We start from the raw sequence: 144,179 nt of genomic DNA, 5'->3' as shown, positions 1-144,179 counted from the left end.
AATCTCCCATATCATAGTGAGGTGGCTTACTTCTGCCTGTCCAATTGTGTATTGTGTTGTGTAGATTCTCCAAAGTACCTGATGAGTGTTTGTGTTCCTGTTCTCTAGCCCTCAGAGGTTTTCCCATGAAAAGGGAGGGTCGGGCTAATGCTTCTCTATCATACATTCTTGCCAAATAACGGTTATTGCATTTGATCACCTCATTACTGTCTCCGGAAATATCTCCCTCTTTAATATCATACTGGTAATCCAGCAGTAAATGAGTGTGATTTTGGTTGCGATTACAGTCGTACAAAGGAGAGCATTTATCCAAGTATATCTCTGGCATATACATGCCTTTGGGTGTATCCCAACTCCAATAAGGAATCGCGAAAGTTGGATCACCGATGAGTTTACCGAGTATCCTCTCCCAGAAGTAGATGTAGTATCGATGCCATGGGAGAAACAGCCAGCTTCTATGGATTTGCAGAGGAACTTCTGAGTTTACCTGATTATAAGCCTCATCACAGTAGGTGCAGTGAATTTTGGCCTGTTGGTAGAAGTTCCACTGATCATCAGGTTCAAGAGCCTTCATTTTAGCTATGGCTTCTTTAAACTTGTCTAACTCCTCTTCGGTTAACATGTGAGCTGGTTTTCTTACACGTAATGGCTCATCTCTGCTTGGGGGTTCGAAATCGTTGATTTTAACGGGGGGACTCTTGCTATAAAGGGGGCAGCAGTCCTTGGGCACTCGATCATACTTGTTAGGTATTATAAGATGGCACTGAGTTATGCAAGGTGGTTGCACTGGCTCAGCAATGGCTGTCATGTTGGCTCCTTCTTGGGAATCAATAGTACTGGCTATGGCACCATACAACCCACCGAAACCAAGAAGAACATTTCTTCTGTCTATCGTCGTCCCATATCGGTTTTCTCCTTCTTTTCTTTGTTTAAGATCACAGCTTGTTGTATTATAAGCTATGCGTTTGCCGCCTACACGATCCTTTTTTGCTCTCCTTCTTAGACGATTTTCAGGAGTAGTTGAGGGGATGATGGTGGTGGGTAAGGCCAACAGAGGGAAAGATGACATTGTTTCAATAATATTGGGGGTTTTGAACGAGAGGGAGTACTGAGTTTTGTGAGTGTATTTTGGGAACGTGATGGTTTATATAGAGATAAGACAAGAGTTAAGCTGGCTCCATTATTAAGGCACGTGGGGTGCACATGGATTGTGACGAGGTCTTAAAAAGATGTCAGCCCTTTAGATTTTTTGACGTAAATCATATTTAAAAGAGAAATTTACCGGGCAGATCCAACTGTTGCATTTTTATTAAAACAACTCCGCGAACCTTACTTTTTCAAGTTCTTACCCACCAAACCTCATTTTATCAAGTTTGTTACGGATAAAACTCTGCAATGGGATCCACGCCATAAAATCCAAATTTATGTGATTAATTTATTATTTAACGTTACTTTGGAGTGGATTCCAACGGAATTAATTTGTGGCATTTAAAAACATGAACCGATGTCACAAGGTTATAAAAGACAAAATTCTAACAATTTTAAAAAAATAATTAATTTCCAAATTCAAATTTTAATTTTAATGTTAATTTTAAAATTTAAAATTTAGTAGCCATCCATTTTCAACACCTACAATTAAGCTTTAAAAGGTTTTGATTTTTTTTTTATACTTTTAATCTCAATTTTTCCATGAAACATAGAAGATCGTGCTATTGGATTGCTAATTTGAAAATTCATGTGAGCCAAACGACTCTTCGTAAGATTTGAAACCTTACTAAATTAGTCATTGTAGCATGATTCATAAAATAAGATTTATTCATGTAACAAACTTGATAAAGTAAGAAAATTCTATAAAATTCAATAGCCTTAGGTCGTAAAATATAGATTTTTTAATGTTGTGAAATCCATCGATTCTAAACTCACTAATATGATAAACATAAAGAGTTCAATGGAACCCGAGGTCCTAACTTACTTGAAACTAATTAGTAGGTTTTAGGCTCCATCATCGTAGACCTAGTCACTTTTAGATCTGATTTTGGGTAACCATCTTAGGGGCGTAAAAAGAATCGGGCCTTCTTCGAATATCTAATGTTTGCTTGACTTGTGGATTCATTATATCTATAATTATACTAATTAAGATTCTAATTAAGCACTAACCAAGAGGTGTCTTGAAGTAAATGCTCTTCAATTGATATTAAAAATATAAAGGTGTCTTGAACTAATTAGGATTCTAATTAAGTATTAGTCATTTTTAAATCTGATTTTAGGTAACCATCTTAGTCATTAAAATTGAAATTATATAAACAGACATTCTTATTCCCCATTCCTTCAAAATTTTAAGTACAAACAAATACTCTATATCATAATTCTCTAAATTTTCTTCTAATTTTTTTTTTTCCATTTTGAGTAATTTGGTGGATAAGAGACCCCACCCTTTGATAAAGTAACAAAACTACTTATCTAATAATCGTGTTGTCAGAAATTAGAAGTTAGATTTTTTTCTCAATAAAAAATAATTGTCTCTTTTATAAGATACTTATCTGTTCTTCTTATTAAAGATATTATATCTATTTTAATGGATACCCGATGGGTATATATTTAGTATTTCTAGTATAGGCTCGAATTTCAAGCGTCTCAAATTGGTAGTCGGACGAGATAAAATTTGAGAGTCGCTATTGGCACCCCAACCTTTTACTTATCATACCCCATTTTTTAAAAAATTAAAACACATTTTTCAAACGTTATGATGGTTTGGCTGAAATTATAATCCCAACATCACATTATAACATTGTTTAAAAATTTTCAGTAGCTGTTTCCAACTATGGTTAGGTTTGTCTAAAATTTTAAATCCAAAAACAATAAATCTAGAAGAAAGAAAGAAAAAAAGCTTCTAGTGACACCCCCCAACTTTTACTTATTCTCAAGCATCGACTTATTTTCTTTATTTTTAATTGGGGTGTAATAAGTAAAAGTTGGGCACCAATAGCAACTCTCAATTTTAACATGATTTTTCTTTTGTTTGGAGAAAGAACCAAGAAAAAGGCAATTTAACTAGCTAACGGTCATGCATGTGTTGCACGATGCACGCATTCGTCCAATATCCATGAATGCTGGTCCTACAACCTATATGATATAATTAGATTGAAACCAAGCAGTTGATTCAACGTGACCAGTTTTTCTATTATTTAGAGCTTAAGGTGTTTAAATACTCTTTATTTGACACGTCATAATCATAGAAAAATGACCCATTACAACTAGTCTAAACTCCCAACTACTTGCCTTAGCATTAATATTAGGGCTTAAAACGAGTCAGGTTCGGGCCAGATATGTTTCTACTCATATCCATATCCAAATTTTTAATACGCGTTCATCCAATATCCGTGAATGCTGTCCTACAGCCTATCTAATTTAGTTCAACCGAAACCCAACAGTTGAGTCAAAGTGACAAGCTTTTCTACAATTTAGAGTTTAAAGCGTTTAAATAGTCTTTGTTTCACACATCCTAGTCGTAGAAAAATTACTCGCTACACCTGAGTTAAACTCCCAACTACTTGCACTAGTATTAATATTAAGGCTTAAAACAGGTCGACTTCAGGCCAATTATGTGTCTACTCATATCCACGTCTGGATTTTTAATACATGTTCGTCCAATATCAATGAATGTTACTCCTACAGCCTATCTGATTTAGTTACACTGAAACCTAACAATTGAATCAAAATGATCAGTTTTTCTACAATTTAGAGGTTAAGGTGTTTAAATAATCTTTGTTTCACACGTCGTAGTCGTAGAAAAAATACTCGCTACAATTGAACTAAACTCCCAACTACTTGCACTAGCATTAATATTAAAGCTTAAAACGGGTCGAGTTCGAGCTGCTGAAAGCGCCCTCGATCCTTGGAGTGCGCGGATCCTCTTTTGACCCTTGAGGTTTGGGAGTCGCCACCTAGTTGTTAAGGTCTAGGAACCAAACTGACTCTAAAAAAGGTAAACTAATCTACGAAAGAGAAAAAGAGTCCGGGGATCACGTTACGGGGTTGGAAGGTGTTAGGTACCAACCCCGCCCGGCCAAAGCCGGTCTCTACTAACTTCCCAAATAAATCACATTGCTAAAAACCTAGATAGAATAAAAATAAAAAAATTCATACCTTTCCGATAGTAAGGATTTTGTTCCCTCAGATCTGACAAAAATAGCTCTTTGTACCGTACTCCCTTGCTTCGTTCTGTCTCCGGATTTGATTTCGGATTTTTGAGACAAGGTATCTCCTTATTTTTGGATCTGAACTCTTCAAGTTTGTTGCGGATTTTGGGGTGTTTTTAGATGGCTTTTAGGTGTTTTCTAGGCTAAAATTGAAAGAGGGATGTTAGGTAAGGAGTTGGGGCTCCAAAACTAGGGTTTATGGGAGGCTATGGGGGCTTCTAAACCTACTTCTCTTAGGGTTTATGATTTGATACGAAAATAGGATGTGAGAACCTCTATTTATTGAATTTTTTAAGGGTTAATTTGGATAGAGTTAGTATTTAATTAGAGTTCTTTTAGTTAAAGTTGTGTTTTAGTTAGAATTATTTTAGGTAGAATTGTATTTTAATTAGAATTGTTTTAGGTAGAATTGTTTTTTAGTTAGAATTCTATTAGATGGAGTTATTATTTAATTAGAATTCTATTATGATTTTGACTTTTGATCTTATTTGATTGACTTTTAATATTTTGACTTTAGTCTTAATTGATTGATTTTTAATATCTTTGACTTCAGTCTTGCTTAATTGACTTTAATTTTGACTTTAGTCTCACTTGATTGACTTTAATACCTTGACCTTAGTCTTGCTTGATTGGCTTTAATTTTTGGAGAACCCCCCTCTATTATATCTTTAATTCTTTGGACCCCCAAATGGAGGGGTCCTTAAAGAAATATCTCACGAACCCTCAACAATTTTACTTGAAAGCCCGATTGATTGATTTTTTTAATTCAAAATTTTAAATTAATTTCATTAATATTTCACTTTAATTATTTAATGTTTTATTTATTAATTTCGAATTTTTTAATTATGAAAATTATGAAATTACCATTTTGCCCCCAAAGAGGACTTTTCACGTTTTAAGTCAGTTTTTAATGTTCTAGGATGTTTTAGAATCGATTTTTCGTAAGGAATTCAATGGAAATATTATTTTGTGTCATTTATGAAATTTTTGTGTGAAATGTTCATGAACTTTATGAGGGGCATTTTCGTAATTTTGTCAAATTCTGTTAAAATTGGCGAAATGATTTATTTGGTTTCGATTTGTTATTTTATGTGTTTGAATGGGTTTTCCTAAGCGTCATGTAGGCTCTAGGGTTGTTTTGATGTTAGGGGTATATTGGTAATTTGGTCATTTTTAGTGATTTTTATCATGAAACTTCTTTTTGGTCTGTAAGATAATGATTTCTATGTTTCTAGAGTTGTATTTTCCTAGCGTAGCGTGATTTTTAAGGTCTTGTCAGTTCGAGATACCTCATCCGGATTTCTGAAACATTTCTGGTAACGAAACAAAGCAATGGAATAAACATCCATCATTGGGAATCCTTGCGATCGGGTTGACGAGTTGATTAATCACGCGAGTGCAAAAAATGGGGTGTCTACAGATGCCCCTCTTTGGCAGAGGGTTGAAGCAAACTAGATAGCAAATCTATTTTGGTAGATAGTGCGATATCCGAATGCCAAAGTTAGTGACAGTTCATTTTGCAGCCAATATCCATGAATGTTGGTCCTACAGTCTATCTGATTTAGTTCAACCGAAACCCAACAGTTGAGTCAAAGTGACAAACTTTTCTACAATTTAGAGTTTAAAGTGTTTAAATAGTCTTTCTTTCACACGTCGTAGTTATAGAAAAATTCTTTGTTGTAGCTGAACTAAACTATCAACTACTTGCACTAACATTAATATTAGGGCTTAAAACTAGTCAGGTTTGGGTCGGATATGTGTCTACCCATATCCATGCCCGGTTTTTAATACGTGTTCATCAAATATCCATGAATACTAGTCTTATAGCCTATCTGATTTAGTTAGACTAAAACCTAACAGTTGAATCAAAGTGATCAGTTTTTTTCTAAAATTTAGAGATTAAGGTATTTAAATAGTCTTTGTTTGACATGTCGTAGTTGTATTAAAATTACTCGCTACAGTTGCACTAAACTCCCAACTACTTGCCCTAGCATTAATATTAGGGCTTAAAATGAGTCAGGTTCAGGTCGGATATGTTTCTACCCATATCCATATCCGAATTTTTAATACGCGTTCATCCAATATTCGTGAATGTTGTCCTACAGCCTATCTAATTTTGTTAGACTGAAACCTAACAATTGAATCAAAGTGACCAGTTTTTCTACAATTTAGAGTTTAAGGCGTTTAAATAGTCTTTGTTTCACACATCCTAGTCGTAGAAAAATTACTCGCTACACCTGAGCTAAACTCCCAACTACTTGCACTAGCATTAATATTAGGGCTTAAAACAGGTCGGGTTTAGGCCAATTATGTGTCTACTCATATCCACGTCTGGATTTTTAATCCATGTTTGTCCAATATCAATGAATGTTACTCCTACAGCCTATCTGATTTAGTTACACTGAAACCTAACAATTAAATCAAAATGACCAGTTTTTCTACAATTTAGAGGTTAAGGTGTTTAAATAATCTTTGTTTCACATGTCGTAGTCGTAGAAAAATAACTCGCTACAGCTGAACTAAACTCCCAACTACTTGCACAAGCATTAATATCAGGGCTTAAAATAAGTCAGGTTCGAGTTGGATATGTGTCTACCTATATTCATATCCAGATCTTTAATTCAGATCCAAATTTTGATCCAGATCCTATTAGTTCAACCATATCCTTTTTTTAACGTTCATTAAACTGATATCCAAATCCAATCCGACCGATTAAATTGATTCGGGTCAATCAGGTTGGATAATTTCATACCATTACAAAGCAATTTATTAAAAATGTGGCTTAAAAGTGATTTGAAATCAATACCTCTCCCCTTTTTAAAAGAAACTTTGGACACTACAACTAATACTCATTTGTTGAAGAATGATAGACTAAAAATTATAAAAACATAACATACAACATACAAAATAATATATCATTCGAATATAGGCGGATATAGGAGTAGGTCCGTATCCAACTTGGGTCAAGGGACATCAACCCATATCCTACCGATATTTTAATTCGAATATACTTGAAGAAATCAAATCCACTAAAAATCATATTCGGATCGTTCGAATTTTGAATAAAATCTGACCCATTTTAAGTCCTAATTAATATCCCTATGAATATCGGTATGCGTGTTCCCAGAAGTCAGACCAAACACACTAGAAGATTAATGTAACATTTTGATGTTTGAAATTCTAAGATTAGTGGTGTCAAACTTTCTTTTTCTTCGTTGGAAATGCTACTAATAACATGGTGGAATTTAGGACATTGGTTGGAGGCGCGTGATAACTAATTCCTTTTCAATGTTGCTTGATTCCAAGAGCTTAGATTCTTTATCAATTTTTTGCTTATTTTAATTGCTTTATTTATTTATAAGGTGAATTAATATTTCATGAACAGAAAAAGAGTTATTTATGGTTCTATCTCAGTATTCATTTTAATTACCAAAATAAGAATAATCACATTTTCGATAAAATAAAGAATTCAAAATGAAGTTTCTATTTCGTAGGTTAAAGTGACAATTTCTACTTGATTTTATTAAAAAATCCGATAGGATTCAATGAAACCACCGGTTGAATCTTATTTTAAAAACATTGTATAGAGCAATGATAGTGTTGAGGGGTGCTTTGCAATGTTCCTCACGTCTCGTCGTTCTCCTTTATGATCGGGCAACTAAGGTTTACGTCATATTGCTCTAAAAATGACAGCCCAAGACCGTCATTTTTTTTTAAACAACTGCACTATAGCCGTCGTTTTTAAAAAATGACGTTTTGGGACTGCCGTTTTTATAGCAATTTGACGTATATATTCATGTGACAAACTTGATAAAGTAAAGAATTTTAAGAAATTCGATGGCCTTCGATTGTCAAATATAGACTTTTTTCATATTGTGAAACTCATCAATTCTAAGCTAACTAATTATCTGATAAACATAAGGAGTTCAATAGGAGCCCAAGGTCCTAACTTACCTGAAACTAATTAGTTGGTTTTGGGCTCCATCATCGTGGACCTAGTCATTTTTAGATCTGATTTTGGGTAACCATCTTAGGGGCATAAAAAGAATCGAGACTCCTTCGAATATCAGATGTTTAGTTGTCTAGTAGATTCGTTATATCTATAATTATACTAATTAAGTATTAACCAAGAGGTGTCTTGAAGTAAACGCTCTTCAATTGAAATTAAAATATAAAGCTAACATGGGTTTTTTTGTTTTTTTTTCATAAACAACCATTCTTATTCCCCATTCCTTCAAAATTTTAAGTATAAACAAATACTCTATATCGTAATTCTCTAAATTTTCTTCTCAATTTTTTTTTCCATTTTGAGTAAGCTGGGGGATAAGAAACCCCACCCTTTGATAAAGAAACAAAACTACCCACGAGTAGTATAGTTACACCTTACATCCTCAGAAATAATACTCACTAGCTCTTGAAGGATGGTATTACCATCTTTCATTACAAGGAAATCTTTTTCATAAGCACCTAGAATCAACTATCAAGTAAGAAATTAGAAGTTAGAAATTTGTTTTCATTCAAAAATAATTGTCTCTTTTATCAGATACTTATCTGTTCTTCTTATTAAGGAAATTATATCTATTTTAATGGATACCTGATTGGTATATATTTAGTATTTGTAGTATAGGCTCGAATTTCAAGCGTCTCATATTGGTAATCGGACCAGATAAAATTTAAGAGCCCTTGTTGGCACCCCAACTTTTTTCTTATTATACCCCATTTTTTATAATTCTTTTGCACTCTCCTTTTTAAAAATTGAAACACACTTTCCAAACGTAGGTTATAATGGTTTTGCTCAAATTATAATCTCAACATATTGTTGAAAAATTTTCAGTAGCTGTTTCCAACTAATGGTTAGGCTAGTCTAAAATTTGAAATCCAAAAACTATAAATCTAGAAAGGAAAAAAAAAAAAGCTTCTAGTGACACCCCCAACTTTTACTTATTCTTTAGCATTGACTTATTTTCTTTATTTTTTATTGGGGTGTAATAAGTAAAAGTTGGATGCCAATAGCAACTCTCAATTTTAGACACGATTTTTTTGTTTTGTTTGGGAGAATGAACCAAGAAAAAGGAAAATTAACTAGCTAATGTTCATGCATGTGTTGCACGTTGCACGAATTCGTCCAAAATTTATGAATGTTGGTCCTACAGCCTATATGATTTAATTACATTGTAACCCAATAATTGAATCAACATGAACAGTTTTTCTACTATTAGGATCTTAAGGTGTTTAAATAATTTACGTTTCACACGTCGTAGTCGTAGAAAAATTACTCATTACACCTAAATTAAACTTCCAACTACTTACACTAGCATTAATATTAGGACTTAAAATGAGTTAGCTTCGAGTCAGATATGTACCTACCCATATTTATATTTAGATTTTTAATTCGAGTCCAAATTTGGATCGGGATCCTACTCGTTCAAATTATATCCAATTTTTTTTACTTTCATTAAACTCATATCTAAATCCGATCCGACCGAATTAATAGATTCGAGACAATCGGGTTGGATAATTTCAAACCATTACAAAGTAATTTTATTAGAAAATATGTCTTAAAAGTGATTTGAAATCAAGACCTCTCCCCTTTTGAAAAGAAACTTTGAACACTGCACCTAATAATCATTTGTTAAAGAATGATAGATTAAAAAATATAAAAATATAACATACAACATACAAAATAATATATCATTCAAATATAGGTGGATATAAGGGTGGATCCGTATCTGGCTCATGTCCAACTCTAGTCAAGGGACATCAACCCATATCCTACCCATATTTTAATTTGGATATATTTGAAGAAACCAAATCCACTAAAAATCATATTCGGATTGCTCGAATTTCGGTTAAAATCTTATCCATTTTAAGTCCTAATTAATATCCCTTTGAATATCGGTATGCGTGTTCCCAGAAGTCAGGCCAATCACATTGGAAGATTAATGTAACATTTTAATGTTAGAATTTCTAAGTTTATTGGTGTTAGACTTTCTTTTTCTTCATTCGGAATGCTACTAATAACATGGTGGAATTTAGGACATTGGTTGGAGTACGTGATAACTATTCCTTCTCAATGTCGCTTTATTCCTAGAGCTTAGATTTTTTTATCAATTTTCGTTTATTTTTATTGCTTTAATTATTTATAGGGTGAATTACTATTACACGAACAGAAAAAGAGTTATTTATGGTTTTGTCTCACTGTTCATTTTAATTACCAAAACATGAACAATCACGTTTTCAATAATAAAAAAATTCAAAACAAAGTTTCTATTTCATAGGTTAAAGTGAGAATTTCGTAGGTTACTTGATTTTATTAAAAACTCCGATAGGATTCAATGAAACCACCAATTCAATCTTATTTTTAAAATGATGTATAGAACAATGATAGTGTTGGGGGGTGCTTTGCAATGTTCCTCATGTCTTGTCCTTCTCCTTTACGATCGGGCATATAAGGTTTAAGTCATATTGCTCTAAAAATGACAGCATGAGACCGTCTTTTTTTTTTTCAAAACGATTACACTGTAGCCGTCGTTTTTAAAACACGACGGTCTTGGACTATCATTTTTATAGCAATATGACATATATATTCTGTTGGAATTATTATTTATTTTCATTATTAAAATTATTTTGTGGTCTTTTCACATATACAAATTTTATATAAACACTGGATTGTAATTTGTTCAAAACAGTAAGGATAAAATTGGAAACTATGCTAATGGTCTAGCATTAGTTACCAACATCAAATATGATGGGTTAGTGAATATCCTATCAAAATTTAAGTGGTATTCACCTAATACTAAAATTCTATGATGGGTAGAAATCTAGTATCATCTTTTATAAATAGGTGGTCGTCCCTCTCTCTCTACACACACAGATTATTCTATCATTGAGATAGAGGTTCCCATCACTAAATATGTAGGTAGAGTTGGGGTAGTACGCCTATTCTTCACAGATCAAGATCAAAATATTCTTTATAGATAATTGGAGAAACGAATTCAGGTATTTTACAATTATTGCTTTTCGATTCGATTATTCTATTGTTTGTTCAAGATTAAATTCTAGATCCATGTCTATTATATTCACAGTATTTTTCCTATCATATTCACGTAACAAACTTCATAAAGTAAGAGAATCTTATGAAATTCAATGGCCTTGGATCGTCTAATATAGATTTTTTTCATGTTGTGAAACTCATCAATTCTAAGCTAATTAATTATCCATAATGCCCCAACCCCCTCTTTTTCTCTATTGGTTGCTATACCAGCGCCCCCAGCCATTGATCTTGTACTCTATAGCACCCATAACGCCCTAGACCCCTCTATTTCTCTGTTGGTTGTCGTACCAACACCCTAGCCATTAATCCTGCACTCTATAACACCTCTACAGCATTCACAGTACTGTAACTCAGTCATCCACAGCGTTGTAATATAGCCCCTTTGCTGCTCGGTCTTTCCATGCGCTACTACAACGCTTCTCTCACTGCCCTCGTCTCCCACATCCTCACAACAGCGAATACTCGCAAGTTTTTGAATTATACCTGAAGGAATCGATTCCCGATAATTCTCTTTATAGGTAAGTTCATTGATGGACTTTTTATTTTTATTTTTTTTTATCTTTGTTCTTCTTTTAGTCCTCGTCTTTACGACATTTTTTCATGTATTGATAGGATTAGGGAAACGTTTGTTTATGCGATTCTTGTTTATTTTTATTTATTCTTGCACATCAAATAGGATTCAATAGTTTTTTTCATATGTATTTTTCATATTTTTATAGTAGGTGTAGGAGGGTATTTTTTATTTTATGTAGTTTTTTGTATTTTTATATCTATAAGATTAGGATAATTTTTATGTATTCTTTTCTATACCTTATTTATTCTTTTGCATATCGGTAAGATTAGGAAACATTTTTAGGCATCTCTCTTGTTTGATTTTTTTATTTTTATTTGTCTTTGCATATTAATAGGATTAGGAGAACTATTTATTTGTTTATTTTTGCATCTTTTTATGAATTTGTGGTGACATGATCCTTGTGTTTGAGCATGATGGTTCTATATGTTTTCTACGATAAATTTGTGATAAAGACTATTCCACGTGATAATATATTTTTAACATGAGGAGTATGCATGTCGTTGCATGATAGTTGCTTTGGAAAAATTGAAGGTCACGCATGCTTGACCGTTTGGGTCGATTTAAGAATCATTTGAAAATTGAAAATATTTTGTGCAATGATATTTATCAATCTTCAATTTGTAAGTATGACAACCTAGATTCTTTGTTATTTGGTAAATTTCCAATTGAGTAACTCTTGACAATTCCATAAGCCTCTAATTTGAGACTTCATTATTCATATAATTCTTTTTTGGAAATTACTTGTGGGTCATTGAAAAATTCATATTGGGAACTTTCTCATATGGGATTGCATAGTTTTCTATTTTGGGAGAACATATATTCATAGATTTCTAATTTAGAAATTTCATATTTTAGTAATTTTTCAATTTAGAAGATTCTGCATTTTTATATTTAGAAGATTTACATTCATATGGAAATTTAGGCGTTCCTAATTCAAAATTTTACATTTCTTGAAACTTGCTACTTTGGAGAATGTATCTTTTAAATTTCTAATTTGGGAATTTAGCATATATTTTTTGAATCATAATTTGGGAAACTTCAAATTCCCAATTTGAAAATTCTATGAGTTCCAATTTTGTAGTTTCTATTTAGGACAGTTTGGGAAATATTGCATGTGGAATTTCTTAATTGGTTTTAGATCATGGGGTTAATTATGGCTTTTTCAAATCATTCTATTTTTTGTGGAATTCAAAGAATAATCATGTAATAATGGAAGAATCTTAGCCTTAGGATTCATTTGGCAAGCCTGATATAAATTGATGATGATAATTGGACCATAGTCTTGACCGTAGTCTTCCTTGTTGACCATAAGTTAGTTTTGAATCGTAATAGAGACTGATCATGTTGATCGGGCGAGTTCGATGCCTAACACCTTCCAAAATCCGTAATATGACCCCTTATCCATATCTCTGATCCGTGGATCGACTCATATCCATTTGGAGTTACTTTTGGTTCCTAGATCTAAACTAGGTGGCGACTCCCATTTTTCAAAAATCCCCATTTACCAATCGGACCCCTAACCACTATTTAGTAAAAAAAGGTCAAGGCTATTTTAACGTTGTAGTCCTAGAAAAATTACTCGATACAGTTGAACTAAACTCCCAACTACTTGCACTAGCATTAATATTAGGGCTTCAAACAGGTTGGGTTTGGGCCGGATATATGTCATTATCCGACTTTTTAATATGCGTTCGTCCAATATCCATGAATGCTGGTCCTACAGCCTACTTTTTTAATTAGACCTAAACATAATAGTTGAATTAAAGTGACCAGTTTTTCTACAATTTAGAACTTAAGGTGTCTAAGTAGTATTTGTTTCACAAGTCGTAGTAGCAGAAAAATTACTTGGTACAGTTGAACTAAACTTCCTATTACTTGTACTAGCATTAATATTAGGGTTTAAAACGAGTCGGTTTCGGGTCCGATATGTGTCTACCCATATCCATGTCCGGATTTTAATATGCATTCATCCAATATCAATACATGTAGGTCATACTGCCTATCTGATTTAGTTAGACTAAAACCTAATAGTTCAATTAAAATGACTAGCTTTTCTACAATTTAGAGCTTAAGGTATTTAAATAGTCTTTGTTTCGCACGTTGTAGTAGTAGAAAAATTATTCGCTACAATTGAACTAAACTCCCAATTAATTGCACTAACATTAATATTAGGGCTCAAAATGGGTCGGGTTCAGGTCGGATATGTGTCTACCCATATCCATGTCCGAATTTTTAATACGCATTCGTTTAATATCAATGAATGTTAGTCCTACAACATATCTGATTTAATTAGACTGAAACCTAACAGTTGAATTAAAGTGACTAGTGTTTCTACTATTTAGAGCTTAAGGTGTTTAAAAAGTCTTTGTTTCACACATCGTAGTCGTATAAAAATTACTCGTTGCAACTAAACTAAACTCCCAACTACTTGCATTAACATTAATATTAGGGCTTAAAACGAGTCAGGTTCATGCTAGATATGTGTCTACCTGTATCCATGTCCGAATTTTTAAAACACATTAATAAAATATACATGAATGATGATCCTACAGCCTATCTGATTTACTTAGACTGAAACCTAACAATTGAATCGAAGTTACTAGTTTTTTTACAATTTAGATCTTAAGGTGTTTAAAAATTCTTTGTTTCATACGTCGTAGTCTTAGAAAAATTACTCGTTATGGCTGAACTAAACTCTCAACTACTTGAACTAGCATTAATATTAAGACTTAAAACGAATCGGATTTGGGCCATATATGTGTCTACCGATATTCATGTCCAAATTTTTAATACGCGTTCGTCCAATTCCATGAATGCTAGTCCTACAGCCTATCTGATTTAGTTAGACTCTAACCTAACAATTGTATCATAGTAACCAGTTTTTTCACAATTTAGTGCTTAAGGTTTTTAAATAGTCTTTTTTAAATAGTCTTTGTTTTACATGTCGTAGTTGTAGAAAAATTACTCACTACAACTAAACTAAACTCACAATTACTTGTAATATCATTAATATTAGGGTTAAAATGGGTCAGGTTCGGGTTGGACATGTGTCTACCCATATCCAAGTCAGGATTTTTAATTTGCATTCATCCAGTATCCATGAATGTTGATCTTATAGGCTATCTGATTTAGTTAGACCGAAACCTAATAGTTGAGTTGAAAAGTGACCAGTTTTTCAATAATTTAGAGCTTAAGGTGTTTAAATAGTTTTGTTTGACATGTCGTAGTGGTAGAAAAATTACTCGTTGCAATTGAACTAAACTACCAACTACTTACACTAGCATTAATATTAGGTATTAAATTGGTCAGGTTCGGGTCGGATATGTGTTTACCCATATCCATGCCCGGATTTTTAATATGTGTTCGTCAAGTATCCATGAATGTTGGTCTTATGGCCTATCTAATTTAGTTAGACTGAAACCTAACAGTTGAATCAAGGTGACCAGTTTTCTAAAATTCAGAGCTTAAGGTGTTTAAATAGTCTTTGTTTGACACGTCGTAATCGTAGAAAAATTACTCGACACGACTAAACTAAACTCCCAACTACTTGCCCTAGTATTAATATTAGGGCCTAAAATGGGCCGGGTTCGAGTCTAATATGTCTCTACCCATATCCATGTCCGGATTTTTAATACACATTCGTCCAATATCCATGAATGCTGGTCCAACAACCTATCATATTTAGTTAGACTGAAAGCTAATAGTTGAATCAACGTGACCAGTTTTTCTATTATTTAGAGTTTAAGGTGTTTAAATAGTCTTTGTTTCACACGTCGTAGTCGTAGAAAAATTACTCGTTACAGTTAAGTTAAACTTGTAAGTACTTGCGCGAGCATTTATATCAGGGCTTAAAACGAGTCGGATTCGAGTTGGATATGTGTTTACCCATATTTATATCCACATTTTTAATTTGAGCCCAAATTTGGATCCACATCCTACTCGTTCAAATTATATCCATTTTATTTTTTACTTACATTAAACTCATATCCAAATCCGATCCGATTGAATTAATTGATTCAAGACGATTAGGTCGGATAATTTCAAATAATTACAAAGTTATTTATAAAAAATGTGGCTTAAAAGTGATTTGAAATCAAGACCTCTCCCCTTTTGAAAAAAAAAACTTTGAACACTACGCCTAATACTCATTTGTTGAAGAATGATAGACTAAAAAATATAAATATATAACATACAACATACAAAACAATATATCATTCGAATACAGGCAGATATAGAGGTGGGTTCATAGCTGGCCCGTATCCAACTTTGGTCAAGGGATATCAACCCATATCCTACCCATATTTTAATTCAGATATACTTGAAGAAACCAAATCCGCTAAAAATCATATTCAGATCGCTCGAATTTCAGATAAAATCTTACCCATTTTAAGCTCTAATTAATATCCCTTTGAATATCAGTACGTATGTTCTCAAAAGTTAGGCCAATCACACTGGAAGATTAATATAACATTTTAATGTTAGAATTTCTAAGATTATTGGTGTTAGACTTTCTTTTTCTTCGTTCAAAATGCTACTAATAACATGGTGAAATTTAGGACATTGGTTGGAGGCGCGTGATAACTAATTCCTTCTCAATGCCGCTTTATTTCAAGACCTTAGATTCGTTATCAATTTTTTATTTAATTTTATTGCTTTATTTATTTATAGGGTGAATTACTATTTCATGAACAGAAAAAGAGTTATTTATGGTTTTGTCTCACTATTCATTTTAATTACCAAAACATGAATAATCACGTTTTCAATAATATAAAAATCCAAAACACAGTTTCTATTTCATAGGTTAAAGTGAGAATTTCACAGGTTGCTTGATTTTATTAAAAACTCCGATAGGATTCAATGAAACAACCGGTTCAATCTTATTTTTAAAACGTTGTATAAAATGATGATATTGTTGGAGGGTGCTTTGCAATGTTCCTCATGTCTTGTCCTTCTCCTTTATGATTGGGCAAGTAAGATTTATGTCATATTGCTCTAAAAATGACAGCCCAATACCATCGTTTTTTTTTTTTCAAAATGACTACACTGTAGTCGTCGTTTTTAAAAAACGACGGTCTAGGACTATTGTTTTTATCGCAATATGACATATATATTCACGTAACAAACTTGATAACGTAAGAGAATTTTATGAAATTTGATGGCCTTGGATTGTCAAATATAGACTTTTTTAATGTTGTGAAACTTCAATTCTAAGCTAACTAATTATCTGATAAACATAAGGAGTTCAACAGGAGCCCAAGGTCCTAACTTACCTGAAACTAATTAGTAGGTTTTGGGCTCCATCATCGTGGACCTAGTCATTTTTAGATCTGATTTTGGGTAACCATCTTAGGGGCGTAAAAAGAATCGGGCCTCCATCGAATATCAAATGTTTACTTGACTAGTAGATTCGTTATATCTATAATTATACTGATTAAGTATTAACCAAGAGGTGTCTTGAAGTAAATGCTCTTCAATTGAAATTAAAATATAAAAGCTAATATAGGTTTCTTTTTTCTTTTTTAACATAAACCGCCATTTTTATTTCTCATTCCTTCAAAATTTTAAGTACAAACAAATACTCTATATCATAATTCTCTAAATTTTCTTCTCAATTTTTTTTTTCCATTTTGAGTAAGCTGGGGGATAAGAGACCCCACCCTTTGATAAAGTAACAAAACTACCCACGAGTATAGTTACAACTTACACCCTCAGAAATAACATTCACTAGCTCTTGAAGGATGATGGTATTATCATCTTCAATTCCATGGAAATCTTTTTCATAAGCACCTAGTATCAACTATCAAGTAAGAAATCAGAAGTTAGATATATATATTTTTTTTCATTCAAAAATAATTTTCTCTTTTATCAGATAATTGTGTTGTCAGAAATTAGAAGTTAGATTTTTTTTCTCAATAAAAAAATTGAGAAAATTTGAGAGCCGCAATTGGCACCCCAATTTTCTACTTATTATACCCCACTTTTTATAATTCTTTCGCACTCTCATTTTTAAAAATTAAAACACACTTCCCAAACGTTATAATGGTTTTGCTCAAATTATAATCTCAACATCACATTATGACATTGTTGAAAATTTTTCACTAGCTGTTTCCAACTATGGTTAGGCTAGTCTAAAATTTTAAATCCAAAAGCTATAAATCTAGAAAGACAGAAAAAAATAAAAGCTTCTAGTGACACCCCCAACTTTTACTTATTCTCAAGCATAGACTTATTTTCTTTATTTTTTATTGGGGTGTAATAAGTAAAAGTTGGGCGCCAATAGCAACTCTCAATTTTAGACACAATTTTTGTTTTGTTTGGGAGAATGAACCAAGAAAAAGGTAAATTAACTAGCCAACGTTCATGCATGTGTTGCACGCTGCATGCCTTCGTCCAATATCCATGAATGCTAGTCCTACACCCTGTATGACTTAATTAGGCTGAAACCTAACAGTTGAATCAATGTTTTTATATTTTCTACTATTTAGAGCTTAAGGTGTTTAAATACTCTTTGTTTGACATGTCGTAGTCATAGAAAAATGACTCGCTACAGTTAAATTAAACTCCCATGGCTTAAAATGGGTCGAGTTCAAGCCGGACATATGTCTACCCATATCCATGTCCGGATTTTTAATACGCATTCATCCAATATCCATGAATGCTTGTCTTACAGCCTATCTAATTTAGTTAGACTGAAACCAAAGAGTTGAATCAAAATTACTAGTTTTTCTATAATTTAGAGCTTAAGGTGTTTAAATAGTCTTTGTTTCACATGTTGTAGACGTAAACAAATACTCGTTACAATTGAACTAAAATCCCAACTACTTGCACTAGCATTAATATTAGGACTTAAAACAGGTCAGGTTCGGGCTGCATATGCGTCTACAGATATCAACGTCTGGATTTTTAATACGCGTTCGTCCAATATCAATGATTGTTGCTCCTACAACCTATCTGATTTAGTTAGACTGAAACTTAACAGCTGAATCAAAATGACCATTTTTTTTACAATTTAGAACTTAAGGTGTTTGAATAGTTTTTGTTTGACACGTCGTAGTCATAGAAAAATTATTCACTATAGCTGAACCAAACTCCCAACTACTTGCCCTATCATTAATTTTTGGATTTTAAACAGGTCGGGTTTGGGCCGGATATGTATCTACTCATATCCATGTCTGGATTTTTAATACGCATTCGTCCAATATCCATGAATGATGGTCCTCCAACCAATCTGATTTAGTTAGACTCAAACCTAACAGTTGTATCAAAGTGATCAATTTTTCTACAATTTAGTGCTTAAGGTGTTTAAAAAGTCTTTGTTTCACACGTTGTAGTCATAGAAAAATTACTCACTACAACTAAAATAAACTCATAACTACTTGCACTATCATTAATATTATGGTTAAAATGGGTCAAGTTTGGGTCGGATATCCCATATCCATGTCTAGATTTTTAATACACGTTCACCCAATATCCATGAATGCTGGTCTTATAGTCTATCTGATTTAGTTCAATCGAAACCCAACAGTTGAGTCAAAGTGACAAGCTTTTCTACAATTTAGAGTTTAAGGTATTTAAATTGTCTTTGTTTAACACGTCGTAGTTATAGAAAAATTATTTGTCGCAGCTGAACTAAACTATCAACTATTTGCACTAACCTTAATATTAGGGCTTAAAACTAGTCAGGTTTTGGGTCGGATATGTGTCTACCCATATCCATGCCTGGATTTTTAATACGCGTTCATCAAATATCCATGAATACTGGTCTTATAGCCTATCTGATTTAGTTAGACTGAAACCTAACAGTTGAATCAAAGTGACCAGTTTTTCTAAAATTTAGAGCTTAAGGTGTTTAAATATTCTTTGTTTCATATGTCGTAGTCAGAGAAAAATTACTCGCTACAACTGAACTAAACTCCCAACTACTTGCACTAGCATTAATATTAGGGCTTAAAATGGGTCGGGTTTGAGTCGAATATGTGTCTACCCATATCCATGTCCAGATTTTTAATTAGGTTCCAAATCTGGATCTGGATTCGACTCCGATCCTAATAGTTCAAACCAAATCCGATTTTTTTTACTTTCCTTATACTCATATCCAAATCCGATCCGACCAAATTAATTGATTCGAGTCGGTCAAATCAGATAATTTCAAACAATTACAAAGTAATTTATTAAAAAAATGTGGCGTAAATGTGATTTGAACTCAAGACCTTTCTTCTTTTGAAAAAAACTTTAACCACTACACCTAGTACTCATTTGTTGAATAATGATGGACTAAAAAATATAAAAAATATAACATACAACATACAAAATAATATATCATTCGAGTATAGGCGGATATAGGGATGGGTCATATCTGACCCGTATCCAACTTAGGTCAAGGAACATCAACCCATATCCGACCCACATTTTAATACGGATATACTTGAAGAAATCAAATCCGCTAAAAATTGGAATCGAATTTCGGATAGAATCCGACCTATTTTAAGCCCTAATTAATATCCTTTTGAATATTGGTACGCATGTTCCCAGAAGTCAAACCAATCACACTGAAAGATTAATGTAACATTTTGATGTTAGAAATTCTTAGATTATTGGTTTTAGACTTTCTTTTTCCTTGTTGGAAATGCTACTGATAACATGGTGGAATTTAGGACATTGGTTGGAAACGCGTGATAACTAATTCCTTCTCAATGCCACTTTATTCCAAGAGCTTAGATTCTTTATCAATTTGTCATTTATTTTGATTGCTTTATTCATTTATAGGGTGAATTACTATTTCATGAGTAGAAAAAGAGTTATTTATGGTTCTGACTCACTGTTCATTTTAATTATCAAAACATGAACAATCACATTTTCGATAATTAAAAAAAAAAATCAAAACAAAGTGACTATTTTGTATAGAACAAAATATTTTGTATCGCAGGTTACTTGATTTTATCACAAAATCCGATAGGATTCTATGAAACCATCAGTTCGATCTTATTTTTAAAATGTTGTATAGAACAATGATAGTGTTGGGGTGCTTTGCAATGTTCCTCACATCTCGTCCTTCTCCTTTACGATCAGGCAAGTACAATATTATTCCCTTTATTTTTATGGACAAGTTGGGGTTGAAAGGACCCCTACCTTATTACAAATCGGCAAAGCATAGGTCTTCTACTAAAATTGTCAATAGATCTCGAGAATTACCATAACCATTCTTAGTTACTTGAATGATAATCTCCTTTTCATCCTTTAGGCCTTTTCATGTCTTTCTCTTATATTTTTCTCTTTTCTTTGTTGTTTTATTTTTCTCCTTCCAAAGAATTTTCCTTCGTCTTTGTGCACCTTCTATATATAATGTGTGCTTCATTTACTTGGAAGTGGATTGTCCCTTTTGTGTGGCCCATGGGAGGGAAGACACTTAGCATGATGACACTGATCCTTCTTCACTATTACATAGAAGATAATAGGCACACTTGTTTTTTTATTCCCAATAAACATCGATTTTTAAAAATGTGACATCTAAAGTTATACTTTTCGTAGGAAGAAAATTTTTGGGACTTTAGACATCAATTTAGAAAAAACCCAAGTCAATTTTGTGAACTATTCCATAAAGATTTTAGACATCGGTTTTTTAAATCGATGTCTAAAGTCCTCCCCAAATTAGATACATCTGTGCGATATATACTATTCACCGAACTACCAGTCAAAACATTTACTCTCCTCTCATCATCTTCCTCAAAACTTCTCTCTCTCACTTAGCTTTCATCGTCCTCAAAATCATTAAAAAGGTCTAAGTATTTGCTTGAAGAAATGATTTACTCCATCAAAATCCTTCCAAAAGATCAAGAATTCAAAAACCCTAGTATTTTCTTGAAGATTCTTGAACGTCAAAAAGATGTAAGTATTTGGGACCTATTTTGAAGAAGGGTAACCCAATTCGTTGGTAAAGAACCGAACCAATTCATGGTATGGCTCCCCGTGGATTTGTAAAATGCAGCGAACCAAAGCAATTGGATTTTACCTTATTTTTGTACATCCCCCTCCAAAAGTTTGATAATATTTAAGATATCCCCCTAAAATTTCAAACTTATAGCATGCCCCTTTGACCTTGTTCTTTTTTGAGTGACTGATGAAATATGAACAAATAACCTCATCTTCAATTTATAAATAATAAAAAGGCTTGAATTTCTCAAATTCCACCATCTTCAATCTCTTTTATTATCCTACGCATCTTCAACCTTCAAATGCCCTCATCTCTATCTAGTCCACGAACTGGGTTCATTAGTCTCAAGTGGCGAACCATGAACCGTGATCCCGAATTTGAACTAAGCGAACTCGCAAATCAGGCAACATGGTTTTGAAGTATGAGCTGAGATGTACAAGGTGCTTGACGTTCGTTGCACGCGTTCGTACATCCATGAATGCTATTTATAGCTACTAGTTAGACTGAAACCTAACAAGTGAATTAAAATAGTTAGCAACTATTGAGCCATTAAGAGCTTAGGTGTCCAAATAGTCTTTGTTTCACACATATGGTACGTAGAAAATTTTCTCACAACAATTAAGCTTAACTCCCAACCACTTTCACTAGCATTAATATTGATACTTAGAAGTACTCAGAACCAATCTGACTAAAAGATTGAAACCTTTTGATCTTAGAGATTCTATTTCCTATTAATTATGAGAACTGCTATTGGCGCCCCAACTTTTACTTACAACACCCCAATTAAAAATAAAAGAAAATAAGTGACTGATTGAGAACAAGTAAAATTTGGGTGCCAATAAAAGCTCTCTCATTTTTTTTTGTGGTTAGATTGCTATTTTTGAATTTAGGATTTTATATGAGCCCAATCATAATTTTAAATAACTACTAAAATTGTTTGAACAGTGTTATAATGTTCCAGATTATAATTTGAGCCAAACCTTTGCAATGTTTGAGGAGTTGTTGTCAATAGCAGCTCCTGGTTTCAGACTTTTATCTTTTATTTTTATTTTTATTTTTACTTTTACTTTAAAAATACTAAAGTGACTCTCATGACACTGCTTTTAATACTGTGCTAATGGGGTGGTGTGCATCATATATACTCTTCAGTGGTGATGGAAAATTCTGAAGTGACATTGAATTAGACATCGATTCACACATTGACAATGTGGATATGTATGTACGGATCCATAGATGCCTTTCATCAAGATATGAGTGAAAAGCATCTATGGTTCTCCACTCACCTCCACGCCTGCGATGTGTGAATTGATGTCAATTTTAATGACTCCAACACGACTTGTTAGTGATAGGAGCGAAGTGCACACCACCAAGTCAGAACAGCGTTGAACGCAATGTTGTGGGAGGTCACTGCTGATGTGTTTTAAACTCCAATGAAACAAGAGTCACGATCCCATACGGTATCCTATAGGAACGGTGTCTACATGGCACAGTTTGATTGGAAGATAAACACTTTGGGCTGCCTGCACGACTTGGTTAAGATCCCAAGATGTTTTAAACTCCAACTAAAACATACCATCTAGACACCGTTCCTATTTCATAGGAACGGGACACCATATTGGATCCTGCATCATGTAACGAATGCTACATCATCAAAAAAAAGTTGCCTACATCACCTACATGATAATTGAAGGTGAACCATTTTTTCTTCCTAAGGCAGTGTTTGTTTACGCTATTTTTCTGCGCTTATTGCTGAAAAAAAAATTAAATTCAGCACTTTTCGTCAAAATAGCGCGTTTGTTTACTCTATATTTTCAACGCTTATTGCTGAAAATAAGTGAAAAAAATTCAGCACTATTTTAATGCTGAAAAGAAGTGTTAAAGCGGTAAGCACTTCGCTTTTTTTGACACGGACAAGTATGCCTTTCATTTTTTTGAGCACGGACAAGTATGCCCTTATACTTAAAAGGATATTACCTTTTATATCTCATGGATAAGTATATAAGCACCCCACAAATTAATAAACCCACACCATGGCTAAATTATTTTGTCTTATATGGGTTAAAAGTTTTGGAATAAGTTGATTTTTGATGAGGATGATCTCTATAATAAGGAGATCATCCTCATCAAAAATCAGCCCATCCTGAAATTTCTAACCCTATCAAAACAAGTTCAAGAATCGTAAATCGTCCCTTTTTAAAAAAAAACTATTTTTGTCGGGTTAGAAGTTTTAAAATGGACTGATTTTTGGTGAGGATGATCTCTAGACTATATAAACCATCCTTACTAAAAATTTGCTTATTCCAATAACTTTAACCCATATAAAACAAAAACAATTGGCTCTAATGTGGGTTGTCCTTATTAATTCATAGGGTGCTTTTATAATTACACATCCTTCATTTCCATCGAAAATTATTCATCCAAAATTAAGTTCTTTTAATGTTGATTTCAAATTTTGGTGACTTGTATGACATTATTATTTTTAATTTGAAATTTGTGAGCTTTTATAAATAGAAATTATTATTTATAAATTGAAGATTTGAGTATTATTTATTATTTAAAAATAAATTGTATTTTAATTTTATAAGAAATAATATATTTTATTGTGTTTGATAAGAAATAAGTATTTGAAACATGCAAACAATGTATAATATGATTGTAAGGGTAACAAAGACAATTTTCCAACTTCAGCAATGTGTAACAAACATGATTTAGCATCTAAACAAACAACTTTTTTAGCACTTAAATTCAACGCTTATAAGTTTCAGCGCTTAATGTTATTCAGCACTTATTTTTTTCAGTTTAACAAACAACACCTAACTTAATAAAGTTTTTAAGCCTTACTAAGGGTCGTTTTGCTCAAACGGACTACCACCTCAGAAAATCCAACACCATAGCCAAGGGGGAGCAAAGATTTTCTTATTATGGCGGGGGAAAATTATGGTTATCTACTAAGCTTGAAGATGAATGGAATTTAGAATTTTTTGTCAAAGATTAAAAAAATGGCATTTAGGTCATTTCCAATTAGGCTATAAGAGAAGACCTGCAACGTCATCAGTTTGAAAACATGGGTCTCAAATATTGACTAGAGCACCTACTTGACTCATGACCTTGACCTTGGTCGTTTCTAAGAGATTAATGCAAAATGACCTCAATACCATCGAATTCAACTTAAAATAATAATAATAAATCCTTTAATTTCTATTTCCAAAGTCAATCATCTTCAACATTTTGGGTACAAAAATTTACCTAATTAATCTACTCTAACCTTCAAACCTAAATAACAAGATAGGGTGTTTGAAGTATAAGATGAAATCTTTTGAAAGAAAATTCTAGGATTTTCTATCAAAAGATTAAATCGAGGTTCAAAATGATGGATTGAAGATGATGTCAAATAGATTAAAATTAATTTTCTATAGAATTTGAAGATTTAAAAGATGAAAGATGAAGGATTTTCAGTTATAGATTGAAGATAAGGGTGTATAGGTTATTCTTTGTTAGTGTAGAAAAGAAGAAAAATCTCAATGGAGCATGTCTTCGGTTTGAAAACATAGGGGCATTTCAAATATTCTCCCATATGTGGAGGGGTGACCAAATCAACAAAAATATTGAGGGGAGGATGTTATTAGTTTGTAAACCTAGGGATATCTCAAATATCCACTAAAAATGAGGGGGCATGGTATCGATTTGAAAGCAAAGGGGTGTCTTAAATATTCGTTGAATAATTGAGAGGGGAGCTAGCAAGTCAAAATGCGTAGGTTACAGCTAAAAAGACAGGTGGCATCTTAAAAGTTATCTAAATTGAAGGGGTCATAATAAACCAGAATTTTTGAGCGGGTGGGGACAACTGCTAAAAATTTCCTTACGTACATGGGGCCAACTCAAAATATGAATAGGTTATAGGGTAATGTAATTTTAAAAAATTCAACAGGGGCAAGTGCCCACGTTGCCCCACAATAAATTTGCCCTTAGACCACAACCCTTTAAGTTTCACTGAAAAATTGAGATAAAAAAAAAATTATTTTGAACTTGATCCAAGATTTTGAAAATGGTCGGCTATCGAACTTCTACACAACTCCCAAACTTAAAATTGAAATTCAACTGTGAAAAATAACTTTTCTTGAAAGAAAAAAAAATTCAAAGTTCATAGAGTTTTGTCGAGTATTTTTTACTCACAGTATTGTAAGCAAACTTACTCATAGCCCAACACCCATTTGACATATGGCACAAATGACATAAACAATAAGAGTGAAAATTTCTCTCCTGACCACAACGAAAAAATAAAATTTCTTGATTAAATCACCTTGTGGCATTCAAAAACATGATCCAATACCACTGTGTTGTAGAGGATGAAATTCTATAAATTTTTCAAGAAATTAAAAAAAAAAAAAAATTAGTTTTAGTTATTAAATTTTAATTTTAAATATGGGTGTTCAGTGGTCATCCATTTTCAACACCTTGGATCAAACTCAAAAAACTTTGTTTTTTTTTTTACCATGAGTTTTTTAATGAAATCTAGAAGGTTGTGGCTTTCGATTGCCAATACAATAATCCATGTAGGTCCCCCGACCTTTCTTAAAATTTAAAATCATAAAATTAAAATTCGTGGGCAGAGGATGTGTAGGCAGGAGAAAGAAATTTTCACTTTATTGCTTACGTCATTTGTGTCATATGTCATCAAATGTTGGGCTATGAGCAAAAAATCACTCAATTTAGTCCTCTACAATCCTGAAGAATCAGATCATGATTTGGATGTCACAAGGTGAGTCCAAGGACCCCTAGTAAGGGTAAAATCCTTACTAACTTACAAAGGGCACATGTTAAAGTGCAATAAATGCACTTAGAAAATTGAATTTTTTACCAAAAATGCCCTTAAAAATTTTTGTTTTTATCAAAATAACCCTAGATTCCAATTTCTCAGATGTATTTGTTGCTCTTTAAGATGTACCTTAAGGGCACAGTTATCGAAACCCATAATTGAAAAAGGAGTCATGCTGGAGTGACCTCAAGATTGTACCTCATATCACACATCCTGTTGTGAAAGTGTGTAAGAAGCATAGATGTTTTTGACTTGTATCTTGATGAAAATCATCTATGGTTCCTAAACACTTTCATGTCAGGATATGCGATATGAGGTATAATTTTGAGGTCATGCCAAGATTTGCTTTTGTGTGTCCAAGCATAAAAATATTTTTAGAAAATCTTTTGCATTGGAAATTGATTGCCATGGTACCAAGCAGGTCCGGTGCCATAAGTTCTTTTACTTTTGCAACTTTCGTCTATAGGTTATTAAGATTTTCTTTTTTTTTTTTTTCAAAAAAAACAAAAAAAAAAATCATCTTCTTTGCTTTCTTTGATTTTCTTTTCTTAAAAAAGAAAAAGGGAAATGTTGAAATGTCACAAAGCATTTACTATGATTCTCACAAGTCTGACGTGGGATGTGCACATAACCATAGATGTGTTTCCTCGCAATACGAATTAAAACCATCTACGGTTATGTATGCATGTCCACGTCGGAATTGTGAGAATCACAATATATGCTTTGTGTCACCCCAGCACGACTCAAAAAAAAAAAAAAACACGTTTGTTGGGATACCTTCCTTGATTGACACGACCAACCAAAGCGTCCCAATTGATTTCTCTTGATTTGTTTCAAATTTTGATGGGGTTCACATATAACTTTGACCAATAAAACAATGGGTTCCATGAATTGTTTTTTATAAATTAAGATTTTTTAATTTTCTTTTAATAATTTTAATTGAGGGAAGATCATCAAAAACAAACCAAATTTAATATTTATTTTTTTTAAATTTAAAAAAAAAAAAAAAAAACAACAACAACCCTTTTTTTTATTTTAATAATAAAATATAAAAAATGGAACTTAAAGTGCGGATTTTTTTTAAATTAAAATAAACGGCAGTCAAAATGCTGGATTTTTCTCCTTTTTTTTTTTTTTTTTTTTTTTGTTTCCAAAGCTAATTGAGATTTGTGGTTGCCAAATTATGTGCTAAGCTGATGAACCAATGGCCTAACGCCATGTGTATTAAATAGCAAGTGAGTAGTTGGGGAGTAGGGATCCAATATGATGTGCCGTACCCAACCAAGGTCAGGTGGTACCCCATTTTATACCACGTGGAATCTTTTGGACCCACATACCATATTGATATGTGGGCTACTCTTTGGTGAACCTACGTACCAAAAGTCAGTTTGATTGGTGATGTACATCGATTGATTTTAGCATTGTCTTAAAAATGATTTCTATTCATTGGTTTAAACTCTTTTTCAAAAGCATAGTAGTTAAAGTGCCGGCACTTTAACTATCGTTTATTTTAGTTTAAAAAATCAAAATTTTCTTATTTAAAAAAACGGGCACTTTAAGTGCCGTTTTTTATATTTTATTAAAAAATGACACTTGAAGTGCCAATTTTTTTTTTTTTTTTGTAAATTCACAAAAAATGATAATTTTCTCATAAATAATTATTAATTTTGGTTTTTTTTTTTATAATTCCCCCTTTAATTAATCAAGATTTTATAATTAAAGTCAATTATTTATTTGTTTCTTAAAATTTCTTGAATGTTTGCTAATTTTTTTTTTTTTTAATCTTAAAAAAATTATTTGTTTATTCTTTTTTCAAAAAATAATTAATTAATTTGTTTAAGTTAAATTTTTTGTTAGACAAGTCGTTTAATATTTTTAATTTTTGTAAGATATTTAGGATTTTTTAATGTCGAAGTTGTTTGAGATTTCTTAACTTTTAATGTTCATATATTATGTTTCAATCTTAATGTTTATTTTTTATTTAAGTTTCAATTTTCAAGCGTAAATGGGATTGTGTCGAAAGATATTATCATTTTGCCCTTGCAAAATGGCTATCAAATTGGGGTTACATTTTTTGGGGTTTCAAAGTGTCTCAAGATCATTTTTAGTGACGATTTTGTTAAAAATGTTGGTTTTTTTTAAATATCGAATGTGTATGCGATCTATCAAAGGGTATTTTTGTAATTTTTTTTTAAGTTTGATGAATTTTTTGGAAGGGCCACTCGAGTAGAATTGTCCCTTCATGTGTTTCAAAACGTTTTCCAAGCATATAAATATTTCTAAGTGCTTTTCAATGTCAATTGCAATTTTGTCATTTTTATCAATTTTTGGTGGAAAGTTTGGTGTGGCCCTAGAATGATGATTTCTATATCAAGAAGTTGTGTTTTCCTACCATAGCATAGTCTCTATGAGTAGTCCGAGTGTCGATGGTGTTTTTGTCATTTTAGTTGGTTTAATGAATTTTAAGATTTTGTGGAATGCAAATTTAAGCATGCATAATTTCTATGATGTTGAATGTTGTCGAAACAATCGAAGAGGCTTGAATAGGATTTGGGAATACGAGAATAAATCAGAAAAGAATTTTGAATCTCAAAAATGAATTGACTTGGCTAGGTAGTACATTTGCCAACAAACTCACCCAACTACTTACAACATGAACCGATTCAACATGTTCTCAATCAAAAATTCATAACTCACTCACTTTACAATCAATTTGGAGAGATAATTTGTTGAAGACGGGATGTTTTATTTTTGAAAAATGGGGAAACATGTTACTATAGATTATCAAAATGGGGATATAGTGACTTGGGTCCAATTAAATGAATCATGTTCTTCCATTCAATTATATTTAAATCCATAAACGAATAAATGAGATTCAAATAATTAAATTATCCATCAACTAACAAGCTATTTAGTCACAACACAAATACCGCGACGAAGTTGTGATCTTAGGATGAAATTTGTAGTATTAAGCAAACATGCTTATGTGCGCGTGTGATAAATCTGGGGGTCCATCTCAAAACCAATTGGCAATGAGTGGAGAGGCCCTGGAACTTATAAGGAGAGAGATAAGGCAATTTGTGTTTGTCAGACTAAATTCAACAGTGAGAGAGAGAGAGAGAGAGAAAGAAAGAAAGAGACCCATCCCAGAACAATTAGACTAGAAGCTGGATCTTTAACCCTCAAAGTGTAGTATGTCAAGCTCATGATTCTAAAGCCCATAAAACCAAAGCCAGTCTAGAGGAGAAGTATCAAACGGAAGGCTGACCCAAAATAATCTGGGTTAGGACATTGATCTTGAGCTCGTAAAAGTATGGATTAGGATCAAAATTCTCAAACCCATAAAATTTGGGGACAATGACTGTGACGGACTCTTTATTGAAAATATGTACCGAATAATCCTCTAATAAACAATACGAACCATTTGAGTCTCATTTAATAAAATATTAACCTATTAAGGATCTTTTAAAGATTCTTTTAAGAAAAATACCCGAAATACCGACTTATTTTTAAGTTGAATTGCTAGATTTTGAGTTGAATCAAATCGATGAATATTCAAGTTGAGTTTTAAAATTATATTTGAATTATTGAAAATTATTTATATATTTTAATAAATCTGACGTACATAGATCAAATCAGTTTTATGGTGATGATGATTGTACCCATCTCCATCATCATCTTTGTTGTAGTCATCATCATCATCTATGTAAGTTAAAGATTACTAGTTTTGAGAAGAGAAAATAAAGATTTTTTTTTTCATTTATATCTTCTTTTTTTTATTCTGTAAGAGATCATAACCACAATCAAGGGGCTTTTCATTAATTTAAAAACATAGGAGTACCTAAAATAGTCTCAAATAAACAAATTTCTTTAAAGCTAAAAAATTGTTAAAAGGGTAGTTACATTATCTTTCTTCAAAAATCCTTTTTAGACTAATATTTGATAAATAGAGTACTAAAGAGTCCATATTTTTTAGAAAGAACTTTTTTTGTACATATTTAAAAAAAAAAATAGGTCTTTGCGATTATTGTCCCTTAAATTTGGATCGGACTTGGTTCATTTATCGGTTTCTATTATAAAGGTGCACATTATTCTTATTTTTAAATAAACATATCTAGCTTTATGGTACATCGACCATTTTATGACCCCTACTTAGATCTCCAAGTCTAGAAATCAACTACATCAAATGATCCAAACCACAATTTGGTTTCTCGTGATTCTTTGAATGGTCAATATTAATCTTTTGTTAAGTTACTAGACTGGTTATAAGGGAAGTTGGAGGAGTTCTAAAGATCACTGGTCTATGTGTCATGAATTACAAGAAGCTCAAAGTATAGTGAAATTGGAAAGAATGTAAGACGGACGAAGGTAATTTGATTTGGGTTTGTAACTTATGTAAGTGACCCACTTATGTGATACTTTTAAAAAGGTTTTTGTTCTTTTGTTGTAAGAAGTCTAACTTCAAGTCTAAATCTTTTCTAGAGAAGAGAGTAAAGAAATAAAGAAACCCTAAAGAGAAAAGGTTGAAAAGTTTGGGAAGATTGAGATCTAGAAGAAGATGAATCTAAGTGATAAAAGGAATCCTTATATCGATTTGTCCCATTTTCTTCATTATGTTCCTACTCTTTTTTTTTTTATGTTGTTGTTTATCTTCTTTGCATTTGTTACTATTAGTTGAGTTACCCTTCATTACCATTATCAAATAAGATCTTGAAAAGTGTAACATATAAAGTGTTTGGTTAAGTACCTAATAGGTGTTTACCCAAATTACTAAGTAAACTTCATAAGGGTGTTCACATACACAACACAAAGTTCATCATGGTCCGATGGCCCTTGAACTCCATTCAATAAGTTTGCAACAGATCAACTCCTCGATCCTAACCCATCAATTCTTCTATGGTTTGACCACATGGTAGTCTAGTTTTGATTAATTTGATGTTTTTGTCCAAAAAGACTTTAATGATTAATCCATTCATCCATTCTCTGAAGGAAACAACTCCCTTTCAACGATATTATGAAAAGAGACGAATCAAACTCAATTGCCTCATTTTGTCTTACTAGATTTACCAACTTTGGATCCTCTTTGAGGTCTCTAAATTCTACCTTTTTTATTAGTTAGGTATATATAATTGTTAATATGAGTGCACTTAGAACAATAGAAGATATGGTTTTAAACAAACTTTAATGAAAAAGTAAGATTTGTGAGGAGCGGCACGTTAAAGAACCGAGACCTCCTCACAGAATCATAGTGAGAGCACGACCATGGCAAATACATTATAAAAATACCTGTAATCATGCAAAAAAGGTAAGAGAGAACAATATTAAGAATCTCTTGTTAGCATTATTTAATTTGAGCATCAAAGAGTTTGTTTCTGTTTGCCGGAGTCAAATCTAGGAGGTAGAAGGCTAGTTAATCCGGATGAGTCGAGTTGACTCAAAATGAGTCACATTCAAAGGTTAAGTGGTATCTTTCTTTTTCACCCGCAAGTGTATTGTAAATTCACTAGAAAATTATTTTACAAAGACATAAATTTATCTAAGTATATAAACATTTCAAAATCATCAGTAGGATTGGAAAATAACATTTAGGTTGAAATTGCACATCCCTTAAAGATTTTATTTTTTAAAATAACAAAAATACCTCTTACCCAATAAACCATGTTACATGTAGGAGAAACCATCCCAGGTATAGAAATTATCAATTTAGTATTATACCAAATGTTTCCTAAGAATTGTCATATTTTTCTCAAAAATAACCAAAATGCCCTTGGGAGGACCCATTCCCAATGATGGGCAGGGAATTCAATTTTTCACATCTTAGAAAAAAGATGTGAAATTTTTTTTTTTTTTTTTTGATAATTTGAAGAATTATTTTAACAAGGGGTACTTTTGTAAGTCGAATATGCAAATTAGTATACCTTTGAAGAAGAGTAGTTCTATAAATTCACATGCATGTTATTATCTTAAATTTAAGACTTATACTTGCAATTTGAATAATTTTTTGATGAGAGGTACTTTTGTAATTTTAATATGCAAATTCAAGTATCTTTGATGAGGGGACATTTATTATTTTTAAATTCATATTCATGTTCAAATGGTAAGTATTGAGGACAATCTCATAATTTTAATAATTTCTTCCATAAGTGTATTTTTAGGTTCTTTTACTTTTGCAAGTTTTGTATTTAGGTTAGATCAAGATTTTTGTTTGATTTGTGGAACTCGTATGAATCTGAGAATGTTTCACATTAAGAAAACTTCTATTTTTTTCCATCTTCTTTGCTTTCTTTGATTTTCTTTTCTTAAAAAAAAAAATTTGTTTGGTGCGATCCCTTCGCTGGTTAACACGGCCAACCAAATTAAGTGTCCCAATTGATTTCTCTTGGTTTGTTTCAAATTTTGATAGGGCTACATATAAGTACTTTGACCACTAAAACAATGGGTTCTATGAATTATTTTTTATTAATTAACATTTTTTTCATTTTCTTTTAATAATTTTAATTAATCTAGATTTTTTGTATTGGTTTGTTAAAGTCTATTATTTATTTGTTTCTTTAAATTTCTTGAATGTTTGATCATCAAATTTTTTTTTTTTTTTTTTTTTGGGGTTTTTAATCTTAAAAAAAATATTATTTGTTCTTTTTTCAGAATTTTTTTTTTTTTGATAGTTTGTTTAAGTTTAAATATTTGGTGTGTCTAGTCATTTAATATTTTTAATTTTGTAAGATATTTAGGATTTTTTAATTTCGACGTTGTTTAAGATTTTCTTAAATTTTAATGTTCATCTTGTATGTTTAAATCTTAATGTTTGTTTTTTTTGTTTAAGTTCCAACTTTCAAACATAAATGGGATTGTATCGAAAGAAATTATCGTTTTATCCTTGCAGAATAGCCTTCTGATTGAATGAATCATGTTCTTCCATTCAATTATATTTAAATCCATAGACGAATAAACATTCACAAATTAGATTCAAGTAATTAAATTATCCATCAACTATCTAGATATTTGGTCACCAAGTGATCTTAGGATGAAATTTGTAGCATTAAGCAAACACACCTACGTGTGTGTGGGGATGTGTGTGTTTGTGAGAGAGAGAGAGACCCAACCCAGGACAATTAGGCTAGAGTGGATCGTCAGCCCTCAAAGTGTAGTCTGTCAAGCTCATAATTCTAAAGCCCATATAACCAAAGCAAGGCTCGAGGATAAGTATCAATTCAGAAGGATGGCCCAAAATAATCAAGGCTAGACCTTGATTTTGAGCTCGTACAAAAATGGATCGGGCTCACAATTCTCAAACCCATAAAATTTGGGCCGGGCTTGATTCATTTACTGGTTTCTATTATAAAGGTTGCACATTATTCTTATTTCTGAATAAACATATCTAGCTTTATACGGTACATCGACCATTTTATGACCCCCACTTAGATCTCCAAGTCTAGAAATCAACTGCATCGGATGGTCCAAACCACCATTTGATTTCTCGCAATTGTTTGAATGGTCGATATTGGTCTTTTGTTAAGTTACTGGACTGATTTATAAGGGAAGTTGAAGGAGTTCTGAAGATCACTGGTCTCTGTGTCCTGGACTACAAGAAGCTCAAAGTGTAGTGAAATTGGAAAGAATGTAAGACTGGCCAAAGTTCATCGTGGTCCAATGGCCCTTGAACTCTGTTCGATAAGTTTGCAGCAGATCAACTCCTCGATCCTAACTCATCAATTTGAGGAATCTCTTCTATGGTCTGATCACATAGTAGTTCAGTTTTGATTAATTTGATATTTTTGTGCAAAATGTCTTTAATGATTAATCCATTCATCCACTCTTTGAAGGAAACAACTCTCTTTCAAAGCTATTACGAAAACAGACAAATCAGACACGATTGTCACATTTTGCCTGACTAGATTTTCCAATTTTAGACCCTCTTTGAGGTCTCTAAATTCTACCTCTTTTATTAGTTAGGTATACATAATCGTTAATATGAGCGTACTTTAATGAAAAAATAAGATTCGTGAGGAGGGGTAGGTTAAAGAACCGAGACCATAATCACAGAATCATAATAGATGCACAACCATGGCAGAGCCATTATAAAAACAATAGCAATAATGCAAATATATATAATAAGAATCTCCTGATTGCATTATCTGACTTAACTATCGGAGAGTTTCCTTCTTCTTGCATAGCCAAACCCAAGAAGTAGAGGCTAGTTAATCCTAATGAGTCGAGTTGACTCAGAACAAGTCACATTCGAAGATTAAGCAGTAACTTTCTTTTTCACCCACAGGGTGTAAAGGTAAATCCACTAGAAATTCTTTTTACAAAGACATAAAATTTATTTTAATCAAAGTTTTATCATACTACAAAAAGCACCCACTTATTAGTATACGGGAAGCATTCAGAGGTCCTAAAGAGAGTCAAAACATTTTTCAAAATAGGGGTTACCGAAAATATTAACCTCACTAAAAATCAGCTCATTCCGAAACTTCTAACCCTAGTTTACAAGTTAAAGAATTGTGGACCATCTGATTTTTGTAAACCACTTTTAATGGGGTTAGAAGTTTCATAATGGGCTGATTTTTTGTGAGGATGATCTCCTCATATAAAAATCATCCTCACAAAAAATCAGCCTATTTTGAAACTTTTAACCCATACATTGAAAAAATGTTTGGCATAATGTTTGGCTCTTTTAGGGTCTCCTAACGCCACCCATTAGTTTATAGTGTATCTTAGTTTTTTTTTAATTATTTATAACCAGGTATCCCTATAAACAACATACCGGGGCCGAGACCGGACCGTATCTATTTTTAGTTATCTTTTGTTGAATCATATGTCTAACTATTTAACAAAAGAATCATGATATTCTATCTACCCCACGTGGCACCCTAACATGACAAGTTAGGGAACCATAGATCTGCACTCCTCGGGAAACACACCTGCACTTCCCCATAAAAGGTGTATCTTGAGAGAATTGTTTATCTCGAGGAGTGCAGATCTACGATTCCCGAATTTGTCAAGTCAAGTAGTTGATTGAGTTTGTCACGTGGGGTAGTCAGATTATTACAACTCAAACAATAAAAAAGCTAAGTTTAGCATGTACAACATTGCCTTGAGCATTGAGCTAACATGGACATGTGTAAAGAACCATAAATTGTTTTCCTTGATATACAAGCGAAAAGTATCAATGGCTCTTTGCACATGTCCACATCAATTCAGTGTCTAATGTAGTGTCATAGGAAGTCAGTGTAGAACGGCTCATTAAAAAGTAGAAAATAAAATAAAGAGAGATTCTATTGACACACCAACTTTTTCTAAAAGCACCTCAATTCATATGAAATCACGCATGAACTAACACGTATCTTGGGTGCTCTTAATAAAAGTTGGTGTGGCAATAGAATCTCTCTAAATATATATATATATATATATATAGTATACTGTTCTTTTGACAAAATCTTAGACAACATTCAGACCCTAGTTATAAATTGAAGAATCGGGAATCGATAATTTTTTACTGTTAGTTTGTAATCACTTTTCATATGGTTAGAAGTTTCAGAATTGGCTGATTTTTTGTGAGGACAATCTACTCACTATAGATATCATCCTCACAAAAAATCAGCCCATTCCAACATTTTTTAGTCATATAAAATAAATTTTGTTTCTAGAATATTATCTAGGATTTTATCAAAATAACCCAACCCACATATAATAAAATATAACAGTGGATATGATTGGGCTGAGCCGGACTTGACATTGTTAGCCCTAATTCATAGATTTAATGGGCTAAAAATGTTTGAGGCAGACATAATTAACCCAATCCATGCCAGCAGCCCCTTGGCCAATTCTAACTTACTAGAGCCAGATTGAGATCCAATCCGGTTCTTTGGGGAAGGAGTCTAGGGCTCACCTTGGCAAACACTAAACCTGCCAGTTGACAGATCATAGAGATAGATGTGTCATCATGAAGCATAATCTTGCGTGTCAACCTTCCCCCATGCCAAAGCAAAGACCCCACACTCACACTCTGGCACACATGCGTGGTTCAGTTGGCCACCAACCCCAATATAACACGCACGAGAGAGTTTGTGTGTTAGAAAGAGAGATGTTTGATAACCTGCATTTGAAATTTTGAAGTTTGATTACCTGTCCCCTTTGCAATGGAACCAAACAACAACCTCAGCTGTGTACTTTTTTTTAGTTCTTATCCGACAAGGAAATGAAGAGTAGGTCACGATAGAGTGGGGGAAATTTAACTAGGACAAACTCATTATTGCATTAGAAACTAAAAGTATATTTAAATCTCTACTTAGGATTAATGATTACTTTAGTCGACTTTGTTTATTGGATGTATTGCAGACTATTATAAAATATTAATAAATATACACATAAATCAAAAGCTATGGTCAGATATTTCTCTTCTTCAATTTATATAAAAGTGGCTTGTGGACCCCCTACCCTTACCAACACGCCAAGGGTGGATGAGATCATGACCACAATGTGATCTATATCAGGTTTTAAAAGGTAAAAAGTTTAGAGTCCAACCTCGTTGGACACTGAGTATCCGATGATGGTTGAGATGAGCTGACATTTCCTATCGATATTATTCCATAGGAAAGCAATTTAATTTGTTGAATCCTAGAGGAGTAGATAAGGTGAAAAGAAAACTGGCCCAATGTTGAACAGAATTTAAATGTGTGAGTCTATTTAGATTTATGGAGACTTTCTTGCTAGTTATAAAGCACATAAGACCCATTTTGGGAAAAAAAAAAGAAAAATTAGACAGATTACAGACCCAATAATGTAAATGTTGAACTATTAATCCATTATCAATAACTATTTTTAGTCGTAGGCCCCACATTTATATTTAAGAAAACACTAACCTCAATCCACACGTTGAAGTTCTCCATCAACATGACCATTGGAATGTTAGAGATTTTCAAAAAAATATAACCCCAAAAAATTAAAATTGATATCTAGGAGATTGGCATTTTTCATCAAATCCTTACGATCAGGTTGATGGAGAGCCTCAAGCATAAGTTAAGGGTAGAATAGTCCTTATATTTATTTTTAATGTAATCAGAGTCATTTTCATCACTAATTGATAAATTTGCAATCTCACCCCTATAATCATAATAGTTAAATTTTAACATTAAAAAAAAAAAACACACACACACTTCACTCATGATACATTTTTGGGTTTGCACATGCCACCTACTAATATTGCATTAGTTGAAAACCACAACGTTTGGTGAGCAATAAATTTAGCAATCCATTCATTTGGAACTTAACTTTGCTCTTACTCTTCGTATCCGACAGTTAGAATCGATTCTTTGTTTGCTCTTGAAACAGTCGTACAATTAAGATAGCATAAGAAGGAAAAGAACAACTTTGGAATTTGGACGCGGAAAAGGAATCAAATTTATTTTGATTAGGAACATCCAGGGCTACAATTCAATGGATAGCCCTCTTTGAGTGAACGGTTCAGATTGCACCTAATACATCATTAATTAGAGGATAGGTGGTCCTACCTATGAAGCTCAAGTAAGATGGATCTACTCGTGATCTCTTTGGTCCGGTCGAACGGTTAAGAAATGATTTAATGCGGACACGTGTACAAATTGAATAATGCTTTTTGAAAAAAAAAAAAACAAAAATGAGCTATTTTCGGGCCCACATGGAAAATTCCTAGTCTTATCGAATATTTTTAATAACAAAATTCAAAAAACAGTTATAATCATATTGAACGGCTGAAACAAGGGAGCAAGATAGAAGACAAGTTCTATTTACAGGATAATCATGCTTGTCAAGGTGGTTTTCCACCTGGGGTCCATACCCACGTTGACGTGATGCACGAACTGGGTTTTGTCCTCCACAAAGTAACGTAACATTAACGCAACTCCACATCTCTAACCCTTTTTTTTATTTTTTTTTCCATATGACTAACCCATGATCAAAATCACCTTCCTTGATTAATTTGTTTAAACATTAAACCATCAATTAAGATGAAAGGTTTTTGATGATGGGTTGGGAGCCCACCTTCTAATTTCCACCTAGAGATTCATATTGAGTGGGGTGTGAATTAACTACTGAAAATAATCTGAGAAGAGCGATAAGCAATGGTATCTCGAGACAAAAAATGATCTTGTTTGGGATTTATTGAAGTGCATGCATTGTCAATTAGATTTGTCTTTCTCATGAAGATAATGATCCAAAAGCATACTTAATAATACAAAATTTTAAAAATTGAAAATCATGAATTTCTATGATAGTAAAAAAGAATATATTATAAGGGAATTATCATATTGGCAGGGATGAATTTATAATGGGGGTTGTGGGGGTACTTGCCAAAGAATTTTCAAAATCTATGGAATAATGAGTAATTACGATAGATTTTAGCGGCAGGTAAAAAAAATTTATACTATTACCCAAAAAAAAAAAATCACTCTTATTTGCTCCTAACAAATTTTTTTTTTTCACTTTTAATTACCCTCACAAAAAAATTTCTACTCTTGATTGCCTCCACATAAGCAAAATCCTAGTTCCACCCCTGCATGTTAGGATGTACATAGAAGGTAATCCTTTTAAGGAAAAGAGGATTTAAGTTTGTGGACTTTGGTCAATTTTTGGATTAAGATCACACTTTAAATTAAGTATCAAAAACTTTTTCCCAAGGGCTACTTGGATTTCCAAACAACATATTTTTTTTATGCAAAATATTGGTGATCTCGAGGTATTGTTGGTTATAGAAAAAATAATACTCTTGACACCCATGATGAAAGACCTCGATATCATTTAATAGAAAGAGAAACTTTCAAAAACATTATCAACATTTTGATGAAATTTCCATACCAACTCATTTTAATTCCCAAAACATGAAGAGTGAGATTGTAGATTTTTCAAAGTGACAATCTCATTAGTTATAAAAGTGATGATCTCGCAGATTTGTTACTTTACATCAGAGAGATTGTCATTTTGAAAAATCTGTGATCTCGTTCACCATATTTTGGTAATTAATTAAAATGATCAGTGAGTCAGAATCGAAATTCCATCATATTTAGTTAATGAAATGATAATTTACCCCCATTAGAAATCACCAATCAAACTGAGTTTTAGTGTGTGATACTTCATATGGTGGGGCCATGAGATTGTACCACTTGGCAAAGAATGGTTTATTATAATGAGATTCCATCTACATCATATACATCAGGTAGTAACATAATTATTAAAAACCGGGACGTCAAGGGGTCCATTTAACGACAGTTTCAGAACTCAGGAGGATCACTTGTGTGCTTTTATTTAGTGGGTTTTAACCGCAAATATAGGTTGTCCGGTAGAGGAGCAGTTTTTATTGGAGAAGAACCGTCACCCCTTCGTTTTCTCTCAAACCTACCCCCACCACCACTACTACCACTCCTTCTCAAGAACTAAATATATATATATATATATATGAATCAAAACTGTTTTCTTGTTAGTGGTTCAGCTTTCTTCCTCCTTGGAAAGCTTTTTTTCTTTCTCTCAAGTATCAAATATGATCACTATTTGATCGATACCAAGCTAACTTAAATGTAACCCATCACTTAATGTTTTTCTCACTATGTTTTCGATCTTTTTCTTCTTCTTCTTCTTCTTCTTCAATTCAAGCATTTAGATTGAGATAGAAGAACATGTTTGATATTTTATTTGGATGGAGAAAAGCCTCAAGTTGGTAAGAAAAAAAAAACAAGGTTATATTTTTCTGCTTTGTTATGTTCTTATTTTACTATATATTAAGGTTTTTATTTAATTTTTCACTAAGATTAGTTATGGGTTTGTCTAATAATTGATTTTTGGATTTATATTTATGTTTGGATGCAGCAAGAAACTGATCAAGCGTGTACAGTGCCGACTAAAGCTCTTGAAGAGCAAGAGAGATTCAATTATAAGGCAATTACATGAGGATATTTCTCAGCTTCTCAAGAAAGGGCAAGAGAAGAGCGCGCTTGCTCGGGTAAGCTCTAGTATGATGTTGAAACTACCTAATTATCTGTGATTCCCCGTTATCTGTGTTTTTTATTCATGAGTTTTAGTTGGTTTATACAATTGGAATTTATTATGAGAGCCAGTATTACTAATTCTTGAATGATTCACAATCTTTAGAAAAACAGAGGAAAACAACCCTATCAGTTAGTTATGGAAACTTAGTTTGTTCTATCTAGATTTTTGTTATTCTTTATTTAAGTTATAGAAATAGAATTCATACTTTGGACCCCCAATATAGGGGTTCGGGCATAAATTATTATAGCGCACATAATCGTTGATGCTAGATTATTTCTAAAAATCAAGTTTTTGTACACCAAGTTTGATAGTTCTCAGTATTTGAAAGGTCCATCAATAAAACTGTTGTAGAAGATTAAATCCTAAGATTTCGTATTATTAGCTGTTCGTGTTGGTCATCGTTGATTTCTTCTTTAATTTCAGGTCGAGCAGCTTACCAAGGATCAAAGCATAAAGGTTGCTTATGATTTACTTGACCAATTTTGTGAATTTATCATCATCAACCTACCTTATATTCGCAGACACAGGTACGACTCTTGCATTTAGTCCTCCCAATTGAAATTGATTTCTAGTTTCTTGTAAATTGGATTATGAAACCCATCCTTTCTATGTAATCTTCAAAGTAGAATATATAATTTAAAACTTTGTAAATTTATTATTTGAGTTTTTCTTATGTGGGATGTCGGCTGACATTATTGTTTTGTCGTTGTAGGGATTGCCCTAATGACATTGGTGAAGCAGTGTCAAGTTTGTCATTTGCTTCCGCAAGATGTGGTGATCTGCCCGAGCTGAACAAGTTACGGAAGCTGTTTGGAGAGCGGTACGGGCACAAATTTGCAACGGGTGCCGTTGAATTGTTACCTGGGAATCTTGTGAACCATCAGGTTGTCTATTTTTTAAATGCCTTTTTTGCTTATAGACCAATTCCCAGTTAAGTAGTTTTGTTTCTTTTGGTTGTTACTTTGAGTTCTTATATACAACCCATAAACTCTTTAACACAGATCATTGAGAAGCTCTGTGTGAAGTCGGTATCTGATGATGTGAAGCTTGGATTGATGAAAGAAATAGCTAGGAATAACAATCTTCAACTGGGACCTACAGATACTAAGGTAGGTTTGTACCACAAATTCTATTAAAAGGTTTTTTTTATTGTTGTTCTGGATTTAGTTCATTTTCTTTGATGTCCGGTTGCAGGTATACGATATTTCTTTTGAAAATTTTGATGTTGAGTGGGAAGAGAAAGTTTCAGATAGAGACATTCAATTTACTTACAACGGTGTTGGAGGATCGCAGTTGCAAATTTCAAATGACAATGAAATGCAGGGGAGTGCTATATCATACTGCTCGTCATCAGATACGAAGAAATTAGTGGACAGTTTGGATATTACCACTAAGTCTGTTGAGCCTCTTAACTCTAACCAGATCCATAAAAGTTTGATTGAAACAGAGAAGGACGCGCATAAGATGGAAAGAACAATAGGAGAAGCATCAGAAAGTTCGTACCAATTTTCGGAGAGAACTATTATTTATCTTGATGACATAGAAGAGTTTCAGCCCATTATGAAAGAAGATGTTAGTGACAAGGATCAAAGACTCTTTATGTTCAAATCAACCGTCCCACCTCCAACAAGTAGTTGTGCAGTTAGTTTCATTGAAGATCACACGGAGCCTTGTAAATCATCAGATGGAAAAACAAGCTCCAAGAGAGCTAACAAGAGAAGGAAGCAAGCAAAGAAAAGGTTGAAGAGGAGATGTGTGTTTGTGGAGGATCAAATGAACAGTTCTTCCACATTACTAACTTTGAGCATGAATGATGTTGAATGTGCATTGTACTATGGTGAGTCGAGGGATTCTTCACCAGATGGAGAAGGAAGCCCAAGTTCTTCATTCACCAGCCATAGAAACAAGTTTACAGTACCCAAAAGATCGTATTATGGCTGCTTGGAAATGGGGAAAAATAGTATGTCTCATAAGTGCAAATATAATCAGAGGAGAATGTACGGTAGTTGCATCTTCAACCAAGATGTGGGTGTCAATTGCTGCTTGGAGCACCCATGTTATTTCCTTATGAGTGACGACAAGGATGATCAGGAAAGTCCATCTCCAACTCGAAGTAATAGAACTCCTACGTTAGTCAAGTTCTCATATCATGATTTTCAACGACGCTGCCATTGTCAATGTTCCTCATGTGATGAAGCATTAAGCACTACTCTAACTACCAATAAACATTGTAAGTGGACGGCAAACAAGGCCAAGGGCATCAACATGAGAGACCAGGAAATGGGTCGTCCTCAAAAACCCAAGAGGGAAGACTACGAAGTAAGTGTTGTACATGCTTTTATGCCCTCTCAAAGTCACCGGAAAAGTGAGCAAAGCAAAGTGAAAGAACGAGAAGTAATAGATTTTCAGGCTATCTGTGCTTCTTCTCATGGCTCGTGCTCCAGAATGTCAAGTCCATGGACACAGACACGTGCACGACCACCTTATTTGAGGGCAGTGACAATGCCACTTGTACGGCCTAGAGTTGAACCTACCGATCAAATATTAAGGTCTACTTCCTTTCAGTTTCAGAGCTCCCCTTCATCTTCCTGCTCCCACGTACACCCTAACCTTCCAAACTATGATGACTTGGCAGCCAGATTCAGTGCCCTCAAGAAAGAGTATATGCAAAGTAGCACGAGTGATAGTGGAAAATTATGAGAAATGTATGAGACTTTCTAAAATCTTATCGGATACTGCACCATGTATATAATGAGTCAAGTTGTGGTACTGGTATCCTTTCTTTCTTAGTTTATGTTGTATTTATTGTGCTGTAGAGGTCTCCATTGAATTACTTCTTGTCATACAGTTTATAAGTTTTCTCCTATTTCCACTTATGATATTATCCCATTAGCCGTTGTTGCCTGCACTTTATAAAACAGATTTGAAACAGTAATAATGCTATTGTTGATAAAATTAAATTGGATAGCCCAAGTTTAACATGAAACCATGGTTGGTTGTATTTATTTTGGTTAATTTCATCTGTTGTTTTGGTGTCTATTGGCATATTAGTCAATTTTGGTTACTTGAATTTGAGTTTTTTTCCCCTTGCGTGTGTGTGTGTGTGTGTGTGTGTGTGTGTGTGTGTGTGTGTGTGTGTGTGGGTAGGTTCAAAGTAGGGTCTTGATCCAAAACCAAGTGTGTGTGTGTGTGTGTGTGTGAGAGGGAGAGAGAGACTTCAAAGTTCAAACATCAATCAAAGATGCAGAGTCAACAAATTAGGATCACAACTTCCCAAGCAAGTGGCCTTCAAGGAGGCCTAAAAATATAGAGAAACAAATCGACTTCTTTATTTAGGACACGAGTGATATATATATATATATCTATATATATATATATATATATATCTATATATATATATATATATATATATATATATATATATATATATATATAAGGAATAATGATGGTTCTGTGCCCTTGCCACGTCAACCGCATACCCAACCACGTGCATTCATCACGACTCATACATAAGAGAGAATAAATGGACATATCTCTCTAGACAAATATAGAAGAAAACAGAGGAGAAGTTTGGCTTGGTAAGCTTTAACTAGTCCTCAACCTTGAACAGATCAACATGAACCCCTCCCACAACTATCTCTCCCATTCGAGGCACCAATGTCACAACCAATTTATCCGAAGCTTCGGCTTCAATATCTTCCACCAAACAAGTTATACCCAACTCAAGACACACCTTGGGCCCCTTATTGTATTCCTTACTGTGTGAGTGCGGGACTTTTACAAAGCTACCAGCCAATTCACCCTTGTCCGGACCAACTTGACCATCTTTCGTCGCTTTGGTGACATAAACATCAAATCTTGCAGTGTTCCCTTCTGTAACCTTGATGCCATCGATGAGAAGAACCTCTTTTGCTACTTCTTTCTCAGCCTTACTACGAGATGTCTTAGGCCTCGGAACAATAACTCGAATGGTCTTGGTGAGAGATATCGGCTTTGATCCAAATTCAGAAACTGAGACATCGGGTTGCGCCGATTTATCGGCACTTTTCTTTGTGGCAGACTTCACTTCCTTGCATCGTCCACCCATGTCCTTCCATGGAATATCCTCTGGACTGTAGGTGAATCGAAGTTGTTCCATTTTGAGGCAATCCTTCACCTATATGTTATTGAAAAACTGCATAAGATTTCCCCTTGGCCAACATTTCATAGTTTAGCCCCTTGAAAATGTTCATGAATTATCAAATTCTTATAATACTCTTATGTGAAATATTTTATTAGGTTACAATTTATTCAAACCAAAAATGTCCAATGTCGAATGTTCTTCATTCCTATCTTAAAAATGATGCAGTTACCATATTCAAACCCGGTCTATGCAGGCCCGAGTCCAGACCTGTTTTGACCTAACCCATTAACTAAACTAGCCAAGTTACAATATCCCGGTCCATGCATGGATGAGCCGTAGCGTTTGGTCCATGATGGGCCTGGCCCATTGACCACCCTAGTGAGATGGGATTAAAGAATATAGGCTTCCTAAGGATTGGGAAAATTTCCTAGGGATCCATTTGGTTCATATGAAATACCATCCCATCTTCAACAAATTTTTTTTTTAATTATTATTATTGATGGAGTTATGCCTAATTTTTTTGACTATGGCATTGTAAAACCAAAATTAGAAGATTTTTGTGGCCTCGAACAAGGTTCAACACGGCATGTGGAAAATCAGGTCCTCTAGTTATCAATATTGGTCTTTAGAGATCCATTTTTCTAGGGAACCCCAAAGAATATTCTGTCATGTCATGTCAGCTATTTCTTGGATTTAGAATCTCAACTGCTATTTGAGATTAATAACTTTCAAAAATATATTAAATTAATGAGAGAAGTTTTGAAGAAAGGACTCTTCCAATCTCAAGTATTGTGTTCAACAACATTGAACATAGACTGGGAGGAAAAGATTAGGTTTCCAATTGATAATGATTTTCTTGGGATTCATGTGACGAGAATCCCTATGAATAACTTCCCATCTCAATCATACGTTAGATTCTCTGTATCAAACCCCCTTAGAGGCTAAATAAAATTTCTAAAAACGAAAAATGGAAAATATAATCATCACTTATTTGCCATGGATGCCCAGAAAACTTTACTAATCCCAAAGAAATCTTTTTTTTCCCCTATGAGATTAAAGAAAGTTCAAAATGCTATATCCACTGTGAGAGAGATTCTCCGCATAACTTATTTTCCAACAAATCAAACGTAATCCTCAGAAAGCCTATATTTCTAGGTAGATTATCATTGGATTGGGTTGAATTCTGTGGATGCTGATTTTGGCATCAATCAACATCCATCACGATCTTCACATTTTATTTGTAAAAATCGTAATAAAAACATAAAAAAGGATATATAAGACATATTTTTCACGTGGTTCGGCAAGCGTGCCTACGTCCACGGGCTCGAAGAGCCGTTCCACTATCAAACTCCCGTTACATGGCCTCTTCCACATTTTTGTCTCTACCTCTCCCCCTTTTTCCATGGCCTCAAAGGCCTATTTATTGAAAAGCCTTACAAGAGTCATTAACCCTTACTAAGATACAATGGACCATATTACCCCTACCTAAATTAATTATTACATTAAAAGGAAAATAAACATCTTCAAATGATGCCACGTGTCCACCTCGGAATACGTGTCGATATTGCAAATGGATGATCCCAATGAGGGACAGTTTAATCCATTTTGATCTATTCTTTGCTTTTCTCCAACTGAGATCCTAACCCATAGTTGGTTTGTGACCGAGTCACCGAGCTTACCCTCGTATTTCTGTACTTGAATCGAATCCCTAGGTATCACGTGTCACCCCTTGGTACCTAGCAATAAATATCCTCCACAATACCCCCTCTCGGGGGTTTGGACTTTTAGTCCGAGCGCCCGAGAATAAATGAATGGTACCACGTGACACGTGGCAACGCACCTCATAATTTGTCATTTTCTAATTATTGACTGCGATTGGTGCCTTCATAAACCCGATCTCCAAAGCCAATAGATATAACCCCCTACGGTTGGGTTTGGAATAGAAATCGATTAAACCCACCCCCAATGGTTGGACTTGCCTCCCTTACGAACCAGTTGTTACAAAAAGACAAATACGAGTTAGCCCGACCTCATTGATCGGGCTTGGTTTCCTTCACTTGCCAAGATTTTCATTGTGTGCCGACCCCTTTACGGTCGAGATTTTCTCCTCTCACAAGTCAGGATTTCCGTTACATAATAGACGAACCGATCGAAGTCTCAGATCGGGCTTGGATCCCGAAATGATCCAAGACTTAGATAAATAATAGATAAACCTATCGAAATCTCAGATCGGGCTTGGATCTCACAACAATCCAAGACTTTGATAATTAGTAGAATAACCGATCGAAGTCCTAGATCGAGCTCGGCTCCCAGGCTTTGATAAATAATAGATAAACTGACCGAAATCCCAGATCGGGCTTAGATCCCAAAATGATCCAAGACTTTGATAAATAATAGAATAACCGATCGAAGTCTCAGATCGGGCTCGGCTTCCAAAACGGGCCAAGGCTTTGACAGAAGAACCGACCGAAATCCCAGATCGGGCTTGGATCCCAAAACGATCCAAAACTTTGATAAATAATAGAATATCCGATCGAAGTCCAGATCGGGCTCGGCTCCCCTGATGGGCCAAGACTTTGATAAATGGTAGAATATCCGATCAAAGTCCAAATCGGGCTCGGCTCCCCTAATGAGCCAAGGCTTTGATAAATGGTAGAATATCCGATCGAAGTCCAGATCGGGCTCGGCTCCCCTGATGGGCCAAGACTTTGACAAATGGTAAAATATCCGATCGAAGTCCAGATCGGGCTCGACTCCCCTGATGGGCCAAGACTTTGATAAATGGTAGAATATCCGATCGAAGTCCAGATCGGGCTCGGCTCCCCTGATGGGCCAAGGCTTTCCGCTACACCAACCCCTCGGTTGGGCTCGGCACCAGTGAAGGGCCAAGGCTTTGATAAATGGTAGAATATCCGATCGAAGTCCAGATCGGGCTCGACTCCCCTGATGGGCCAAGGCTTTCCGCTACACCAACCCCTCGGTTGGGCTCGGCACCAGTGAAGGGCCAAGGCTTTCCGCTACACCAACCCCTCGGTCGGACTCGGCACCAGTGAAGGGCCAAGGCTTTCCGCTATACCAACCCCTCGGTTGGGCTCGGCACCAGTGAAGGGCCAAGGCTTTCTTTGTAGGCCAACCCCCAACGGTCGAATTTTGCACTAAGTGGTCCCGCATGACCGACTTAGGATGTGGACCGGACTCCTCATATGAGTCGGGTGTGTGTCAAGTTCCTCTGCATCCTGCATCTTTAAAATAACATGGACACAAAATAATAATAATTGCATAAAACAATAAGGCAATTAGTTCTTAGTCCGGTGTTGTCGATCTGGCCACTCCATAGATTGTACAAATCCCAATTATAAACTTACCCCCTGAATCAAAATCAATTGACTCGCTAAATTGAGGCTAACTGTCTACTAATAAATGGGTTGTTCGTAGTTCAAATTAGACCTTCACTCACACCGTACAACTTGGCAAGTCGAATTTGGATTGAACCTTACATAAATTTACCATTTTAATCATTTGAGTCCCCTAACTCGGGTAAAGTCCCAATTATTTGTCACGTGATATGACGGAAACCCTTAATTCGATCGAATAGGGAACAAAATTGGTCCCCAAGCCTTGTTTGTCAAACTGACCCAATTACCAAGAAATTAACTCAACATGACTAAGCTGCCAAGCAATTTGATTGTTTACTACAACATACTAGTTGTCTTGATTAAGTCGACATACGAGTAACTCGGCTCATCGAGTTCAATTTGGATTAAACCCCTCCTTACTTCATTCGACTCGACCGAGTCAAGAAATTATAAATTGGGTCAAATTGAGACGTTATGGTTCAATTGAGTTATCGACGAACTTATTAGACACGCTAGCTTAATCGGCTCCCAACGACCATTAAACTTGACACCAAACCTCTACCTTTTACCACGTACGATAATCCTTATTATTTTCCCAAATGAAGGATGTCAAGGTAATGAACATTAAAAATTGATGTTTATACAAAGTAATTAACAATCAAATTATCATCCATTTTTAATGTTCCCACCATCAGGATGGTTCCATGTACATCAACCTTGATGTCTATGTAATACACCCAACCACTCCTTTTCAAATTTGACTTTAGTTCAATTTAATATAAATAATAAATACCTGATGGTACCATTACAGCTCATGTGATACTTTGCTTCTTTCCTTTGCCAGCAAATCTTTACTTGTCAAGTTTGAAACCATTTAACGTCTAATCCATCCTGGCTTGCAGGCTGCGTATCAAATAAGCAACAAACCACCATTACTCTTCCCCAATTGGAATTGATCCTACCAGGTCTGAAGTGGTAACTCCCATATTTTCTTCCCCAAATGAACTGGTAAACCAAAAAACCAACGATGACATCGTCGAACACAGGTTATTTGAGTCTAAAGCACTATTCGATGATCTCCTTCCCCAGTTGGGCTTGTTAAGACAGCATGGAAGCTGAACTGGGTACCTCGTCCTCAACCATAGAGAGAGCAACAATAGCCGCTACCACACCTATTATTTCCCACTCCAAGGAGTTGTTACTCATTATACATGAGCACCACCTGGCATCTGACTTGGCCACAACTGCCGCTTCACTGCTAAAGGGGGCTTGATTAACACCTTTGCCATCCTTGGCAGCACCCCCTCCTCTCTTGCATCAAACTTCTAGTCTCAGCCTTTAGTTAAGAAATCAATCTGTATCCTATCCATCGTCAGTCAACAAAATCTCCAATGCGTTTGGAAACCCGTCTATATCTACTAGAATATCAGAACTCTCGTGGTAAAATCGAACTTGAAACCTCATATTGTCTGTCCTCATAATTAATCGATATCGAAATTCTTAAATGTTAGAGCTTGGTCGTTTCTCCTTGTAGCATTTCCCACGGACGGCGCCAATTGTGGATGCCGATTTTGGCATCAATCAACATCCATCACGATCTTCACATTTTATTTGTAAAAATCGTAATAAAAACATAAAAAAGGAGATATAAGACATATTTTTCACGTGGTTCGGCAAGCGTGCCTACGTCCACGGGCTCGAAGAGCCGTTCCACTATCAAACTCCCGTTACATGGCCTCTTTCCACATTTTTGTCTCTACCTCTCCCCCCCTTTTCCATGGCCTCAAAGGCCTATTTATTGAAAAGCCTTAAAAGAGTCATAACCCCTTACTAAGATACAATGGACCATATTACCCCTACCTAAATTAGTTATTACATTAAAAGGAAAATAAACATCTTCAAATGATGCCACGTGTCCACCTCGGAATACGTGTCGATATTGCAAATGGATGATCCCAATGAGGGACAGTTTAATCCATTTTGATCTATTCTTTGCTTTTCTCCAATTGAGATCCTAACCCATAGTTGCTTTGTGACCGAGTCACCGAGCTTACCCTCGTATTTCTGTACTTGAATCGAATCCCTAGGTATCACGTGTCACCCCTTGGTACCTAGCAATAAATATCCTCCACAAATTCCAATAAGATTGGTAGGTTTCATATCCTATAAGCAATTTATTAGATCTGGACCAGATCCAAGTCCAACGGATCACTATTTTTTTCTGACCAATCCAAATCAATTTGATTTTTTCATAAAAACATATATAAAATATACTATAATTATATTTAAAGAAAATTAATAATATAAATATACATCAGTGATGTATTTAATCAAACATATCATCCTGAGGGGTCCCTCTTGGATTACAAAGTGGTTCGATTCAAAACAATCAATTATCAAATTGAGATCTTATTAGAACCCAAATCCTTGATCCAAACTTGGATTTATCTGATTGGGTCTCAAATCTGATTCTATTCATACCCTTAATGGGCAATGACTTAATTTCTAGTCCCATCTCATATAAATAAATAAAAGATTATTTAACAAAACATGCCTTTACATCATTCATTTTAATTTCAAAATCCATAATTTATCATTTTCAGAATTAAAATATTTTACAAAAACAATCAATTTGTTAAATGCCCTTTTTAAGTATATTTATGCTATAAATAAATTAAAATAAATGGAGAGAGCGAGAGAGAGAGAGAAACACAAACCTTGACCTTAACCACTTGGCAGTTCTCATCATAAAAGATAAAAGAAGATTCGAGCCAATCAGGATCCTTGAATTCAGGCTTGTACCTTCTAAAGCTACTGTAAAGATCCCACATTCGATCCACATTAGCATGTTGAGCATAGAACAATGCATCACGTGCCACAGTAACGAAATTGCCCATATCATAATAAGGCGAAGTGGGTGACCCCGTCCATTGATGGATCACATTATGTAAATTCTCCAAAGTTCCTGCAGCAATGGTTGTAGCTGTTTCTCCAGCCCTCAAAGGTTTCCCCATAAAAAGTGAAGGATTCGACGATGATTCCTTGTACATTTTTTCCAATTGGCACAGATTACGCGTGACCACCTCTTCGATTTCGGCTGGAGTCGATGGGTTTGGATCATTGAGAGCATACTTGTAATCGAACAAAGCCGAATAATGATTCTTGTCCCGATTATCGTTGTATAAAGGGGATGATTCGTCCAAATATATCTTCGGAATATACATGCCATCCGGGGCGTCCCAATTCCAATAAGGAATCGCGAATGTTGGATCATCGATGAGTTTCCCGAGTATCTTCTCCCAGAAGTGTAGGTAGTATCGATGCCATGGGAAGAAAAGCCAACTTCCATGTAATTGGAGAAGAACCGGTGGGTTGGTACCGACTTGATCGAAAGCACCATTACAATAGGTGCAATGGATGGTAGCTTGTTGGTAGAAGTTCCATGGATCATCAGACGGAAGAGCTTTCATTTTGGCTACGGCCTCGTTGAATTTGTCGATCTCTTCTTTTGATAATTTGTGAGCCGGTTTTCTTACACGAAATGTCTCGTTTTGAGACGGTGGTACGAAATCTACAATGTTGGCCATGCTATAAGGTGGACAACAGCTGACTGGCTTCTTTGTCACGGCATCCTCGGCCATGTGACAAGTCGATATGTCGGGTGGTTGGATTGGTGCACCCATGGCTGAGATACTTTGGGTGGCACTATAACCATATAGACCACCCAAACCAAGTAGGACATTTCTTCTATCGGTTGCATATGGGTTTTCTTCTTCTTTCCTTTGTTTGTTAAGATCACAAGATGTATGAGCTATGCCTTTGGTGAAGACATGAAGGGGAGTACTATGAGTCTTTTTTGTCCTCCTTAGGGGGTTGGCTGAGGGGATGATATTGGTGGTGGGGGTGACCAAGGAAGAGAGAGACATTGTCTTGTGTACCATGTGGGTTATATGATTAGGGAAAGAGGGTTATACATATAGACTATAGTCTACGAAGGAAGGAAGGAAGGTTTAGGGTCTTAGGGGCCTCTTTTATTTACTTATCTTTTTTCAAATATCAAATAAAGAGGAGCCATATTTGATTGGACGATTGAAATGAGAGAAAAATTACAGATTTGATAGAGATCGGTATTTGGTTTCTAAGGATACATCTTACTTGGGAACCTCTACTATCATCTTGACCGTCTGTTAGTTTTTGGAGAACCTCAACCATATGTTGAGGTTGGTGTTAGATTTCACCTTATCTTTTAAAGAATATTGATATCAAAAACGTGAAAATCGGGTTGCTTTAATTAGCCACTTGTGTGGCGGCTGGCGAAGAGATGGAGACCTATCTTTCCAAAAATCTGGCGTCAAACAGGACTTAGACAATGGTGGTCTTAATAGTCGTACAATACTATTCTTCTTATCCTAAAGAGTCATGTAACTTGACCTGGTAATGTATAGATAACCATAGATTATTTTCTCAAGATACAAGTTAGAAAATCAATCGATCTTTGTGCACTGTCAGGTCAATTCAGTGTTACACCGGTAAAGCATTTTCCAACTGTAAGTCATATGACTCACACACAAGTGTTGTCGCCGTACTGTGTGAGAAGCAAAGATGTTTTTCTGCCGATACGAGTCAAAGCAATTATGGTTTCCACATCAAATCAACTCAATGTCCTACGCAATCACCGAGCATTATTCTTTGATTATACTTCCAAACTCAATATTTTATGCTCGATTTTGTGACCTTGTACCTCTCAAATCAGGGGCGGCAGTTTCCTCCCATCTTTCTTTCAATTTGTTTTAGTTTTTAAATCATTCCTTGTTTTTATTATTATTTGAGATAGCCCCTATATATGTTTTCAAACTGCTAATATGCACCCTTTGATCTTGTTTCCTTTCCCCTTCCAGTTTTCGTCTCTCTCAAGGCTCTATGTTGGGTGCATTCTTTTTATTTTATTTTTTTAAATGTGATTTTCTTACTCTCTTTTTTTCATATGCTCTTTCTACATTTCTCGACATAGCAGTTATAGAACCATAAATCTTTATCTTGAGTATCCTTAAGCAAAGGATCTTTGGTTTTATGAAGGGAGGGTACACAAAACACATGAAAAAAGATATTTAGATTATCACAACTCTTTTTCATTTTTTTTTTTTTTTTGTTAGGGGGCAGTTGTTTCACTCAATATTGAATTTTTAAATCACCCCTTATTTTGATAACCCATCAATTTTGTGTGTGATCTAAATATGCCTCTACATTTTTATGAATATTTGAGCTACCGTGATGTTTTCAAATTGATTGCACTACAAGAAAATGGCAAAGAACAATGCTTTGAAACAGCTTTTAGTCCTTTTTAATTGAAAATGGTATAAAGTCGTTTCTCTATTGGAAACCATTTTCCTTTAAACTTGATAGTTGGAAATTGTTTTCCCACATTCATTAAAATCTCTAGAGAACCTTTTTAGTTCTCTTACTCCAACACAAATGAACAGACTTGAGAAAACTTAGGTCTCTCACTCGAACAAGAACGATACTTAACAAAGCATCTTCATTCGATTTCTCTAAAGCTTCATCTACAAATCGATTTTCACAAAACGTTGTCGCTCCTATCTTCAACTACAAACCCTAATCTCAGTTCTGGTCTTTCTCTCTCAAACCCTTGTTCTTCATCTTGATTTCTCTCTTCTTCAATTCTTCATCTCGATTTCGATATCGACGTCAACATCATTTTGATTTCCAGTCGTTAAAGAGGAAAGGAAGTTCGAAGAAATTAGATCTACAAGAAACCCTCGTTTCATTCCAAATTCCATGGTTTCTAGGGGTTTAGAATTACTTCGAAAGCTCAATCCGAGTTGACGTTAAGTTTCTTCTCATGATCTTTGCAAAAAGGTTTGTTTCTTTGAAATTGTTAACAATTAAAGTTTTTATGTAAACTCTTGTTCAATCCATTATAAACTCTTGTTCTTCATTTTTTTTACCTTGAAATTGCTATTTTTGTTAAAATAGAATAAAACATCTAATTTTTCATTAAATTGATCGAAAAAATAAAAAGTGATTCCTTTGAAGAACTTTGAGCTCCAATTTTACTTTCGTGGCAAGATGTACGATATGAGGTACAATTTTGAGGTCATGTCAGGATTTGCCTTTGTGTGCCCAAGCATAAAAGTGCTTGTAGAAAATCTTTTGCATTGCAAAAATGATTTGCATGGTACCAAGCAGGTTTGGGGCCATAAGTTTCTTTACTTTTGCAACTTTCATATATAAGTTATTAAAATCTTTTGTTTGATTCGTTGAACTCACATGAATCTGAGCATGCTCCGCGTTATGAAAGCTTCAAAAATAATTCATCTTCTTTGCTTTCTTTGATTTTCTTTTCCTAAAAAAAAAAAATGTTTGATTGACACGGCCAACCAAAGTGTCCCAATTGATTTCTCTTGATTTGTTTCAAATTTTGATGGGGTCAACATATTACTTTGACCATTAAAACAATGGGTTCCATGAATTATTTTTTATTAATTAAGATTTTTTAATTTTCTTTTAATAATTTTAATTAAGGGAAAATCATCAACAACAAAAAAAAATTAATAAATAATTTTTGTGAATTTTAAAATTAAAAAAAAAACAAACAAACAGGAATCATCTGAATTTAAGAGCCGTTTTTTTAATTTAATAATAAAATATAAAACATCGGCACTCTATGTGCGGATTTGTCAAACTAAAATAAACGGCAGTTAACGTGCGGGACTTTTTTTTTTTTGTGGGCTTTATAGAGATAATTGAGATTTGTTGTTGCAAAGTTATGTGCTAAATGAACCAACGGCCTAACGACATGTGTTTTAAATAGCATGTGTGTGTGAAAGAGGGACAGAGATACTTCAAAGTTAAAACATCAATCAAAGACGCAGAGTCAACAAACTAGGATCACAACTTCCCAAGTAAGTGGCCTTCGAAGAGGCCTAAAAATATAGAGAAACAAATCGACTTCTTTATTTATTTAGGACACGAGTCGACTTCTTTATTTATTTAGGACACGAGTGATAGATATAAATAGACATTGGAGAGAATAAATAGGCACATTTCTCTCGACATACCCAACCGTGTGCATTCATCACAACTCATATATAAGAGAGAATAAATAGACATATTTCTCTCGAAAAACAGGAGAGAAGTTTGGCTTGGTAAGCTTCAACTAGTCCTCAACCTTGAACAGATCAACATGAACCCCTCCCACAACTATCTCTCCCATTCGAGGCACCAATGTCACAACCAATTTATCCGAAGCTTCGGCCTCAATATCTTCCACCAAACAAGTTATACCCAACTTAAGACACACCTTGCGCCCCTTCTTGTCTCCCTTTTTGTGTGAGTGTGGGACTTTTACAAAGCTACCAGCCAATACACCCTTGTCCGGAGCAACTTGACCGGCTTTGGTTTCTTTCGTGACATAAACATCAAATCTTGCAGGGATCCCTTCTGTAACCTTGATGCCATCGATTACAAGAACCTCTTTTGCTTCTTCTTTCTCAGCCTTACTACGAGTTGTCTTAGGCCTCGGAACAATAACTCGAACGGTCTCGGTGAGAGAAATTGGCTTTGATCCAAATTCAGAAACTGAGACATCGGGTTGCCCCGATTTATCGGCACTTTTCTTTGGGTCACACTTCACTTTCTTGCATCTTCCACCCATGTCCTTCCATGGAATATCCTCTGGACAGTAGGTGAATCGAAGTTGTTCCGTTTTAAGGCAGTCCTTCACCTATATGTTATTGAATAAATGCATAAGATTTCCCCTTTGCCCCTTGAAAATGTTCATGATCAATCAAATTTTTTTAATACTCTTATGTGAAATATTTTATTAGGTTATAATTTATTAAAATCAAAAATGTCCAATATTTATTAAAAAACAATGTCCAATGTCGAATGTTCTTCATCCCTATCTTAAAAATGATGTAGTTACCATATTCAAACCCGGTCCATACAGGCCTAAGCCCAGACCTTTCTTGACCTAACCCATTAACTAAACTAGCCGAAGTTACAATATTCAAACCCAGTCCATGCATGAACGAGCCGAAGCTCAGTCCATGTTGGGCCTGGCCCATTGACAACCTTAGCGAAATGGGATTAAAGAATACAGGCTTCCTAAGGATTAGGACATTTTCCTAGGGATCCATATGGTTCATATGAAATACTATCCGACGGATCACTAATTTTTTCTGACCAATCCAAATCAATTTGATTATTTCATAAAAGCGTATATAAAATACACTATAATTATATTTAATGAAAATTAATAATATAAATATACATCTGTGATGTATTTAATCAAACATATCATCCTGAGGGGTCCCTCTTGGATTAGAAAATGGTTCGATTCGAAACAATAAATTATCAAATTGAGAACTTATTAGAACCCATAGCCTTGATCCAGACTTGGATTTATCTGATCCGGTCTCGAATCTGATTCAATCTATTTATACCCCTAATGGGGAATGGCTTAATTTCTGGTCCCATGTCATATAAATAAATAAAAGATTCTTTAACAAAACATGCCTTTACATAATTTATTTTAATTTCAAAATCGGTAATTTATCATTTGTAGAATTAAAATATTTTACTAAATCGAATCAATTTGTTAAATACCCCCTTTTTTTTAATATATGCTATAAATAAATTAAAATAAATGGAGAGAGCTAGAGATAGAGAAACACAAACCTTGACCTTAACCACTTTGCGGTTTTCATCATAGAAGATGAAAGAAGATTCGAGCCAATCAGGATCCTTGAATTCAGGCTTGTACCCTCTAAAGCCACTGTAAAGATACCACATTCGATCCACATTAGCATGTAGAGCATAGAACAATGCATCACGTGCCACAGTGACGAAATTTCCCATATCATAATAAGGCGAAGTGGGTGGCCCCGTCCATTGATGGATCACATTATGTAAACTCTCCAAACTTCCTGCAGCAGCAGTTTCTGTAGGTATTTCTCCAGCCCTTAAAGGTGTCCCCATAAAAAGCGAAGGATTCGACAATGATTCCTTGTACATGTTTTCCAATCGGCACAAATTACACGTGACCACCTCTTCGATTTCAGCTGGAGATGGGTTTGGATCACCAAAAGCATACCTGTAATCGAACAAAGCTGAATAATGATTCTTGTCCCGATTATCATCGTATAAAGGGGATGATTTGTCCAAATATATCTTTGGTATATACATGCCATCGGGTGCATCCCAATTCCAATAAGGAATTGCGAACGTTGGATCATCGATGAGTTTCCCGAGTATCTTCTCCCAGAAGTAAATGTAGTATCGATGCCATGGGGTGAAAAACCAACTTGCATGTACTTGGAGAAGCACCGGTGGGTTGGTACCGACTTGATCGAAAGCACCATTACAAAAGGTGCAATGGATGGTGGCTTGTTGGTAGAAGTTCCATGGATCATCAGAAGGAAGAGCCTTCATTTTGGCTACGGCCTCGTTGAATTTGTCGATCTCTTCCTTTGATAATTTGTGAGCTGGTTTTCTTACACGTAATGGCTCATTTTGAGATGGTGGTACGAAATCTACAATGTTGGCCGTGCTATAAGGCGGACAACAGCTGACTGGCTCCTTTGTCACAGCATCCTCGGCCATGTGACATGTTGATAAGTCAGGTGGTTGGATTGGTGCACCCATGGCTGACATACTTTGGGTGGCACTATAACCATATAGACCACCCAAACCAAGTAGGACATTTCTTCTATCGGTTGCATATGGGTTTTCTTCTTCTTTCCTTTGTTTGTCAAGATCACAAGATGTATGAGCTTTGCGTTTGGTGAAGACATGAAGGGGAGTACTATGAGTCTTTTTTGTCCTGCTTAGAGGGTTGGCGGAGGGGATGATATTGGTGGTGATGGTGACCAAGGGAGAGAGAGACATTGTTTTGTGTATTGTGTGGGTTATATGGTGTTAGGGAAAGAAGGTTATATATATAGACTATAGTCCATAGAGGAAGGAAGGGTTAGGGTTTAGGGGCCTCTTTTATTTACTTTTGGAAAATCCTTGGGGGACTTTTTTTTTCACTGTGATTCTCACTGCATTAATGTGATATCCATAGATGTCTTTCATTGAGATATGAGTAAAAAGCATCTACAATTATGTAGCCACCTCCACATCAAAAATGTGGAAATCACAGTACATCCCTGTGTCACCCCAGCATTATTCTTTACTTTTCTATTTGAGTCGTGCTAAGGTGACATAGTATTTATTGCGATTTTCACAAGTCTGACGTGGAGATGCGTACAAAACCGTAGATGGTTTTTACTCGTATCACAAGGAAAAACATATATTGTTCTGTACACATCCCACGTCAGATTTATGAGAATAGCAGTAAATACCCTGTGTCATTTCAGCATTTTCCTTTCTAGTATTTTCAAATATCAAATAAAAGAGCCAAATTTGATTGGACGATTGAAATGAGAGAAAAATTACAGATTTCATAGAGGTCGGTATTGGATTTCTAAGGATACATCTTACTTGGGAATCTCTACCATCTTGACTCTCTGTTGGCTTGGAGAACCTCAACCCTACGTTGAGGCTAGTGTTAGATTTCACCTCATCTTTTAAAGAATATTGATATTGATATGAAAAACGTGAAAATCACGTTGCTTTAATTAGCCAGTTGTGTAGCTGCTAGCGAAGAGATTTCACCTTATCTTTTAAAGAATATTGATATTGATATGAAAAACGTGAAAATCACGTTGCTTTAATTAGGCAGTTGTGTGGCTGCTAGCGAAGAGATCGAAACGTGGTTTTGGACCATCGTCGTCTTCATATAGTCTTACGGAAAATGCTGGAATGACACAAACATCTTTGGTTCTCAGCACAGCACCGACAGCGCTGGTGAGTGAACCATACTGCTTACAGAGTGTCTTAGAATGTGACTTTACACCGAATGGATCTGACAGTGCACAAAGAACGGTTGATTTTCTAACATGTATCTTGAGAAAATAAATCTATCGTTATCGGTGCACTCTCAGGTCAAGTTGGATGATACATTGGAACAATGTACCTGACTCTTTAGGATAAGGAGAAGGAAAATGCTGAAATGACAAAAAGCATTCTGTACAATTCTCACAAGTCTGACGTGGAATGTGCACATAACCATAGATGTGTTTCCTCGCGATATATGTATGCATGTGTCCACATCAAAATTGTAAGAATCACAGTAAATACTGTCAACCTAGCACAACCGTAGATGATTTTCTGTGAGATATGAATAAAAAGCATGTACGGTTATGTGCCCGTCACCACATCATTTTTATCACCTTTATGTCTCCGTTTGTGTCCTTCCAGCATTTTCCTAGATGTTTTTCTCTAGATACGAGTCAAAGTAACTATGGTTATGAGAATAATTCACGCAACTACTCAAGTGTTATTCTTTAATTATACTTCCAAACTCAATATTTTATGCCCGACTTTGTGACCTCGTACCTCTACGATCAGGGGCGGCAGTTTCCTCCCCTCTTTCTCTCAATTTTTTTGAGTTTTTAAATCATCCCTCATTTTTATTATTATTTGAGATAGCCCCTATGTTTTCAAACTGCTAATAAGCACCCTTTGATCTTGTTTCCCTTCCCCTTCCAGTTTTCGTCTCTCTTTAGCCTCTATGTTGGGGGAATTTTTTTTTATTTTGTTTTTTGAATTGTGATTTCCTTACTCTATTTTTTTACATGCTCTTTGTACACTGCTTGACCTAGCAATTACAGAACCATAAATCTTTTTCTTAAGTATCCCGAAGCAAAGGATCTATGGTTTTATGAAGGAGGGTACACAAAACACATGAAAAAAAAAAGATTTAGATTTGTTGAGATTTGTTGTTGCAAAAGTTATGTGCTAAATGAACCCACAGCCTAACGTCATGTGTATTAAATAGCATGTGCGGTATCCATTAGAAGAGAACGCATTATGTGAAAAAGGCTCATATTTGACAATCTTAGCCCGTCAAATTTTGAGAAATTTGACGAACCCTCCTGTCAAATATGCCCGTCAAATATTCTCTTGTAGAATTTTTTTTTTTTTTACGGCCCTGGACTATCAAATTATTGGAGAATGGACTTTAAAAAAAAATTAAAAAATAAAAATCAAATGAGTATGACCGTCGAATTTGGAGGTTTAACAAACAATAGTACGGTCCTCTAATTCACCAATCACAATGAACAAAATAATAATTAAAAAATCAGAAAAAGAAAAAACAAAAGAAAAATCATAAAATAAGCTCCAAATTAAACTAAATAACCCAAAATTAATATACATGTAAACCTCTTTGTTAAGATCGAAAATTCTGTCGAAGCTACAGATAACTGGCAATAAAGCAATATATGATATATATATATCTTACTATTTTTCCATGTTGGGTAAAACTATGGGGGCATCGTTTCCTTTGATTTCTGTTACTTCTCCATCTATCCATGCAACCTCTGAATCCTCAACCCACACATGTGAGCTGATGACGATGTTAACAGGAGTTCCCTGAATCAAGCAAAGATCCAAAGTGCTTTTATTTTATTCTTTCATATTCATACATAAAAAAGGTTGATCCATGAATCGAAAATGATGTACAGAATTCAAAAATAAAATCCAACAATGCAACTTACCATGATTGAAAAAGCTATACGAAGATCATCGAAATTGGAATTCAAGCAAGGTAGAAGAAGATATGAGTATTGCTTTTAGAAGAAAAGGAGTGTTGTTATGAGATGAGAAGTGATTTTGAGGAATGATGGTGTGGTGGATTGTTGGGAATGTAAAATGAAAAAGAATGTTTAAGAGACATTTGAAAACTAAGGGAAAATGCAGGTGAAGATAACTCAAAAGCAAAAGACATAGATATATAGGATCCATGTTCTATCCTAATGGGCCCTGAATAAGAAGGAAATTAAATAATAATTTCTAATATTGACAATGAGGTCGAATAATAATCTCCTTCGACGATGAGGTCGAATTTCCACTGCCCGACTTTCACCTCAGTTAGAGCCATCTATAGCACTCCCATCTCCTTTGTCATTGACTCAGTTTTTGGAGCGGATAATAAGGCCTTTGATGACAAGCCCTCATTTCCACTGGAAGAAAAAAGGATTATGCACCATGATAACAATTTAGTGTGAACAACATACCACAAAAGAGAGGTGGTGTTCGAAGAGCTCACCGTGAATTGCTACTTTTAATATCGTTGTCTCTTCGACCATTAGACGCCTGAACATAAACATTTTTTTTTAATATTACATGAGTGGAGAATTGCACCAAAGGGATGTCTACTAAACAACCAAGCACAAACCTACACCGAATTGGCAAATAATTAAATTTCAAACTTTAATCTTCCTCTCCTATTCTAAAAATGATTAAGAACATCAATAGATAACTATACATTAAAATGACTCCAAAATTAAGATCTTACATGTCCCCCGCCCTAGCATGTTCGACAATATCATGGCGAAGGTTAACATCCAATGATCAAGGAAGGGAACCCGTGGTTATCTCTTTTGAGGTCTCTTGCATTCTGACCCTCTGAACAGGTAGCATTCACGCAAATATTGGCTACAACACAAAACAATCAATATTATTAAAATATAAAATCAAGAAGAACCGGCAGTCCAATTCAAATTAACAAATAGAAATAACACATTTGTGTACTTAAATTGTTGATCTACATTCTTTAAAAGGCTTCAACAATGAAACACTCGAAAATCTCTTGGAGAACCTCTGGTCTAACCATGCTGGTTCGAGTAACAACCCGTCACTGAAACTAATTTCCCGATGATGTCATCAACTCCCTCAATCTGCAAATAAAGGGAACAAAAAGTAGTGTAAATTACCATTTTTGGCAATGAATAAAGAAAATTCCCATTCCAGTAAATTGTTCATTATAATTCATAATAAATACCTATGATCTCGCCATTCAAAATCAAACGATATTTGACTTTAAAAGTTACAATATAACTGATTTATTATGTAGAGAAGGATATACTTTTTAGGGGAAAAAATGATATTGACATTGAAATTTTTTTTTTTTTTTGAGGGCTCTGTATGGTTGCACCAAAAACAATAATTTTTTTCAAGGCTCTAAGTTGAAATGTATCTATCGACAACTGAGCACCTCCCATGTTGCAAGTTGCAGTCAATTTGCACCCACCATATGGGCATTGTTCCTAAGGCTCAACAACTTTTTCATTTTTCATTGCTTGGAGTGGAAGGTTTCTAACTTAAGAAGAAATAACTTTCTTAGCCCAACAATAAGATTTCTCTAATAGAATCTAGGTAGGCGTTTGGATAGGACTCCTTGGCTACTTCTGACTCTTGCGGGAAGTTAGAAATCGTTTGGATGCGTTTGGATGAACAACTTCTTCGAAGAGTTACTCCGCGCAAGAGCAAGAAATTACTCTTTGTGAAGAAGTCGAGAAAATTTATTTCTCAAAACTCGTCTTGCGGGGAGTCAAAATCTAATGGTTCGTTTTACCAAAATACCCTTAACTTTATTAATTTTCTATGAAAATATTCATAATTCATTTGCCATTAAATCAAACGAAAGAAACATTTATTAATATTAATTTTTTTTTTTAATTTTGAGTATAATGGATTTAAACACATTATATTAATATTAATATTAAAATATTATATTCTATTATATTAATATTTATTATATTATATTATATTAATATTTATAGTTAAAATGTCAAAAACAATATAATTTAAAGGCATATTATGACACTAAAAGACAGTCTATCAATTTTTTTTTTTAATTTTGAGTATAATGGATTTAAACACATTATATTAATATTAATATTTAAAATATTATATTATATTAATATTTATTATATTATATTATATTATATTAATATTTATAGTTAAAATGTCAAAAATAGTATAGTTTGAAGGCATATTATGACACTAAAAGACAGTCTGTCAATTTTATTTTTTTTATTATGTCAAACAGTCTGTCAATTTTTTTTAAAATTTTGAGTATAATGGATTTAAACATATTATATTAATATTTAATATTTAAAATATTATATTATATTATATATTTATTTATTATATTTATATTTTATTATATTATATTAATATTTATAGTTAAAATGTCAAAAACAGTATAATTTGAAAGCATATTATGACACTAAAAGATAAAAAACAGTAAATAGTATAATATAAAGGTATTCTGGTCATTTTTCTAGAAGTCATGAGAAGTCAATATGGTTCCCAAACAGACTTCCAGCACAAAAATACTTCTACCAGTACTTCACAAAGTTGATTGCCAAACGCTCTTTCTACACAGAATTACTTTTCCAGCTCCTCCATAGAGTACTTCAGCTCCTGTTCTTTGGAAGAGTAATTCTGCTCCTGATATCCAAACAGGCCAGTTTCTATCAATTAATAAAAACTAATTTTTTTTATATATAAGGATTATTAGGAATATCATATAAACAATATTTCATCTAAAAAAATATTTTGCAGCTCAATCATAATTATTCAGACTCAATCATGGTAGCTCAGATTTCACAATATAGGATTAAGAGACTGTTAAGGAGAAAATGTTTAAAGAGTGGTAATGTTAAGAAAAATGAAATTAGATTGATTGCAGCATCCTCTAACTAATCCCCTCATTGAGCATCCAGTTACCAACATCCACCACCTTGGCAGCTCCTTAAATGTGAGGAATTTGATAACAAATCAACAAAGCAATTGTTTGAGAGATCGACAACTTGGCCTCGAAAACATATTTGAACTCAAGACGAGGGGGCAAGTAGGCATTGTTCTTGTGACTCTTTCCTTTGATTAACAAATTGAAAAAGAATTAAAAAAATATGTTCGTAGCTTTTATAGAAAAACACAAGATCCATTTTTCTGTTACAAAGCCATAGCCAAGTGTGAGCTTATATGTATGTTTGAGCCAACCCTTTGATTGACTCATGGGTCATATGGAACCCATAAAAATGGGGAACTAACAATTAGATTGACATATAAAGACCTTACCCAAAACCATGAGCAGCAATTAGACTGGCATATGAAGACTTGTAACTGTTATATTACTAACACAAGCACATACCAACCAAAAAAAAAAAGGAAATAAAAGGATAGATCATCTTCAAGTACATGATATTGAAAATTAGTAAATTTACTTAAACACAAATACAAACCATGGAAAGGGCGGTCCATCAAACAAATAATATCTCAGTAGCTTTTACATTACAAATATTACAAAGGAATCATTCCCGATGATTTTTTCCCTGATGATGCAAAAGAAAATGCATGCACTAAAATCATTGTAATAACTTCCCAATATTACCAGGCAGAAGTGACAAAGCCAAATCCAATAGCTGGGCCTTGCAATTGCAATGAACCAAAGAAATTCAAATACCAAAGAAAATAGTCATAAAGCCAATAACTGACTACATAAGAAACTGAACTACATATCAAACAGACCAGAAAATTATAAACACTAACACAAAATGAACCCCACCTTGCAAGCACTATTGAGCTTTCATTTGGTGAAGAGTCAATCAGCATAGAATTGGAGTTTCTAGGCTGCTCTGCTTTAATAGTCTCTTGAGTCACCCTCAAGAGCCTCTGCATTGTATCTGTGAAAAACCTCTTGACTACGGCCTTATCGGCTATTGAAGCAAACTCACCGAGCAGGATAATTGGTTTAGATGCTGCACAAAACATACTTACTGGATTATTTCAACAATGACTTCTATCTCTTTATCTATACGTATTCTCAAAATTAGTGATTTGCATTATGTGATTATCTTTTATAATAGCGTTTTTGTTTCATGATAAACTAAACAAGTCTAAGACCCATCAAATGAATCTCAGTCCTCAATCTGCTGATGTTATTTGGAACTGTACTCTCTTACTACATGTGTTAGTTGTAAGAGCCAACAACAAGAACTAACTTCCTTAGTTTGTTTTGTTGTTACATCAATTAGTTCTAAGAACTAACTTTATGTTAGTTTGTTCTGTTGCTGTTACCAATTATATTATAAATATAGCTCATCCTCATCATCTGTTATTGCTAGTTGTCAGTACACGGAGATCATACCAGACACATGCAATGCTACCCATGGAAATTAAAAGCCTGGATCTCAAAATTTTCCATGTTAGACATTTCCTTACTCTTTGCCTTTGCCATTCATCCCACCTGTTTGACCTTGTGCAAGTCAACTATATGGTTTTGTGTCTCCACCTCTACCTGTTTTCTATCGTTCACTCCTTCCTAGGTTGCTTTGGTTCAATGGGATTGGCACCTCGAAGTATGAATCTTCCTCCATCAACAGGGAATGCACCCCGGTCTGTATTAGATCAATCATTTTCCACTCCCAACACAAGTGTGTAGCCATCTTTTAATGAATGTCCATATAGGCAAGCCGATCTAATTACACAAGTTCTGCCAACCCAGATTCCCTCTTTTCTTTTTCACCAAGAAGCACCACCCCTAGAAGGTTCCACAAGTCTGAATTTAAGGAAACAAATGCAACAACTTGTAGTAACATACAACAAAATCATCACAAAGCACAAGAAAAATAAAACAACGCAACATGCATTCCCACTAACCCTGCAGGGCTAGCATCCCTTGGTGGATGTTGAGGTGTCAAATGGTATTGACTGCTAGTCACCACCGAGTCACAACCTAAAATTGCTTGTTACATGCTTAATCTTCCAAATCATTAAATTGATTTGTAGCACTCTTTCATATTGAAAAAAGAAATTGTTAATAGAAATCTAGGATCCATCAATCATAGAAATTTGTTCCAAATAACAGCCCATTGACAGCCCAAATAACAGCCTTGCATATTCCATTAATCAAATTGTAGAACTTGTAAAGAAATGCCACACGACAAGCTCATTTTTAACTATGTATATTTTGCTCACAACAAATAACAATAAGAACATAAACAGCCCAATAAAAAATAAAAAAATTGCATTCAACCTTCATTACACAGCTTGTCAATCTCCAATCTTATAGGCTCAGTTAATATATTTCCTACACGTAAGGTTCACAAATTTCATCAGTATTCTGGTAGTAAATTAAAATAAATATCTTCAAGAAGTTTTTTTAAATAAAACTAATTAAGCCACTGCTTATTTCGATCCACATACCTCAGATTTGTCATCATGAAAGGCTCCAATCTTGAATCTTCTTTTCCACCTGAAAATACATTTCAAAAGAGTAGCTGCCAAAGAAACTCCAGTACTAATGCTCAAGTCAAGAAGTGGAATTATGATTTCTAAATTGGAAATTGAACAAATAATTAAGTACCTAAAATATGCTTAAACATACCTATTTATATTTTATAGACTTTCGGCCCTCATCCTTAATGAGACCAAACATTCAAGTGATTTTTTCACCTATTACTTCATTATATTAGTAGCTAGCTGCAGACCATTCTAATCATAAGGTTGCAATCACAGATTTTACAAAAGGAAATTTTAATTTAAACGGTTGAAACTCAAATCAAATGAGTTTAACTCAAACTATTTCAATCTTTAGTGGATTAATGGAAGAACAAAAGTCCTAACAATATCAAAACACTCACATCTATAAAATCTTTGGGATCTATAATCAAATGTTTATTTGTTCTTAGATTTTTCTTCATGAAGCAAAATAAACACATTTGAAAAATAAAAAATCAAAACTAATATATTTTGTGAAATTGGGAACCCTAGATTTCATCTTCAACAATTTGAACAGGGTTATGGATCTACCAACAAGAGAGAGAGAGAGAGAGAGAGAAGAGAGATAGACTCACATTAAAAATCAACAGAGAAATTTCAAGAGGTTAATGGCTTCTTCTTCACTCCATCGTTCAAATGTTGAGAGATCGAGAGATAACTTCGACAAATCAGAGAGAGAGAGAGAGAGTGATCAAATACAGAGAGAGATCGAGGGTGAGATGAGATCGAGGGAGACGAAGAGATGAGATAGAGAAATATCGATCGAGAGCGACACACAAAGTGAGAGAGAGAGTTGCAATTGCAGTAGAATGAGTTTAATGGGAGAAAAATCATGAAATTCGTGGTCCAGTGACCGCGGATTTTGAGTCATAAAATTCGTCGGGCCATGCCTAACAAATTTTTTGTCAAATTTTGTGATTTTCACATAGTGACGAATCCAAACAATTTTATTATTAAGATCCATTAATGCAGTAAATCTTTTTGGTGAACCTGCATACCAAAAATCAGTTTGATTTGTGATGTACATTCATTGATTATAGCATTGTTTTAAGAATGATTTCTAATCATTGGATTTAAAATCTTTTTCAAGAGTTTAGATTTAATGAATACAAGTTATAAAATACTATGATTTTTGGTATGTAGGTTCACCAAGGAGTGGCCACATATCCATACTGTTTGTGGGGCTCAAAAAAGAACCCACGTGCCATAAAATGAGGTGCACCTGATCTTGGTTAGGTATGGCACACCGTACTGTATCCTTACTCCCTAACGACACACTAGCTATTTTTTTAATACACATGGCGCTACATCATTGGCTCATCAGCTAGCAGATATCTTTCTCAACAGCAAATCTCAGTTCCCTTTCGAAAGAACAAAAAAGTTCCGGCACTTTAATTGTCGTTTATTTTAATTAAAAAAATCACAACTTTTTTTATTTAAAAAATTTGGCGCTTTAAGTGCCATTTTTTATATTTTATTATTAAATTAAAAAACGCCACTTAAAGTGCCGATTTCAGTTTTTTTTTTTTTGTAAATTCACAAAAAATGATATTTTTCTGATAAATAATTATTAAATTGGTTTTTTTTTTTATAATTCCCCCATTAATCTAGATTTTTATTATTTGTTTGTTTCTTTCTTAAAATTTCTTGAATGTTTGCTCATTAATTTATTTTTTTAATTTTCGTTTTTAATCTTAAAATATTATTTTTTTTTATTTTCAAAAAAATTTTAATTTGTTTAAGTTTAAAACAAATTAAATTTTTTGTTAGACAAGTCATTTAAAAATTTTAATTTGTGTAAGATCTTTAGGATTTTTGAATTTCGAAGTTGTTTGAGATTTCTTAACTTTTAATGTTCATATATTATGTTTAAATCTTAATGTTTATTTTTTTATTGAAGTTTCAATTTTCAAGCATAAATGAAATTGTGTCGAAAGAAATTATCATTTTGCCCTTGCAGAATGACTGTCAAATTGTGGTTACATTTTTTGGGGTTTCAATGTGTCTCAAGATCATTTTTAGTGACGATTTTGTTAAAAATGTTGGTTTCGGGTTTTTCGATATCAAATGTGGATGTGATCTAACAAAGGGTATTTTTGTAATTTTTTGGAAGTTTGATGAATTTTTTGGAAGGGCCACTCGAGTCTAGAATTGTCCCTTCATGTGTTTCAAAACGTTTTCCAAGGCGTATCAAGATTTTTAAGTGAAAAGTTTGGTGTGGTCCTAGAATGATGATTTCTATATCTAGAAATTGTGTTTTCCTATCATAGCATGGTCTCTATGAGTAGTAGTTCAAGTGTCGATAGTGTTTGGTTTAACGGATTTTAAGATTTTGTGGAATGCAAATTTAAGCATGCATAATTTCTATGATGTTGAATGTTGTTAAAACAATCGGAGAAGCTTGAATAAGATTTGGAAATACGAGAATAAATCAGAAAAGAATTTTAAATCTTTGAAATGGATTGACTTGGCTTGGCATCACATCTACCAGCAAACTCACCCAACTACTTAAAACATGGACCGATTCAACATGTTCCTAAACAAAAATTCATAACTCACTCAATTTACAATCAATTTTGAGGGATCATTTGTTGAAGACGAGATGTTTTTTTTTAAAATGGGGAAACGTGTTACTACAGATTACCAGAATGGGGATTTTTGTGACTTGGGTCCGATTAAATGAATCATGTTCTTCCATTCAATTATATTTAAATCCATAAATGAATAAACATTCACAAATTAGATTCAAGTAATTAAATTATCCATCAACTAACTAGCTATTTGGTCACAAAACAAAGACCGCGACGAAATTGTGAACTTAGGATGAAATTTGTAGCATTAAGCAAACACACCTATGTGTGTGTGTGTGTGTGTGTGTGTGTGTGTGTTCTGTGTGATAAATTTGGGGGTCTAACTCAAAATCAATTGGCGATGAGTGGAGAGGCCCAAGAGCTTATAAGGAGAGAGACAAAGCAATTTGTGTCTGTGGGACTAAACTCATCAGTGAGAGAAAGGGAGAAAGAAAGAGACCCAACCTAGAATAGTTAGGCTAGAGTCTGGATCTGCAACCCTCAAAGTGTAGTCTATCAAGCTCATGATTCTAAAGCCCATAAAATCAAAGCCAGGCTAGAGGAAAAGTATCAAATGGAAGGCTAACCAAAAATAATCGGGGCTAGGACCTTGATCTTGAGCTCGTAAATGTATGGAGCGCGATCAAAATTCTCAAACCCATAAAATTTGGGGACAATGACTATGAATGACTATTTATTGAGAATTTGTACCGAATAGTCCTCTAATAAACAATACGGACCATTTAAGTCTCATTTAATAAAATATTAACCTATTAAAGATCTTTTGAAGATTCTTTTAAGAAAAATACCGACTTATTTTTAAGTCAAATTGCTAGATTTTGAGTTGAATCAAATCGATGAAAATTCAAGTTAGTTTTAAAATTATATTTTAATTATTGAAAATTATTTATATATCTTAATAAATCTGACATACATAGATCAAATCAGTTTTATGTTGATGATGACCGTACTCATCTCCATCATTATTTTTGTTGTAGTCATCATCATCATCTATGTGAGTTAAAGATTACGAGTTTCGAGAAGAGAAAACAAGGATTTTTCTTTTCATTTATATCTTTTTTTTATTATTTTATAAGAGATCATGACCATAATCAAGGGGTTTTTCATTAATTTAAAAGCATAGGAGTGCCTAAAATATTCTCAAATAAACAATTTCTTTAAACCTCTAAAATTGTTGAACGGGTAGCTACGATATCTTTCTTCAAAAATATTTTTTGACTAATATTTGATAAAAAGAGTACTTAAGAGTCCATATTTTTTAGAAAGATCTTTTTTGGTACATATTTTAAAAAATAGGTATTTGCGGTCATTGTCCCTAAAATTCAGACGGGCTTGGTTCATTTATCGATTTCCATTATAAAGGTGTACATTATTCTTATTTCTAAATAAACATATCTATTTTATGACCATTTTAGATCTCCAAGTCTAGAAATCAACTGCACCAAATGGTCCAAACCACTATTATTTGAATGGTCGATATTAATATTTTGTTAAGTTATTGGATTGATTATAAGGGAAGATGGAAGAGTTCTAAATATCACTGGTCTATATGTCCTGAACTACAAGAAGCTCAAAGTGTAGTGAAATTGGAAATAATATAAGACATGCCAAAGTGTTGAAGTATGGTTCAAAAATCAATTAGGCTTGATCCAAGTGTGTGTATTGTTAGGTCGGTTCAAAGTAATTTGAATTACGCATGTAACTTATGTAAGTGGCCCACTTATGTGGTGTTTCTAAAAATGATTTTGTTATTTTGTTGTAAGAAGTCTAACTTCAGATCTAAATCTTTTCTAAAGAAGAGAATAGAGAAAAAAAAAACCCAAGAGATGAGAGGTTGAGTGGTTTGGTAAGATTAAGATGTAAAAAAAGGTGAATCTAAGTGATAAAGGGAGTCCTTGTATAGATTTGCCCCATTTTCTTCATAGTGAAATTTAGTTCCAATGCTTATACCTCTATAGACGTAACATTTGGGTGAACCACATAAAATCTCGTGTTGTGGGTATCGTGTCCTTACTTTTTCTTTGTGTTGCTGTTTATCTTCTTTGCATTTGCTACTATTAGTTAGGTTATCCTTCATTGCCATTATCAAACAAGGTCTTGGAAAGTATAGCATATAAAGTGTTTGGTTAAGTACCCAATAGGTGTTTAACTAAATTTCTAAGTGAGTTTCACAAGACTGTTCACATATACAACAAGTGGTATCAAAGCCTACGTTATCTACGATGTTTGCAATGATGAAAAAAAATACAACGATGATCGAAAGTTTCAATGGGGTAAATTTGAGATGAAATCATTTGATGAAAAATCAAACTTTACGTTATGGCAAAGGAAAATGAAGAATATTCTTATCCAACAAGGATTTCATAATTGCATTTGAGGCACTGAAGTGAAGTCGGAAAGCATGTCCAAAGAGACATAAGAGGAATTGGATTTAAAGGTTATTAGTTCCACTGAGTTGCATATTTCCGATGAAGTCATTATAACGTCATGGAAGAAAAGACCATAAAAGGAACATAGGATAAGCTTGAGAAGCTTTGCATGGGATTGCTAGACTATATTCATTTCAATATGTGAGGCCCCGCACTTACTAAATCAAAAGGTGGAGCTCGGTACTTTATCACTTTCATAGATGATTTTTCAAAAAAAAATTTGGTCTACTTTATGAAGGAGAAATCCGATGTCTTTGTCAAATTTGTGGAATGAAAGACCAAGGTAAAAAAATCAAATGAAAAGAAAAATCAAATACTTGAGAAGCAACATGGGGGTGAGTATAAAGATGGCAAGTTTTTGAAGTTTTGTAAAGAAGAAGGCATCATAAGGCATTTCACTGTGAAGAAAAATTCTCAACAAAATGGCACGGCTAAGAAGATGAATAAAACTCTAATGGAAAGAGAGAGAGAGAGAGATGCATGAGGCTACATGCAGGGTTGCCCGAATCATTTTGGATGAAATCGGTTAACCATGCTTGTTATTTGGTTAATCGATCACCATCTAAGCTACTTGAATTTAAATGTGCCAAAGAGGTATGAACAGACAAAAAAATTGACTACTCTACATTGAAGGTGTTCAAATGCAAGGCATATGTTCTCATTCCTAGTAATGAGAGTAATAAGTTCCACTCAAAGTCACTCGAGTATATCTTCGTTGCATTTAAGAAGGGAGTGAAGGGATTAAAGCTTTAGGATCTGATAAACAAGAATAAAAAACTTAGTAGAAATGTAATCTTTGATGAAGGGTCCATGGCAAAAGGATAATTCAAGAAAAATGATGGTGATAAATCAGTTCTTGATGACAAGGTAGTTGTTACCGAAATTCCTATTAGCACGAAGAAGACTACATGGGAAGAATCTCAAATTCAATTTGAAGAGGATAGCACATCCGGTGGGGATGAACAACAACAAAAGAAGGTTATAATGAGCCTTCTAGCATAACACAAGAAAGGTCAAGAAAAACTATCATACCACCTCAAAGGTATGGATGGGAAGATGAAGTACATTTTGCACTAGTGACAAGTGAAGGAATTCTCACCAAACCCGTTACAAGGGACACATTTAAGCATTGCTTAAACGTACTTAATCACATTGCTTGTTGAGATTGGAGGGCACCTACCCACTTGAGATGCATGAAGATGAGAGGTTTCTCATCGAGGTAAAGGTGTTATAAACACATTGAGGTCCCAACATTTTCAAGGGTCAAAGAGTTTTTCGCCAAGGTAGAGATTGTTGTAGTATGGCTCAAAAATCAAGTAGACTTGTTCCAAGTGTGTATATTGTTAGGTCGGTCCAAGGTAATTTGATTTGGGTTTGTAACTTATGTAAGTGGTCCACTTATGTGGTGCTTTTAAAAAGCGTTTTATTTTTTTGTTATAAGAGATATAACTTCAAGTCTAAATCTTTTCTAGAGAAAAGAGTAGAGAAAGAAATAAACCCAAAAGAGGAGAGGTTGAGAAGTTTGACAAGATTGAGATCTAGAAGAAGGTGAATCTAAGTGATAAAGTGAATTCTTGTATCGATTTGCCCCGTTTTCTTCATAATGACATCGAGCTCTAATAATCATACCTCCATGGACGTAGTCTTTGGGTGAACCACGTAAAATTTCGTGTTGTGGATATTGTGTTCTTACTCTTTTCTTTATGTGGTTGTTTATCTTTATTTGTGGATATTGTCATTATCAAACAAGGTCTTGGAAGGTGTAGCATATAAGATGTTTGGTTAAGTACCCAATAGGTGTTTGCCCAAATTACTAAGTGAGCTTCACAAGAGTGTTCACATACACAACACAAAGTTCATCGTGGACTAATGGTCCTTGAACTCCATTCGATAAGTTTGCAGTAGATCAACTCCTTGATCCTAACCCATCAATTCTTTTATGGTATGACCACATGGTGTTCCAGTTTTGATTAATTTGATGTTTTTGTGCAAAAAGACTTTAATGATTAATCCATTCATCCACTCTCTGAAGGAAACAACTCCATTTCAATGCTATTACGAATCAGACTCAATTGCCTCATTTTACCTGACTAGATTTACCAATTTTAGACCCTCTTTGAGGTCTCTAAATTCTACCTCTTTTATTAGTTAGGTATACATAATCGTTAATACGAGAGCACTTTAATGAAAAGATAAGATTTGTGAGGAGGGGTAGGTTAAAGAATCGAGATCATAATCATGGAATCATAGCAGATGCACGACCATGGCAGTGACATTATAAAAATACAAGCAATATATATATATATATATATATGTCATGTTTGGCACCCTACTATTTACCCAACATTTTGCCTACGTGTTTTGTCCTACATGGATTAGAAGTTTTGGAATGAGCGTCGGCTCGTCCATACATACTTAACAATACAAAATTATAAAAATTGATAATCATGAATTTCTATGATAGTAAAAAGAATGTAACATAAAGGAAAATTTTACAATGAGGGTTGTGAGGGCACTTGCGAAAGAATTTTCAAAGTCTATGAAATAGTGAGCAATTATGATAGATTTTAGTGGCAGATAAAAAAATTGATACTATTGCCCCAAAAAAAAAAATAATAATAATTTCTACTCTTGATTGCCTCCACAAAGGCAAAATCATGGTTCAGCCCTGCATATTAGGATGTACATAGGGAAAGGAGGATTTTAGTTTGTGGACTATAGTCAATTTCTGGATTAAGATCACACTTCAAATTAAGTATCAAAAACTTTTTCCCAAGTGCTACTTGGATTCCCAAACAACATATTTTTTTTATGCAAAATATTGGTGATCTCGAGGTATCATTGGTTATATAAAAAAATAATACTCTTGACACCCATGATGAAAGACCACGATATCATTTAATAGAAAGGGAAACTTTCACGAACATTATCAACTTTTGATGAAATTTCCATTCCTACTCATTTTAATTCCCAAAATGTGAAGTGTGAGATTGTAGATTTTTCAAAGTGACAGTCTTGTAGATATAAAATAACGAGATTGCTAACATATTTTTTTGCAAAGTGACAATCTCATTAGTTATAAAAGTGATCATCTCGTAGATTTGCTACTTTTTATATATCAACAATCTCACTATTTTATATCTGAGAGATTGTCATTTTGAAAAATCTGTGATCTCATTCTTCATGTTTTTAATTAATTAAAATGAATACTGAGTCAGAATCGAAATTCCGTTATCATTATATTCTTATATAATTATATATTAAGAAAAAAACAAGAAACTGATCAAGCGTGTACAGTGCCGACTAAAGCTCTTGAAGAGCGAGAGAGATTCAATTATAAGGCAATTACATGAGGATATTTCTCAGCTCCTCAAGTAAGGGCAAGAGATGAGCGCGTTTCCTCTGGTAAGCTCTAGTTTGATGTTGAAACTACCTAATTACTGTGTTTTATATTCATGAATTTTAGTTGGTTTATACAATTGGAATTTATTATGAGAGCCAGTATTACTAATTCTTGAATGATTCACAATCTTTAGAAAAATAGAGGAAAACAACCCTATCAGTTAGTTATGGAAACTTAGTTTGTTCAATCTAGATTTTTGTTATTCTTTATTTAAGTTATAGAAATAGGATTCATACTTTGGACCCCAATGTACAGGTTCGGGCATAAATTACAATAGCGCATGTAATCGTTGATGCTAGATTATTTCTAAAAATCAAGTTTTTGTACACCAAGTTTGATAGTTCTCAGTATTTGAAAGGTCCATCAATAAAACTGTTGTAGAAGATTAAATCCTAAGATTTCGTATTATTAGCTGTTTGTGTTGAGCAGCTTACCAAGGATCAAAGCACAAAGGTTGCTTATGATTTACTTGACCAGTTTTGTGAATTTATCATCGTCAACCTACCTTATATTCGTAGACACAGATACAACTCTTGCATTTAGTCCTTCCAACTGAAATTGATTTCTAGTTTCTTGTAAATTGGATTATGAAGCCCATCCTTTCTATGTACTCTTCAAAGTAGAATATATAGTTTAAAACTTTGTAAATTTATTATTTGAGTTTTTCTTATGTGGGATGTCTGCTGACATTATTGTTTTGCCGTTGTAGGGATTGCCCTAATGACATTAGTGACGTAGTGTCAAGTTTGTTATTTGCTTCCGCAAGATTTGGTGATCTGCCCGAGCTGAACAAGTTATGGAAGCTGTTCGGAGAGCGGTACGGGCACAAATTTGCAACAGGTGTGCCGTTGAATTGTTACCTGGGAATCTTGTGAACCGTTAGGTAGTCAATTTTTTAAATGCCTTTTTTGCTTATAGACCAATTCCCAATTAAGTTGTTTTGTTATGTTACTTTTGGTTGTTACTTTGAGTTCTTATATACAACCCATAAACTCTTTAACACAGATCATTGAGAAGATCTGTGTGAAGTCGGTATCTGATGATGTGAAACTTGGATTGATGAAAGAAATAGCTAGGAATAACAATCTTCAACTGGGACCTACACATACTCAGGTGGGTTTGTACCACAAATTCTATTAAAAGGTTTTTTTTATTGTTATTCTGGAATTAGTTGACAGTTTCGATATTACCACTAATTCTGTGGAGCTTCTTAACTCTAACCCGATCCATAAAAGTTCGATTGAAACAGAGAAGGACACACATAAGATGGAAAAAGCAAGAGGAGCAGCATCAGAAAGTTCGTACCAATTTTCGGAGAGAACTATTATTTATCTTGATGACATAGAAGAGTTTCAGCCCATTATGAAAGAAGATGTTAGTGACAAGGATCAAAGACTCTTTATGTTCAAATCAACCGTCCCACCTCCAACAAGTAGTTGTGCAGTTAGTTACATTGAAGATCACACAGAGTCTTGTAAATCATCGGATGGAAAAACAAGCTCCAAGAGAGCTAACAAGAGAAGGAAGCAAGCAAGGAAAAGGTTGAAGAGGAGATGTGTGTTTGTGGAGGATCAAATGAACAGTTCTTCCACGTTACTAACTTTGAGCATGAATGATGTTGAATGTGCATTGTACTATGGTGAGTCGAGGGATTCTTCACCAGATGGAGAAGGAAGCCCAAGTTCTTCATTCACCAGCCATAGAAACAAGTTTACAGTACCCAAAAGATCGTATTATGGCTGCTTGGAAATGGGGAAAAATAGTATGTCTCATAAGTGCAAATATAATCAGAGGAGAATGTACGGTAGTTGCAACTTCAACCAAGATGTGGGTGTCAATTGCTGCTTGGAGCACCCATGTTATTTCCTTATGAGTGACGACAAGGATGATAGGGAAAGTCCATCTCCAACTCGAAGTAATAGAACTCCTACGTTAGTCAAGTTCTCATATCATGATTTTCAACGACGCTGCCATTTTCAATGTTCCTCATGTGATGAAGCATTAAGCACTACTCTAACTACCAATAAACATTGTAAGTGGACAGCAAACAAGGCCAAGGGCGTCAACATGAGAGACCCGGAAATGGGTCGTCCTCAAAAACCCAAGAGGGAAGACTACAAAGTAAGTGTTGTACATGCTTTTATGCCCTCTCAAAGTCATCGGAAAAGTAAGCAAAGCAAAGTGAAAGAAGTAGAAGTAATTGATTTTCAGGCCATCTGTGCTTCTTCTCATGGCTTGTGCTCAAGAATGTTGAGCCATGGACACAGACACATGCACGACCACCTTATTTGAGCGCAGTGACAATGCCACTCATACGGCCTAGAGTTGAACCTACCGATCAAATATTAAGGTCTACTTCTTTTTAGTTTCAGAGCTCCACTTCGTCTTCCTGCTCCCACATACCGCCTAAGCTTCCGAACTATGATGACTTGGCAGCCAGATTCAGTGCCCTCAAGAAAGAGTATATGCAAAGTAGCACGAGTGGTAGTGGAAAATTATGAAAAAATGTATGAGACTTTCTGAAATCTTATGGGATACTGCACCGTGTATATATAATCAATGAAGGAAATAGAGGAGAGGAAATATGCCACACGGGCTTCTCATTCAATTAGCAGATATAAATACAAAAAATTGTAACTAATCCCTAAAGATAAGTGTACAGCCGTAACAGATCCCTACAGATAAGTGTACAGTTGTAACTTAAAATACAAATTCAAAAACAAAATAAACTAAAGCAGTTACAACAATTTATGAGAATGAATCGGAAGACTTGACTTCTCTAATATGCCCCCTCAAGATTGGGGTCCGGTGAGGAGACCAATCTTGGATTTAAGTGAAAGAAACCGAGACTTGGGAAGCGATTTTGTAAGGGCATTAGCAAGCTGATCATTACTTGAAACATGAGAAACACGTAAAGCACCATTTTGAACTTGCTCACGAATAAAGTGAAAATCAATGGCAACATGCTTCATCCTGGAGTGAAAAATTGGGTTTGAGCACAAGTTGGTTGCCCCGATATTGTCACAATAAATCACAGGAGATTGAGGAAGAACAACTCCAAGTTCTATCAAAAGTGAACTAACCCAATTAAGCTCTGCAGCTGTGGCAGCTACTGACCTATATTCAACTTCCGTAGAGGATCTAGCAACTGTTCTTTGCTTCTTTGAACTCCATGAGATAGGATTACGACCAATGTAAACAACATAGGCACTAGTAGACATGAAATCATCCTTGTTTCCAGCCCAGTCAGAATCGAAAAAGGCATGTAATGAGAGTGGTGAATCATGGTAAAGCTGAATGCCATCACGAGAGGAACCACACAGATAACGCAGGAGACGTTTCACAAGAATCCAATGTTCTGTAGTCGGCTGATGCATGTATTGAGAAAGCTTGTTAACAGCAAAGGCAATGTCTAGCCGTGTGATCAGTAAGTATTGTAAGCTGCCAACAATTGTTTTATACTCTGTGGGATCCTTGAGAAGAGAACATGAGTGCAATGTAATGGGAGGACTGGTAGGTAATAGAGTATGTATTGGTTTAGCATCCATCATTTTTGTGCGAGTAAGAAAATCAATAATATAACGTTGTTGAGAAAGCAGGATACCGTGATCATTTGGTATAACTTCCACTCCAAGAAAATATGATAATTGTCCCAAATCTTTTAGAGAAAACTGGTGAAAAAGCAAATGCATAAACTTCTGAACCATAGTATCATCATTACCAGTAAGAATAATGTCATCCACATAAACTAGAAGATAGAGAAGGGTACCACCAGTGTTTAAAACAAAAAGAGATGTATCGGCATGAGAATTGTGAAAACCCGAAGCAATAAGAAATTTGCAAAGCTCATGGTACCATGCTCGTGGAACTTGTTTAAGCCCATAAATTGTTTTCCGAAGCTTGCAAACATGAGTTGGATTATCTAAATCAACAAAACCTGGAGGTTGGGACATATAAACATCTTCAGAGAGATGATCTTGCAAAAAGGCATTATTTACATCCAATTGTCGTAGAGACCAACCACGACTCACAACAAGGCTAAGTACTAGACGGATTGTAGTAGGCTTCACCACAGGACTAAATGTGTTTGGTTGGTTGTCAGGTGAAGGTACAGAGGTGGTTGATTGGATTTCAGGTGAAGGCATAGAGATGGTTGGTTGGATAGGAGAGTCATGTGGTATGTGTGGCGTGGTGCTGGTAGTAGGGAACGAAGCATCACATGATGGTTGTCCTTGAGGTTGAACTGCAGATGGTGTGTTGAGAGATAGATTACTCAGGTCGACAGTGACATGATGAGAAACATACATTCTAGATGTGGGAGGATGATAGCACAGATAAGCACTTTGAGTAAAAGAATAACCTAGAAAAATACAAGGCTTGGAACGAGACTCAAGTTTGTGAGATGAATAAGGACGTAACCATGGGTAGCACAAACAACCAAAAATTCTAAGTTTGGAGTAGTTTGGGGAGAGCCAAAAAAAATTTCATAAGGAGATGATAGATTTAGTGTGAGAGTGGGCATACGATTTATTAGGTAAACAACAGTGGCAAAAGCATGAGTCCAAAACGTTAAAGGAAGTGATGCATGAGAGAGGAGAGTAAGACATGTTTCCGATTCATTCTCATAAATTGTTGTAACTGCTTTAGTTTATTTTGTTTTTGAATTTGTATTTTAAGTTACAACTGTACACTTATCTGTGGGAATCTGTTACAGCTGTACGCTTATCTTTAGGGATCAGTTACAACAATTTATGAGAATGAATCGGAAGACTTGACTTCTCTAATAGTATATAATGAGTCAAGTTGTGGTACTGGTATCTTTTCTTTCGTAGTTTATGTTTTATTTATTGTGCTGTAGAGGTCTCCATTGAATTACTTCTTGTAATGCAATTTATAAGTTTTCTCTCCTATTGCCACTTATGATATTATCCCATTAGTCGTTGGATTTTGTAGTTCATCTCACCTGTTGTTTTGGTGTCTATTGGCATATTAATCAATTTTGGTTACTTGAATTTAAGTTTTTTTTCCCTTGCGTGTGTGTATGTGTGTAGGTTCAAAGTAGGGTCTTGATCCAAAACCAAGTGTGTGTGTCTGTGAAAGAGGGAGAGAGAGAGAGAGAGAGACTTCAAAGTTCAAACATCAATCAAAGATGTAGAGTCAACAGATTAGGATCGCAGCTTCCCAAGTAGCCTTCAAGGAGGCATTGAAATATAGAGAAACAAATCGACTTCTTTATTTAGGACACAAGTGATAGATATACGAGGAAACATGCCCTTGCCACGTCAACCGCATACCCAACCGCGTGCATTCATCACGACTCAGACATAAGAGAGAATAAATGGGCATATTTCCCTAGACAAATATGGAAGAAAACAGAGGAGAAGTTTGGCTTGGTAAGCTTCAACTAGTCCTCAACCTTGAACAGATCAACATGAACCCCTCCCACAACTATCTCTCCCATTCGAGGCACCAATGTCACAACCAATTTATCCGAAGCTTCGGCCTCAATATCTTCCACCAAACAAGTTATACCCAACTCAAGACACACCTTGGGCCCCACCTTGTGTTTCTTACTGTGTGAGTGTGGGACTTTTACAAAGCTACCAGCCAATTCACCTTTGTCCGGACCAACTTGACCGTCTCTCGTCGCTTTTGTGACATAAACATCAAATCTTGCAGCATTCCCTTCTGTAACCTTGATGCCATCAATGAGAAGAACCTCTTTGGCTTCTTCTTTCTCAGCCTGACTTCGAGATGTCTTAGGCCTCGAAACAATAACTCGAATAGTCTTGGTGAGAGATATCGGCTTTGATCCAAATTCAGAAACTGAGACATCGGGTTGTGCCGATTTATCGGCACTTTTCTTTGTGGCAGACTTCACTTTCTTGCATCTTCCACCCATGTCCTTCCATGGAATATCCTCTGGACTGTAGGAGAATCGAAGTTGTTCCGTTTTGAGGCAGTCCTTCACCTATATGGTATTGAATAAATGCATAAGTTGTTCCGTTTTTAGGCAATCCTTTTTTTTTTTATAAGCAGCCATTCATTTATAAAAGAAGACAAGTCAGTCGAGATGACCAACCTAGCAAGATCTTACAATAAGGAATTACTCACAAGGAATACAACAAATCCCATCCCAATTAAAAATAAAATCCTCGAAGAAAACTCCCCTAAAATGCCCAATTTAAATTTTTATAATACTCTTATGTGAAATATTATTTTATTAGGTTATAATTTATTAAAACCAAAAATATCCAATGTCGAATGTTCTTCATTCCTTATCTTAAAAATGATGTAGTTACCATATTCAAACCCGGTCCATGCAGGCCCGAGCCCAGTCCATGCTGGGCCTTGCCCATGGGATTAAAGAACAGAGGCTTCCTAAGGATTCAGAAATTTTCGTAGGGATCCATTTGGTTCATCTGAAATACCATCCCATCTTCAACAATTTTTTTGATGGAGTTATGCCTTGGTCTTTTGAATGACATTGTAAAACCAAAAATAAAATATTTTTGTGGGGGCTCAAATAAGGTTTGACACGGCATGTGGAAAATCAGGTTTCCTAGTTATCAATATTGATCATAGATCCATTTTTCTAGGGAACCCCAAAGAATATTCTTTCAAGTCATGTCAGCTATTTGTTGGATAGAGAATCTCAACTGCTATTTGAGACTAATATCTTTCAAAAAGATATTAAATTAATGAGAGAAGTATTGAAGAAAAGACTTTTCCAACCTCAAGTATTGTGTCCAAGAACATTGAACATAGACTGGGAGGAAAAGAATAGGTTTCCAATTGATAATGATTTTCTTGGGATTCATGTAACAAGAATCCCTATGAATAACTTTCCATCTCAATCATACGTTAGAATCTCTGTATCAAACCGCCTTAGAGGCTAAATAAAATTTCTAAAAAAAATATCCAATGTCGAATGTTCTTCATTCCTTATCTTAAAAATGATGTAGTTACCATATTCAAACCCGGTCCATGCAGGCCCGAGCCCAGTCCATGCTGGGCCTTGCCCATGGGATTAAAGAACAGAGGCTTCCTAAGGATTCAGAAATTTTCGTAGGGATCCATTTGGTTTATCTGAAATACCATCCCATCTTCAACAATTTTTTTGATGGAGTTATGCCTTGGTCTTTTGAATGACATTGTAAAACCAAAAATAAAATATTTTTGTGGGGGCTCAAATAAGGTTTGACACGGCATGTGGAAAATCAGGTTTCCTAGTTATCAATATTGATCATAGATCCATTTTTCTAGGGAACCCCAAAGAATATTCTTTCAAAGTCATGTCAGCTATTTGTTGGATAGAGAATCTCAACTGCTATTTGAGACTAATATCTTTCAAAAAGATATTAAATTAATGAGAGAAGTATTGAAGAAAAGACTTTTCCAACCCCAAGTATTGTGTCCAAGAACATTGAACATAGACTGGGAGGAAAAGAATAGGTTGACATTCTTGGGATTCATGTAACGAGAATCCCTTATGAATAACTTTCCATCTCAATCATACGTTAGATTCTCTGTATGGAACCCCGTTGGAGGTTAAATAATTTTGCTAAAAACAAAACAAAATGGAAAATACAATCATCACGTTTGAGATACTATCATATAAGTCAGGGTGCAATTTATTTCGGTCTAAAGTGAAATTAGAACCGAAGTAATATACGTCGATTCCACTAAATAAAAATCAGAATTGAACTAAATTTCATTGGAATCAAATCAACCTAAATCAAATTAAAATTGGTTTGGTTCGGTTCGATTTTATGGATTGTCAATATTTTATAAATTATAAATAATATATTTTAATAAAAAATAAACATATAATAAACATAAAAAATCATTAATTTATCCATAAAAACACTAATTTATGTCCTAACTCATAAAATAATTCATAATAATTATTATATACATATATATTTATTTATTGTATAAGGGTTATGTTCTCAATTTGGTTCGATTCTATACAAATTTGATCCGAGAGTCGAACCAAATTGATTAATTATCCATTTTCGTAATTCAAAATCGAACCGCAACTTGTTCCAAACCATTCCAAAGCTATCGGTTCGTTTCGGTTCTCGATTTGAACTAGACCAAGTTGCACCCCTAATACAAATTTCTAAATGAAATGAATGCCTAGAAAACTTCATTAATCCCTAGGAAATCTTTTTTCCCCCTCATTTGAGGTTAAAGAAAGTTTAAAATTCTATATCCAACGTAAGAGAAATTCTCCGTAACAAAACTAATTTTCCAACAAACCCAACGTAATCCTGAGAAAGTCTGTATTTCTAGGTAGATTATCATTGGATTGGGTTGGGTTCGAATAAGATTGGTAGGTATCAGATCCTATAAGCAATGTATTAGATCTAGACCAAATCCAACTTTGACGGATCACTATTTTTTTTCTATCCAATCCAAATCAATTTGATTCTTTCATAAAAGCATATATAAAATACACTATAATTATATTTAAAGAAAATTAATAATATAAATATACATTAGTTATGTATTTAATCAAATTGCGATTCAAAATAATAAATTATCAAATTGAGATCTTATTAGAACCCAAATCCTTGATTCAAACTTGGAATTATCTGATCAGGCCTCAAATCTAATTCAATCTATTTATACCCCTAATGGGGAATGGCTTAATTTCTGGTCCAATCTCATATAAATAAATAAAAGATTATTTAACAAAACATGCGTTTACATCATTCATTTTAATTTCAAAATCGGTAATTTACAATTTTCAGAATTAAAATATTTTACGAAAACAATCAATTTGCTAAATACCCCTATTTAAGTATATGATATAAATAAATTAAAATAAATGGAGAGAGAGAGAGAGAGACAAACCTTGACCTTAACCACTTGGCGGTTCTCATCGTAGAAGATAAAGGAAGATTCGAGCCAATCAGGATCCTTGAATTCAGGCTTGTACCCTCTAAAGCTACTGTAAAGATCCCACATTCGATCCACATTAGCATGTTGAGCATAGAACAATGCATCACGTGCCACAGTAACGAAATTGCCCATATCATAATAAGGCGAAGTGGGTGACCCCGTCCATTGATGGATCACATTATGTAAATTCTCCAAAGTTCCTGCAGCAATGGTTGTAGCTGTTTCTCCAGCCCTCAAAGGTTTCCCCATAAAAAGCGAGGGATTTGACGATGATTCCTTGTACATTTTTTCCAATTGGCACAAATTATGCGTGATCACCTCTTCGATTTCGGCTGGAGTCGATGGGTTTGGATCATTGAGAGCATACTTGTAATCGAACAAAGCCGAATAATGATTCTTGTCCCGATTATCGTTGTATAAAGGGGATGATTCATCCAAATATATCTTCGGCATATACATGCCATCGGGGGCGTCCCAATTCCAATAAGGAATCGCGAACGTTGGATCATCGATGAGTTTCCCGAGTATCTTCTCCCAGAAGTGTAGGTAGTATCGATGCCATGGGAAGAAAAGCCAACTTCCATGTAATTGGAGAAGAACCGGTGGGTTGGTACCGACTTGATCGAAAGCACCATTACAATAGGTGCAATGGATGGTGGCTTGTTGGTAGAAGTTCCATGGATCATCAGACGGAAGAGCCTTCATTTTGGCTACGGCCTCGTTGAATTTGTCGATCTCTCCCTTGGATAATTTGTGAGCCGGTTTTCTTACACGTAATGGCTCCTTTTGAGATGGTGGTACGAAATCTACAATGTTGGCCGTGCTATAAGGCGGACAACAGCTGACTGGCTCCTTTGTCACAGCATCCTCGGCCATGTGACATGTCGATAAGTCAGGTGGTTGGATTGGTGCACCCATGGCTGACATACTTTGGGTGGCACTATAACCATATAGACCACCCAAGCCAAGTAGGACATTTCTTCTATCGGTTACATATTTGTTTTCTTCTTCTTTCCTTTGTTTGTTAAGATCACAAGATGTATGAGCTATGCGTTTGGTGAAGACATGACGGGGAGTACTATGAGTCTTTTTTGTCCTCCGTAGAGGGTTGGCTGAGGGGATGATATTGGTGGTGGTGGTGACCAAGGAAGAGAGAGACATTGTTTTGTGTACTATGTGGGTTATATGATGTTAGGGAAAGAGGGTTATATATAGACTATAGTCTATAGAGGAAGGAAGGGTTAAGGTCTTAGGGGCCTCTTTCATTTTACTTTTCTTTTTTCAAATATCTAATAAAGAGGAGCCATATTTGATTGGACTTTTCAAGTCTCATCAAACAGACGGTTGAAATAAGAGAAAAATTACAGATTTTATATAGATCAGTATTGGCTTTCTAAGGATACATATTAGTTGGGAACCTCTAACATCTTGACTATCTCTTGTTCGGAGAGTCTCGACCCTACGTTGAGGCTAGTGTGTTCAACTAATTTTTTAAAGAATTTTAATATGAAAAAAAAAAAAAAAAAGTAAAATCACGTTGCTTCAACGGTGATTGATTAAAAAATTAGCCAGTTGTGTGGCTGCACGTTGCTTTGCCGACGATTGATTAAAGAATTAGCCAGTTGTGTGGCTGCTGATCTATCTTCTGAAAACACTGGCGCCAAACGTGGTTTTGGATAAAAGTCGTCATAAGAGTCAGTCTTACAATAGTATTCTCCGTAATTAAATTCTCTACTAATCCATTGAATCTTAAGGAGTCGTGTTAGACTGTCTGCGTCATTGGACACTGATTTGACATGACAATGCGTAGATAATCATAGATTTATTTCGTCGAGATACAAGTTAGAAAATCTGCCGTTCTCCGTACACTGCCAAGTAAATTCAGTGTTAGACCGGTCTCCAACGCTGGTAGTAAAGCATTTTCCAATTTGAAATTTTCCTCTTACGTCAGCTGTAAAGTGACTTTCTAGGACACTTTGTAAGCCGTATGGTTCACTCGCAAGCGCTGTAGCGGTGCTCTGTTGAGAACCATAGATGTTTTTTCTCGAAATACGAGTCAAGTCAACTATGATCCTGAGAATAATTCCACACAAACTGGGTGTCCTACGCAGACACTCGAGCATTATTCTTTAATTATACTTCCAAACTCAATATTTTATGCTTAACTTTGTGACCTCGTACTTCTCACATCAGGGGGGCGGCAACTTCCTCCCCCTCTTTCTCTCAATTTTTTTAAGTTTTTAAATCATCCCTCATTTTTATTATTATTTGAGATAGCTCTTATGTTTTCAAATTGCTAATATACACCCTTTGATCTTGTTTCCCTTCCCCTTCCAGTTTTCGTCTCTCTCTAGGCGCTATGTTGGATGAATTTTTTTTATTTTCTTTTATGAATCATGATTTTCTTACTCTCTTTTTGCATATGCTCTTTGTACGCTTCGTGACCTAATAATTACATAATCATAAATCTTTTTCTTGATTATCCCAAAGGATCTACGATTTTATGATGAGAAGGTACACAAAACGCATAAAAAAAAGAGATTCAGATTATCACAACGCTTCTTTTTTTTTGGGCAGGGGGTGGGGGCCAAATGCAAAACTCAATATTGAGTTTTTAAATCACCCCTTATTTTGAAAACCCATCAATTTTTTGTGTGATCTAGATACCCCTTTATATTTTTATGAATATTTGAGATACCATAATATTTTCAAAGTGATTACATATCTCTTTGGCCTTTTTTTTTTACACTAATAAAAATAACCTATACCCTCAATTTCAACCTCTAAAGAATGTACAAAACCCATGATTTTTCTTTCTAGATAGTGAAAGTGAATTAATTTTAATTTATTTAATCTCATTTTCAATGCATCGTGCTAAACCTCACCTTAATCCCTAGTTAGCAAAAAATCCTAAAATTTTCTATCAAAAAATCTTATTATCTTCTACTCCCAAAATTATATCTTGATATTATTATTACTATTATTACTACTACTACAAAGGAAGAGTCATCTAAGTTATAAAAAGAAGAGTGAAAAAATAATTTACTTATTTTCTTCTCGTTGAGTTAGAGGACAGTAGAAAATTTGAGTAATTAATATCAAATCATGTCGAAAGCAGTTAAGAACCCCATATCAAAACCTAAAGTTGAATATATATATATATATATATATATATATATATATAGATATATATATAATATATATATATATATATATATATATATATAGATATAATTGAATATATATATATATTCAACTTTAGGTTTTGATATGGGGTTGTTAACTGCTTTCGACATGATTTGATATTTATATATATATGGTCAAGTTCAAGGGACATATGAGAAAATATATATATATTCAACTTTAGGTTTTGATATGGGGTTGTTAAATGCTTTCAACATGATTTGATATTAATATATATATATACAGGGTCAAGTTCAAGAGACATATGAGAAAATATATATATATATTCAACTTTAGGTTTTGATATGGGGTTGTTAACTGCTTTCGACATGATTTGATATTAATATATATATATATGTGGGTCAGGTTCAAGGGACATATGAGAAAACATATGTAAAAACAATGTAACATTAATAAATTTTCAAAATATAGGTTAAAAGTTTTGATTTGAGCTGATTTTTTGTGAGGATGATCTCTATGATGGGAAGATCATCAGAAGAAAAAAATCAGTCCAATCTGAAACTTCTAACCCCATTAAAAGTGATTTAGAATGTGGACCGTCGATTTTTTATCAATTTTTTACAATAATTTGTAAATCACTTTTGATGGATTTGGAAGTTTCTGATTGAACTGATTTTTTTAGAGGATGATATTCTCATCACAGTGACCTTCCTCGCAAAAAATCAGCCCAATTCAAAACCTCTAACCCATATTTTGAAAAACTATTGTTTTTTCATATGTTTTTACATATGGCCCTTGAACCGCCCCCATATATATATATATATATATATAAGATAGTAGAAAATTTGAGTAATTAATATCAAATCATGTCGAAAGCAGTTAACAATCCCATACCAAAACCTAAAGTTGAATATATATATATATAAGGTCCCATTCAGCAACAAACATTTTGACAAACATTTTGGCAAAACATTTTTCAAAACATGGGTTAGAGGTTTTGGAATGGGCTGATTTTTGGTGAGGATGATCTCTACGGTGAGGAGATCATCCTCACCAAAATCAGCCCATTCCAAAACTTCTAGCCCCAGTTTACAAGTTGAAAAATCGTGGACCGTCCATTTTTTATAAATCATTTTTGATGGGGTTAGAAGTTTTGGAATGGGCTGATTTTTGGTGAGGATGATCTCTACGGTGAGGAGATCATCCTCACCAAAATCAGCCCATTCCAAAACTTCTAGCCCCAGTTTACAAGTTGAAAAATCGTGGACCGTCCATTTTTTTATAATCATTTTTGATGGGGTTAGAAGTTTTGGATGGGCTGATTTTTGGTAATGATGATCTCCTCACCGTAGAGATCATCCTCACCAAAATCAGCCCATTCCAAAATCTCTAACCCATGTTTTGAAAAATGTTTTGCCAAAATGTTTGTTGCTGAACATTTCCCATATATATATATATGGGAATGTTCAGCAACAATATATATATATATATATATAGAGAGAGAGAGAGAGAGAGAGAGAGAGAGAGAGAGAGAGAGAGAGAGGCCTTCTTTCTTTTCTTTTTTATCTTTTTGTGTGTGTGAGGAGTGTGGGGGAAGGAAAGGTAGGGATAATTTCAAATTGTTCATGTTAATATGGACTGTGGTCAAGGAGAGTGTAAAAGAAGGTAGGGACATCTTAGTTATTCTCCAAAATCCAAATGGGATGTGAATAACTATAAAAAAAAAAAAGAAGTTAATCAACTCTGCGATTGGGACTCCTTTCTAAACTCAAATCATCTATATTGTTGAGATCAACAATTTAAATCATTGATCTTCAAGATAATCAACTTGAACTGTTAGTCACAACAATACATGTTCAAGCATGGATCTCGATAATTTGAATTGTAAGTCTTGACAATTTGAAAAGGCGAGGGGCATTAAGAAAGAAAATATTTACTAACTGCTCTGTCAAGCTAAAAAGTTGGAAGGTTTTTAGAAAGAAATCCCTCCATCAAGGTCTATTACATAATTTCTCAAAAAAAAATATTAAACAAATAAAAACAACACATGGTTAACAGTTGTCACCATTAATCTCGGGGTGGCTGTATCTATTTATATATTTTTTATGGAACCACCACCTACTCCACTAAACAAGTTTAATCTGAAATTCACATACGTCTCCAAGCAAGTTTAATATGAAAATCAGGTTGTTGCTTATTATCTAGCTGTCAAACTGACACATCCACCCTTACATGTATTTTATTACTCTTTATCACCTTAAAGAATCCTAAAAAGTGACCCAAAAACCTGTTATACGATCGAGTATTAACTAATCACACATAATAAAACCTATGTGAAATTTAATTATACTCCTTTCCCACACTTTAGTCGTAAGCTATAGATCCCCGTGTATTAGGTATTTAGATATCAATTACATAAACAGTCCCTGAGTACCATCCAAAAAAAGAAAAAGTACATAAATAACAACCTCATTTTTAAAAGAGTCGCATTGGAGTAACATTGAAATTGATACAAATCCAACGAGGGTTAGTTGAGATGGTAAGGAAGCGATTGGATTTGCTCCCTAGGTCATGTCTTTCAATCTTTATACACCCCTCTATAGTAAATGTGGCTACTGACCTGTCATAACACATGATTGAGTGTGTGAGGCCTAAGGGAGATTAGTCTCGCCAAAAGGTGGGGATACTCCCTGAATTTACAAAAAATAATAATGATAATTGACATTATTTCACACATTAGTTTGCACAAAACCCTAGATGCTTCTCACTCATATCTCATTGAAAAGCATTTATGGCTGTATACACTTATCCACATCAGCAATGTCAATTTCAATGTTACTTCGACATTTTCCTTTTCAAAATATGGACGTATCAATGTATAGGGCTTCAGATTTGGAGTTAATTTGAACCATCCACCTCAAACATGAATTCATTTTGGATATCTCCACCCATCTGTTGGATACAAATGATAAACATATGTATTTCAGTTCCAACAGCCAATTACTTGTTACTCAACTCAAGCAAGTCTAATAAATTTTGAGAAATTTATCAAGTACCCATGGGTAAGTTTTGTTGAAATTACCCGAGCATCCCACATTCCAAAGTATTTCCCAAGTTAGCTTATTTTCTCATGTGGTAAATATTTTAGTTTTTCTAAAACAGTATGCTTTTAGGTTAGTTTAGACATAGGTCCCCATGTTTTCAAACTGATGACATGCATTCGTTAACCTGGTCCTCTCTAATTAACTGGTGAAAAATGCCACAATACCTTCATCTAAATTCATCTTTCAGGCCAAAGCATAGGCCCCTCTTCCCAAAAAGCAGTCTTCTTCAACTGCTCAGGTAAAATTCTTCAACTTTAAAATCTTATGTATAGGGACAGGATAACCATCCAACACGTGTTTTGTAAACTGGGTTAGAAGTTTCGGAATGGGTTGATTTTCGACGAAGATGATCTCTATGGTGAGGAGATCATCCTCACCAAAAATCAGCCTATTTCAAAACTTCCAACCCCAATTTATGAGTTTAAGAACTGTGGTCCGTCTATTTTTTGTAAATTACTTTTGATGGGGTTGATTTTTGACGAGGATGATCCGCTTACCATGAAGATTACCTTAATAAAAAATCAGCCAATTCCAAAACTTCTAACTCCAGTTTACAAAACACGTTGAATGGTGATCCTACCCCATATATACACTTAAACATTCAAATCTCTAAGAAAATCAAGTGATTTTCATTTTCAACAATGAATTGAGGATGAGGAGTTTGAAGATGATTGTTTTTAAGAAGAAATATTCAAGAGTTTTCGTTAGGGTGAAGTCGAAAATGATGGATTGAAGATGACTGATTTTGGTAGAAAAATTAAGAGTGTTATTTTTGTTGAGGTTGAAAATGATGGATTGAAGATAAAGAGTTTGAAGATGATTGATTTTGGGAAGAGCTTGAACAAGGATTTTCATTAAGGTGAGGATGAAGCCCCCAGACAAAGAAGATGTAAATTTAGGTTTTCTTTCATCTCACAAGACACACTCCTTGGTTGAGGCAACTAGGCTAGGGGTATTAAAAAAGCTCATGAACCCAAAAGCCCAACTTAATCCAAATTTTTTGGGCCTATCTCTGATTCCAATCAGTACAGGCTTGGGCCTTATAAATGTAGTCCAAATTAAGCCCACAATTGGCTCAAATCTAGAAAGAGTCGTGATATTCGGACTTGAAATTTTTCACTCTGTCTGTCTGTTTATGTGGCAAGTGCACAAAACCATAGATCTTTTTTTTTAGGATACACAAGAAAAAAAATTTACAATTTTGTGCACTTGCCATGTCAATCAAGCACAGATCAAGTGAAACTTTTCGAGTCAGATTATCAGAAATTATAATGCTCACAAACAAAGAGAGATACTATTGGCACCCCAAGTTTTACTTATCACACCCCAATTACAGATTAAAACACACTTTTCAAACATTATAAAGGTTTGCTCAAATTATAATTGCAACATTATAACAATTTGTTAAACAATTTCAATAGTTGCTTACGGTTATGATTAGGTTCATATAAATCCTAAACCCAAAAAGTAGAAATCTAGCCAAAAAAGAAAAAGAGAGATCTTTTACCAGCACACCAACTTTTACTTATTCTCAACCATTCACTTATTTTAGATATTTCTTAAAACATGCGCAACTTATGTCAAAATTCCGATTTTGGTACTGGCATTGGATCAGTGAATTCATTGATTATAAAAGTGACGAATTCACTAGAAAAATATATATTTAAGAATTAAAATAATAGTGTACCAGACTCAGAATTTTATCATATTTAGTGCACGAAATGGAGATTTACCCTCACTTATTTTCTTTATTTGTTATAGGAGAATCTTCCCTTGGTTTGTGCCAGATTATCTTATTGGGGCATTTATGTAATTCAATATCTGTAATTATTACTTATGAAGAGTGAATACCACTTGTAAGTTGATGAAACGTGAAAGGAAAGCAAAGCAAAGCTTCAAAAACTATGGGCACTTTGCTTCAAATACTATGGGCACTTTCGGTAGTTTCGGACCAACCAATGTACTTGAAAAAAGAATTTCAAAATAAAAACGGAAGTAAGACAGATACCTTCCCCAATCAGTGGGCCCATATCATAAACATGTACCAGAAGAAATAAAAAAACATATTTAATACCAGCTTTACCAGTCCTAAAGATGATAAGATAGAAAAGAGGTTATATATGATCATGTTCTCATAATCAATGGTTCCTAACCAAGTAGTAAATCAATTAAAGTGCTACATAGTCTATTACATCACCTACAGTCTCTCTATAGATATATACTTCAAGCTTAAGCTCAAGCAATCAATCTCGTTCCATCCGTGGATCAAGCAAACGATGGTGTTCTTCATATTGTGATGTTTCCATGGTATTAAACTAGGGCTGTGGATTGGGCCCACTCGATTTACATCCTACACACTCCTTCGAGCTTTCTTGATTGATTAATTGTGTCCATTGGATCTGAGAAAGGTTTCATCGTTAGAATAACAGTGTGGTCCAATTCTAAGGGCCTAAATCACCAATCAAGTTGAATGTTTAAACATAAATCCACCAAAACGTATTCAACAAGATATTGGACATCTAGATTTTTACATCTAGAACCATTGATTACCCGATGTATCTTAATAGGGACTAAACTTTGGGCCTACTAAATATGTGACTATAAACAGAACCATGTAGATTTGACCCAATTTGGATCGACAAGGGCTTGGGCCTTAAATAATGGGTTGATGATTAACTAATAGGTTTGGTAGGCCCAGCCTTTGGGCTAACCCCACTATTTAAACATTTGGCAAACAAAGAAGTTTAATTTGGAGTTCCTTGGTATTCTTGAACTTTAGAACATGATGGTAACACAATAAATGGAATTGGTATTTTAATGGTTTAGAAGAGGTGTTGTCGATGCACCGGGAAAAAGAAGGAACGAGGATTTCATAATATTGGATCAACATCGACATCTTCAATTCTTGTTCCATTATTATGTAAAATTGGACACAAATGAATTCTTGGGGGCTCAGGGGAGATGAAGAAACTAGGACGAAATGGAAAATAGCAACTTTGCATTTAATTATCATAGTTATTATTATCTATTGTACATTTTAAGTTAACGAAAAAGCATATCACAGTCAATGAACCACGATAAGCACACACACACACAGACAAAATTGCTCCCAAGACGCATCCCAAAAAGAGGTCATTTCAAGAGTAGAATTTCACTTTGAAGTTGAAACCTAGGTCGTACAAATTTATCTTGCTACTTTTTAGTTAATTTAGGGGTTATTTATATGTTTAGGTAAGAGTCTAAAACTTTATTTAACTTTTTTTTTTTGGATGACGGGGATTTCAAACTTATGTCTAACTAGTGGGACTGGAAGAGCCAAAACGACAGGTTGGGCCAAGGTGTGTGGGTCCCCTCTCAGGGCATGTGCAACGCTTGCACATCCCACACATTGGGTAAGTGAGGGTGTGCCCTTGCGCATGGTCCCAAGGAATTAATGCTCATACTGGGTATCAAACTCCCAACCTACGAACTTTCGCCGCTTATCGGTTCAAAATTGCCATTGAGCTAACTGCTTGGGGTTAGCTTTATCTAACTATGGTAATTAAGTTATAAGGGATATTATCATTTATCATATCATCATTGTTGACATCATCATCATTTTATTGTTATTTCTTCCAGAGTTTATTATATAGGCTAATTTACTAAAACATGCACCAAATATCGATTAATTCCAAAAATGTTTCACTATTCAAATTAATTCCAAAAATGGTATTTGACCGTTTTCGGAAATATCTTTTCTACCAAAATGGTTTTTAAAAAAATGAGCAGTATTTTCTACCATTTTCATACTGGAAATATACCCTTTTATCTTGTTGTTGTCTTTCACAATTATCAAAAACCCAACTCTTTTATATACTAAAGATAGGAGACTATAAAGGTAATTTGAATATAACTTAAAAGAAGGGTATAAAATGTAAAAAAGAATATTTTTGGTATGAAAATTGAAGGGAAAAAAAAAACATGGTTCATTTTATTTTTTACCGTTTTGATAATAAAAAATTAAAAAATTAAAAAAAAACTTATTTTCAAAAGTAAAAAATTTACCATTTTCGGAATTAATTTAAATAGTGCACTGTTTTGGGAATTAATCAATTTTTGTACTCCATTTTGGTAATTTCCTCTATTATATATCTAGTTTTTATTGCAAATTCAAGGTTTTATCCTAAGGAAGATGACAGACATATTCTCCTTATTTTCTCCACACTTCAATTACGTTAAAAGACTTCTTAAACAAAATATGCTTGTAACTAATTTTTTGTATTATTAACTCAATTCCCAAATATTGGGGTCAACAACATGAATCCCTATGTGCCATTCAATTCAATCCATGGCTATATATTTCTTTAAGTATATGTGTATTAAAAACTTTCGTAACCAATTCAACCCATGTTATTTTTTATGTTTCTATTGCTTTCTTAGCATTTTCTGTAATAAATAATCCCACATTGCCTGAGTATCATGACCTTGGGCGTATATAAACTTAGGGCAATCTTCACCTTACAAGCCAGTTTTGCGATGATGAGTTAGGCCCATGGGCTTTCACATGGTATAAAAACAGGTAAACAGATTGCCGCACATCGCCTGGGTATCATGACCTTGGGCCCTATATAAACTTAGGGCAATCATCACCTTACAAGTCAGGTTTGTGAGGATGAATTAGGCCCATGGGCTTTTACACCTTCAACTTGTATCGAAGCACTCCTATATTCCTTTGGATGAACTCGTTTTTGCCGTAATATTACCACTTATCCATCTCAACATTTCCATCTCTTTTATGTTTCTTCATTAAAACATTTTTCTTAGCTAGCAACATTGAACTTACCAAGCATAAATGGCCTTATAGTTGTCTTGTAAAATTTCTTTTGTTTTGATCAGTATACAACAGTTACATGATAGGCATGCATCTCCACTCAACGCTAACTCTACCATCACCTACCCACCAGTCTCTACTTCTTTGTGGACAACTAAAGTGGTCATTAGTATTTCTTGCACACCCATCAAAAGTAGTATCTCGACTCTAGGAGTGTCCTTAGTAGCTGTACACGGCACGTAATTCTTGGCCTACTTAATTTAAAAATCATTAGTTTCCAAGATATTTATAGTTTCAACGATCAATGCTACATTATCTGTAAATAACACGCCAAAGGAAATTTCTCTAAATACAAGCCGTTAAATCTATTTTTTTTCTCGAATTTGTTTAACTTGTTTTGATTTTCCACAGCTTTTCCCCATAATTCCATAGTGTAACAACACGTAAAAATTAGATTAATGCTGGAGTGACCTCAGTGGGAGGACACCTTGATGTGGTGGCGTGCACATGCCCGTAGATGTGTTTTACTCGTATCTCGGGTAAAAATGCATCTACGGGCATGCACACGCCACCATGTCAAGGTGTCTCCTACTGCGGTCACTCCAGCAAGAGGGTAATTAGAATAACTTTACACATATCCTTTGTCTTAGTAATTAGATATTCATAGAGCCAATGGAGAAACTGCTAGTGCTAATAATAAATTGAGTTAATACACTACATTTATAGTTGAAGATAAGGGATATGGGGGAGGCTGGACGGTAGACTCTAAATAGTTCCTAAGTTTTAGGTGGTCTCTTAATAGTCCATTTTGTAAACTTTTCTTTCTTTAACAATCCCTAAACCTCATCTCAAGTGTATAATATCTTTGAAATATCCAAACTATCTTTTTATCATCTTTTTCACATAGTTAGATTTCCCAATCGTGATTGCGATTGTTTCCGGTGATCATTGATCATGAATGACAAATGGATAATGATATCCTCTTACTTTTGAACATTTAGACATATTTTTTTGTATGTTTCATTGAGAAAAATGAAGAATGGGGTTGAGATTCAATTTTTTTATGATTAAGCTTTTATTTGCAACTATGATTTATGTATTGGGGGTTTCGAGGAGATTTACACAGTATCGAGCTCAAAAAAAAATATATATATATCTGATTCGTATTTACAGTGTTGAATTCACACTTTTTATGAATTTGATTCCTCTTTTAATTAATGTCGTGTTCAACGTTTTTTTTTCTTTTTAATGAACAAATTGTTAAACTTGACAATAATTAAATGTTGAATTACATAATAAAAAGTGTTGAACTTTATACTAAGTGGTGAGTTCAATAATACAGATGTTGAACTAGACAATAAAAAGTGGTGAACTTGACGCTGTAATGTGAACCAATTTTCTTTTTGTTTTTTCAACTACCGTACTTGGTAAATCTCCTCGAAATATACAAAATGCATGGTTGCAAAATCAAAAATTACAATGTAATCATAAAATGTGTCTAAATTATCAAAAGTAAGAGAATATCACTCTCTATTCATCATTCACAATCATAAAAAATCGTCGGAAATGATTGTAATCGTAGTTGCAAAACCTAACTATATGAAGAACATGATAAAAGTATAGTTTGGGTATTTCCAAGACCTTATACACACAAGATGAGATCCAAGGACTATTAAGAAAATAAAAATTTACTAAATGGACTATTAAGAAACCACTCAAAACTTATAGACTATTTAGAAAAAAGTCACTCCGTCGTGGTCCTTAAAGTAATTTTTTATTTTTATTTTTTATTGAACCCTACTTATATCAAACCATTTGTTTTGTACCACATTTTTATCTTCTGACCATGTTCTCTAATGAACTAATGGAATTCATATTCCAAATTGTATCCAATTAATCCCTCGAAAAATTGTCTAATTAAAATTACTAATGATAAAAATGAGTTGGACGTACTGTATATAGTAAATGATCCATGTTTTGGCCCGATTTGTTATGGAATGGATAGAGGTAGTGTCAAGTTTAGGTTTGAGAACTATGCCCATTGGAGGTTCTTCCAATATTTATAATATAGGGGAAATTACTTTAATAACCCCTCAAACGGGCTTTTTCCTAAATAGTCCATAAATTTTCGACGGTAACTTGGCAGGACATTTAGTAAACTTTTTCTTTTCTATATGGTCATTTGTTATTGGCGAACTCACTTCTTTTTTATTTACTATCAAGTTCATCACTTTTATTTATTGTTGAATTCAATGTTTTTTATTTACTGTTGAGTTCACAATTTTTACCGTTGAACTCGCTGCTATTTATTGTTGAGTTCACCACTTTTTATTTTAAAAGTGATGAACTCGACATTGATAAAACCTATCAATTTTTTATTTTTTAGTTTTTTCAACTCAAAAACACATGAAAAAGTCTATTAAAATCTTGAGTGTAGACACCCCAATTTGAACAAGCCCCCACTGAAAGGACCTAAAAAATTTAATTTTCTTAGCAAAATCCGCCAATAAGCTTAAGAAGTCCAAATCGTTGAAAATTGATATTTTGATCAAATCAAAAGGTCTTAAGACCCGTAAAAGTTTCATGGACTCGCAATAAGCCCTCACATTCTCCGTTTCTCACCACTCCAATTCTAAATTTGAAAACGTCCTAAGTCCACCTAAAACCCACCAAGATTCACCCCCATTGAAATCATTTTAGCCTTACCCTAAAACAAACTTAACCCTGGCCAATGCATTAATCTAATCATAATCTCATGCAACCCAAATCTTAGACTCAAGCCAATTATAAAACCTAAGCCCTCATTAAAACAAAAGCCCGAACCTAAAGTCTTAAAGTTCATATATTTTCCCATATCTATATCCATGATCAATACCAATCAAGATCCATGCAACCTTTAATCATCAAGAAGGACACTTGTCACCACCACTCTTCATCTCCCAAATTCTCATAACCAACCACATCATCACCTCAAAAAGCAAACCAACTCATACCTCAACCCACACCCATGTCATAACCTACCCCCATAATTCCATCAACCCACACCCTTTCCTTAATCAACTCACATAACACACACACCCATACCTTTAGGATACTTGTCACTACTTCCTCCACATTCTCAAAATCTAACCACGTAATCCCTTACACAACTCATTCTCTTAACTAAATACTACACCCATTAATCTTACATAACACTCAACCCACATGGGTTGAAGAATCCAATCCATTTAGGTTAATAGTGACCCATTCTCATCACCTTACACAAATACCCCTCACCAACCTCCAAATAACCCTCATCTCATACCTACACCACATATAATCTTCTAATCTTTCCCCTTTGACATTTCTAACTCTAAAAGCAATTCAAAAATCTTATAAATACCCCCCTTACCTCTCAAAATGAGGCATGTTATCAAGTCCCAAATGACTAAAAATTTATAACCCCCTATTTACTTAATTCTCTTATTCTCTTGCTATATCTTCTCTTCTAAAAACTCCCATAACACTACCAAAGACTCAAGAAAAAGAAAAATAAAAATAAAAATAATGAATAAATGAAAGAATAAGTCAATGCCTCAAGGTGGGTTAGAAAAAACATAGCTCCCCCCCTCTATTTCCCTGTTCTATTTTCCCCCCTTGCTTTTTTAATTTTATTTTTAGAAAGTTCCTAAAACTTAATGCTCACCCTCCCATACCTCTGGTAGATCGGACTTTAGTTAGTTTGAAAATGTAAGAGTTGTAATTACGTTCAAAAGAAAATAATGCACACACCTCACTCAATTCGTTTTGAGGCAATCGATAATTGAGTTCTTCTCAATCCATGAGAATGGACCTATAATCAAGGTTAGATTTCTTTAAGGATCACTATTTCAATGAGATGAGCCCTGTAATCTGAGCCGATAGAATCCCTTCTTAGGGTACAAGTTGTCAATCATTAAACTCTTCTCTTTATTTATTTATCTATTTTGTTTTATCCGAAAATGACCAAGCTTTTGAGGTTATCGTCATTTGATGGAAAGAAGGGTGTCTAATACCTTCCCCTCTCTCTAATCGGACCACTTACTTAGGTTTCAGGTAGTCCAGTACTTTATTCGTACAAGAGTAACTATGATGCCAATATAACGTTTTCTAAAAAAATATATTTCGATTGACCATTCATACCCATTTACAAAAAGAAATTGTGATGACTTCAAATTCTCGTAGAGGTGATCTTCAAATATCTACATTGAGATAATGACTTGTTTGGATGATTTCAACTCAAATCGATTTTCATTCAAAAACTAAGGAAAAAAAAAGTAAAAAATCCTTTTTTTTTTTTACATACATCTTCAAAATGTTTGGAAAAAACCCTTGAAAATGACTCCTTCTTCATTTTTAAATCCTTTCCGACATAATGGAGTCTCCGAAACTTGATTGAGATGCCAAAAATCATTTTTTTTTTATGAAAACAATGAGTTCCAACGGATAGACCATTCAATCGTGAAAAGTGGAAGGTAAGGTCCAGGGATTGTTAAGAAAATAAAAGTTTACTAAATGGACTATTAAGAGACCGCCCAAAACTTAGGAACTATTTAGAAAGAAGTCCATCCGGGAGGTCCTTTAAGTAATTTTTCCTAATATATAACAAAATTTATGGGCTCACCGACCTATAAACAAGTAAGAATACTTGTAGGTGAAATATAGTGTACATTCGATACATACCATCATAAACCCATAAGCTCAGGTTTAGGCGAAGTCACCACGTCACTAATCCACTGAAAGACAAAAATAATAATAACTAGAAAAATGTTAGAAGCAACCTGTCCAATTGCCTAAAAATCGATAGACCGTCGTCCTTAATGGCCAATCTTGGCATAGGCTACGAATCTCCATAAATCCAATGGTCAGGAACTAGCCTATGAAACTATCAAGTTGACTTGTTTTTTCTTGTTGAGAAAAATCATTTACTCATTTTTTATATATGTAACTATAAAGAAATTAGAAGATGCTCAATCACAAAATACCATTACTATTAGATAATAAATGTTAAATTTTTATTTATTTTTTAATATTAAAAAAAATGACTCCATTGAGATTTTACTAACTTGGTTGATATTTTCAATATATCGAACTAGCCCATCTTCGATCTTGGGCAAGTCAATGTGATAAACTATTCACATTGACCATGTTGCCTTCAATCGCTCGAACCATCAGGATCTCAAATGAGTTACGTTCTAAACCATGTTAGTGACAATTCTATCGTGATAGATTCCAAATCCAATTCAAAAATTTTTCATTTAGATTCGATATAGTTGATGTGTTTTTGTGGTTCTTTAATTGAGCATGACAAAATATTAGATTCTAAATTTTGATTTTTGGAATTATATTTAAAAAATTTACTTTTAGAATCTTGTTTTAAAAAAATTGATCTCTAAAAACTGATGTTAGAATTTAGAATTAAAATCTCATTTCCCAACCTCATTTCTATATTGATGGAATGAAATAGTGTGCACCTAACACAAAATATCACTTTTAGTGCAAAATACACAAGAAAAAGGCATTTGAAACACGAGAAATAGTCGTAACTTAATGTAACTTCGGATTCTATAATCAATTTTTGGGGAATAATTGGATTGTAGAATAAAAACCACATACCCCAAACTGGCTTTAAGTTTTAAGATCAACATCATACAAAGGAGAGAGGTGTGGTTTTTCATTTACAACAAAAAAAGGACAATGTGTGAAAAAGGTAGACTTACCATGTCTCCATCTTCATCGTTGTCGAATGTCAAAGAGAAAAACAAAAAGGCCAAAGAAAATATAAGAACAAGAAGCCAATAAAATAAATAATATTTGTCGTGCTTTCCTTTTTGGCATTGTTAGAGCAACCACAACGCAAATAGGCATATCTATGAGGCATCTCTGTTAAGCAATTTTATTGTAAAGAGTCCTTTTGTTTATTCAGGAGGTATTCACTCCAATCATACTTGCAAAAAATCAATCTTCACAAATTCAGTTATAGTAATCCATGTCACAATTGGTATTGTTTTTTTACCGCCAACAAGTAGAGAGATAGAAATCTACTCTCTTCTTTAGCCTCTTGCATTTTCTCTCTTTAAAAAATTTCGAAATAGAGAGCCAAAGTCAAATGTGTTGGAGCTATTTTAAAAGGCTCTAGCTCTGTATAACGATAGTTGGAAGAGAATACATAATAAAAGCACTCGTAGAGAACGAAAGCCTGAGTGTTTTGGAGTTACTCTAATGAAATAAAGTTTGGTTACTAATAAAGAAAAAAAATGAAAATCAATGAATTTAGTCATTAGTTGTTGATGGTGAAAGCAGGAGCTATGGAGAGCGGCCTAAGACAAAAAAGGGCAAACTTAAAAAGACATCTAACCTTTATTTATTTTTCTTATTTGGATTGATAAGTTGGACTTGACTCGGGATTGCAATTGTCCACAACCCACATTGAACCTTAGAGCCTCATATGTTCTGAATTGTCTCTCAATGTTATGCATAAAAAACAATATTTACCCCAATGTATCCATCCTTAGTTATGATTATGATTTTAAATAAAAATAAATTAGAAATTTTCAAATAATCAATAATCTTTTTTTTTTCCCCCAAAAACATCTATACTAGATTTTTCCGGCCGTATTGATTACCAGTATTATTGTCCATTATCCACCATTCAAGTAAAATCATGTACATAGAGAATTTGTTTCACGGGAATCCAGATTCTCCCAGAAAATTATTTTTTGTTGAAAAATGAGATCCACCGTCAAGTTGCACCTTGGAAATTATCAAAAAGAGATCTGATTTGTTACTTGTCTAATTGATTTGACTCATTTGGATTTCAAGGTGACTCACCCCCAAGACTCGACGGAACTAATTTGTCAAATCAGCTTGACAATGCTTCGTGTTAGGTTCGAACATTCAACAAGTTATAAAGACAAACAATAAAAAATTGTCTATTTTAATTTTAATATATTAAAAATTATTTTAAATATTTATAAATTTAATAAATTTTCATTAAATAATCCAAATCGTGAGTTGTTGACTTGAATCAACTCGATGGATATTTGAGTCGAAGTCTAGTTTTTGAGTTTTAAAACTATGATCATGAAAGAGTAGCAATATGTGGTACGATTAAAAAAAAAAAATACATCGGAAAATATTTTCCCTCCCTGGAAAATCCTCATGAGATGGAAATTTCGATCGAGAAAGTAAGTGATAACGTCTAAAATTTGAATTTAAAAAAAAAAAAATTCATTTTCATAGACATCTTCCCTGGCGATTAGTAATAATAGGATAAATACGACTTGAAAATAACAAATAATCTTAAAAAAGGGCATTCTTTTTTAACCAGTACCCTATCTTACGCTCCCATACCTTTTTGAAATTTGAGAGGGTCCCTCTTAGACCTAAAAAAGACTCATATTTACACAGCACAACAATAATAATTTGGACAACAACAGGTCCAATAACGTCAAACCGCCAATAATCCTATTCCACGTGTATTAAGAAACCTGAGAACATAGGCATCCGGTTCACCTTCTGCCTTTTCCTTATATCGTTTTGAATAAAGTTAACTGTTTTCCAGGTAACCCGTAAGCTCTTCCCACATATTCACCATCTCATTGATCGTTGTACACCAGACTGTCCAACAACATGATGTTATACGAGACTTAATAAATTACATTAGCTACCCTCTCCCTCTCTCTAGCTTTCTCTCTCTATTGGAGGAAAAATATAGGATAGATTTCGTACGCATTGCTCTCTTTACAATTTGTCATTTGTGCTCCCCCTCTCATTCGGCCTTGCCGGCAGAGACAGAAGAACAGTAAAGAGAAGATCTCTCTCTTTCTCTCTCTCTCCCTCTCCCTCTTGTCTTTCTCCTTGTAAACTCAAACCTATTGTTCATCCTCTCTGTAAGATAGAAAAGCTTAAGAAGAGAGAGTAAAAAATGTCTGAAGATGAGAAATTGTTGAAAGAGGCGAAGAAATTACCATGGGAAGATCGTTTATTACACAAAAATTGGAAAGTCAGGAACGATGCCAACATTGATCTTGCATCCCTCTGCGATTCCATCACCGATCCCAAGGATCATCGTTTCAGAGATTTCGGTGAGTTCATCTTTTATTTCTAGGGCATAGATCCGCACTGTAACTGTTTTCGGTTCGATCTGTTTATCTGTAATGCGTGATGTGATGGTACATTGGTTGATGAGCGATAAAGATTTCAGATTTGGATGTTTGATGGATCGGAATCGAACTTTGAATCCTCTTTGTTTTCCTGTACAGATCTTAAATTTTTTTTTTTTGATTTTTTTTTAATCAGGTCCGCTATTTAGAAAGACGGTTGCAGATTCGAATGCTCCTGTTCAGGAGAAAGCTCTTGATGCCCTAATTGCTTTCTTACGAGCGGCAGATGCCGATGCTGGAAGGTAAAATTCTTGCATGAATTATCGTGCTTTGTTTGGATCTCATTTGCCTCTATGTTTTGCCTGCATTTTTGTTAAATGTTTGGATTGGTATCATCTGATCTCTAACAGGTACGCGAAAGAGGTTTGCGATGCAATTGTGGCCAAATGCCTCACTGGTCGTCCGAAAACAGTGGAGAAGTCACAGACCGCATTTCTTCTTTGGGTGGAGTTGGAGGCCACTGAGGTCTTCCTGGTAAGCATTCCTGCCAACAAATGACAATGCATTTCCATGGAAGTATTTAGTTTTAATTGCATCAAGTTTAGAGAAATTTGTGTTCCTTAACTTCCAATTAAACTGGTTGCCTAATTAAATTGGGTCTTGCCGGCGTGATAGAATCTATTTTTAGCTTCAGTTATTGATCGATTCTCTTGTTTGAGTTGGAGAGTCTCTCATTTTGGTTCAGTATACCTTTTCCATAGCATATTTTAGTAGGAATTAGGAACCCAGGGACATGAAGACGTTGTCTCAACTTCCCCCCTTTTCTATCTTTGTCTTGTTGAACCTGATGATGCTGTCCTGATTTGGCGAGTAGGTGCATTACAGTTTGATTTTTCATTTCGAGACATGTAGCCCTATTAAATCGTGACACATGAATTTTAATCATTTCTGGAATTCTATTGAGACAAGAATGCGTTTGCTGTTTCAAATTATATTGCTCAGATATATAAAACTTTACTGGAATATAATGTGGGATTTTGGGTTGGTTTAGACCGAACAGGAAGGGTTAGTACAGATTTCTTAAAGCATACTGAGCATGAACCAATGTGATTGGAGAAAAATGATTCTTAGTCATTTAACAGGAATAATGGTACTTGGACAATGCTGAGAACTCAAATCTCGATGGGCTTTCCTATGATTGATAAAGTCAACTTGAATATGATTGGTTGGAGAGAACTATTGATGCGTAGAAAGCTGTGAGGGAGTTGGGATGAGATAAGGCTCCAACACTTGGAAGATTTCCCTTTCATCTCTGTTTAAAAGATTCCAGTTCATGTACAATGATGGTCATCTCGACCATCTATTTACTTACCTTATTTTAATATATTGTACCTTAAAAAAAATATAGTTTTTGGCACTTCGGAGGTGTTGAAATTATGCAAATGATTTAAGAAATCTATGGGAATTGATTCCTAGACTGGATGATCAATTGCCTCACTATTAAATTTTCCAAAAATCGATCCTTACTAAATTGGTGAGTAGAGCAATAGAGATGAAAGTTTGTAAGGGGATACAAATCAGGAGTAATGAGTCAGCCAGCCAGTCTCACTTATAATACTATATTTTTCACAGAGGTTTGATATGATCATCTGATACTTGAAATGCCTTTGAGATGTTTTGAAGTTGCCTCTAGGATGCACATTGGTTTAGGCAAGAGCAAAATTCTTGGGACTGGGCAGGTAGGTAATTTGGAGTTTTACATGTTTTTCTTGTGATCCCATATAGGTAAGTTGTCTTATTCTTATTTAGGGATCCCTTGGACACTTTCTAAAGAATGAGGGTCAATTGGGCTCTGGTGACTGAGCCACTTCTAGAGGAGACTAAAGCTGTGGAAAAAAAAATTATCTATCAAGAAAGGAGTTAGCATGGCTTTTAAAAAAATGATTTCATCTAGGAAGGTAATAACTAAGAAGAAAGAACAAAAACTTCAGAGGGGCATCCACAACAAATCCGTCTCCTAATTTTTTTACAACATTGGATTCCCCCCCCCCCCCCCCCTCTCTTTTTTTTTTGTGTGTGGTGAGGGGGGGGGGGGGGGACCTCCATTAATCTTTTCTTCAATGTGTGGCAAATCCAAAACCAATGATTTTGTTTTCTTTGTCCATCTGGTAATTTGTAATCCCTGTTTCTCCATCTCTCTTTTACTCTCTAGTCTCTACTTGTGTGGCCATAGTGGAGCTGGGTTTTCTATCATACAAAATCTTGTGGTTTGAATTGAGCAACATTGATGTTTCCAACGAACATGTCCTACACTATTTTGAGTTTCTTTGGTTAACATTGAGAAGGATTCACCCACCCTAAAAGATTTGGTGGTTTGAAAGTGGGTCATTATTCCATACCAGTAGAGACTAGATGTTCGGTTTCATCATTGAATAGGGTTCTTCCACCTTGACTACTTTCTTGATGGTTTCATTGCAAAAAACGGTAACCTCTCTATCTCGTAAAACAAACATAAAAGAAAAAACGCACTCTCAAAATTAAAGAAGTACAACTGAGAAACCTCAGACAGTCCTTCGAAATAGTGTACTTTCTTGTCAATCGAGTAGGATCCCTAGAAAAAAGTTATGTATTATTGCTCTTGTCAAATGACTAGGTGGTTAGAGTAATATCAAGTTGTTTCATTCTTGGTTTAGGAAATCTTTGAGATGGACCTAATGTTTGAGTGGTCAAGTTTTAAAGACCTAACACCTTTTACACATATTGATATCACTATGCACCCTCATATCTTGTTATAATATTAGTATATCTTCATTTTGTTTATTAATTTATTTGTACTACTAATACATATTTTTTTGGTTTATAGTAAGTATAATACACATTTTTTTTTTGGTTTATTGTAACATATGTATTACAAGTAAATACAAATTTTTGTAAATATTTAATATTTTGTTTTCATTGAGTTATTTTGAACTGGGTCAAGTTTTTTAGTTAACTCTACATGGGTGACATTCTGGGAAATTACTGATTTTGGCTTTTGAAATATTTACTATGTAAATACTTTTGACATTTTCTTCTCTCATTGAATTATACTAAGAAATTTATTTCAAACACATTTATATGGTCTTTGGTATTTCAGGATGCTATGGAGAAAGCAATTAAGAATAAAGTTGCCAAAGCAGTTGTGCCAGCCATTGATGTCATGTTTCTAGCACTCAGGTTTGCAATTTGTGGTGAATTTATTGATGGAGGATATTATGTTATTCTTTCTATCATTTGTGAACTAATTTGAAGATTCAATGTTGATATTTTGCTCATGTTTAGTGAATTTGGGTCAAAAGTAGTTCCTCCAAAAAGAATTTTGAAGATGCTTCCTGAACTCTTTGACCACCAAGACCAAAACGTTCGTGCATCCTCCAAAGGTTTGACACTAGAGCTTTGCCGTTGGATTGGGAAAGATCCAGTAAAATCAATCTTGTTCGAAAAAATGCGGGATACTATGGTGAGCATAAAGTTAACAGCTTAGTATTGATGATTTATGTGGTTTCCTGGTTTTCTGGAAATGCTACAACTATTTGATATATTTTTTTGTTTATTGTAGAAAAAAGAGCTGGAGGCAGAGCTTGTCAATGTCACTGGGGCAGCTAAGCCATCTCGTAAAATAAGGCCAGTCTCCCAGTTTTCTAGTGTTTTTTTGCCTTTCTGAAAAGTTGTACTGATTTCACTTTAATTTATGCTATTCTATAAAGAAGAAGAAGAAGAAGAAAGAAACTGAAAAACATTAACTTTTTGCTATTCTTGTTCAAGTAATCCTTGGATTAATATTCACATTCCCCCATGGTCAGGTGGTTGAGGTATCCCCCCTGCTCCCTTGAGGGAGTTTGTGGGTTCAATCCTCCTGGGTAGGTTTAACTTTTACCATTGGATAAGAAACGAGAAGAAGTAAATAATTCCTTTTGGGTTGATTTTCCCACATGGCCGTGGTTCCTTGGCTTGGTGCCGGCCTTCTATCCTGACCAGTCTGCCTTGGCATCTGGTCCAGCTAATTCTAGACTACATGCTCAAAAGAATTCCTTTTGATTAAATACAATGTAACAGAGCACTTTTTTCTTCTTTTTAAAGCTAGTATTCATTGCATATAGATTTGATGATATGTTGATTTTTATTAGATCTGAGCAAGACAAGGAACCAGAGCAGGAATCTGTGTCTGAAACTGTTGGCCCTGGCCCATCTGAAGAATCTGCTGTTGATGGTAAGAATCAACTTTATGGAACTCTCTAACTGGTTTAGTTTGGTAAACGGTGTTAAATTATGCGATTTATCTTTGCAAGCTGGTCATACATAACTACAACCAAAATGTGTATTTGGACATACCGGCCTTAAATTTCGCTTAAGAATCTTATCAGTATGTGGACACTTATATAAATTTCTGTTGTCAGTTTCTCAGGAAATAGACGAGTATGAACTTGTTGATCCTGTTGATATTTTGACTCCATTGGAGAAGTCAGGATTTTGGGATGGAGTGGTCAGTGTTTTCTCTTGCTTCGCTTTTTGATGTTAGAGGCGTTTAAGTACTCTTTGTTCCGCTTTATCTTATAGTTGTCATCTGATATTTTATTGAGTAGGTGTGTTTTATCATGTTTAATTTTTTGAACATTTTTTCTGTGGTTTTAGAAAGCTACGAAATGGTCTGAAAGGAAGGAGGCGGTCGCAGAGCTTACCAAGCTTGCTTCAACGAAAAGAATAGCTCCTGGTGATTTCACTGAAGTCTGTCGGATGCTCAAGAAGGTCTCTAACTAGTGCTTTGTTGTCTAATAACCTTGTCCTGTTTCTTACAAAATTGCCCTATTGAACATTTCTTGACACCACATTACATGCTTTCTTATTTTGTATATAATACTGTCACGTCATAGTTTTGACACTGACAACTGTATGGTTTAACTACATACGTATTTATCTGCACCAAGCTTATGCATTTGACGTATACAAATTATGTAGGATACCTCATTTATATTATGTCACCATGTTCCATCTAAATGACGCATAGCTGCTCATATAGTAGTCTGTTCTTTTGTTTTGTTTTTAGTTAAAAGCAACAAGTTCTTAAGTGAATTTTGTGCTTGCAGCTTATTACAGATGTGAACATAGCTGTTGCAGTTGAAGCTATCCAAGCAATTGGGAATCTTGCTAGGGGCCTAAGAAGTCATTTCTCTGGGAGCTCACGCTTTTTGTTGCCAGTTCTACTTGTGAGTATATACTGCATTTTCCTTCTTTCTTTCTTTCCCGTTTTTTTTTTTCTTTTAAAATACCAAAATGAAGAGCTATACTGTCCTTTCCATTGAGGTAGGAACTTCTCATTTTCGGTTGATTCTTTGACCTACACAATTTTCATACCTAAATGCCTGGTTTTTTTTTTTTGTAATAACACTATAGCAACAAGTTGGCTGTTGTGACCATGGATAGTGTGCATGTTCACTTGATCAAGAACTTAATTGCTTTATTGCAATCAAACCAGCCATGCTTTAGGGAGTTGAATGTTAGGCTATGACCATAAAATCAGCGTAGTGAAGATGAGGATGTTGAGATGGATGATTAGTAACTTGTAAGACTATGATAGACAATTTTTTTTGCTGAAAGTTATGCGATGTATTTATGTGTCATTGATAAGAGAGGTGATGGTCGAGTTGACTGTTTCGATACAATATCACAATCGATTTGCCCTCTGGCTTACATATCATTTCCTATGTGAATATTCAATCGTTAAAGAAGAAATCCTTGAATTCTACAAGCTGCTTGCTCCAAAAGAACATAAGACCCAAAATGCTAATTATAAGTTCTTGGATTGATTGCATCATTGTTTCAAAGGCTTGATTATTTCTCTCCTTCTAAAACCTTAACAAACAACAAAAGACAGTAAATATCAGAGAATCATCTCGCCTGGAAAGTCAGAGATTGCCAACTCTCAAAGAGAGTCAAAAGATCCCAACAAACAACAGACGACAGTTATTATCATAGCATCCTTTATCTACCCTGAAGAGTTCAAGATTGCCAATTCTCAAAGAGAGACCGAATTGAAAAAGGGGGACAACCAAAATTAATGAAATAATGACATAAAGTGAGACACACACAATCCAGACAACATTTCAATTGATTAGAACATGATTTCGACTCACTAGAAGATCCATACATGAAACAAAAATTGGCCGATATGGTACCTCGAGCCATAATGTTGTCTACTATTAGAATTTTGTTTCAGACACCGGTCCATATATAAAAAACTACTTTTGATGGGATTTTTCAACTCTAGATGGCAAACATTGGAAACTTTGGTTATAAACAAAAAAAATTTGAAAACTTTGATTGATCCAAACCTTTCAATAGAGATTTATAGAAAAATTTGACCGAGAAGGTCTTGTTCCTACTCCTTAGTGCCATCTCAAATTCTACTGTTGTCTTCCTTTGGGGATATGGTTATATTGGATGCTTGATTAGTGAAACGCTACAAGTAGTATTTCCCGGTCTTTGAAATTCTTTTAAAGCCAAAATCCCAAGATAGAACATCCCTAATTTGTATCATTAATCTTTCTATATTTTGTTGTTTCTTTGAAATAGTTTATAATAGTAATGCATGCGAGGAGAGTTGTTCAATTGAAGTGCCAACTTAGCTAAGTTGGCAAGACAGGTGGTGTGTGTTGTTCCCACGTCCTAAGTTCAAACCCCCTTCAACCCGACTTCACTTGCTAACTACTATCCCTTTACCAATTAAAAAAATGGAGAATTGTTCAATTGATTAGGAGGATGCAAGTTGATGTTGTTGCTTGGGTACATATGGAATGTGAATGCAAGTGAATAATTTTGAAGATTGCAATTGTCTATAATAATGGTCATGGCTTTGTTAGGTGCCTCTTAATAGATTGACAAGCATTCTAATATTTATTTATTTTGATACAATGGATGTGTTTCATAAATTTTTTTTGTGGTATCATGGAGGTTTTTGCAGTCAACCAGAAATTTATCGTTCATGGTGGCAATCAAATGGTCCTATGGGCTAAATATTTCATATAAATCCTCATCATATTTGGAGAATCCTTTTTATTTCCAATTCTGTATGTATTCTCATACATTAACAAAGTATTCTTTATCACTTATCAGAAAAAAAAATAGGTGCTGTAATTTGTTCCCTAGTCTTGATACTTATGTGGGGATTGAATGTTTTAATGAAAATATTGTTCCACTTATTATTGCATTTTGTATTACTTGTGTTCTGATTCTTTGTAACCTTTTTTTTTTCTTTTTTATAAAAAAAAAGATAAAAAATTAGAAAGAAGTTCTATTATGTGGATGACAAAGATGACCTTATTGAGTTGGTTGACTTACATTTATCTCTATTTTCTTGAATAGGAAAAACTGAAAGAAAAGAAACCAACTCTTACAGAGTCTCTTACTCAGACGCTCCAAGCTATACATAAGTCTGGGTGCTTATCCCTTGCTGATGTCATTGAAGGCAAGTTTACTCTTTGTTTCACTCTATCCAATATTGATAGAAGTATGACAGACTATATGTGGATCATAGTCTGTCATCAATGGTTCTTCCCTTGCTATTTGTAGAAGGTGTTTATTAATATGGTTTTGTTCTTAGGTTGGATTAAGGGGGTATACTTTATTTAGTTTTTCTTCCAGAAGGTTTGAAAAATAAAATGTAATGCAAATGGTTTTACTATAACTGTGGTTCAGATTATAACTATAGCTATTTATAGAGGGTCACAAAGAAATTGTTACTAGTAATGTAGTACATGTTAGATGGTTCTTTCTCTATACAGTGTGAAAGTTCTATTATATTGTTATGAAGCTGTTCTATCTTATGAGTTTCACTCCTCTATCAATCTATCTGGGGTATTAATATATGATAACAAAATAATAATAAACTGGATTTTTGTGATATGTTGCGTATGTACTTAACACTTACTGAATGCTTGTCATGAATCATATGTATTTGACCTGCTGACAATGTATATTATTGCAGATGTTAAAACAGCTGTGAAAAATAAAGTTCCTCTTGTTCGCTCTTTAACTTTGAATTGGGTCACATTTTGTATCGAGACAAGCAACAGGGCTGTTGTTCTTAAGTTGCATAAAGATTACGTCCCCATCTGTATGGAGGTCAGTGAATGCTGAAGCATTGGTATTAAATTCTGCTTTACTTTTTCTATGCCTAACTAGGGTAGAATATATATGGTTGCTTTATGTAGTGCCTGAATGATGGAACCCCAGAAGTGAGAGATGCTTCTTTCTCTGTTTTGGCTGCAATAGCTAAGGTACTCCTTTTAAACTAAATCAAGCTGCTCTTTCTCTCTTTCTTTTGTTAAGGATGATTAGTTAGAAATGTGCCGCTTTGGCAGCAATAGCGGAGGTTGTCTTAAACTAATCTTACTTCTCTTTATTTCTTTTGTTGAGGGAGATTAGTTAGAAATCTGCTGTACTATTCACATTTAATATGCGGATTTTAGGTTTTATCAAAAGAACATATGATATTCCGCCACCCATAGAAATATAGAAAGATATATGTGCTTGGAACTTCCTGTTATACCCATATTGTTATATAAACAATTTACAAAATCATCAACTTTTTGTTTTAATTTAATATGTTTTCTGAAATTTTGAATTAAAAAATATTAATTATAACCAAACTTTTCCTGTACCGTATATTTCGGGACGCTGAATTGCTATCTAGGTGTGGTTATATTAATAACAAAATAAAAATAAAAATCTCCATATACAATGGATTGACTCTTCTGGAGAACGCTTCCATGACTTTGCTTTAACATCCACATAATTTCTTTCCTTGCTTTCCTCTTTCTCTTGTAGTTGGTTGGAATGAGACCTTTAGAAAGGTCACTGGAGAAACTTGATGAGGTGAGGAAAAAGAAGCTATCAGAAATGATTGGGGGTTCAGGAGGTGGTGCACTTCCTAATACAGTCTCAGGTCTGATTTTTTTTTGTTTTGTTTCCATTTTTTGCGACTTTGAATTGATTCTTAGAATTCTGTTTTTTTCCCATGATGTTCTTTACTGCCTCACATGTTTACTTTGTGATATGCCAGCTCCAGTCTCAACTGCTGGTGGGAGCCTCTCGTGTCCAGAGGTGGGATGAATTCTTTGTTCAATCCGTGTTGGTGTTTTAGTATCAATTTTGCATTGATGCACAAATATTGGCATGGCTCATAGTCTAATTATATATCATTCAGTTCTTCTTTTTCGTTTTTTATCTAAATATTTTACTGCATCCTCTTTTTTACCAATTACTGGCACTATTATCTCCAAAGACCTCCATCTTATGAGTGGTTGTCCACATTCCTTATAACTAGCTTTAAGTTTGTAATGGAAGCTTCTGCTCTTGATGTCCTATTTGGAATTCAAATTGAAACCATGTTTCATTCATCAACAAAAAAAAAACCATGTTTTGTCTCAAGGAGCTATCTTGGTCAAGGAGAAAACTGAGACTGTCTTGTCTGGTACATTACAAGACATACTAGTTGTTTTTTATTTTCTTGGCTTATAGGTAGGTCTCTTGACCTCCTTCAGTTGTTTTCAATAATTTTTTAATCAATTGAAAAAAACAAAACAAAATTTGAGAGGACATGCAAGTAGAATGTGGATGGAGGTAGTGAAGAATGATATGCACAATTGACTTAACAAAAGGCATGTCTTTGGAGTTTGGACAGAATTTAGTTGGGGAGCAAGATTTGTTCAGCTGGCCTCAACATGTTTCGATAAGTATTTGATGATGGTCATTGAATGGTTTGGACTAGTGGCACTTATGTTGACTTGAGGAATAATAACTGGTTGTATGATTTAGTTTTTTATGCGAGTTATGCAGATAAAATTTCATCTTTGTCGTTTTGTTTTACTAGCTCATTTTGGAAATGGTGTAGCCAACTTAGAAATTTCCTTTTGTTGAACACTGCTCCATTAACAGTGATGAAGGTACATCGATTCATCTTCTTGCAGGCTGCAGGGAGTTCTTTTGTAAGAAAATCAGCAGCAAGCATGCTTAGTGGGAAGAAGCCTTTGCTAGCAGCTGTAAGTTCTCTCTCTTCTCTCTGCTTTCTTCTCTCTTCTTTCTTCTCTCTTCTATCTTCTCTCTCTCTCTCTCTCTCTCTCCTGACTTGCTTGGATTTTTTTTTCAGGTGGCAAATAAAAAAGGTGTTTCAGTGAAACCAGGTGTCAGTAAGAAGGGGGATGGAGGTGGACAGTCAAAGGCTTTGGGGTCAGTTGAACAAGAAGATGTTGAGGTAAATCACTTATCAGTTACTGATCTCTGGTTGCTGTCTGCTTGAGGTACTTCTGTTTGGGATATCAGTAAATGATGTATCACCATTCGGTTGCTTATTGCTTTCAGCCAGCAGATATGAGCCTTGAAGAAATTGAAAGCAGATTGGGTTCTCTTCTAAAAGAAGATGCTATTTCCCAATTGAAGAGTGGTGTATGGAAGGAACGTCTTGAAGGTTCTATACTGTTCTCCTTGTGTGGCACACTTGTACCTAACCTATAAAATTTTCTTTTCTACTTGTAAATAATTGTGTTGCCTACTCTTTTTTGTCCGTTTCATTCATTCTATCTGAATCTAATTAATTGTCTTTCACAAAATCAAAATTTGAAAGTTGTGGGTGCAAAATATTTTGTTACTTAAGATTAAAAGAAAACATTTTTAGCAGCAATGCCTTCAAAAAGTTTGTTTCCATCTGGACAGATTTAAGAGGAATTTTTATTTTTATTTTTGATAAGTATAAGAATTTATTGATAGGGAAAGGAGAAGAGGCTGAGGTGGCCCCTATACAATAGAAGCAAGATAGCAACAAAGAAAAAGATCTAACGAAAGCAACAAAGCCAAACAAACCACAAAACAATCCTCAACTAAACTAGTCACATCAAAGTGCATCCCACTTGAAAACACCCCTTCGTTTAAGAGGAGATTGCGGAGTTTGCTTCCCTTTGCAATTTGTTGGGGTGTTTGGAAGGAGAGGAATGTTTGAGGGCAAGGGGCAGTCTATGCAAGAATTTTTTACTCTCAATTACAGATCAATTGTTTTTCTGTGTAGAATTTTAAAAGAATTCAGGGGTCTATTTTTTGAAGATTCCTTATATAGATGGGATAGGGTCTGTAATTTAATGGAGTAGTAGATTGTAGTGTCTTCCTTGTAACATTTTATGGCTGGTCATCTTGGTCGTTTTCTATTGAATATAGTTATACCTATAAAAAAATGTTTAACAGAAATGTTGGCATTTGATGTCTAAAATGACAATTAATTTTATTGTTATTTTAGAATTGCACTCTGCTCTTTAATCAAACGTTTCATATGTGGCTGTTGGACAGTTATGTCTTGTTGAGTCGTTTAGGTTGTCCCTGATTGTTTTTGAATGGGACTATTGTTACTGTAGTAAATAAGTAGTGTTTTTTTGCAGCAATTGTCTCTCTAAAACAAGAGGTAGAAGGTCTTCAAGACCTTGACCAGTCAGCAGAGATTTTGATTCGTTTGCTTTGTGCTGTTCCTGGGTGGGGAGAGAAAAATGTTCAGGTACTTAATCTATTTGTTTATATGACTGAAGGGGATTTTCCATGTCTTTAGTAGATCATTCATTTTTATTTATTTATTTTTTGTATGAATGCAGGTTCAGCAACAAGTTATTGAAGTCATTACTCATATAGCTTCAACAGTGAAAAGGTTCCCCAAAAGATGTGTTGTACTCTGCCTTTTCGGTAATCATTCAAATTGCAAAAGAAGTTGCTTCATAGTTATTGAAAATTCCAAAATTTTAACACGCTTCAATTCAATTGTGGTCCAAGCTTATTTGACTTTATAAGTTAATTTATAGTTCCCCATATAGCTGAAAAGCAGTAAGCCATTAAAGAATTGGAGTGGAAACTTGGGCAAAACTTTAAATCATGTGCTAATTTACAGGTACAAGTGAACGGGTAGCTGACATTAAGACCCGTGCACATGCAATGAAGTGCCTTACTAGTTTTTCTGAGGCAGTTGGTCCAGGTTTTATTTTTGAGCGGGTAAGCATAGTTACCAACTTGGCATTTTTCACTTGACCTTGAGATGATTTTTAAAAAAATATTTATAATGGAAAACTATTCATACGTTTCTCTTCTGCCACAAAAGACATAATAGTTTTTGTTTTAGTTGTTTTCACTTGCTCTTATTCCAATGAATCATGAATTTTATTACTGATGCTTGTTATAGCTTTACAAAATCATGAAAGAGCACAAGAATCCCAAGGTTCTTAGTGAGGGAATTTCATGGATGGTTTCTGCAGTTGAAGATTTCGGTGTTTCACATGTTAAACTGAAGGTGTTTCCAGTTTCTTTCACACCTGTATTTTTATTGCTCTTCATTTTTTGCTTAGTCTTCTCTGCTTGTTGTGAAAATTAAATGGTTTATGCCTTTTACTTTACAGGACTTAATTGAGTTCTGCAAAGACACTGGATTGCAATCTAGTGCTGCTGCCACTAGGAATGCAACTATCAAGCTTATTGGGGTATTACATAAGTTTGTTGGTCCAGGTGATGGTTTTGTTCCATTTTTGAAACTTTGGGTGGTCTCCTGTACATGGCAGGGTCTTAAAACTTCTCTTTGTTGCAGATATCAAAGGGTTTCTAACAGATGTCAAGCCTGCACTTCTTAGTGCACTCGACGCAGAGTATGAGAAAAACCCATTTGAGGTATACCAGTTTATTCCTGAATGGTGTTTTTTTTTTTTTTCTTTTCTCATTTGCCATTCATGGGTTATTTATTGTACTTAATATGGTTTGCAATAGGGTGAATCTGCAGCTCCAAAGAAAACTATTAAGGCGTTAGACTCCACAACGTCTACATCTGCTGGTGGATTAGATGGCTTGCCACGTGAAGATATTAGTGGGAAGATCACACCTACTCTGCTAAAGAACTTGGGCTGTCCTGATTGGAAGGTCTGCTTGAAAACATGTTCATTCTCAGTATTCAAAATGTCATGTATATCACTGTGTCAGCAATGTTAAACACGCAGACAAGTGGTGGTCCTGATGTTGAACTATCAATTATTCATGATTCTAAGCCTGCTTGTTTCTCTGTTGCTCCAGATCCGTTTGGAGTCTATTGAATCGGTTAATAAGATATTAGAAGAAGCCAATAAGCGCATTCAACCCTCTGGAACTGGTATGATAGTGTTGCATTCTGTTAATGTGGTTCTATAAGATTTGATCTGAATACTCATTTAATTGACTGACATAACCACTACTGGTTGACATGATTATGAAATTTGGTTATTTGTTTATTATTACTGCTTGTCTTGTGATATTGTCTTTGTTAATGGATTTGCAGTGGAGTTATTTGTTTCCCTTAGAGGTCGTCTATATGATAGTAACAAAAACTTAGTGATGGCAACCTTGTCTACTGTTGGTGGAATTGCATCTGCAATGGGCCCGATGGTTGAAAAATCGAGCAAGGTTTACAAATTAACTTTCAAGAAAGATTTATTATTTTTTCTTAAAGTTTCAATCATTGTTTTTTGGTGGCTTGAACACAAGTGAGGTTTGGTGTCTTGTAGGGAATTTTGTCAGACATTTTGAAATGCCTTGGTGACAACAAGAAGCACATGCGAGAATGCACTTTGCAGACTTTGGATTCATGGGTTGCAGCTGTTCATCTTGATAAGATGGTAACTGTTGATTTGTTAGTTTTGGAATGCTTTTTTTTTTTTGCCAATTACTCAAATTTCATGGAATTGCTTGGGGTTTGTAGGTCCCGTACATTACAGCTGCCTTGGCTGATACTAAGATTGGTGCGGAAGGGCGGAAGGATCTTTTTGATTGGTTATCAAAGCACCTTTCTGGATTAAGCGAATCACCTGATGCTTTGCACCTATTGAAGCCAGCTGCATCTGCTCTGACGGTATCTGTTCAGTAGAAAATGCATAGGTCTCAAAATTCTGGAATAACTTTCAAGTATGAACTTGGCTTCTTTTAACACTTGCGTCTATTTTTAGGACAAATCATCCGAAGTTCGAAAAGCAGCAGAAGCATTCATTGGTGAAATTTTGAGAGTTTGTGGACAAGAGGCAGTATGTTGGCTAGATCTTAGTCTACTTTTTTTTTTTTTTATATAAATTTATTTATAGAAGTATTACTTTGTTCGGTAGCTTGCCAACTATACATGACTTGGTATTTTGATTTAGGTCACCAAGAATTTAAAAGATATACGTGGGCCAGCTTTAGCTCTTGTTCTTGAACGACTGCACCCTTCTGGGGCTCTCCAAGGTGAATTATCATAAACTTGTACTGAATTTACATGTCCATTGTGTTAATTCTACTTGTTCGCCTTCAGATTCATTCGAATCAACAAAAGCAATATCGAGTGGGATACCATCTAAAACCAACCCAAAAATTGGGAAGTCCAGTTCAAATGGATATGGTGATCGTTTGGTGAAGCCTGGAAGCAGAGCAGTTCCTCTGGTTTGTTCTTCTTACTTGAGACCCTGTAAATTTAAATCATAAAAGACCGCTGATCAAGTAATATGTCTGAGCAGAGAATTCCTCCTGGAAAGGGCTCTAGGCCAGATTCTGTTGTGTCTGTTCAAGATCTTGCTGTACAGTCACAGGCTTTATTCAATATCAAGGACTCAAACAAGGTATATATGAATCCTGTGAAGTACCTGCTTATCTTATCTAAATACAATGTTACCTAATGATTAAAATCTCTGCAGGAAGATAGGGAGAGAATGGTTGTACGCAGGTTTAAATTTGAAGAACCCCGGTTGGAGCAAATTCAAGATCTTGAGGTTTGTGATGAATGTTCATAGAGGATTTTCTTGGTTCTTTTTATTTTTTTATAAACTTTATCCTTACCTTCTGTGGGTAGTCTAATAATTGGACCGTAACTGCAGAGTGATTTTACTAAGTATTTTAGAGAAGATCTACATAGGCGGCTTCTGAGCACGGATTTTAAGAAGCAAGTTGATGGGCTTGAGTTGTTGCAGAAGGTGACTTTGCTTTTAATGTTATGGCTGCTAATTTGCCAAATGGTTGCCCTTACGATTTTTTTTTTCTTCTTGTTTTTGTTGTACAGGCTCTTCCATCCAGCGGAAAGGAAATAATTGAACTTCTCGATATACTTTTTAGGTGGTTTGTTTTGCGCTTCTGTGAGTCGAACACGACATGCCTGTTAAAGGTACACATTATTTTTTTGAATGTATTGTTAAAATTTCCTTTATGATATAATTACCTTTGACCTTATTGTTGATCAATTAGGTGTTGGAGTTTCTTCCTGAACTTTTTGATGCCCTGAAAGATGAGGGCTATACACTGACAGAATCAGAAGCGGCAATATTTCTTCCATGCTTGATAGAGAAGGTTTGTTCTTGATAACTCTTTTGGCCTGGATTATAATTCAAATGCACTTAATCGATCTCCTTGTTGCTTATATGAATGTATGCTACAATGGAATTGTGAAGTACTTCATTTTTGGGTTTGTGATTGATTTGGTTCTTATTTTCTTACTACGTTTATTCCATGTGATGTCTAATGTCTTAATATAATGCTGGTCATCTTTATATAATATTCACTTCTTTCCCTTGGGTTTGATTGTTAATACTATAATCGGCATCACATTTGGCCAAGTACTTTCTAACATTGATTTTATGGTTGTACTGCAGTCCGGACATAACATTGAGAAGGTGCGAGAAAAGATGCGGGAACTGACAAAACAAATTGCTCGTGTATATTCAGCAACAAAGCTTTTTCCTTACATTTTGGAGGGCTTACGCTCCAAAAATAATCGAACTCGGATAGAGTGTGTTGATCTTGTTGGGTTCTTAATCGATCACCATGGAACTGAGGTAAAAAATTTGTTGTCTTTTATCTGTACCTGTCTTCATTTGAAGATACTTACAATGGTTATCCATTTTCAACAGATAACTGGACAGTTGAAGTCCTTGCAACTTGTTGCTGGTTTGACATCGGAACGAGATGGTGAAATTAGGAAAGCTGCTCTAAATACACTTGCTACTGCTTATAAGAATCTTGGTATATAATTCTCTATGGTACTCCAGTTATATAAACCTATGAATCTTTAGGTCATAGTTATTTTGTGCTTTTACTTGAACTGCAAATCTTCATACGTATGAACAAGTTTTAAAATGCCGACTTTGAAGGAATGTTTAAATTAAGAAATACATTAAATATTTTGGAGTCAATGTTTCATCAGTATTGGCCGTACCAGTACATATTGGTTGATAAACTATTTTGAAACACGGATAGGAGTTTATATCCCTTTTTGTTTCAGTATTGTCATCCTTGCCCGTTTGCAATTAATCTTCACTCCATTGATATTGATTTGAACAACCACATCGAACTTCAGATGGTTTATGTTTAATAATTGATAATTTCTTGGGCTTTTATAACATGAATACATGATTACGAGTGTTTCTGTATACACTTTTTTTGGGAGATTTTTTTTCTTTTTTTACAAATTAACATTTTTGTGGTTATAGGTGAGGACGTATGGAGATATGTTGGGAAGCTATCAGATGCTCAAAAGAGCATGTTGGATGATCGATTTAAGTGGAAGGTTAGTGTATATCTGCCTTCTGTTTTCCGAAGTTCTGATTCTTTCTATGCCCATAGTTCATGATATGTTTTTGGGCAGGCACGGGAGATGGATAAAAGGAAGGAAGGAAAGCCTGGGGAAGCTAGAGGGGTTTTGAGGCGTTCTGTTAGGGACAATGGGTGTGTATTGTTTCCTTTTGGCCTTCATAATGTGTGTTGTTCAGCTACATGTTTTCCTTATTCCGGTTTCATTTGCTCACTCCTCAGTCATTGGTTTTTTTTATTGTGAAATGCTGTTATTGTTACACATCACTTTTGGAAAATATCCATTTATAGGTCAGCAGAATCATCTGATTTTAATTATTTCTTTGATGGTGATTTCCAATATGGCTTCCAGTTATTTCATGATTGAGATTCCTCTTGCATGTGTTTCTTGTTGTGAAAAGGGTGAGCAAAAATTTAATTTCTAATGAGGTCGACTTGAACTTGAGCTGTTGATGTTGCATTGGTGTATGCAATATAACTTTAGTAAGGACAATCTTAAGTATGAGACACTAGTTGAGATCGGCGGACGGGAAATATCCTAATGGGATCACTTCCATTTCTTAGTTTTAATTGTCTATAGTGGTGGAGATTGGTGAATATATGTCCCACACATTTAACTTTGGGAGGATTAAGTGTAGTGGTGGTGGTGGTGTTTTTTTGTTTTTGTTTTTTTTCTTTCAGGGGTCGGTAGACTTGAACTTGATGAGATGCTAGTTGAGATCGGTGAATTGGAAATACCGCATTGAGATCGTTTCCCTTGGTTTAACTTTAATTATATATATTAAGGGATGTAAATGAGTATGATCCACATACAACTTTAATAAGGAAAATCTTAAGGATGAGATGCTAGTTGAGATCGGCGAACTGGAAATACCCCATTGAGATCATTCGATTATCTAGTTTAATTATCTATAGTGAGGGGGATTGGTGAGTATGATCCACATAATTAACACTGGGAGGATAAATTGTGGTAGTGCTTCTGAATTTTATTTGAATTTAACATGGGTGGGCTGCTGTGGTATGTAAGCTACACTTGAACCTGCGACCTAAAAGTTGCATTGCAATATGCAGTATAACTTTAATAAGGAAAATTTTAGGGATGTGATGCTTGTTAAGATTTGAAGATTAGTGAGTGTATAACCCACACATTTAATGCTGGGAGGATAAAATTTACATGGAATGAGCGTTAGCAGTGATAAGAATGTCAAGATGGATGAATGATAATACCATGTAAGACCAATTCAGAAATGATATCGTTCTAGAAAATTTAGAAATTATTCCAGTAGGAGATCAAATAAAAGAAAGTCATTCGAAAAATATTAGGAATGACGCCTACTATTAGTAAGTCATTTGAGATAGTTTGGGCATGTACCGATAAGGCCGGTAACAATGTCAGCTTGAAGCTTTGGTACAATTTGAGGGTCTAGGAAGGCTAAGAGGAGGCTGGAAATGTCATGGATGGAGGTAGAAAGAACATATAAGAATACACATTCTTTGACTGAATCTTTGGCCGTAGTAGAGTAGAATGAAGAAATAGGATTCCCATTGCTGGCCCAGATTTTTGTGTAAGGCATAAGATTATTATTAAATCTTTTGTTTTTTTTTTTTTTACTTTTTTCCACATATTGCTATAATTTGACCATCAAAGATTGTTAACTCGTCAAGTGAAGCTAACATGTCAGTTGTTGGTTGTATTTAAATGCTTCCATTATTGTTTTTAAAATGTATTTGAGGCTTACATTGTTGCTCTTCTTGGAATCTAGGGAAAGTCTTTCCTAGAAAATCATGAGTCGTATACGTCCGTTTTTCTTGCTTTGATGGTCTCCTTGTTCGTCTTTTTTTTTTTTTCTTCTTTTTTCTTGCTGACATGAAAGGGGTACAACCTCTGAGCCTCGCAAGGCGTACGGTTTGTCAACCAAAACTTGTAGAAATGTGTATGGGTACACCTTTTTATGCATGTTTAAATGCCTCTTGAATAGGCCTCCACCTCATGTATATGCTTAGTCACCAATTCGGGGTTCCAGAATAAGTTGGCAAGGGAAAATTTCGTAATAGGTAAAATCAGGAAATAATCAGAAACAATTGGGTATAAATTGAGTTAGGGTTAGGGCTCTGTAATTGTTCCTACAAAATGGTGTTCTCATATTGTATCATCAAATCTCGTTAAATTATTATAATAAATCAATAAATCCGATATTGATATTACCCACCAAAAGTAACCACAACTCCACAACACATCCAATGTTTATATTGTTTAAGTACTATAATCATGAGTCCAATTTAGGATTTATCTATGTCGTTTTTATTATCTGGCGTTTCATCAGTAAAATGTTCACCAGCATCTTCATTAAGTTCATCTCCTCTTATTAGTGCATCAAGGTCATCTCTCATTTTTTTCGATTTAGTTGTGAAGTTCAAGATTGAAACATGAATTTTGTTAAAGTCGCGACTTATTGAAAAACTCTCGATTAAATCAGTGAAGGAAAGAATTGATGATTTGATCACGACTTTTCAATGTGGCTGAATTTGGTGATTTTGTTTATATGCATGCAGTAGAAATTTCTGGCCCCCTTCCCCTCATCTTTTTTTCTGAATTTATTTTTTCTTTTTCCAATAGTTAAATATTAGTAATCTACTCTTGGTTAACATATTATTGACTATAACGTCTCCTCCTTCCTTATAAAATAGATTGATATTTTTCTTCCTAAGTTTTTTGAAATTTCTTTTAATTATTTGATTTTATCCTATTTATTTATATCATTTTATACAGTGAACAAGGCATGCCTTTTAGGCTTAAGCCTCATATTGTTGACCATTGGATGGGCTTGACCTTCCGCATTTGTCGGTGCACCCGTGTTGGTTTTGAGTGCTTACCCTGGGCCCACTGGTTGAAGCCATCTAACTGAGAGGCTTATTCCACATTTAAAGACATTGGTTTTCCTAGTTTGTAGAGCACTTGATTCTATGTCTCTTTCAGGATTTCAGCGAGATTTTCTAGTGTCAAAAACAAATTCAACAAAACATTCATTTATTTTATTTTTTATGTACAAGAACAGAAACTTGCGAAATTTGGAATATTTCGGAATGTAATATCAATGTATACTTGATTTCTTTTACTGAAATTAAAGTGTTTCATAATGTTTTGTGAAGCATATCGGTACAATGTTTTAATACTAAATTAACCATTAATCAGATTTTGTAACTTATAAGAACCATGTAATCAAATGAAAAAAGGTACTGAAAAAATTATATGTGCCTCAAATGAAATGTTTTGAGGTACTTATTTTCGTTTCAAAACATTTCGGTTTCGTTCCGTGCTTTCGATTTTTGGGAAAAAAAGAAACAATGGAATTTTACAGGATTTGGAACTTTGGTTTACACTATTCTGTCCATTAGTTTTTTCTTTTATTTATTATGTTGAATCAAAGTTGTAGATTTGATTCTATCGTGCACTCTGCATAGTATGGGATGTTTTTAATTATTTAGTTAAATTGAGAAATAAGCCAGACTGTTGTTACTGTAAGTTCATTATGCTGCTGCATTTGTTATTGTCATCTGCACCATCCATTCCTCCCATCCCACGAAAGGGGAAAAAAACAATCGCTAGATTGTTTATATATATGTTTTTGATCTCCAGGCTAGATGTAGCAGAGCAGAGTGGAGAAGTTCTCATACGATCTGTGCCTGCCCCTATCTTTAACAGGTATTGAACAATTCTTATATAAATATTCTGGAAGTTTCGTTCTTCCATTGACAAGGATGTTTCAATCGCGTTATATGGATGTTTTCCTTTAAAATCTGTTTGGTGGCACTAATATGATATTCTACATTTAGGGAAAACGTTGTCCATTCTGAGTTGCATATGGACAGACATCTATTACCTCGTTCACTGACAAGTCCAAATGGCCCAACGGACTGGAATGAAGCTTTGGAAATTATTTCCTTTGGTTCTCCTGAGCAGGTTTGACATTTTCCTGATCTACCATCTCCTTATTTATGCTATTTGGTACGTGGATGCTTCTAAATTGAGTCGCTCCTCTAGTGATACTACTTTCAAGGCTAAACAGTATTAACCATGCTCCTTCCTATGGCTACATGTCACTGGGCAACACAGGCTTTTGTTTTTAATATTTTCATCTAGACAACTCTTAATGATTATAAAGACTTCGGAAATTGCCACAGTCAAAGACTTGTATTTTCCGTTATTTTCACCTAAAGTGATTACTTAGTCAATGATCAGGGATAGATTCCAATTTTTTATACCAGTTGCCTGCTTAATGTAACATCTCTCCTGTATCTGGACTTTGGACCAGCAATGTAGTGCGAAAGAAATGGTATACAGGTGGAGTTCTTGCTATGGTGGCTTAACCTATGATAGTGATGAACTGGCAGTTTATTTATTTTGCATCCTGCTTCATGGGATGAATTATATTTATCTATCCCAATCTTATTCTTTTTTGGACAATATATATTTCTGTCTTTGAACCCCAATTCATTAGGGATGATAATTTGTTCAACGCAAGGACCATTTAGTTCAGTCGGAACTGTTTCTATGTCAACTGAATTTGTTTTTCCTACTATATTTTCTTGATTTGGACCCTTCAATCAGTACAAGTCAAAATTTTAAAGCTTGAGGTTCTCTGATCAATTTATCCGTTGATCTTTTGTTGGACATTAAGTTGCATACATTCCTAAGATACATGTTAAGATAATTTGCTTTGTTGCAGTCTGTTGAAGGCATGAAAGTTGTTTGCCATGAGTTGGCCCAGGCCATAAATGATCCTGAAAGTGCTGCGATGGATGATCTTATCAAGGACGCAGATAGACTTGTTTTATTGCTGGCAACTAAGGTAAAAGTTTCTCCATCTCCTGTATTGATATTTCTTAACCTCCCTAATTAAATTCCTTTCACCATCGTATTCAAGGCCGGCAGGCAGGACCATTATGATTACTTTCTAAATAATGGTAGAGGAATGTTGTTATGTATTGTTGGGCCCCACTGCAAAAAAAATTTATTTCAAAAATGAAATTTGAACTTAAGGCCCTGCTTGGTACACTACAAATCTTTTTTGATGCAAATGGCTTGCAATGAAAGATTTACAGTTGCTTTGTAACCATTAGGAAATCTCTTGCGAATCTTTTTTTCTTTTTTTTTTTCGTTGTTGATTGATATTTGCAATAAAATTTTTGTTGTGATTTCTTGTTAAAATAAAAACGTGGAATCAATTTTAACTTATTTCAACCTCATCAAAAAAATTATTCAAATTACAAATATATCCTCGATACTTGCTACACTAACACTTGAATTTACAAGATATCCCTATGAAAAGGTATACTAACCTATATAGGAATTATAAAAATACTCATCATAAAAGAAACTATTTAAATTACAAAAATACCTTTAGTACTTGATATAATAATATGCATATGAATTTACAAAAAATACCTATATGATGAAGGATAATTTTATAATAAAATTGACATTTTTGTAATTTTATATGCAAGTAAATGTTATGATGAGATGTATTTTGGAAATTCAAATGCATGTTATTGCAACAATTATTGAGTGCTAGTTTTATAATTTAAAAGTTTCTTTGATGAGGGGTATTTTTGTAATTTCAATATACAATTTAATGTATTTTTGACGAGGGTATTTTCGTAAATTTATGTGCATATTATTGTACCAACTACCAAGTACTTTATAATTGATTAATTTCCTTGATAAGGGGTATTTTAGTAATTTTGATATGCATAGGTTGGTGTCAAATAATTTTTTCAAAATGATTTGCGGTACTTTTTGTGCTGCAAATCATTTGCAGAAATGAAAAAAGAATTTAGGTGATCCATGCAAAATTTTCACAATGCAAATCATTCGCATTGTGTAACCAAGCACCAATAAAATTGATTTTAGAAAATTATTTGCATTTGCAAATGATTTGCAGCATATCAAGCAGGGCCTAAATGCTTTTATTTTGTATGCAACCATAAATAATGTCCATTATTTATGTTTGATAACCTATTTTTTGTCAACCCAATAACCGAGTTCTGTTAATCTTTGGAGAAGATTGAAACAGGTTTTCGGTGTTACCATTATAACAGCCGTTATTCTCTGTTGTGGAACATCTTTTAAAACCATCTTTCAAGCTATCCTAATATATTTATTTTACTTTTAACAGGTGGCCAAGACCTTTGACTTCAGTCTTGCAGGAGCTTCTTCACGATCATGTAAATATGTTTTGAACACACTTATGCAGGTATGTCTATCACCTATTCTTTTGTCAGTTGTTTTCTTTGAGAAATTATTTTGTTTCGTGCAAAGGTTGTTAAAAGCATTAGGTGAGGCTGGGGTGGCAGTCGTCCTTCCTTGGACCTTGGCAGGTCTTAATTGGAAATTTTTTTGTATTTTTCATTCTTTTATGTGGTGAAGTTCATTATAAGAAAAAATGATCTACCAGGAACACAATCAACATATAAACAAAATAAAAACCATATAACCATGGTCTTCTACAAAATATTACATAAAATTACCATGTTAACCGACTTTTGGAAACCCTGCTTAGAGTGTGTGGCACTCTGGTGCTTGGATGGTCTAGGCGACGAGATAGGGGTGCAGGTGTCACTGGTTTTGTGTTGAGAGCTTGATTAATCATTGTGTTCTGCTGCAGACTTTTCAAAATAAAAGACTTGCCCATGCCGTTAAGGAGAGTACTCTTGACGGCCTCATTACGGAGCTTCTTCTTTGGCTTTTAGATGAAAGGGTCCCTCTTATGGATGATGGCAGTCAGCTTCTGAAAGCATTGAATGTCTTGATGCTCAAGATTCTGGTTGGTTTTTAAATTATGATGACATTTTCTTAATATATGATCATCTTAGCCTCTGTTGCAGCTTTGTGCTCACAAATGCTCTTACAGGATAATGCGGAACGAACATCATCTTTTGTTGTACTGATCAATCTCTTGCGTCCATTGGACCCATCAAGATGGCCGTCACCTGCGTCAACAGAGACCTTTGCTGCTAGGAATCAGAAGTTCTCAGATCTTGTCGTCAAATGTCTCATCAAACTGACCAAAGTAGTTTCATCTCCATGTCTTGTTTATGTGTTTCCATCTGTCTTTGTTCTGTTTTTTCCTTGCCCAAGTTATTTACTGATAATCAAAATTGGTGCTACAATTCAAATGTGTCAGTGTTGATGTATCTGCTATGGCTGGGGTTTTTATTGTATATGACAGATTCGACTTCAATGCGATGCAGGTTCTTCAAAGTACTATTTTTGAAGTAGATCTTGATCGTATTCTTCAGAGCATCCATGTCTATTTACAAGAGTTGGGGATGGAAGAAATCAGGAGAAGGTGCCTGCTTACATTTCTACTTTTTTCAAGCCAGTCTGTTTGATTTTAATTCTTGGATGCTTAAGAAGATATGTTAAAACACTGACATTCCTTGTGCCTTACATTGCCAGAGCTGGTGCTGATGACAAACCATTGAGAATGGTTAAAACTGTCTTACATGAACTCGTTAAGCTTCGTGGGACAGCGATTAAGGGTCATCTTTCCATGGTTCCTATAGACATGGAACCTCAACCAATTATTCTTGCCTACATTGACCTTAATCTTCAGGTATAGTTTATTCAGTTGGGTGTCTTAGCTTAAATTGTTGGCCTCACTTAATTTTGAAATTACAACTTATTGTAACCTCTTTTTTTTTTCCCTTCTCTTATCTTTCTTTTAAATTGTTCCGTCTTTTCTACCAGACTCTTGCTGCTGCCAGGATGCTGACCCCATCAGGCCCTGTTGGCCAAACTCACTGGGGTGATTCTGCAAACAACGGTTCATCACCAGCTACACATTCCGCAGATGCCCAATTGAAGGTATTATTTGGTTAGCTCTCCCTACAAGTTGTTTCATCTTGAACTGCATTATTGTAGCTATATTTTCTACCTGTTTTCTAACGATATTTGTGCTGGCATGATGTGAGTGACCTCACAGCAAGAACTTGCTGCAATTTTCAAGAAAATTGGTGACAAGCAGACGTGCACCATTGGTTTGTATGAATTATACCGTATCACCCAACTCTACCCTAAGGTAGACCCACTTATTTACAGTACATTCTGTGGTGATGGTTTATTTATTATTTCTATGATTGGTATCTTTAACGAGACTTGACTAGTAACGATGTTTAATTATTGGGAGTTGGAACAGTTCTCAATACCAGTTAAAATTATTTTCTACTTTAGGGGTTTTTATCCCATATAAAGGTTTAGCTTTCATGGGAAGTTTATTAAGATTGTTAATTCCTTGTTATTTGGTTTCTTCAGGTTGATATTTTTTCTCAGCTCCAGAATGCGAGTGAGGCATTCCGCACGTACATAAGAGATGGGTTGGCCCAGGTTTGCATTGATCTGCCCCAAGCAATAATTGTAGGAAAGCAAATAAATAAATAAAATGGTTAATTTGTTTTTTACTACCTTTTTGGTGTTAATGATTTGTTGCAGATGGAAAAGAATGCAGCCGCTGGAAGGACACCTTCAAGTGTGCCATTGGCGACCCCTCCTCCAGTTGCCTTAACCATTTCTTCCCCTAAATTTGCACCCATGTCACCTGTACATACAAATTCCCTAAATGACACCAAATCAAATTTACCACTAATGCTTTCTGATGATGATAAGGCTGGTAATGTCATATCATTAAGAGGTCCCAGTTCTGATCGGTCAGATTTTCGGCAACACTTGATGGATGAAAGGAATGATAGATATCCATCTGGAGGTGTGAAATCTCTTGCACTTCCTACAGTTAAAGGTTTTTTTTTTTTATATATAAAAAAATAAAAAATAAAAAAAATCTATTTATCTATGAAGCCTAATTGTGGAAATGGATGACAGAACCTGTTGTAACGACTGGGACATTGGATGCAATTAGAGAAAGAATGAAGAGCATGCAGTTGGCTGCAGCTGCTGGGAACCCAGATTCTGGTAATCGACCATTAATGTACATGAACGGAAATATGACTCATGGACTACAGACTCAGCTTCACCATGCATCAGACAATGTCGATCAAGAGCCTCCTATGCAAACAGGCGTTCTTCCTATGGACGAGAAGGCATTATCCGGACTTCAAGCTCGGATGGAGAGGCTTAAAAGTGGAACCCTTGAACCTCTCTAGTGAAGATTGGGCCAATTATAGATGGAAGTCTTTGCACCTGCACACTTGTCACCGTCACATGTTTATCTATTAGATGGAAGTGAGTGAAACCGGTGAAAATGCAGAATAGGGGCGATGCGGATATTATGATTGTAATGCAGCTTTGCTCACTGCAAAGATCGGAAAAAAAAAGAAGTTAGAAAGGATTACATTGTGCTTTTTCCAAGTTTTGGGTTCAATGTTTGTGTTCAGCAATTTGAATTTTTCGTTCGAAAGAGGCTCTGCTTGTTATTACATATATCTATATATATATTTCAAGTTTACACCATGTAATGCATTGCAATTTGGAGTATCTTTTAAATGTTTGCTTGTACACCATCTCTCTGCCTTTATGTTCTCTAAAGCCGCATTTGATAGTTCTGCTCGAGTAGTGGAGCCTATGAAAACATACGGCACCATATGTATAAATAAGCTAGTAGTGTATTTATTCGCACAATCCAATATTTAAGATCATCTTAGCTATAATACTCTTTATGTATGTAATGATACTTGTTTATTTTCCAACATCTATTAATTACGACAATTAAGGTGTGGGTTGAATCGATTTTGATTGCCCAATTACATTGGCAATGGGTAGTTTTATTCATCAGTAATGATGAAAATGATTGGTAGAATCTACTTGCAGTAAGAATATAGGTAAAAGTAAAGGGCATCGTTAGGTAGAAAATATTGTAGACAACATTTTGGACAAAGTTGTCTTACACGATTAAAATGTTTTGGAATGGTCTGATTTTTGTTTTTGTGAGGATGATCTCCTCACCCATTCCTAAACTTTTAACCTCATGGAAAATGAAGATAAATTAATGGTAAAAAATTAACGATCTATGATTCTTCAACTTATAAATTAGGGTTACAAATTTTAGAATAGGCTGATTTTTTGTGAGGATGATTTTTTACCATGAGATCATTCTCACAAAAAGTTAGACCATTCGAAAACTTTTAACCCCTATAGGACAAAACACTTTGTCATAAGTAATAGGTTAAATGTGAAATTTCTTATCCAAATATTTTATTTACACTTTAGCAATTTTCTTGTGGTGTTAGATCTTTACTTCTTACCCGTAGATACTCTTGTTAGTTGAGGTGCATAAGTTTGTGCGAATGTGCCATCTACGAATTGAACAATTTTAGTTATATTGGGTCGATTGAACGAACCCAAAATTTGGACCTACCTGTGCATCCAAATCCGACCCTATAAATAATGGCAAATATTCATTTGAAAACCTATCTCATAATTTAGGATCCACAAAAATGACTCAAGAAAACGAGATTAAAATTAATTTTCTATAAAAGTTAACCCTACCTTTTCTTCCGTTTTGGACTAGGAAAATGTAATCGAAAACACATGGTATCTCAAGTACCTAAAGGGGCATGTTATCAATTAGAATTTATAAATAATCTAGAGTTTGTCCGTGCCTTTGCAGCGAGCATCCTCTTTGAAGATAAAAGGGCAAAAAAAGAAGGAAAAATAGTGAACTTAGAGGGGTATCATTGAAAAAAGAAGTCGGAAAGGCAGGGGGAGGTGGTGAAGAAAAATAATAAAGTTAAAGGGAAAAAAATAGAAAGGCCATTACAACTGGAGCGGTTGTTTATACCTTGGGGGAGGGGGGGAAGAAAAATAATAAAGTTAAAGGGAAAAAAAATAAAAAGGCCGTTACAACTGGAGTGGTTGTTTATACCTTACAAAAATGTAGCAAATTGCAATTCAAAATATGGGTATTTTGATCTACATTGAAGTACTAATAAAAAAATGTATTTCTTGTGAGAAAATAAAATGTCATAAAAAAATGCATGTTTTTTTGTTTCATATATTTATACTCTTTTGATGGATTTTTAAATAATTGACTAACTCAATTATAGATCCACTTTTAACCTAAATGCCTCATTGTACCCACTTGTTATACCCACCTAAAAATTCATCCCTCTCATTGCACAAATAATTTTGATAATTTTACCTTATTCTTTCTACACCCACCTAATGGTCTATCGAATCTACTTCTTCTTTCCTCTCTCTCTCTCTCTCTTTCCTTGCTTCCAGAAAAGTTTTAATAAAGATTTTAAGCTTTGATCTTATACGTTCTTTTATGTTAATACCTCAACATTTAATCAAGTCAAAATCATTAATATGAGAAATTTTCTAAGTAAATTTTCGGTTTGGTATTTTAGTACCGAACATTTTTGCAATGTTTGATAAGTACCTACCAATCTTATACATCGAGATTCAACATTGACATATCAAACCGAAGGTTTTACATGAGAAAGTTATGTTTTGGTAGGTACCTACCAAATTGATTTTGTAATGCTCAGTAAATACCTAACGAATCTACCAAAAAACATGTTTAATTTGAACCTATCAAATCAAATCTATCAAAAATATTCAAGTCTTTTGATTGAAATCCCCATTTTAAAGGTTTTAATCGTGTCATTTCCTTCTTCCTTGGTGATTAAATGTAGAAAATATGAATTTTTTTTTCCTTTCAAAGGTAACTTGAAAAAATTTCACTTTTATTGATTCAAATTCTCACAAAACTTTAGAAAAAAATAAATATAAAGAAAAAAAAGAGAAAAAAGAAGAAGAAGTGAGTTTGATAGATTTTAGATTTAAAAGTGGATTTTCTCAATTAATAAATTTTAGATTTGCAACATTTCGATTTTCTTTGGTGGGTTAAGGTCGATGTAAAGAATATAGAATAATGATTTTCTGACTCCCGTCTCTCTACTCCTCCATCAAAAAAACCATAAATCATTGGCATTGAGATACATAGAATCATAAATCTTTTTCTTATGTATCTCAAGACAAATGATCTTTGTTCTATGATGAGGGCGTAAGGCGTAAATTGTGATTTTGTCATGTACCGAATTGTGATTTTGTCGTGATGCAATCTTTTTAATAGTAAATTTTTGGAAAATAAACATCGGTCCACGTGATCAAAGCGCTTTTATCTTTGACTTTCTCATGACCGAAAGTGGAGACCAACTTTTGAAGAAGCGTAAAGCTAGTCTTATTAACTTGGTAAGATTTCAAATCTTACTAACGAATGTTGAGCCAACCTTATAGCATGAAAAATATGATCCGATTTCACAGGATGTAGTGGAAAATATTTTATGAACTTAAAAAAAGAGTTATTTTACACCTTTAAATTTTAATTTTAAATATAATATTTGTTGGGAGTTTAATAACTGTTCATTTTTAAAACTTTGGATAGAGTTTAAAAAAGAGTTGTGCTGGGGTGACAAAAGTTACTGTGATTCTCACAATTCTGACGTGGACATGCATACATAATCATAAAAGATTTTTACTTGTATCATGAGAAAACACATCTATGGCTATGTGCACATCCCACATCAGACTAGTGAGAATCACAGTAAATACCCTGTGTCATTTGAGCATTTTCCTTTAAAAAAAAGGGTTTTTTTTTTTCTTTTAGGATTTGAGTTTTGGTAATCTTACACCCCCTTTTGACATTTGTCTCCTCACGTCCCATCACACAACTGTAGATCATTTGTCTCGGGATATACAAGAACAAAATTTATGATTCTACATATTACAAAGTAAATGATTTATGATTTTGTGATGGGCTCATAAGTAGGGGTGCAACTTAGTTCGGGTTGGTTTGGTTTAGAGTAAAATCATAATCGAACTGACCAAGGTCGGTTTCATTATATAAGAACCAGAACTGAGTCGATTTGATCTAGAATCGAACCAACCCAAGCCGACCTTAATTCCGTTTGGTTTGGTTCGGTTTCATGGGTTGAAAAAAAAATTACACAAATTTATTAATAAAAAATTAGAAACACATACCTTCTTTAGCAATTTTGCAGATGGAGAGAGCTATTTCCACAACCACTGTTCCAATCGTCGCCTCCGCCATTATTAACGGAGAAGATAAGAGGAGGGAGAGAAGGAGGATGGAAGAAGAGACCAATAATGTCGAGGTGGCCGTGTTTAGAGACTATTGCCTTTCTGATTCCTTTTGCTACCCAAGTGATGAGTGCTACCTTACCTTTAAGCCTGCAAAATTAAACCAATCTTCATTGTCAGATCTATCATATTTTTTTGATACCAAAGGATATTGCACATTCAGAAATTATATAGATGTACAATATCAAAATATGAGGGCATTTTTGGACATCTTATAAACACAGCCACCTCCGACCGATTGTTCAGTTGGTTCGGATGGCCATCTCCATCGTCACCTACCCCCTACTCAATGTGACTGTGTGTGTGTGTGTGTGTGTGTGAGAAAGAGACGATCCGTCGATTGTCGGAGCTGAGAGGCAACCTGCAGCAACTAGCCGCACGCTCGCAGTTGCAAAAGAGAGAGAGAGAGACTGACTGTCGGAGTTGAGAGCAGCCTCGCAACTCACAGCCCGTAGACTGAACTGAAAGAGACGACACAGAGAGTGAGGATAGAGTTAGGACTTTAAAAATAAATAAATAAAACTTATATTTTATTTAAAATTAATTATTAGTTCGATTTCGGTTTGATTCGATTTTTTATCAAGTCTGAATCGAGAATCGAATCAAACTCATTGATTTTTCATTTTTAAAATCCTAAATTGAATCGAATGTAATTTAAACTGAATCAAATCAATTCAAAATATATGATTTGGTTCGATTCTCAGTTTGAACCGAATTAACTTGCACCCCAATTCATAAGACCCGGGGCGGCATAAAAAAATCATTATCCTTTGACAAATGTTGAAGTGATTGGAGAGTAACACACTATGCATGTGTGGACTTGGGTTAATGCTTTTCCTCGATATTAAAAAAGTCTATAATTTTAGACAGGCAACTATTACGAAGTGAAAAAAATCTATGGTTGCAGACAATGTGCAGACGTGTCATAATTTCATTGGTTGAGTCGATAAAGATCTCCAATAGTGTGTAAGCTACGGATACTCAATGAGAGTGGTTTTAAAGACCTTGGGAATGTTGGAGGCATATTCCAACGTAGTGTAACGTGGGTATTTTTGTAAATTAGAGAGACCTTCAAGACACGTGGACCGATAAGAAAGTGGGAATTCTTAGGTTTCCAAAATCACACTCACTCGGTAAACATCACACTCACATCTAGAATCTAAAAAAGAAAACGTAAGATATTTGGTTAAAGCAAAAGTCCAACGTAAAGTTGATAGCGCTACGAACCAACCGATCACCGTCTATTCTGTTGACTTTTTAAAATATTCAAGAAATCTTTAATTAAAGATTAGTGATTGGTGGGTCCAAAGCTCTTATTGACACTCCACGTGTCCATTCAACGAGAGAAGCATGGTAGCATTAAAAGGTAGGTACAAGTAAAGAGGAAGGTTATTAGGTGACAAATATCTGTCATCAATATGACACGTGGTACATCATGCCTAAAGAGTAGAAATTATACTTCAACTGCTTGTAGTACAGAATCGTGGATTCCTGCCCAAAACAGTACGGGTAAGGTTTTTTTTTACCGACCAATGCTCTTCCCTATTCATCAAAAATATAAAATGTAAGTCTACGCTGATTAACTTAGTAAGATTTCAAATCTTACTAAGAGTAAGACATCTAATAACGTTATCTTGATGGCACAAGTTTGTAGAGGACAAATTAGAAAAATAATAAGTTAAAAAAAATATTATTTTTTACGGTTAAATTTTAATTTTAAATTTTGGAATTTAATAATTGTTGGGCTTTGGATAAGGTCAAAAAATAATTCTCTTTTTCAGAGTACGAGTTTTTATATGAAATCTAGAAGTCTGTGTGTACTCTTTGAATTGCCACAGTGCTAATTCAATGGGCCAAATGACTTTTAGTAAGATTCGAAATCTTGCGACGTATGTAAGGAAAGTGTTTTTCACATCAAAGATCAAATACGGTGTTCCCATGGTGTCTATGTGAGAGGCTTTGGTTTTAGATTAAACAAACAGCATGCTCTTAAGCAAGATGTACTCCCAGTCGAATGTTTTATTCTCAGCTTAAAGTGTGCCACGTGGACACCGTTGCTATGTATAAGAACGGGATACCGTACTGGATTGCAACTCATTTAAATATCAAATCTTTTGCTGCCTTAATAAATGTTCCCCAAAATGCAATCTCTTAACTGACCCTCTATTTTTCAGGTTTTTTTTATTTATTCTCTTTGTGATTCAGAGAGGTCATCGAAGCTTGATCTTCGTCTCGTCTTTCTCTATCTCGAACCTTCTCTCTCTCTTTCTCAATGGGTGCATCCGATTCCGTTTTTTATGTGATCGGTTGAGCGATTAAGATCGAACCCAGAGACTATCGAATTCGGGTCTCTGTTTTAGTTTGAGGCCAAATTTTCTATCTGGGTTTTGCTTTTTTGCCTTCTTCTTAGGATAGGTTTGAATCTGTTTTTCTTCATTATTTGCAACCCATTCCCCTTTTCAATCCCCGGTAAAGAAAAAAAACAAAAAAGATTTTTTTTTTCGTCTTACGTCCTTGCAATCTTTTCTCTGAGATACCCAAGAAGCGAAATATCCATTTGTTTCTAAATTTATTGAGTTTTGTTGTTGGAAACATGGAAGCAACTAAGAAACAGGGGAGTGATGAGAAGCAAGAATTGCCTCGGATGGCATCAAAAGATAGCCATCAATGGAATTCGATTTCTGAAGAACAGTCCACATCTCCTAGGCCTCTCAAGAAGATCAGAAGCCCCAATCGTCAAACCCCTTCTCATCCCTCCAATTCGATTTTCCATCAAACATCTCATCTCCCCATTTCGTCTTCTTCTCTTACAACCACTCCTACACCTTTAACTACTCTCCCTTCTTCACGACCTATATTCCCTTTTGTGTATGATGGGTCTCCACCACACCATTTCACACCACAAGCAGCTTTGCCCCTGTTTCATCCACAACCACACCATCAGCAACAATTTCATCTTCATCAGAACCAGAATCAAATGGTCTCTTTCCCTTCCCATCACAATGGGTTGGGAAATTGGAGCGAAGCTCTCAATGGAGGGACTATGTTAAGGCCTCAAGCCCCACCAACCACCAAGCTTTACCGAGGAGTGAGGCAACGACATTGGGGAAAATGGGTGGCAGAGATTCGTCTCCCTCGCAACAGGACTCGCCTTTGGCTTGGTACCTTCGACAGAGCCGAGGATGCCGCCATGGCCTATGATCGCGAGGCCTTCAGATTGCGAGGCCAGAACGCCCGCCTTAATTTCCCCCACCTCTTCTTCGGTGAGAATAACAATAACAGAGTATCCACAACAGCTGCTCCTAGTTCTTCATCCTCTTATTATCCGCCAATTCCGCAAGAAAATGTACAATATCAAGAGCACCAACAAATGGAGATTAATCCCAATTTTCAGGGGAATTCTACTTCTGGATTGGAATCAAGCGAGTTAGCGGCGGGTAGTGAAGCTCCGGAGGTCGGCACAACAGCATCTGTAACAGGGGAAGGCCTTCAAGAAGAAGAAACTCATGAGTTTGTATGGGGGGATATGGGAGATACCTGGTTCAATGCTGGTTGGGACAATCTCGATTCTACAAACAATTTACTTCTGCAATCAAATCTATCTATCCCCAATTCTAATCAGCCTGAATTGGGTAGCTTTGATATTCGAAAGCCCCAAGTCGACTCGGGTTCGGGTTCGGCTTCTTGCTCTTCGTCTTCTCCCATGAAGATGTTCTTTTGGAAGGATGGGGACTAAATTTTTTCCTCACATTAAGCTACTTAGCTTCTAGTGGGTAGTGTTCTCTCAAATATCAATTTCTCCACTTTTCAAAACTACTCTGTTGTCGAGTGTAGATTTTTCCCTGCAACATGGGTTTTTTTTAGTCCTGTCTGCGGTGGCATTTTACTTGTTATCAGGGTCTATTTATTAAGTAGTGTTTCTAGTTTATTATAGTGTAGAAGACGTGCAGGTGTGTTTATTATGGAACCACACCTATGTATGTATTGATGAGAAGGTGTCGTTCGATATATTTTGATGTAGTGAGGTAGGATGGGTTGAAGGATAGTAGGAGACAGTTTTGTGATCTCCTCTCCTCTTCACTCCAGCACCAGCACCAGCTATGCTGTTGTTTTTTAGTGCAAAATGGCTTCTTTTACGTTTCTGTTGTTTTTATTGTTTCTACTAAATAAAGAAGCAGTTTAGCATTTATTGAGTTCATTTGAGTATTTAGATAGACAGAACGATTATCATTGTTTGTTAACTGGACAGGACATGTTGTCATACCATGAGATCACCTCTCATGTTTCTACAATGTATTAAGGGGAAGTTGACCACCGCCAAGATGAGATTTAAAATGTTAGAGCTTGAATATGACTGGTTTGGGGAAGAAATATTTTCTTATTTCTTCCCAAAAATAGGTCTTATTTCCTCCCAAAAATAGTCATCTTCAAGCCTGTTTTGTCTAAACAAGTTTAGACTACACTTCAACCATAAGATTCTATCTATGTATTATTTAGAAAATAATAATAATAATAATATCACATAAAGAGACACATTGATTTTACTCGGTTCCCTTAACATTAAAGTACGCTTACGGATCACACTGATTTTACTATGAAAAGAAACTCCAGGTCACAGATTACACCCTTTCATCAAATAAGTGAAATATATTTCCCAAGAAAATATAACTAGGGTTTTAAATGATGAATGATACTCCTTGATCTACTCCATTAGGCTCCACAAACCTAAACATTTTGTCTCGCTAAAATTTGTAAGGAAAATGCTGAATGACACAAAGTATTTACTACGATTCTCTCAAGTTTGACGTGGGATGTGCACATAACCATAGATGTGTTTCCTCGTGATACGAGTAAAATCATCTACGGTTATGTATGTGCGTCCACATCAAAATTGTGAGAATCACAATAAATCATGTGTCGCCCCAGCACTCTTCAATTTGTAAAAGTCTTGATTTCTTGACGCCCACTCTGACACACACCCCCTGACGTGGCATGGGCTAGAACCGTAGATTTCCCCCCTTGGGATACACAACTATGCATCCCCATAAATATGTATAGTTGTGTATCCCAAGGAAAATAACCTATGAGCCTAGCACATGTCACATCAGGGCGTGTGTCAAAGGAGGGGGGGGGGGTCCGAAAATCATTATTCAATTTTTAACCATCCTCTTCAACCTTTAGATTCTATCTAATTCGACCTTCAAACTCTGTGAGCAAGATAGTATTTTTGAAGTAGAAGATAAGAGAATTTTGGATAGAAAAATCAAGGGTTTCCACAACAGGTTAGGGCAAGATTAAAAATACTTTACCAAAGACGTTGTAGAGCTTGAATACGACTCTTTCTGGGGTTTAGGGAGGTTGAAGATAAGGGCAGTTAAGGTCAATTTTCACTAGTCTATAAGAGAAGACAATAGTCAAGAAGAAGAAAAAATCGGTTTAGTTCTGAATATGATAAATTTATTAGTTTGATTTTTTTTCTAAAACCTTGTTGTTCTGTTACTTTCCCCTAGATTCTTCCCATAGAAATAAGTGTAAGTGTCAAGATGGTGGTGGATGAACAAATCACTCCATTCAAAAACCGATGTTGAAAAGTCTACGTGCCCTAGTAGCAAACTTTGCTTCCACAACCCCCTCCCCCCTTCTCCAACAAGTTCGGGCACCTCCCATGCACGAAAGGTTGTTCTGTTTTGGCCCAACAAGAGTAGTCCTCCCGCAACAAAACAACCTTAATGCTTCCGCCCCTTTGAAACAAAACATGATCACACAGAAACAATAAAGTCTAGAGGCCTACATTTACTGGAGTTTCAGATTGAAAACAATTATAATCCATTAATCTTGATACAAAATATGGAACAGTTCAAAAGCTTACGAATTGAGAACAGTAACACCAATGTCCGTGCCATGCTTATACCCTCCCATCAGGTCCTCTCATGGTTTTGAGTGGGTTTAATTAATTTGTTCCTTGGATAACCATGTCCATATGGATTCATGTTTTCTTATTTTTGAGGGTTTTTTTTTTCTTTGCTTTGGCGGGCTGCACATATCATCCCACTCGACACATGTATAGTAGGATTATTTAAGGGTGAAAGGTAATAAAAGAACTTATCAATGAAGTTGGATCGAGGAATAATGAGATTGCTTTGTTCAACAAGATTTTTTTATTCAAGTTGCATAATCCTACTTCTTATGTTCTTTGGGAAAATCACAACGGATCTAATCTTATGGGCCACCAGAGCGGAATGAAATAATAATGGACATAGGTCATGACAACCAGCAAGTACAATAAAACATTTGCAACCGTTCATCAAGAAGTTATTTTTATGGTATTATTCCCAACTATTTCTTGTAACTAATTTCATGTTCCTTCTTCAAAAGATCATGTAGTTGCCAGGGACGGAGTCAGGATTTTGCCCATGTGGGGGCAACCAAGAATATAATTTATTCTCTAGGGACAATTAAGAGTGAGAAAAAAAAATAGTTGTGAAAGGGCATTTAAGAGTGGTAATTTTTTTGAGAGGCAATAGGGGTATTTTTTTTTATCTATCGCAATAACTCACTAGTCCATAGACTTTAAAAATTCTTGTGGGGGCAAGTGCCCTCACAACCCCCACTCTAAATCCACTCCTAGTAGTTTCACTAGCGTGATAGAGAATATTACAGTACTTGTAATAATTTGTGAAAGGCATTGAATCATGGCAATGGTGTCATGTCATATATTTTGAAAGTTGCTATTGGCACCCCAACTTTTCTTTGTTACACCCCAATTAAAAAATAAAGAAAATAAGTGAAAGGGTGTAATAAACAAAAGTTCTGGTGCCAATAGAAGCTTACTTGTTTTTTTATTGGATATATATTTTTTGGGGTTTAAAATTGTATATGAGCCTAAACATGATAGTAAACAACTATTGAAATTGACGAGTGTCATAAAGTTTTTAATGTTGAGATCATTATTTGAGCCAAACCTTGGAGAGTGTGTTTTAATCTTTAATTAGGGTGTGATAAATAATTTAAGAAATTGGGGTGTAATAAGTAAAAGTCGGAGGCGCCAAGAGCAGTTCTCTATACTTTTAAGATTTGGACTATTTCAATTATATTAGAATGAGTAGATTGAATTTCCATGTTGGTAGATTCTTTTAAGTCCATCAATGTAAATCTAATGTGGATGGTTAAGGGTCGTGTTATAGTGACATTATAATTGACATCGATTCACACATTGTTGATGTGGAGGCGAGCGCAGAATTATATATGCTTTTCACTCACTTGATGAAAGCATCTATGAATTTGTACACACATCTAGAGCATCCCTTTATCACAACTCAGAAAGAAATGAAAGTAATCCTATGGTAAATTATTTTTAGCCTATTCAACTTTGTTTTCAATCCATATTTTTTCCCCCCTCTGCTAAGCAAGCAAGGGATTTGAATTACTAAAAAATAGTGTACATAGATTGAAGAGGTCTAGATTTCAAGTCACACCTTAGAAAATCCTTAATTTTTCAACCTAAAATTTCATGTCTTCTACTTCCTCAAAAATCATATTTTGCTTTTAAGGTTTGAAGGTTGAAATCCTAAGAATCTCAAAGTTGAAAAATGAGGGAATTTTTTTTTCCCCCCAAAGAGGTTGAGAATGATAGGTTTTTTAATGAAAAATGAAATTTTTTGGCTAGAACTTGAAATAGGGAGCATTTTGGTCATTCTAAATAAGTTTATGAGAGAAGATTTAGCTCAACTAATAACACGTCATCAGATTGAAAACAGAGGGATATCTCCAACTAATGTACACCAAAACGTGAAATGGTTTGTCAAAATCACCCTAAAAACAAAGGTCTAAAACTCAGGTCAAGACCTAAGTAATAAAATTCCTATTATCCAAAGTACCATACATGTTTCCTTCCCAATATTCAGAAAAAGAGAAACCATTGGGGTCTAAATGAGTGGCTTGAGTTGAAGAAAGAAATTCTAAATTACTTGAATTGAAATACATATCCACTTACACATGAATCAAACACAATAAGCTCATCTGTAATCAAGACTCCATAAATATTGACATCTCAATCCTCACTCTTATATATACTTCAATCCAACTCTAACTTCACCTACATGTACTGTCTTCATCTTTCATCTAAGAGAACAGATTATAGAAAAAGATGATCACAGATCTTACCACTTTGAATACCAACTTATATAGTAATATGGGTTGAATTAGATTTCAAACATATGGCAAGAAAATTGTGCAAAACAGGTTAAATTCTACAGAAACACGACACAAGGAGAGAGATATAAACTGGCCTAGAAACTAAATTCCTTGTACTTTGGTTTGGAAATCATTCCATGGTTGCTTGAGATCATTAGAAATGAGTGTGTTAAGATCATCCCAGTTCCAATTGCAATCTGATTCCATCAAACTGCTTGCATTTGATAATTTCCACAACGGGTTGGTGGCGATGGCATCCGTGGTGGTGATGAGCTCAGCTGTTTCAGAATCTCCAGAATAATCACACACATTTGATGATTCAAACCGGTCAATGAAGGAAGAGGACAATAAAGAAGGGTTTTCATTGGAAAAAGATGAGCTTGTAAAGGGAAGATTAGGGAGAGAAGGAAGACATAAAGACGAACCCGAAAATGTACTATTAATATAATTTGGTTGCAAGGATGGTGATTGATAGAGAGCTTGGTAGAGAATTTCAGATATGTTCTTCTGATCTTCAAATGCAAGAGGCATCGATTGTCGTTGGGGCACGAAGTTAATGTCGCCGATGACACCAGTGTTGTTGTTGTTGTTGTTGTTGTTGCTATTGTTTTTGTTGGTGTTGGTGGTTTTGAGGCGTTTATTATTGCGTCTGCCACCAATGGGAACATTACGAAGCGTACCACCTTTGGTCCAATGCCTTTTACATGACTTGCAGAAATGACGAGGCTGCTCTCGATTGTAATTGTTGTAGTAACAAAACTTCGTATTAGTGGAATTGCACCTCGGGCAGCTCAATTGTGGTGGCCTCTGCTGCTGTTGCTGTTGTTGTTGTTGTTGTTGTCTCGGCCGCTTATTAGATTTCAACAAGTTCATTGCCCAATCTAGACCATCATCAATTGATACTTCTTTTGAACTCAAACCCATGATTTTGTCCAAAATTCCGTTACTCTGTCATAAATCTCTAATAATATTCGGCTCTTAACGTAGAGTCGCTTCCTGACACTTCCAATTCTAAATTTCCAACGATGGACGGACGACGAGAAATGGAGAACCAAATGGTTTCGTTATAGAAATATCTATTGAAGGAGAAGGAGATCAATTTGGTTGTTTGGTATGATTGGAAAAGGGGACTATAACGTGAATATTGTTTCCTATAACTGTACAGCCTCTCATCACTTTACATGGGATTTTATAGGAAGAGGGGAGGAGAAAGTGAAGGTAGGCTAAGATGGAGAAAGTTTACTTAAGCCTCGAGGTAAAGGTGCGAAGGTGGAGCCAATGGGTAAGGAGGATGAGAAGGTGACACGTGGATATCCCTACTCCACTACTAGTGCTTTTCAGTGGTCCTCAAAAGGACGTACAGGTACACATCATACTTTTACATGTGGCACGCTCAATTCGACTCTTTTGATGTGACAGGATTGGAAATTGTAGATCCCTATAGAGATACAAAATTGCTTTTCCTCATAAAAATGTGTATTTGGGGAGGTATGCATCCATGGTTTCAGAACTTATCGTGTCTGAAGAGTCAATTGAGTGTATCACGTGGGATTGTCAGATTATCACAGACTCATTACAATTACAATTACATGAAAGGAATATATAATTATGAGTCGTGATAATTTGATGAACGCCCCCGTCACAAAATCAATAGATCATTCATTTTGAGATGCATGAGAAAAGATTTTTGATTTTACATATCCTAAGGTAAATGATCTATGATTTTGGGATAAGAGATATACGTCAGAAAGCAATTGTATGTATAATTTCTATACATGAAGAAAATATTATTATATAGATGGAAGAGAAAATAATATTTCAAGATGATGAAAACTTATATTTAAAAAATCAATCAGGCAAAATCTCTCAGTATGTAAGTGTTGGGAATATGACGAGTGAATGAGTGTAAAATTCAATTTTATTTTATAGGATTTTGCAAGATATTTGAGGGTATAAGTGTGATTTCAATTAACATTTCTTTTCAATTTTGAGTTACCCACCAACCAAGAGTAGGTCCCACCACGACTTCGTAAGAAGATGGTACATTAAGATATGCTACACACGCTTGACAGCAATTATTCTTTCTGTGTAGATTGTGCAAGTTCTTAAATAAAGGAAGAATACGAATATATATATATATATAATGAGTAGCGTTCAATGGCCAAGAGTTTGGCAAACACATTTTTCAAAACATGGGTTAGAGGTCTGGGAATGGGCTGATTTTTGGTGAGGATGATCTCTATGGTGAGGAGATCATCATCACCAAAAATCAGCCCATTCCAAAACTTCTAACCTCATCAAAAATGGTTTACAAAAAATGGACGATTCACGATTTTTCAACTTGTAAAATGGGGTTAGAAGTTTTGGAATGAGCTGATTTTTGGTGAGGATGATCTCCTCACCGTAGAGATCATCCTCACCAAAAATCAGCCTATTCCAAGACCTCTAACCCGTGTTTTGAAAAAGTGTTTGCCAAAATATTTGCCAAACTGTTGGCCACGGATAGGACCCATTTATGATATATTAAGATTTAAAACCCATGCTTGTAATCTATCTATTTTGTGGCTCTGTATATTATGTTAGTGCGCTACAACGAGACGACTCTGTCAAACACAGTGGAAGCGAGAAGGTCGGTGGTATGGCATCTAATCTAGTGGGAAAGTCTTGTGGGCAGTGGCCATGGTGGTGGGACCCGTGACAGTGAGATCATGTAAGTCGTAAGAGTTGTCATCACGTGATCAATCGTGTTCGAAAGTTGTTTTGCAATATGACACACGTGTAGTACATTGGTCTGCGATCCAAGGATTTTATAACCTATATAACGGCCATAGATACTGTGCCCTGTAACGGTAAATATCAACGGTTTTTGTACTTCAAATATGTTTATTAATATCGTTACGACCTTCTATAATAGTTATTTGTGTCTATTTTTTCTCTCATCCCTAAGTCTCTCCAAAATTTTCAATCATGTCATAATTGTCATTTTGTTTTTGTTCTATATATGATTTTACTCCAATAATCAAATTAATTTTTAGAGTCATGCTGGAGTGATCTCAAGTTGGAATCTCATATCGCACTTTTTGATGTGAAAGTAAATAGAAATCATAAATATTTTTCACTTGTATCTCGATAAAAACATCTATGATTCTCATATATTTTCATGTCATGCAATGTGATATGAGATTTCAACATGAGGTCACTTCAACATTATTCTAATTAATAATTCAATGAAGTAATGAGTTTTGAATATATATATATATATATATAGAACAGCGTTCCTAAGACTCATATTGGGACTCACATTGCGACACACCGTTTTGTCTTATATGGGCAAAAATATTTGGAATGGGCTGATTTTTTGTGAGGATGATCTCTATGGTGAGGAGATCATCCTTGCCAAAAATCAGCTCATTATGAAACTTCTAGACCGTCCAATTTTTGTTGAAAAATTAT

General features: G+C 34.6%; 8 protein-coding genes and 1 long non-coding RNA gene across 20 annotated transcripts in view; 3 read left to right on the top strand and 6 right to left on the bottom strand.

Annotated features, from left to right (window-relative positions):
- The window catches only part of LOC147411330 (polyphenol oxidase, chloroplastic-like), a 4,632-nt gene extending 3,505 nt beyond the window's left edge, over nucleotides 1-1,127 (bottom strand). The window contains exon 1 of the mRNA XM_086451041.1: nucleotides 1-1,127. This exon is cut by the window's left edge and continues 191 nt beyond it. Within this exon, the coding sequence (XP_086307167.1) occupies nucleotides 1-1,069 (1,069 nt within the window). The 5' untranslated portion in view covers nucleotides 1,070-1,127.
- Nucleotides 1,128-39,846: 38,719 nt separating this feature from the next.
- LOC147411329 (uncharacterized) lies at nucleotides 39,847-43,618 on the top strand. Its single transcript, XM_086447418.1, has 6 exons — nucleotides 39,847-40,264; nucleotides 40,414-40,546; nucleotides 41,017-41,120; nucleotides 41,306-41,477; nucleotides 41,595-41,702; nucleotides 41,788-43,618. Exons 1-6 carry the CDS (start codon nucleotides 40,224-40,226, stop codon nucleotides 43,291-43,293), a joined length of 2,064 nt encoding a protein of 687 aa, XP_086303544.1. The 5' UTR covers nucleotides 39,847-40,223; the 3' UTR covers nucleotides 43,294-43,618.
- Nucleotides 43,619-43,995: 377 nt separating this feature from the next.
- Nucleotides 43,996-52,138, bottom strand: LOC147411328 (polyphenol oxidase, chloroplastic-like). Its single transcript, XM_086447424.1, has 2 exons — nucleotides 50,790-52,138; nucleotides 43,996-44,749 (listed from the first exon to the last, which is right to left on the bottom strand). The coding sequence occupies exons 1-2, from the start codon at nucleotides 52,011-52,013 to the stop codon at nucleotides 44,183-44,185; spliced, it is 1,791 nt and encodes a 596-aa protein (XP_086303550.1). The 5' UTR covers nucleotides 52,014-52,138; the 3' UTR covers nucleotides 43,996-44,182.
- Nucleotides 52,139-55,025: 2,887 nt separating this feature from the next.
- On the bottom strand, nucleotides 55,026-58,019 carry LOC147411327 (polyphenol oxidase, chloroplastic-like). Its single transcript, XM_086447406.1, has 2 exons — nucleotides 56,773-58,019; nucleotides 55,026-55,816 (listed from the first exon to the last, which is right to left on the bottom strand). The coding sequence occupies exons 1-2, from the start codon at nucleotides 57,979-57,981 to the stop codon at nucleotides 55,250-55,252; spliced, it is 1,776 nt and encodes a 591-aa protein (XP_086303532.1). The 5' UTR covers nucleotides 57,982-58,019; the 3' UTR covers nucleotides 55,026-55,249.
- A 2,285-nt stretch (nucleotides 58,020-60,304) lies between these two features.
- Nucleotides 60,305-67,238, bottom strand: LOC147411326 (uncharacterized). 11 transcript variants are annotated; one of them, XR_015179784.1, is made up of 8 exons: nucleotides 66,849-67,238; nucleotides 66,199-66,447; nucleotides 66,029-66,082; nucleotides 64,559-64,751; nucleotides 61,499-61,880; nucleotides 61,250-61,296; nucleotides 60,699-61,163; nucleotides 60,305-60,573 (listed from the first exon to the last, which is right to left on the bottom strand). It is a non-coding gene; the product is annotated as an uncharacterized LOC147411326 (long non-coding RNA). The 11 variants fall into 11 exon arrangements; XR_015179790.1 differs by lacking the exon at nucleotides 66,849-67,238 and having other exon boundaries at nucleotides 61,499-61,638; nucleotides 61,725-61,880; nucleotides 66,199-66,838; XR_015179787.1 differs by lacking the exon at nucleotides 66,849-67,238 and having other exon boundaries at nucleotides 61,499-61,638; nucleotides 61,735-61,880; nucleotides 66,199-66,838.
- A 12,669-nt stretch (nucleotides 67,239-79,907) lies between these two features.
- Nucleotides 79,908-84,809, bottom strand: LOC147411325 (polyphenol oxidase, chloroplastic-like). Its single transcript, XM_086447357.1, has 2 exons — nucleotides 83,559-84,809; nucleotides 79,908-80,667 (listed from the first exon to the last, which is right to left on the bottom strand). Exons 1-2 carry the CDS (start codon nucleotides 84,765-84,767, stop codon nucleotides 80,101-80,103), a joined length of 1,776 nt encoding a protein of 591 aa, XP_086303483.1. The 5' UTR covers nucleotides 84,768-84,809; the 3' UTR covers nucleotides 79,908-80,100.
- Nucleotides 84,810-102,385: 17,576 nt separating this feature from the next.
- On the top strand, nucleotides 102,386-128,879 carry MOR1 (ARM repeat superfamily protein). 2 transcript variants are annotated; one of them, XM_086447338.1, is made up of 54 exons: nucleotides 102,386-102,769; nucleotides 102,984-103,089; nucleotides 103,198-103,321; nucleotides 105,924-106,003; nucleotides 106,109-106,286; nucleotides 106,386-106,450; nucleotides 106,954-107,036; nucleotides 107,224-107,309; nucleotides 107,459-107,572; nucleotides 107,911-108,030; nucleotides 110,186-110,288; nucleotides 110,808-110,944; nucleotides 111,034-111,099; nucleotides 111,650-111,767; nucleotides 111,885-111,925; nucleotides 112,792-112,863; nucleotides 112,971-113,075; nucleotides 113,183-113,288; nucleotides 114,247-114,359; nucleotides 114,454-114,541; nucleotides 114,744-114,844; nucleotides 115,032-115,139; nucleotides 115,246-115,351; nucleotides 115,431-115,510; nucleotides 115,607-115,756; nucleotides 115,907-115,982; nucleotides 116,148-116,272; nucleotides 116,374-116,484; nucleotides 116,568-116,717; nucleotides 116,812-116,886; nucleotides 117,001-117,082; nucleotides 117,150-117,277; nucleotides 117,352-117,453; nucleotides 117,529-117,603; nucleotides 117,709-117,804; nucleotides 117,891-117,992; nucleotides 118,073-118,174; nucleotides 118,477-118,659; nucleotides 118,735-118,846; nucleotides 119,314-119,390; nucleotides 119,469-119,548; nucleotides 123,051-123,116; nucleotides 123,248-123,374; nucleotides 124,141-124,263; nucleotides 125,590-125,667; nucleotides 126,079-126,237; nucleotides 126,325-126,483; nucleotides 126,665-126,762; nucleotides 126,873-127,029; nucleotides 127,164-127,280; nucleotides 127,399-127,494; nucleotides 127,728-127,799; nucleotides 127,905-128,175; nucleotides 128,292-128,879. In XM_086447338.1, exons 1-54 carry the CDS (start codon nucleotides 102,610-102,612, stop codon nucleotides 128,570-128,572), a joined length of 6,090 nt encoding a protein of 2,029 aa, XP_086303464.1. In that variant the 5' UTR covers nucleotides 102,386-102,609; the 3' UTR covers nucleotides 128,573-128,879. The 2 variants fall into 2 exon arrangements, with proteins under 2 accessions (XP_086303464.1, XP_086303471.1); XM_086447345.1 differs by lacking the exon at nucleotides 127,399-127,494.
- A 5,621-nt stretch (nucleotides 128,880-134,500) lies between these two features.
- On the top strand, nucleotides 134,501-136,824 carry LOC147411323 (uncharacterized). Its single transcript, XM_086447326.1, has one exon. The coding sequence runs from the start codon at nucleotides 135,127-135,129 to the stop codon at nucleotides 136,267-136,269; it is 1,143 nt and encodes a 380-aa protein (XP_086303452.1). The 5' UTR covers nucleotides 134,501-135,126; the 3' UTR covers nucleotides 136,270-136,824.
- Nucleotides 136,825-140,536: 3,712 nt separating this feature from the next.
- On the bottom strand, nucleotides 140,537-141,919 carry LOC147411322 (uncharacterized). Its single transcript, XM_086447314.1, has one exon. The coding sequence runs from the start codon at nucleotides 141,648-141,650 to the stop codon at nucleotides 140,829-140,831; it is 822 nt and encodes a 273-aa protein (XP_086303440.1). The 5' UTR covers nucleotides 141,651-141,919; the 3' UTR covers nucleotides 140,537-140,828.
- Between the last annotated feature and the right edge of the window lie 2,260 nt (nucleotides 141,920-144,179).

Source organism: Akebia trifoliata, chromosome 1 (genome assembly GCF_017979445.1).
Source record: "Akebia trifoliata isolate Shusen 1 chromosome 1, ASM1797944v1, whole genome shotgun sequence".
Classification (NCBI taxonomy): domain Eukaryota; kingdom Viridiplantae; phylum Streptophyta; class Magnoliopsida; order Ranunculales; family Lardizabalaceae; genus Akebia; species Akebia trifoliata.
This window is presented reverse-complemented; position numbering and strand designations above follow the sequence as displayed.

Excerpts from the sequence above, each read along its gene's own strand:
- LOC147411325 (XM_086447357.1), bottom strand. The coding sequence starts at position 84,767 with ATGTCTCTCTCTTCCTTGGTCACCACCACCACCAATATCATCCCCTCA. Across the intron at positions 80,668-83,558 it reads GCCAAGTGGTTAAGGTCAAG|GTGAAGGACTGCCTCAAAAC; the intron begins GTTTGTCTCTCT and ends AATACCATATAG.
- LOC147411328 (XM_086447424.1), bottom strand. The coding sequence starts at position 52,013 with ATGGTACACAAGACAATGTCTCTCTCTTCCTTGGTCACCCCCACCACC. Across the intron at positions 44,750-50,789 it reads GCCAAGTGGTTAAGGTCAAG|GTGAAGGATTGCCTCAAAAT; the intron begins GTTTGTGTTTCT and ends AATAACATATAG.
- LOC147411329 (XM_086447418.1), top strand. The coding sequence starts at position 40,224 with ATGTTTGATATTTTATTTGGATGGAGAAAAGCCTCAAGTTG. Across the intron at positions 40,265-40,413 it reads TGGAGAAAAGCCTCAAGTTG|CAAGAAACTGATCAAGCGTG; the intron begins GTAAGAAAAAAA and ends GTTTGGATGCAG. Across the intron at positions 41,703-41,787 it reads TGGGACCTACAGATACTAAG|GTATACGATATTTCTTTTGA; the intron begins GTAGGTTTGTAC and ends GTCCGGTTGCAG.
- LOC147411322 (XM_086447314.1), bottom strand. The coding sequence starts at position 141,650 with ATGGGTTTGAGTTCAAAAGAAGTATCAATTGATGATGGTCTAGATTGG.
- MOR1 (XM_086447338.1), top strand. The coding sequence starts at position 102,610 with ATGTCTGAAGATGAGAAATTGTTGAAAGAGGCGAAGAAATTACCATGG. Across the intron at positions 106,004-106,108 it reads GTCATGTTTCTAGCACTCAG|TGAATTTGGGTCAAAAGTAG; the intron begins GTTTGCAATTTG and ends GCTCATGTTTAG. Across the intron at positions 114,845-115,031 it reads CAGGTTTTATTTTTGAGCGG|CTTTACAAAATCATGAAAGA; the intron begins GTAAGCATAGTT and ends TGCTTGTTATAG.
- LOC147411323 (XM_086447326.1), top strand. The coding sequence starts at position 135,127 with ATGGAAGCAACTAAGAAACAGGGGAGTGATGAGAAGCAAGAATTGCCT.
- LOC147411327 (XM_086447406.1), bottom strand. The coding sequence starts at position 57,981 with ATGTCTCTCTCTCCCTTGGTCACCATCACCACCAATATCATCCCCTCC. Across the intron at positions 55,817-56,772 it reads GCAAAGTGGTTAAGGTCAAG|GTGAAGGACTGCCTTAAAAC; the intron begins GTTTGTGTTTCT and ends AATAACATATAG.